Below are 144,179 nucleotides of genomic sequence, written 5' to 3' on the forward strand. Positions count from 1 at the left end.
CCCTATTTTTAAAAAATGTAAAAAAAATGTTTATTGAGCGGAACTCTTGTTATTAACTATAGGGAACTCTTGGTCTCGTCAAAAGGATGTGGGAACTCTTATCAGAACTCCTGAGTACTGTAGTTGGGGTGCTAACTTAACAATAAAATTTAAAATTCTGCACAGCCAATATATTCTTCGATCGATATTTCAAATAAAAGAAAATAGTAATAAACTCTTACATGATTACATTGTATTTAATTTGAAAGAGATTTGTTACTTATTTCTATTGACTTTATATTAAAAAAAAAATTAATCTTGGAAGTGTCTTAAATGAGGTCTTGTTATATCTTCTCATATAATATCTTCAAAACTGCAGTGATTTTTCTACGGTGATTTTCCCATGCAAGACTTTGATCAATTATTTGTCGATTATCGCGCCTTTCTCTTTCTTCCTGCTCGTGTGATTGCAGATCTCGTGATGGAAATTTCGCACGTAAAGTCGTAAAGCTGCTCTTTAGACGAGTGTTTATGTAGTTCTGTTCACGCAGGAAAGTCGTCCGCCAGAATCCTAAATAATCACGGAAAGCCGGTGGTTTTGGCGCGTTTACAAAAGCGTTTCGTCACTATCTGTGGCATCGTGAAGGGAATTGAGGTCGCATTTTATAACCTTCACAAGTTCAATCTGTGATTTGATATTTTATTTGTATTGATTCATTATTAATTTATATTAATATTTTTTGCTCTCAAACAAAATTAGTATATGATTTTTTCGATTTTTTCTTGAATACATATATGTGATATATGATATTATTTTAATATTTAACATATTTGTAATTATAATCTAATCATTTACTGTTTAATAAAAATATAATAGGAGTGTTTGATAATATTTACAAGATATAGTTGAATGACACATAAAGAAAGAGTAAATAAAAATAACAAAATGTCATTTAAGATCTTATCTTGATTAACTATTGAACGGATAAAAGATTTATAATTTATGTGCGTTAGACGCAAAAATCGAATCGATCAATCTGCAGTCACGATATATCTTGGATTCTCACAGCAGTTGTCTTGGATTGTTATAAGTCATTTCTGTGCTATCCAGGTCGCGCTGGACACTTCGTGAGTTATCAGACGTAATAATTGACATAAATAATGGGATAGCATAATGGGATACATATGGTAACACACTGCAACAGTAATTGTCAGATCTCGATAAACCCATCATAATGATTGCGCGTTGAAAATATGTGCGGGAAAATGCAATGACTGACATTTCACAGAGCGCAAACAAAACATGCGATCAGTATAAGAAATGCCTTGTTATTCCAATATTTATAGCGCGTTCTAATTGAAATTGTTAATTTTTGTAGGAATTATTTTATGTGAATTGAAAAATTGAAAACCCCCCTAAAAAAGAATTTTTAATATATTGTAAAATTTTATATAAAGTGTGTTGTAGAATTTTACAATTTCAAAATAAATTGTTTAGAATCATGAATGGAATGTTAAAATTTGTTGTCGCGCGTGGGATTGAACACAACTACAAGATCACAAGGTCAGCGATGAAACGCAGTATCGTGATGCAGGTATATGTATAAGCTCACAGTGATTATTTTCCTAATCGACACGATATCCGTTTATTTGTACGCCGCACTAAGGGTGCCGCCTTCTCGCAATTTTCTCTGACGCAAATTAGCATGTGTGACGACGATGTTATTTGAGATTATTTTTGCAAGTCCTGCGGTGTGCGTTTATATACGGGATGATTCATGTAGGTCATGTAGGACAAGCGACACACGCGCGTGGTGTTGCACTGCGATAAAGCACAGTATATGATAATATTTCGCCATTCGCTGTGCGATCTTGACCGTCCGAGGAATACAGACTTATTTTCTTGCAGAAAAACATGATTTCGCAGATTCCTTTGTTCAGTCCATTCACCTCGAGGATTTTCCAAAACTATGCCGGAATTCATTCCGCGAATCCATCCGTGAAAGGCGGCGGTGTAATTAATAACCGTGCGGGCAAAGCGCGAGTTGCCAGAATTAGACTTGCAAAGCACCGGCATGTCCGCGTGCGTACTAGTGCCGGTGTACCGACTAACCAACCAGCCGTCGTGTTATTAGCAAGTCAAATTTCGGAATAGAGCCTTAGGCTTGGCCTACGGAAAAGCGCATACGGTTTATTTGCGTCGTGACCAGCCTGTAAGATCGAGTTCAGAATTCATAATTCGCGTGATGCGCGACGGTGTCGTTTTAAAAGCACAGCGTAGGTACGCAGGTGTGACATCTTGCCAATGCTTTTATAACTGCCTTTTAAAAGAGATAAGCGAAAAATAAGGAATGATATAAAAACGAGGAAGTGTATACGTGACTCATTTACTTATTTATTTTAATAGAAATTCAAATTTATTATTATTACAAATGGCTTTTCTGTTAATTTATACCTTTTATTGGAAAGTTTTTTCAAAGTATGCTTTCCATTTAACGTGCATGTACCTCCATGTGTTTCATGAAAGTTTTACAAACAAAATCCCAGGATTAAAAAGTTGCTATCCATCAGTTGTTCAATTATCCGTGACTTCTAACGCGACTTACATCGGAATGTCGACGTGATTTATTTCGTCGTTACCGCGCATTCCATTTTCACTTTTTGCGTAACGCGTCGCATAAATCGCGCAAGGCTTTTCGAGTTCTCTCGGTGCCGCCATGGGAATTCACGCTTACGTAAATTCGATACACGGGAGATCGCCACTGTAATGGACCTGTTCGCTCTGATCTATCGGTATTTTCTTGTACGGCAATTATCTCGAAGGTAATTACCTCGTCACAGCAATTACATGCTCCCATCTCTAGAGAGGAGGAGCCACGCGCGCGGAATCGAACTGTGGACATCCGTTTCCATTACATGATAGACATGATTTCTCGACACTATCATTAAAACTCATTAGTTCGTTGATTCCTTGCCGTATATATAAATTCCAGTGCGATATAATTGCCGTTTGGCGGTTTTGTTACCGACTCGACTGAGAACGTCACGTGCTATATTATTAGTTTCTCCATTAATTTACATCAAAGTATCGTAGCGATACGGTATAGTAATTTAATGTAAGGGTTAGGTATACTATATGTAAAAAAAATGTAAACGCTGGTATTTGTCGCATCTTCAACATTACTTTGTAATATAATTGTTTTAAATATTGTCGATTATAATGTAGTCCTCAAATTTTACATCAAAACAGTAACACCGTGGACAATTTTAATTCAATCGATGAAGTTATCATGTTCGTTAGAATTAAACAATAGCATAGACTAGTTGCGCATTCTCTGCCCACATAGTCGAATTATGTGCTTAATAGATAGCGGTTAAAAGTGGCATACAAAGTGGATTGATACGAAGTATTATTTAGTCAATTAAAGATCCTTGAGGATCCCGCACGTGTCAGTAAGTACGATTATTACACGTGTCACTTATCATTAGTGACAATGGACTTATCTGTGATATAAGATCTCTTTTATTTATTGATATTTTAATTATAATGATATATTGATCTTTTTGAATTTTAGACGGTTTATCGTCTAAAAAATTATTTTGTACCACTTACGATAATTAACTTCTATAATTAGCGATCTATAATACAAAGTAACTTTGTGTCGCAAGGTACTAATTAGGAAAAATAAATGTTGAATGTGAATTATTAAGCCTTTCCGAAAGCATTACATAAATCGCATTTGAAATCGGGAAGTCCAAAATATTCTTTTCTTTTTAAATCTATATTCATATCTACCGTTTTTCTATTATTAATATTTCACACAAGAGATATCGTCTCTCTAAAAATTAGTCGATAAAAGATACAGACCGTACAATTATAAATCTGCGTTAACAAATTGGCATGTTTCCTGCTTGTTGTTTCACTTATTTTTGAAAACATTGTTTAAAATTAGCACGTGTCTCCTGAAAGAGGATAGAGGAGATTTTTAACGGCGAGACCGGAAACATTAATGTACCCATGGACATTGGCTTTGTTCTCGTACACTAATGAGTGCGGTAATTCCCAAAGCGTAACACACGGCCCCGGGAACTCTGGACTGTGTCTGCGGGACCAACCTTGAGGAGGAGAGGCATGTTATGCAACAATGAGGCGCATACACGAAACATGCGTGGCGATAGCGTCGCTGCATCCTGTCTAAATCAACCATTCCGCCGTTATTCCTAGAATATAATTAAAAAATCGTTTAAATACTAACAATAAAACTAGAGAAATTATCATTACATGAAAAAAATTTGCTTGTCCATATTTTACAATTTACACGGAAAGAACAATATTGCTGAAATAGCTACAGAAATTTTAATCGAGAATGTGTAACTAAATCTCCAATTTAATCTTTTCGAGAGATTTTATGAAAATTAAGTTTAATTCCACTATTTTATACATGTATACACATCAATCGCGACGTGTTAATTTATTATTTATCATTACTTTCACTCAGCTGTTATTGAATACGCTTGACTTTATCGTTTGCTCGTCGCTCGAGTTTATCTTTCATGCGAGAATGAGAGAGATATATTACTCCGTGAAATAATGCATTCATTGCACTGCTTTTGCTTGGCGACGTTTGGCTCGCTTGGCACTGGCTCGTACCCCGTTATGCAACGCGATTCGACGAAGAAAGCATGTTATTTTCGCGTAATCGGGCCGCCGCGCCGCGCCGTAGTGGGCGGCTGGAAAGCTTCTCATGATTAAGGTCAACGCACAGAGCGACGAGACCCGGTTTTCTTCTTCTCTCCTTCTTTTCCTCTGCTTTTTTCTTCTCTTTTTCCGTGGATCGTGCGCGGTGCAAGGACAGTGCGCCGTCGCGACATATGTCGGTGCATTGTTGCGGCAACAATGAACGATGGCCACTCCTCTCCACCGTGGTTGTACCGTTGCTGCCGCTTACCTACGTGTATTATACAAGCAACCACCTACAACAACGACTGCAGTATGCCGCGGCACGCTCATAAATTATACGTTTCGCAATTCTGTCGCGTCGAAGGCTTGAGAGAACCGCTGTCGTGTTTAAAGATGCAGTATTAAAGCGTCCGCACGTAAACGATTAGGCTGCCGAATGAAATATCTACTTGCTGGCGATGAAAGCACTTTGAACTCATTGTATCTAGAAGATGCAAAGTATACACGGGAAAAACAGCTATGGTTGCCACGATCAAAAGTCGCTTATCAATACATTTTTTGGTTACTATAATCTCGACAATTTTAGCAAAAATATTCTATATATACATATTTTAAATACAATTAAAAGATATCACAATTGTACTATAGTTCTTATACAAGAATGACAACATAATTCTAATTATTATAATATTATATAGAAGATACGTAAGAAATTATGTTAATGGCAACTTTATCTTAAAATATCTCAATAGATTAACGACACATCGTAATTTAAATAGGTATTAGTAGAATTACACGATAAACTAATTGTTTGGATATCATATCTAGAGCGAAGCACTTTTCTAATAATTGCAGATGGGCTCGAATAGTTTGTGTTTATGGCGTGAGAAAAAAAGCGTACGAGGATTAAAACCGTTGCATTCACGATGAGAGGTCCGCAATTGCGGGCGCAACATGTTTGCCTTGCAATTGGAACGCGTTCCGCGAAGGCGAAATTGACGTCTGCCCTCGATTTGGTCGCATATAAACTTGTTGAAATTGCTTGCAACGCTGTCATAATTCATAACCGCCCGCTACCACCGCGTTAACAATCATTCTGTTTTTACTGCATTATGCAATCAATCATCTAATGGAAAACTTTATTAACTTGCGAGTCACTGACAACGCCGGCAGCGATTCGCAACCTTACTCGACATATTTTCCATCGCGTCCTAGTCGTAAAAATTTATTTTATGACAAATTTATTGTTGCAAGCAGAATAAGTTAAGATAATCGAAATATATATATATTATTTATTAAATATTATTTAACTATATTTAAGAGTATGTGAGATATATATTTATTTTAATATATAAAAAGTATTATATTTATAAAATTGAAGAACTCTTAGTATCAAATGATAATACCAAAAAAGTAAAGGGCGTGTTTCAGATTTAAAAATCTGATTTTGAAACTTGTCTCTTATATGCCTTTTACTTTCTTCAACAAAATATTACCTTTTGCGATATCATTTACTTTTTTATAACATATTTGTCGTTATATTGGATAAAACGGTCATCAAATACATTTCGAAATTCTTGTAAAATTTGAGGAAAATACTTAATATTTTCCGGAATTTAGAAAACTTTTACGAGCTCTTCCAGATCATTCACTCGGTTCTATCTCAATATCTTGCTCTACTATTTTAAGAGAGATCATAAAAGCCTCAGCGCAACTTGTTCAAGATTAGCTAAGTACATTCTTTTTTATTAGCAAGGGACAAAGAGTGGTCATCTTTCCGCATCGCAACGGCCACTAAAAAGCTAATCAGTCAGCGGTGATTAACGATTCAAATAAATCAACATCACATAAAGTGAGTAAACGTTGCTGTGCGTCAAAAACATGATAGTTTAGAGATTCAAAATTTTCAAAACTCAACTTTTCAATCAAATCTGATCAAATATCAAACCTGTTCTTAGAAAATTACGTTGAATTTACAAATATCAGTCTGAAATAAAGTCGAACATTTTCTTTAAAACTTATATGAGTTGTTCTTTATTTTCGATTATCTAAAGACTAGCTATTGTTGTGATATGTTCATCGACAGAAATTTTGCTCTAAAAATCGGCAATAAATTTCTTATGACAATTTGTGGTAATCTGATTATTTTTGGGTACATAATATGAACATATTTTTCGTGAAACTTACTTTATCGGTTGTTTGCAACAATTAATGCATATACGCTTGTAAGTATCCAGCACTTCCAACGACGTTTATGGCGACAAATATTTACGCGAGATATAAAGTTTGTACCGTTACATCTATTCTCACGTATATCTACTTATACACGCGTGTGTTGCAACGATTGTTGCAACCCTCCACGAGGAAAATATTATTACGTTGCGCGGAGAAAAAACGCAAGAAACGCTACAAGGCGAACGACGCCATTCCTTCTTTCGCGAGGAGCGTTGAGTTACGATTTTCCGTAAAAGCAGATTTCCGCAACGCACCTCATTGGCATTCCACTTAGATCTACCGGGTGTGATAGGATATTCTCGTTGCAACGGCTGCAGGGTTTCAAGTGCATGTAAACAGTATACGATGCGCTGCAACGTTGCGTGTTGCACATGCATCAGTAGCTGCATGCCACGATCAGGTTGCACCGCAACGTTGCTGCAACGTGTAATCTTTTCGAACACACCGTCGCGATGTTGAAGATAACAGATTTTCGGTGTTCGATATCGAGATAGTAGCTACGAAGAATTTCGTTACTATCTCATTATTATCATATATAACGATAAAAAAATAATGATATGTAAAATAATTGCGATATGACTTGAGCAAGACATGTCTATTTTACACTCGTATTTTATTGCCATTTTATACAGAATAACAATCCATTTGCAAAAACAGCTGAATATCAATAAAAAGTCTTGCTTTTTGCTTTTGAATTTGTTTAACCTTTGCATTCGAATCTTAATTTATTCTTACAGTTATATTTATATGTATATTATTTATGCGTAGCCGCGTTTTATCCTAATCCTCGACATGCGACACCGTGTAGCATTATTTATCGCCACTGAGATCCTTGCGCACGGCTTAGCCGCGTTATGCGTGTCTAGCGTATTTTCCACTGAAATGCTAATAAATTTGTCTAACGCCACACCTCGGTATATCACTCCGCACGATTCCCATGGGAATCCTGCGAGTTTCTGCCACGCGACAAAAATTTCTTCCTTCCTTGAACGCCATAGACTCCCCTTTTTTCGCTACTTGAACTCGGGGAAGGGGAGAGGGAAAGGACACTTTCATTTATAATTCAAGTTTCTTGAAAGAAACCCTTTTACCTTAAATCAATTACGTCTAAATACAATGACAATTACATATTCTGCCGTATATTTCTAAATTAGACGTCGTGACATTTTTCTGAATATACGATATATTATCATGTAAATAAATTCCTGGATTTTGTGTGATGTTTTAATTTAATATTATAATATGAGCAAATATATGGAGTTTTGCTATGTCGATAATTGAGAAAAATCTCCAGATAAAATTCCTTTAATTATCGATTTCTATCTTACACGGCAACCGTTAATCACCGCCGCGCGTGTATTTCTACAGAATTAATCGTCAATTAATCAACCTTTACTCGTCGCATCGCATCGCATCGCATCGCGTTGCGTCGTGCGTGCGCTCATGCGAGGACACGCACGAAAAGATTCGTTAAACCGCGTATCCTGTCCGACGATAATGAACTATCTTTAGTCCGTTCGCGGCTGCGAAATCTCGACGATATTTTGCGCACATATCACATTATAAATGCTACATGTCACGACGTATGTAATTGCATACTATACGAAGTGGCGTATGTGCCAAGAACGTTCTAAGATATTTATTATTAGACGCTATCTAAAAGTAAAATGATATTGATGTATATGCTGATAAATGAACCGTTTTTACTTAAATATGTATAAAAACGAAAAAATATGTATATGTAATTAATGTGTAAATTGTTAGCTCCCGTGTATCTATAATAAATGATATGTTAGGATTAATCAAATGAAGATGTAATCTGAAAAATCAATAAATCAAATTGTAAAATTAATTCCTAGTTTAACCAAAAATATATGTATAAAAACGAATTACATAAAATTTAATTGGTATAATCCGGAAGATTATTATAGCTTTAACTTTGGTTATACTGAGAAAAATTTTTGATTGAAAATAGATGAATCAGGAAATTCTGGTTATCTCAAGAATTATGATGGATTCAACCAGAAAATTTTGATTTATGCATTTTCAATTATATTTCTAATTAATACAGACAGACTTTCTGTTATAGAGAATATTATAACTTATTATGCAAAATATACATTTATTGTATTAAAAAATATTAGAAATGATAAACGTTTATAGAAATTCTTATATAGTGTGTAGATAATATAAAAAATGAACAATTAAAATTGGTTGCATTTCGAATAATTTATCTTTCATTGGAATATTTCCAAGTATGGTTCAGAGATATTAGGAACATTGCAGTTTTGCAACTAAAACGAATATGTCAGGGGCGTGCGACGACATGTGCTGCACCCTTACCTTACGCACACAAATGTTTAATGAGCGTGCACGTGTTACATTGTATAACATTTTACAATGCGCCGCCATCTCAGTGGGTGTCGGCGACGATATGCGTCTCTTACACTTTAATGAGAATTGATGTTTCCGACGATTACATTTAATACGCCCCTCTTCCTCGCTGGAAGACGGAAATCGCCTTACATATCCTCACTTACATCCGTCTCGAGGTAGATTCAGAATTATCAGGCTCGCGATAATCGCGACATGTTATTTGCTCAAGGATTTAGAGCCGTCGAATACCGCATTCTTATCGATTTTAGTGATAATTACTAATCCATTCGCGGCTGTAGAAAAGTACCTATCTTATTCTGAAGAAATGGATTTCTTGGAAAATTTTTATAATTTTGTAATTATATAGCATACGTAAATTTATATACACATATGTGTTATTTTCTATATTTTATAATTTTTATATCATATTGTTGTCACTTCTAACATTTTTACTTTTAAAAAATTGTGATTTCTTTATTTAATAAATAAATATAATAGGTAGATAATAATTATATAAGACAAGAATCATATACACAAAATGTTATCTAAAAATCTTTATCTTTGAAACGTAGGCGTTTGAAATCGTATGCATTTTGCACTGATGTCAGTAATTTAATGGTTAAAGCTTGCATGCTTGACCTAAGATCAGTCACTTGATATAAATCGAATCTGCATTAATCTCTAATGACGTGGAGATGAGAAATGGCAAAACAATTTCATGACGCATATCGAATTCGTTCGAACGTATATCGCAGTTAATTAAAGTAGATAGAAAAAAAAGATTTCAATCCGGATGCACGTTTTGATGATTAAATATTACTATATAAATTAAGGAAGAACTGTTGCAGTTTATTGAAATTATATTTCTATCGAAATAGAAACTTTATTTTATCGAACACATTCTTATTGAGATTGGCAATACATTGTAATACTTTTTATTATTACACATTAAATTGTATATAAATATTATAATTACCTTCTAAAGTATATTACACGGTATTCTCGTTGAATTACAATAAAAATATTTTAATTTCAATTTTTGTAAGGTAAATTGATATGTTTTCTTGTATATAGACTTGGTAAATTCGTAGACCGCTTACGTCGCAATTGGCGATTGGACAAAATGACTCGACGAAGACGGAGAGTACGATTAATTTCAGTCGCCGTTGGCGATGTTCTCCCACGAGATTAATTATTTCCGGGATATATAAGTGTTGCGTACTTCATTGACAAAATAATAATGGTATCCGTGCAATCTTTGTATTGATAAAGTGCGATAATAGGATCTCGTGGATTAAATAATGGTCAACTATGTGACTAGGATTTACTTCACAAATTGTAACGTTGTGATAAAATATCGAATATGTGACTTTATTTTATTTCTCTTAAATACCAAAGCTTTTAGATGAACAATTAATTGTACAATAAATATAAATTTGTAATAAAAAGATAATTTGAGATAAAATAATCCGAAATTAATCATATTTAAAGAAGAAAGTAGAAGTAGAATGAAGCAAATACGAATATAAGCGCGATAGTTTTTTTGATATATTTATTTTATTTTACTAATATATAAAATGCTAAAGTATTTCCAGATATAAATCTTATACTTGATAAAATCATTGATAAATTCATTTAATACTTCATTTTTATCAAGTATTAAATGAAATATATGAATAATTAAAACCAATTATTAAATAAATAATTAATTAGAACGAATAAATGTTTTGTAATTGTTTTGATAAAAATTTTTTAATATTATATTTCGCGAAATTATTTTTTAATTCGTTATTAAGATCTGAAAAAGTTTATCTGTCTTCATTTACTTAATAGATGCCTACTGCCGCGCGTGCACGCGCGATCATTTTTATTTCTATATATCCATTATCCTTTACCTTTCGAGGCTTTGTCGAACCCCCACGATGATTTAACTTACAAATTAATCAGAAGCAGAAGCGTCATTTCGCTCTTCCTCGACACACGCTCATTATTCTTCCTCGTTTCTTCAGCTTAGATAAATGACGGCAGTTAATTAGCGAGTTACGGATCTTTGTCTCTCGCTCTCTCGCGACAAATAACGATTCGTATAACGAATCCCTCACAAATCTTATTATGTACACCGAATGCGCCTTTGTTTAATATCCGCAGCATTGTGTAACGTCGTCAAATATGTGTGTCCGGATGCATTAATTTAGCGCTGCAGATTTTTCAAACTGAAATGACGTTTCGCTCTCTTACATGGAAGTCTCATAAAAATCCACTGAGAAACGTTTTAAAGTTTTTGTGCAGAATTTCTCAATTTGAAGTTTGATTAATATAAATTTATACGTAAAATAATATTTAAAAAGGGTATTTCTCTTTAATTATATCTGATCGATTAAAATCATCATACTTGATTATATGATGAATAAAAAAATCATGAAAATTTAATTATTATTACTCTCATTTTATTTTTATTCTATAGAATGTGCTTCTTTATTTGTTTTAATTTAGTTTAATTTTTTTTGCGATTATCTTTCGATATTTCAAGAACAGATTTATTTAAGCACGACACTTGTGCTGCAATGGCGACGCCATAAGAAGCGTGAGTCACATCCGCGATTACCGTGCGATGCACGTTTGACACGATTTGTACTCGGTTGACGAAAGGAGGAAAGTCCCGCGGATCAGTACCGAGAATTCCCCCATGAAGTTGATCCGAGGTAAAGAAAGCAAGCCGGATGTACACATGAACCGGACACGTGTACAAACAAAAAGGCGTTGGCGAATGCATGCGTATAAGAGTGTCCTATTATGGAAACAAAAAAAAATTATAAAGATTAACGTTTTAAACATACGCACACACAAACATATAACGACTGAAAAAGTCTTCTTTAATAAAATATATATTTTAAGAACATATTGATGAAGCACGACAGATGCAAATTTCGATTTACCTCATAAAAGTTTAATAACGCGCAATATTTAAATGTTTTTCAATATTTTAAATCTAATTTTTCTCTTTTTTTTTTTTAAACTAAATTTTATTTAAATCTCTATCTGTGAAATTAAATGAAGGATAATACCTTGCTGTCGATATTTACACGTAGATAATTTATATTTATATCTTGAGGCCATCTGTAGATAATGGTGTTTATAGTTTAGACTATTATATATTTCAAATTTTTATTAAATAAAACTCTATTTTACAAATGATATTCGAAGAATCTGCAGAATGAAAGAAGCACGGACATTGTAATATTCTTTATTGATCTTGAGAACGCACTTTACTTGGCGCCAGTCATAACATCCAGACAATTATTCGTTACGTAAACGCAATAACTTAAGAACGCATTAACAGGTTAGCAGCATAGCCTCGATATGATAACAATCAATCATTTCGCGAAGTTTTTACGAGGATACGTAGGTGTTGTCTCTGAGTATCCGTCCCGATATCGTGGAATCGATTCAAGAGGGAGAACATGAGAGAAAGAGAACGAGATTGAGATTAATCATTCTATCGTTTCCATGAACTCGCCTTTGATTGAGAAGTGACATCCTGCAACACCAATGAAATTAGTACACGTGGGCGGAACGTGACAACATCGAGAAATATTTGCATCCCGCGAATGGTACTTAAAAAAAAAATGTCCACCGTGTGCTGTGAGAATTGAAGTCTTGAGATTTCATGTAAAAAATAGCGAAATAACGTCAAAGTTTGATAAAAAGTACAAGTAGCGCGGGAAGACGAGAAAACCGCGAGATATAAGCGTCACTTTCATCTAGGCTTATACGCATTAGTTCAGTTTGTCCGACAAAATCAGCCGACATCAGACTTTCCCGTCGGTCTTAATGACTGATGCAAATGTGCCGTCATTAGGCCTCGTTGGGCTCATTTTGCTACTATTTGTCTTTATAGCTCTTCACGGCATCGTCGTCGTTCCCTTTAATGAAGAAACGAGTTCTTTTCGCCACTGTCGGTCGATCGCAGTCGCGAAACAACGTGGCACTCAGTGCGATCGTAAACGTTCCTACAAGACACGACCGTTAGCTTGATGAACGCGTTTAGACCCCCTTATCCTATGCTCTCGTCTTGGTATTATTATGCTGAAATGGAATTGACGAATGAGTCGCCTGAGGACTCATACGCTCGTAAACTTCAAGCCTCGTTGTGAGTTTACGATGTACGCACATTTCATATTAATTTAAACGTTAACTCGCGTAATCTTACGTCGAGTATAAAATATTAGAAATTTAATTCAAACGTGGAATAAAAATGAAAATTGCACGAATAATTTCTTTTATTGAATTTTATTTAGATAAAATTGATTTAATACGTTTTTAAGAAACAATAAATTTTGTAAAACTATTATGTGTTAAGAAATTATCAAGCGACGCGGTAGCGTCACGACGCCAAGTGCATAAAATAAAAATATAACCGCGTTGACATGATCGCTTGACGTCCCGCCGAGGAGTAAAACCTAATACGCGCGGGGTATAATCTAGTAGAGCCTCTACTGTAGAGGTGTGAGTAAAAGGTGAAAGGGGATATTAAAAAATTATATTTCGGACGGACGGACGAACAGACATACATACAAACAGACAGATAGACAGAGAAGGAGGTGTTCTTAATTTTTCATTAAAATCATCACTCTTTGACCGCTTCTATCTCCAAAACGGCTTGACCGATTTAAAATTTTTTTGGCTCACATTACTCGTGGCGATGCCGCCTTTCAGGACATAATGTTCGATTCAAAATTTTTTATATTTTAGAAGTTATGCCCCCCCCTCCCCCTAAAAAAAATGGACTTTGGTGGATCGGGATAAGAGACTTGTAATGTTTATTATTATTAATCTTTCATATATTAACTAGTAGTTTTTGAACAAGGCCGGAGACACTATATCGCGTCTCCTGATATTTTTTAATATGTATAACTTGTAACTGAAGTTTAAAAAGTAAATTTATAAAAAGCAGTAAAATCCTTTAAAAAAAACTTTTAAAAATAAAAAAAATATGCGCCAAGTGCATAAAAAAGGTATTGAATTCTTCTTAATCAAGAACGGACATGAAATAAATGTATAATAATTATCCAAGTATTTTATTACGCAAGATACACAAGATGGACCGAAAGTGGCTAAAATTGGATTATAGTGAAGAAAAAAACGTGGCGAGCCCGGGTCGCATTAATTGTATTTTAGTGAAAACGTTATTCCAACATAGTATTTGCATTATAATTAAATTAAAATGTAAAATAATAGACTTAAAAATAACATACATATATGTATATAAGTATAATATACGTATGTATATGACGAATATAGCTTGTGGAACATGAAAAATACTAAAAAAATAATAGATGTGATGTGTTTATGTCCGTTTTTGATTAAAAAGAATTTAATGCCTTTTTTATGTACTTGGCGTATATTTTTTCTTTTTTTAAAAAGGTTTTTTTAAAGCTTCTTAATTAAAAGTTTTTATCTTTTACATTATAATTTGAATTTTGTGTTAAGATATTTTCGATTAAAAAATTCGATATTTCTAAACATAATTCTTTTTATAAACGTGATCTTTCAAATTTAATAGTATTCTGTAGTTCCAACGTATTGTGCGATTATTTATTTGCGTAATTTGTGCGAGAATGAACTCGATTGACCTGAGAATCGGCTTTTTACAGTACGACAAATTCCAATCGCCGTTTCAATTTGTCAGCAAATCTTTGTGTTAGGAATCGATAAACTCTTAAACGATTGAAATATGCTGTCCTGGAGTGAACCAGATTTTGTTATTAAACGTTGCAAAAAAAAAATACAAGGATCGACGATGGTGCAATACTTACTTGTCGACACGTGCGATTTTCTCATTCACGTTGCTTAATTTGCGAAACTTCCGTACTTTAACTTGATTTATATGAAATAGATTGAACTGTAAAAAAAACATGAAATAAAACACCAGTCTTATATGTTATAATGAATAGCTATAATAATAAACATAAAAATTCAGACTTGATTCAATAAAGATTTTATTAGATGTTATATTATTAATATATTATAATTATTATTATAAAAATATATGCATGTTTTCTCAAAACAAGATTCTTTTAACTTTTAATCCAAGGCGAACTTAATTTGAGGAAAAAAGAATATATTGAATCAAAAAATGAGATCTTAAATTAACTAACATATAGTACTCTTGAGAAAATCCTTGCAGCATTTTCTGCCTAAATTAAAAATTTGTTATAATTTGAAAAGTATTACTATATTTTGATTAAAACATACATTTTTAAATATAGTAATACTGGATATTGTATACAAAAATACAAATTGGATTGAGAATATTTAAAAAATTATATGCGATACGCAGATTTTATGTAGTTATTATTTGAAGCATTATATAAAAATCGCAAAAATATTTTTCTCGAAGAGACAAATAATTAGCAAATATTATATTCTCCCGGTAACATTCTTGCGGTTATTTTTACCGCGCTCATTATCCTCGCTACGAACGTTCGCAACTTGCGGTTGTAATTTTCATTTAGATCTCGCTATTCTTCCGGCCACAAGAAGGATGACGTCACAATGAATGGCGCCTGTTAGATCCCGCGAAATTGCGGGAACATTTCTGGAAACGGAATGATGAACAACGTCGTTGATCTGATCGTTCTCTTTGTGAATCATCGTCTTTCCGACAACGGAACCGATGAAATCATATTAAAAGCGCCATAGATCGTTCACAAAAAATGTACTTATGCTTACTATAATACATTCTAGCAAATGTTCATTTTTTTAATTGGAATAAATGTTGCTCAATTTATTGAAAACAGAGAGCTTTTTTATAAAACGCAACGGAATTTTTATCGGGTTCTCGATGTATCTTGCTCGTGAGTCACGTTGGAGATTCGCTGGAAAAGGACTGGACGTGTCAAGAGTCGTCTCGCGATCTCGTTCGAGACTAATTATCACGGCTGGACGTGAATTAGGGACGTAAACCTAAACGACGCTGCCGCCACCGCGGCCATAAGAGCGCGAAGTCGACGTTGACACTATCGGCGCTCCCAATCTTTCCTTCTTCTGTTCTCTCTTTACGCTCGCGCGAGAGACACATGTTGGCTTCTTCACGCTCGAACAAGCCAACGATGCTTGTTATCTCGCGCGTCGTTCGCGAGCGAGCATCGTTTTAACCAATTTGCATCCGTAACTGCGTCTCTGCGAGTGGAGCAGAGTGCATAAAGGAGCCGCAGTCATCATTTTGACATGTTATTTAATCAATAATCTCTTCTTATTAATTAAAAATGAAAAAGTTTTGTCGCGGACACGTCAGTTGATTGTAATTTTAAATGATTGGAGCATTAAACATAATTATTTTTAAAATATACAGAAAATTTTATAAGTATTATTTATAATTATTATATATATATATATACGTTAAAAAAATATTACGAATATTTTAGAAAAAGAGAAGTCTTGAAGAATTACAATTTAAATAAATACCAAAATTTACAAATTCCTCTGCAAAGACAGAGAGGACGAGGAGAGAGGGAGATGAATCATTTATAAAATTATAAATATAGCAAGAATCAAAAGCATTAAAAAAAATTATCTTATAAAAATCACTGGTGTGTAGCTGGCCCCCCAATATTAAAAAAATCGATTTTTTTCTTCATGCATTCGATTGCTCATCGTTTGTTCACGAATGCTCAATTGGAATTTTCGTTTGCTCACCTTTAATTCAAAAGATATACGATAATTATGTTTTGGGGGGTCAACTTCACACTAGCCCCCCAATATTAAAAAATCGATTTTTTTCTTGATGCATTCGTTTGCTCACCTTTAGTTCAAAAGATAAAAGAAAATTAAGTTTTGGAAAAAAAAATCATTTTTTTTGGCATTCGTTTGCTCACAAATCTTTTGAACTAAGGGTGAGCAAACGAATGCATGAAGGAAAAAGTCGATTTTTTAATATTGGGGAGCCAGCTTCACACGGGTATAAATATCGTTGTTACACTCTCACGTCATTTTTCATCCTGCATTTCTCTCGAGCGACACTTCACACGGTTAGCCAGAGCACTTGTCCTTTCGTGAGGTTAAAAGTTTTTTCAGTAATCGTGATCTGCGACAAAATATTATGAAGAAAACTGGACCCGTGGCTCTGCAAATCGAGGTGAACACTGAGGAGGAATGGCAACAGTTACTGAGTCGCTCGGGCCTCGTCGTTGTAGACGTGTACTCTGACTGGAGCGGACCTTGCACTGCCATGATAAGCACCCTGAAGAAGATCAAACTGGAGGTAGGCGTCGAAGTGGTGGACTACGTGATCGCGCGAAACGATGACATCGACGACTTAGCCAGATTCCGAGGTCGAAGTGAACCCGTCTGGATGTTTTTGCAAGACGGCAAGATGGTGAATCTAATGTTTGGTGCGCATTGTCCGCGCTTGCAAAAGCTAGTGATGAATGAGATAAAAAGAGTGCAGCAATTAGAAGCTCCGAAGTGGCGTTTGGATGTACATGAACGGGCGCCCGAAGAGGAGATCCGATGGCAGAAACAAGAAGCCATTAGGTGAAGAAAAATAAATTTTATAGAATTTAGCAGTAGGGATTGTTACGAGTAAAATCTCTAACAATATGTTCGGATAAAAATAAGGACAACTAAGAGGAAGATTTAAAATATGCGATAAAGTTATTTTATTAAATTATCAAATTATCGTTGTATCATAGTCGTTTTACGTTTTACTATAAAGTATTATTGTATCTGATCACGTAATTTTTTCAATTTGTAGTGTAATACATATTTTGATAATTGAAAAAATTGCGTGATCAGATACAGCAATATTTTATAGTAAACGTGAAACGATTATAGTACAATAATAATTTTATAATTTAATAAAATAACTTTATCGAATATATATTTTAAATCTTTTTTTAACTCTTCTTATTTTTATTCGGACATATTGTCGGACATTTTATTTGCAACAATTTTGCGTCGCAAAGCAAATAAAGCGCAATCTTGAAAAATGTCACATATATTTCACAAAAATCATCTCGATAAAAAGGCGAGCGCTGGAAGAAAAGAAACAAGCAAAGGAAGAAGCCGAGAGGTTGGAGAAATATGAGCGATTCATGGCGCAAATGGTGGTCGAGTTGTGCGAGCATACGGCGCTGGTGCTTTATCCGTGGGTTTTTAAGGACGAGCGTGGAAGACCTCGGGATAAGATGCAGAGTCCACCGTATATAGAACTCGTGAAGGATCTCTTCAAACAATGCTACGATGTACAGGAGGAAGCACGGATCCAACTGAATGAGGACATGATCGAGAAGATGTTCGTCGAGAGCGGCGTCGACATCACCGAGGAATTGATAAAAGGTGCGGTACTGGAAAGGCAAGTCCCAGGATCAGAAATAACCATGAGATCTGAGTGACGTAATAACTGACAGATTGTCGTACGTCGCATAATTCGTAATATTCACTCTCTATGTACAGAGAGAGAAAGAGAGAGAGTTAGTTGCATTTTCATATATATATCATAAGTTTTGAAAATAAAAGAAGGGTAAGAGAAAAACAGAAAAATTAATACAAACGAACTTCTTTAGGGCTAACCGACGGGAAATGTATGGCGATGAGATTGAAAGGCAAACCGCCCCATCCAGATTGGCCAGTCTATTATCCTTACGAGAGTCCGGAACGTGATTCGACGATGTATCCGACCCGAGCGATCAACGATGTCGAGAATTATCTTATTAGCATTATCACGAAAGAACCGCCGCCTCTTTTGCAAACTGACGTGCCTGCGATCAGACCGACTTATGATGCACCTTACATGCAGAGACATGTGCACGTGCACAAGCCGGATCCGGAAATTGAGGGTGACGTGCGCCGCGTGCATCCCGCGGCTTGGGTACCTCCTCAGGTATTTGGATGACGACGCTGTAGAATGATTGAAAATTAATTAAATTAATTGAGTGAAATTTCAAATTGAGCGGGAGATTAAATTAAATTAATTTAATAGAGAAAGATAAAGAAAATTCTACGACATAATAATTATCACGAATATTTTCTCTTATGTATAAATTGTAACTATTATAATAACAACATTTACAAGGAAGTACTATTTATTAAAAATTTATAAGAAGTGAGAGATCGTTACGAACACGATATACGGAATTTTTCTAGGCTAGAAGTAAAGTTCACGTCTTCAAGACTTTATTTCCGGCTTACATGGAGAAAGCTCATCCTTATGAAGAGCCGACAGTTCCTCCGCCGTTGTGTGCTTTCAAATTCGATGCGTCGAAATTCAGCATATTGCGGGACGCGTACGAATTGAATTATAATGCCATTGAACATTTTGGCGTCTTCGAGTTTGACCGGCCACCTTACGCGAGACGCCTCGCGTCTTCACCCGAGGATTTCGAAAAGGTGCATTATTTTTCTCTAATTATAATACAATTAATTCGATAAAATTTAATCCGATTAAATACAGAATTTCTCTCTTATAATAATCTTCGATAAACTTAACTGAAAAATTAAATAAATTATTTTTCTGTTATAATTTAACGATGCAATGGTATTTGTAACGAATAAAAGTTATTTGTGAAAGGTGAAGTACAAAACTGGCGTCGAGGTATTTGTAGTCATAATTCGAAGAATCAACGAAGAAGCCTTCCTGGCTTTTGCCGGCAACGAGCCGTTCTTCGTGACAGAAGTCGACGAGGAGGCTCAAGGACTGATAACGGAATATTTTCCCGAAGGACTAGAGGATGTGGTACCATTAGTACCGGAAGAGCAAGAAGCACTTTATGAAGACGAGGGTGAGGAAGAAGAGGAGGAGGAGGATTATGAAGAAAAAGAAGAAGAGAAAGAAGAGGAATTAGAAGAAAATATGGATTATCCTTTTTTTTAATATAAAAGTATATGTGTGTGTGTGTGTATATATATATATATACAATAATAATTTACTTTTATATCATTTTCATCTTTAAAGTAATATTTTTTAAATTTGATCATTTATTAAAAATAATCAAATCCTTTTTTAGAATTTGATCAATGTATAACAAGAAATATAAATACTTGTAAGTGAAAATTCTTTTTTTTATATAAGTATATAAAATTTGAGAATGGCAGGATTGCAGGAAATTATAAAAATTTTTGCCATAGAATAACTCACGTTTCGCAAGTTTACAATCTCTACGTGTTTTGGCAACGGTTACCCGATATTCGATTTACGCTTGGCACTACGTGTTTACATAAATTTGGCGAAATATCAAGCCAACTCGTGGAAGTTATAAATGCAGTTAATTTGTTTCCAATTTTAATACTAATAATCTGCGCCAAAATATTCACAAAAAATATACGCAAAAAAAACTCAATAATAATGCATTGGCTAAACTTTTATCTTAAAACAGAAATTTTAGCGTATTTTTTTTTACACTATAATTCAAGTTTTATGACAGTATTATGTTATCAACTTAAAATTTAACAAAGTATAATTTAATTTCTAATTTTCACTATTTTTCTGTTATTTAATTTAAATTTTAATATTTTTTAATATATCTCTAATTCGATTTAATATTATTTTAAATTATTGTAATTTTTAATTTTTATTCAATTCTTAAAAAGATTGTTATATATTATAATATGTGTTCTATTAAGTAAGAACGTATTTGTGAGAGAGAGTCATAATGTATTTTAAATATAAATAAAAAAAGTAACTCAAATGTAACTTAAAGTTACTTTACAGTTACTCTCTCAGTAACTGTAACTACAAAGAAGTAACGCAAAAGTAACTTAAAGTTACTTTTCCAGTAACGTTTTGCGTTACTTTGTTAATTACAGTTACTTGAAAAGTAATTGTATAGTTATTATGTTATACTCCAGATAGTTATTTATGTAGTTACTCAAATTCGCATAAAATCTCGTATTATTGTATAAATTATTATTCGTATTGTATTAATTCTTGATTGTAATGATTTCAAAAAATATTTCTTACAATTAGTAAAAAATAGAATGATTTTGATGATGAGGGAGATTCACAATTATTCGCTATTCTTTCGTTAACCTTGATCGAAAGAAAACACCATATAGCTGTAATTAATTACAATTACATATTCGTGAATATCGAGAAACATGTTTTTACAATGTTTGTGCATAGTCTATTTTTGTAAATTTAATTGCATTAATAATGAATAAATTCCACTCTCTTCTCGTAGCGAAATTATTGTCTTTGCAACTTACAGCACTGGGTCTTTGGAAATGCATACATCGCTTTAGGTTCTTTTCGTCAGTACCTAGTTGATGTATTTATCTAGTTAGAGGCGTGCAAAAAGAATAGTATTCATTAGATTGGAAACAGAGGAGGAGGGGTTATAGATTGTCTTGAAAATTACACGCCTCTAGGCGCAGATTTTATAAACGCGTCCCTGTTCCTCGTGATCTCGATTTCTGATTATTCCGGTCAATAAACATTATGAGTACATCTATTTTCTGCAGTAAACGTTGTTAGATTTTCCATTTTTGCTTTTACGACCTTCACCGCATGCTCTTACGCGCCTTCTTTCCGAGAATATACAGAACGATAAACTCCTGACCGGATTTCACTTGTAATAAAATCGCTATATAAAGTGATAGGGTACAGTTGCGTTTAGATTGCATGATTGATTTGCCTTGTATATTTTATATTGAATATACGATTAATATTCCATATGTCATTCTAAAATCTATATTTAGTATGATTATATCTACTCTATTATTTTATATTTGCTCCATCATTACATTTCAATGATGATTTTTTTATTGATAACGCTTATTAATTTAATGATATAGTTGACCACAATTAATACAAAAAATGTAATGATAATAAATGCAATGCTACTCATCTTTTTAAACGCTTGAATATTTTTGCGATTTTAACGCAAAGGAAGATATTTAAGAAATTAAAATTTTTTTAATTAGATCTATTTCTATTTAGAATAACTAATTAAACTAATTGATGAAATCATTAAATTTTTTTCTTAATCCTGATCGAAAATGATTTTATGGAATATTTATGATATTTTCTTTATTTTTTTTTAATTATCACGTATGTAATATGATTGCTACATATAAAATATCTCAAAAATTATGAGAAACATCAAGCGGAAATGTGGTAGATTAACGTGATGGAATAAATCTTGTCTCGGCAATGTCAAGCTCGACAAGTTGACCGAGAAAGGACAAAACAGTGGTTGGTGGTCTTTCTTTTTTTTTCTTTCCTTTAATTCATCATAATAGGACTGTCATGGTACTGCCGCAGGCAGTCAATTGCTTAAACGTCAGTGATTATTGCACAAGCATTACATAAGCAAACAGATGAATCGAGCAGGTGAGGGAGAGGAGCGATACTGAGAGGAAGCAGCAGAGAAGACAGGAAAAAGACGCAAATTACTGCCACTGGGAGTAGTTCACATCCATCACGCGTGTTATATGCGATTAACAATCCTCTTGTCTGCTTTTTTCTCTCTCTTTTCCCTTTTTCTCTTTTTTTCTTGCGCTTTTTCTCTGTCACATTGTTCTTTGGCTTCCGTTTGTATAACAAATTATTCCGTTTGCAATATTTAACATATTTTATTCTTGTTTGTAGTATATAAATTCACACACAATTATTTAGAAGCAACTATGATCTGCTTAGATCGCTGTGATATTGTCTAATTCAGTAAATATAATTTTAAGTTCACATATTTTATATAGTAAAATTATAGCTCAAGAGTAGAAAAAAGAAGATATAAAATTATGTTTTATACATGATATAAAAACTAAATAATTATTATTTTATTTGATACCGTAATGCTATATATCATAACAACTGCATTGTCATGATACTGTACGAAATGTCGAAACGTATTTAAATCGTATAGTTGGAAAGGGCGAAAAGAGTATCATGGTTACTCGAAAAGAACAGCCTTGACCCGCTTGAAAAGATTGCTCCCCCAATAGGATATATTTCTTTACTCCGTGACGAAATTATCGTCGCAATTGTTCACCCGTCATCAAGTAAATAATTTATAGGATAATCGTGATTGATTTGACGACTCCAACGACGCGTCGAGCTCGAAATTCGAACAATAATCTTCACGAGGTGAAAGTACGCGAATGACAAGGCGAATATTTTGTGCCAACAGGCGTAATTGTCATGAAAACAACTGCCGTAATCATCACGAGTGATTTAACATTCCGAACTTTGTTACAATATTTTTATGTAGCGAATATGCTGTCAAGATTCTAATTAAGAGGTCACGGTTTCTAAAATACGTAATTTGTGCATCGGAAACTACGCGTCGATAGCAATTGCAAAATTAAAAAAGAAATTGGATGCCTGTATTCTTCAATTTTTTAAAATTGTTGTAAAAAAAAAAATTGCATGAAAACTAGATATTTCTCGTTCATGCAGGAAAAACGTTTACTAACAGGACATTCTTCATTCTTGAAGGCACGTAGGAGCGAAAATGCACGCTCAACTCGCTGTCGTCGTACTTTTTTTTCGTCTTACTACTTACTTATCGTTTTCTTTCCGGAGTACTCGTCGCAAGTAGGAGCCGTCGTCGTTGCCGTCGTTCGGAATTAATGGCGTCGAGACGTTCGAACCTGATTCATCGACGCCTACTATAACCGTCTACACTGTCGATCTCTTCGATGACAGGATTCGTTGCGAGGATTTTTTGGTTTTTAACATTTTTATAAAATCTTTTTTGAACAAAAATTTAAATATATATTTTGCAATAGTTTTTTTGTTTATGTAATTTAAAAAGCTACAGTTAAGGTTATAAATAACAAATATAAATATTATTAAAATTAATTTACCTGAAGTAATAACGTACACATATTTTTTTCATTTGTCCATCGCGACGGAGAGAGATGCAACACATTTATACTTGTCATGTGTATTTATTGTCTGTCTGGATTTCGCCATCATTCACACCGTGTGTCGCTGACCACGGCGGAATTCGTTTCCGCTCCAATTTCGCGACGCTTCGTCGGAATTTTGTCTTAGCGAGGAAAAAACATCGATGGATACGCTATTTCTCGTACGCGTATATGTTATTTCTTCTTGACCTCCTTAATCGGATTCTCGTTGCTGTTTCTTGGCTATCAGCTGTTCCCTTCGGGATTTCTAAGAGACTTTTCTTTTGCGACATCCGCGAGGAAGAAGTTTCGGCGGGAAAAGCGATGAAAAATCGTTAACACTTGTTTCATTTTTACAGCATCGCAAAAAATTAAATGTTCACTCACGCGACGTTCTGGTACTTACATTTGCGGTTCGAGGAAAGTCTGACCAAAAGGAAATTTCGGACGAACTGTACGTTATTCTGAAGTAGAAAGTTAAGCGAATTAAAATTTAAATTAAGTACGGGGACAAAAAGATCAGCTTAATGTATGAAATTGACGTTATAAATAAAATCATATGACGAATAAGAAATGCAAGTAAAACTTTCAAATATAATAGAATCTAAGTGACGGAAGAGTGCGAATTTATGACCCTTTCAGAAGAAATTTCTGATAATGAAACAAAAAAAAATATTTTTTACCTATTTAATCTTATCACAATTTGATGTGCAATAGAAAAATACAATAACAAATCTCTAAATTAAACTCTCGAGAATGTCAAATAAATAAAATAGATTACGGGCTAGTGAGACCGTAAATCAACTTATATTCGTAATTGTTTTTTCTCCATTGCTGTGCCGGTAAGTTCTTTTTTCATCTTCTCATCTTTTTCCAACCTTTAAGTTAATTATACTAATATCAATGTATACATATAGATATTATTCCCATTATTTGCCGCAAGATTGATCAATTTTGGGACAAAATAATCTATAGGGGATATGAATTTGCCACTTCCTGCTCAGCCATCGACGAAAGTTTTTTATAATTTAGACTACTGAAGATGACTTGAATTGTAGCCGAAACGTCTATACAAGTATTCTTATTAAAATAAAAATTTTTAATTTGCACGAATTACCGTAAGTTTAACTCTCACTAGCCCGTAATCTATTTTATTTATGAAAAATACAATATTAGATTAGATCAATAATTCCAATTTTTTTCCTCAAATTAAATAGGAATAATAACACACAAGTTTCTTATATTTTTTCATTCAGAATTTAAGAAACCATTTTCTACTTTAAGACTAAAATATTCCTCTGTTAACTATAAACACAAAGTTGTTCTTGCAGCCTTGGCCAAAAATATTTGGTACCCGTATTTTTTTATTTATCTGGAATTCTTTTATTTGCATTGTTATTAGTTATCAGCGTTATACATAAGTCTAAAGGGTTTTTGAAATAAAAAAATAATTAACAGCAAATTCTATAAATTTATATTTTTGTGAGCTAAAAATCTAAATAACAATTAATAAAAGATATCATAATATTTTTAGCTAAGGTTGTACATCGATCTTACTGTATAATAAATCGCGATCATTGGATTTTAGAAATCTTCTCTATGGGTGTACAAATTGAAATTGTGTATCGCCAGAGGTATCCTGTTCCACAGAGAGTTAATTTTACAAATGTTACGACGGCGCCGATGATAATCGTCGTACAATAGTACCTGTCTACCGTCGCAAATTATTTCATCATGTTTAGCGTGTTCAACAACGATCATTATTCTACACATGCTTACAAAAGAACAGGCATTCGTCACCCATACCCGTAACATATCTCCCACCTTCTACTCCGCTGACATTGGTTGTTCTCGCGCAACATTATATCGACATACCGTATCATGCGAGTAGCAAATCGATCTCGTCATCGTTCGCGCTCTGCGACCGGCCTCTAGCCACCCTACCACAATCGTCTTCCTGTCTAGCCTCCAATGATCAGCGGTCTATCCCTTCTCGGGGTGTTCCTCGACACATCCCTCCGGGTTCGAAGGTCACGGTAATGCCACTGTCTGACGTCCGCGATGCAGCGCGAACCTGGTGAGGCCTCGTTCGATTTGAGTAAGGGGGTAGGGAGGCTATATATAGCACCGCCGAGGAGCGCTCCCTCAGTACTCTCGCGCGCGTCCGACTCCAAGGTATACGACGGTCTTCCACTACTGCACACTTCTCAAGAGAATTCCTTCCTCGTCGAGTATTTCTAGGAGATTCTGGAACTCAGAACAGCTGACTTTCACCGAGTCTTCGAACTACAGTCCTTGAAAAGACAGTTTAAAGATGTGTTCTATTCTATGTTGCGCTAGAAATGAAATCGACAGTTTGACAGCCGTTGCCTAAGTAAACTTTAAACGGGATTTTGCAAGCAGTGACGTTTCAAGAGGAGATCTATTTGGTTGAATCTGAAAGTAAATATTAATTTCCGAAACGAAGAAAGCAATTGACTTTTCAAAATATCTTCGGGTTTTGATGGGATCTATTCAATATTATTATATACAATGGATTTAAATACTTAAACGCTTCTGAAGAATCTTCACGTAAAAATCCTCGAGAGGAATGTTTTAGCGGCGATCCTGCACCATCACGGATCATTGCCTCTTCGTGCGAATTTCTGCCCTCGAGTGCTTGCTCTTTGGGCTTTTCTAGTACCGGTTGGCTGATGATTTCCTTAGTGGAACATAATTCTACGAAAAATCTGAGATGGTCACAGTACTTCGAAGTGAAGCGTGCGGATAAGTACATTTGATAGACACAAGCACGAACGTGTTATCCTCGACGCGAAGTGTCACGTCAATGCTGCACGAAGGAAGACGAACGACTAGATAAAAGAAGACCTCGAATTTCGAATCGACGTATCGCGAGAGGGAAATCCATCTGGCAGCTAGCATGACAATGGTTGTCAATAAAATCAACATGTCGTCGTATTCCATGCCACGACGTACCTTCTTCTCGGGTCTTCATACGAAGGTAAAAGCTTTGAACATCTAAAAGTCACATGAACATGTTAATCAATTGTGTGATTCTTTATCATCTAATTTAATCCCTGTAAAAATATTTACTTATTATAACAGACCTCAACTTCGCAAGTTTAAAAAATTACACGTGCTTCAAATTTTTACAGAATTTGCTGAAAGATCTAAAATTTTGCTGAATACAGATCTGAAAATAACTTTGTTGGACCATCAAAATTGCGTTGGAAAAAATGATAGCAATGTTGCAACAAAAAATTTGATATTCCAACAACTTTGAATGTCAAACAAAATTATTTTCAGATCTGTATAATCTAGAAAAATTTTAAATTTTTTTATCAAAATTGTTCTTTTCGTGTGATTTAAAAGAAATTGATTTAATTCTTGAGAACTATTTGCTTCAATTGTATTTATCTCTCAAAATACGCATATAAAATTTAATTTTTAGTTATTTATTGTATTTTTAATACATTCTTTCGTCATAGAAATCGTCGACATTTCGATGTTGTATCTTTGAAAAACTACGATTCGCCTCAATCGTAGAATTAAAAGTTTATCAAGCAAAATTAAATCGCGATTTGTGTTTAAGATTAAATCGAACATTTGGCTATGAACACGACTTTTTCGCACTTGTAGCGTGATGTCCGAAGCAAGGAGCGTTCTTTTTTCGGGGATTAAAATGAGAGAAATAACAAGTGTGTTGCCACTATATTTTTCATGACGACTTTCCTGGTTCGTTGCCATGTTTATGCTCGACTTTTCAGACAGGCTGTAATTTTTTTTGGTTAGTGGCGAATCCCGCGAACAGCTGGCGATAACTTATGTAATGACGACTACCTGAATTCCTCTGTTGGTTTATTAAATTCTCGTGAGAGCAGCTGCGAATTACTTTTTTCTTTCAACGTGAATGTCACTTGGAATTACACGCATGTCATTTTATTTATTGCAAAATAGAAACGTCAATTATTTCGTATCAATAGTATTGATACAAAACGACTATTTTTTCTTTGTATATAGATATAAAAATGATCGTCCACGAGTTGAACAAGTAAGGTAAATGTATTAGTTAGTGGACAGTTAGTAGATATAACCCAATTTGTTGGACAAAGTGGTACAAAATTGTAAATATTAAGCTTTTAATGATGTGTACAACTTTAAATAAATTTATTGTTTATAAAAATTTAATTATACAAAGTAATTAAAAATCGTAGATACTATAAAAAGCTTTATATTTGAAATGTTTTATCACTTTGTCCAACAATTGGTTCATGTCCGTTAACTAGTACATTTCCCTTATCTGTTTACCATTCTTTTAAAAATCGATAAAATTGAAGAGTAAATAATTTTTTTGAATGAATTTTTGGCAAAAAATTTTAAGGATTTTTAATAAAGTATAGTAAGTTGATGTTTTTACAAATTATAAATAAATTATGAATTATAAATTTGAATAAAAATGAATGTTTTGAAACATTTTAATATTTAGCTTCTTTCAGCATTCAATGTTTTTATGTTTCAGTATTTATTGAATATTTATTTGTATTTTAGTATTAATACCTTATATTATTTTAAGATTTATATGTGCAGTTTATTTATTTTATAAGATACATTAATTATTCAGTCTACAAATATTTTTTTATATTTACATTACGAAAGACTATCTTTGTATTATAATATTAACAGTTTAAAATCAGACACTAGAACATGTGATATCTAGATTTTATGGTATAAAATAATTATTTTAGATTCTTGTGTTCAATAATAGGAGATAAATTTGTAATGAGCGATCCATTGTTTTTAAAACATCTTTTTTGAATTTTATAAGAAGGGTCACTTTATATTCCTCAACGATCTAAAGGATATAAATTATTATTAATTTTTAAATTTAACAGATATCTCAATATTAAATCTATAAATTTGATGTGACTTATCACAAAAATTACAAAGGAGGCAAATTAAAAATTGTATTAGCTGAAGATGACTCCAAAGAGAGTCAAAACGTTCTGTATTTATGTAAAATAAAGGATTTGTATAAATTCACTTATTATTGATTGCGTACCAATAACAACGCTACACTCTCATTCGCCTCTTATCACAGGAATTCATGGTTTTTTTTTAGTCTACTTTTTTGTATTATTAAAATTGTCATTTTGCTGTTTGCCTTAACATAATTTATTATAAAAATGCATTATATTTCCAATTAAATCCGTATGAATATTACCAAATTAGTTATGTTATGAGGCTCGGAAATTTGTGTGAATACGAAAAGAATTATAGAATGTTACTCTCTCCAACTATGCAGTTTTTCAGTAAAACTTGCGACTGCACCGTCCTCTCTGCAACGTATTTAGGTCTTGTTTATATATTTAGAATAGTTTTCTCGTAATAGAAAAGCATTTGTCTCTGATTCGGCCTCGTTAATGCGTCTTTCATATGCTTCGTTATTTTTTATTTACCACACTAAGATTAACACATTATTAATAATTACTTCGTATACATTAATGGTTTTTATTAAAATGATAATGAGAGAAGAAGACGTTCATAAAAAATTTTTATATATATTTAAATATATTTCAATATGAAATAAAGTTTAATTTTTTTAGGTTTTTTTGGATGTAATTCTTGCAGTATTCTAAACAGTTTTTAGATACGTATAAAATCTTTTTTCTTAATATGCATAATATAAATTGTTTTTGTTAATTACTGAGAATTTAAAGAATTTTCGATTAGACACATCTAAGAATTTTTCCGATAGGCAATTAGAAGACACGTGGGGTCGTGTTGTTAAATTGAATAATGGGTAGCTCATGGCACGAGCGACGATCGTTCTTATTAAGCAGATGCCCCATAGCCACTGGAACGACATTAATATCAATATATCATACGAAAGAGAGGAAGAAAGAGAGGATGTTGACGCTGATACACGCGGCGGCGTTTCGCTCTTCCATGTGCGAGAAGCGGCCGAGATATCGGAAAGTTGCCGCAGCTCGTGTTTGAAATAGCCATGAAGGAAGAATCAGAAATTTTTGTAGGCCGCGATATGTATACCCTCTCATTTCCTACCGAGGTCTATATAAATCATCCTTTTTCAGCCTGTCATATTAAAAATACGTGACTATTCGTAAGATTTCGAGATTTGCACAGCGATGCATAGAAAAAACAATTTCGCTGAAATATTTAAAAATTTAGGTACACTCAGAAAAAATATCTTATTTTCAAAAAAATATTTTTTTGAATATAAGCAAAGAAATATTTTTTGAAATTAGGATATTTTTTCTCAGTAGTTTTACCAAAAAAAATGATTTTGTTATATCCCCAAAATAATTATGTAGAAAATTCAAGCATGATTTTCAATGCTGCAAAAAGTTTTGACATGCTAACAATCAACTTGAAAGTCTTACGTAATTATTTTTATGATACCATTTTTTTTCAAATCTGTATCTATAGTTAAATTTTTAGATATTTCAACAAAATTGTATACTTTGCTACATTTTTTCAGATAAATTTATTCCGTGTTTTTTATCGCCTTTGTTAAAAAACATTATTCAATATATTTATCCGTACCAAACATAAATAAAAATCTTGTGTGAAATTTAGAGAGAGATACTCTCTTACCTATAAAATTGTATCTTTTATTTAAAATTAAATGTTTTGTATACGTGCACATTTAAACGTTTTATTCGCGCAATTAAATACGTCTTTTTTGGGGGGAATTAATCCGATTCATGCTCTGATCCCATTCAGTCGCCTTAACGTGCGGTAAGACGACTGGAGCCGATTTTTTTCTCATTGAGTCTGGAGGAAGAACGTCCCGTTCTCGCGCGCGTGCACGCGAGGACGCGAAGAAGCGTCGTAAAAGCGACTCCGTCATAAGAGAGGCATAAAAGATTCATTTTGCTGGAGAGGTGACCCCGCCGACCCGGCATCCGCTCTCCGTGGGCGGCACTCTCGGATCTTTTCCCTCTGCACCTTCTCCCTTTCAGTCTCTGGTCCTCTCCGTTCCTTGTCTTCGTTCCAAAATATTAAGTATCGTCCGCGAGAATTTTAATATTAAGAATTTTTAATAATATTTATGAGATTCAGCATTTCATTAACATTAGCATTTCGTCCTTATTTGGAATATGGAATATCCTATATTTATAACTTTATTATGAAATTAAATTAATGAATTGACCTTTACTTTGTCTCCTAAAAAGTTATTTATGTATAAAAAAGATTGTATTATATACCCCAGAATATATCTGTTCCATAAATGCTTATTAAATTTATGTGTGAATTTTATATACTGCGTATGTAGTTCCCTAAATTGCGTGCCGAAATTTTTTTCAGACTTACAACGCAACACTAAACAACTACCGCAGTAATATCACTTTAGTTAAATTGACAAGCAATCTAACAATTTTTGATGCTTATAGCATCTTATTAATAAGTTGAAAGATATCTTTAAAATTTAACGATGTAATGTTAAAGTAATGATAAATCAAATCTATGAAAAATAAGATTGCGAAGAATATTGATATAGAGACATTAATATATGTGATTTTTTGTAGATATGTGATTTTATTCTCTTTTGAATATATCACGTATTTTTGGTGTTTCGTCCCGGCTTCCACTACTGGACTCATCAGTAAGATATTGTAGTGGAAGCCTACCTTAGACGCCTGGGAGTTATTCAATCGAGATTCTATATGAAGAGATATACGCGTGTAAGAGCACTTACGAGAATTTGCAAATATCAATAGATCTCTGATGGCGGGTCGACGTAAATATTCTTCGCAATATTTATATCGAAGTAAATATACGTAGTCCCCCCAAATTGCGCGCCGAACAATCGTCGGTCTTGAAATGTAACTCTAATAGTCTGAAAAGTTACCCTAAATATTTGATTAATTTTGTTAAAAAATGTAGTAATTTAATAGGGGGGGGGGGGGGAAGAGGAATTACATATATTACTTTAAAATAAATATTGCGAAGAATATTACTATGTCGACCCGCCATCAGAGGTCTATAGATATTCGCAAAAATTCTCGCAAATGCTTTGATACGCGTATATCTGTATATATAGAATCTCGATTTAATAACTTAAACAGGCGTCTAAGGTAGGCTTCCACTACAATGCCTTACTGATGAGTCCAGTAGTGGAAGCCGGGACGAAACGCCAACTTGTGATATTCTTCGCAATCTTATTTTTCATAGATTTGATTTATCATTACTTTAACATTACATCGTTAAATTTTAAAGATATCTTTCAACTTATTATTAAGATCCAATAAGATGCTATAAGCATCAAAAATTGTTAGATTGCTTGTCAATTTAACTAAAGTGATATTACTGCGGTAGTTGTTTAGTGTTGCGTTGTAAGTCTGAAAAAAATTTCGGCACGCGATTTAGAGAACTACATACGCAGTATATAAAATTCACACATAAATTTAATAAGCATTTGTGATCTAGCTTTGACCGTTATTGGCTTCTTTTCCTTGTTTGTTTATTGTTTATCAATTGTACGGTCTTAAAAAGATTTTAGTATTTGTTATATCTATTCCATTTTTGTACAAAATTTGTTCCATATTAAAATTAATTTTTTATTATTTTTTGGAAAAGATAATATTAAAAAATGACTAAAAAATTATAATATTATTTTAAGGTTAGCGTCTGAATTTTATTTCTACTTACGGCCCAGTCTTGGAGGTTTCTTTCCTTTATTCTTTATCCTCGCGGTGAGTAGTTGTAAAAAAACAGGTTGAGGGAAGGAGTGGATCTTGTTAAGACAATCAAGCAGTTGGTCATTAAGTGTAACTTGCATTAAATTGCCGAGAGTTAGGAGATAGAATGCTGTTTTCATACGACGCCTTCGGAGAAATTTACATTTGTTTGTTACTTGGTCTCGGTCCGATTTTTGTCTTAATGATAATTTAAGAGTGCTCGTTTAGCTTGTAGTTTTCTCTTCACTTGCTCTTGTTTTTATATAATGTAATTAATGATGAGGTACCTATTAGTGAAGATTTGTATAAAAAGAGAATTAGTGTCGATATATAACTATGGAAGCTCTCGTAATTTCTAGACTTTATTAAAGACGCGGAGATCTCTTTACAGACATGGTTACTTTTTACTTTATTTATCGTTTAAAGGGATGTATCACTAATTCGTTTTTGAAAATCTAACGGATCGCTTTTTACGACTTAGCACTTTCTTCACAAAAGCTACCGTTCTTTGTCGGACCGGATGCATTTAATCTGCGGCTATAATACGATGAAACGAAGTTAGGGACCAGCTAGCCTAACAATACGTATCATTCACATTTGAGGATTAGTCAGACTGCAGTTGCAGTCGTGGTGAATTCCGGAGTCGCTGAAGTATTCCGGAAATGAATAAGAGATGCAGTAATCGTAGCATGATTTAATGCTGCAATTATTACCGATAAAGACCATTTACGTGAGACATGTAAGAACGTTTAAAGATTTTCATATCCAATTATTTTGATCCTTATTAAATATATTTACATAAATACTGTATTTGAGCGTTATCCAATCGTTGGCACTTGATTTAATCTTCGTGAGCATGATGAAGAGAGCTATTTCGAGCAATAGTTCTATTTATAAGGTAATTAGTATCCATGTTATATAGACAAGCGGAACAACATAATAACTCTTTACAGCGATAAAATCTAAAATTATCATGACGGAATGATATTAATGGCTATATTGCAAAAAGTTGAAATGTCACTTTTTTTAAAGGTCACTTAGATCTTATTTTAAAACCGCCATAAAAAAAAGATTGCGTCTCCTGAAATTGGCACGTGTTCTTTTTTTTTTTACCAATTATTAATTTCGATTTTGAAAAGCGAGTTTGTCTTGTAAGTTTGCATAGTTACATGACCACTCACGTATGTACATCGGATACAGGTATAGTCTTGTTGGGATGTAAACCTGACTGGCCGGTCACCACGGCGTCGAATATCGCCTTCACGATGTAGTCTAGCCATCGAATCGTATTTCTGTTGTCGTAGAAATGTCACGCAAATCGTATGTAACGCGACACGCGCGCGTCTCTCTGGCTCCGAAGAGAAAATGTCATATTTCTGAGTCATCGGTTTTAAAAAAAGAAAAAAGATGCTACCGGTAATAATATCCAGGTTTTGTGGCGCGCTGTATTGCTTATTTAAGCTATTCCGTAAATATTACGTACACAGGTATACTTGTATACGATAATTAGAAAGCAGAATTTTATTATTCCATAATTTACCAAGACCGTTTTCACAATCTTTAATGTCGATTATCAACATAATTTAATATCATAAACACGACGTTTTTATACAGAAAACTTTACTCGTAACTTTTTATTTTATATGACTAATATTCTTTTCGAATAAACGACTTAAACTTTTGTTTGTATCGATTTTTTTTAAGTGATATTGCAAACGTTTTGCGTAAATTCATGGTTAGTATTATGTGAGAATATTTTAATTAATTTCGTTCTAAGTATATGTATGTTTGCATGGCATCTTTTTTACTAGCACGATTACAAAATCCTTTTTGTAAGATTGAGAAGTCCGTGTTAAAACATCCCGTTAAATAGTTTGCGGTTGCAGCTGCAATGATATTTGGATCATTTAACTTTACGAGAATAGCACATGCAATAACGGAAAACGGTTGACTTGTCAGCGTTTCAAAGTAGAATTGCTGAAGAAAATCAGATATCGCCTTCACCGTCGTCGTCTTTGTTTCTGAATACATAATATTAACGCTTTCAAAAATCTCTATATGATTTTAGAACACAACAATTCAAGGACACTTTGTCACACACACATTTCATATTTTTTCTATAATTAAAACACTCGCAGGATTTTTTGAAAGATTTATTTTTAACAATATGTGACGGAACAATTCATAATAATGCATTTAAAGTTTATAGAAAAACTTGAGGATAATTACATTTAATGATAATGTTACGTTGTAATCTAGAAACTAATATCACTATCACTAGTAAAAGTGAAGAAATATAATTTGCACTATCAGTGAAATATAATATTTTTATTTTAATATTTCATTTTCTTTTCTAAATTTAGATTTTAATGCATCTACACACCTATTTTATTATGTCTTTAATTATTTTAATTGTATAGTTGGCAGGTGCAAAAAAATCATGGATGCTATTTCGAGGGAATTTTTTGCATCATTTATTATATCTGCAACGATCACTGGTGTTATAAACGTAAAACGACAGTAAAAGATGTAAATTAATAAAAAAAGATAATTGACTTGTGTCCTTGCGGATGGAAGAATCATTTAGCGGTGTGCTATCTCGCACTTTGTAAGGACTAACGATCTTACAGGTACTCTTTACAAGGATTAGCATTCTAATATACTCACATGACCTGTTTCGTAGCACTTTTTTATAATATTTATCGGCCTTCCAGAAGCAATGGATTCTTACGTGCTGACATTTAGATAAAAATAGAAAAACAAGATTCATTGCTAGGTATAAGAAATCAAATTGAATTTTACGATCGTCATTACAAAAGCAGTAATTTACAATTTTTATTTGCGTATGTCCTTCTTTAATATATTATATAAGTATTCGACAACAAAAATTGTAGAAAATCCGCGCTATGAGAATAATGATGCTTATTTGTAATATATTATCGGAAAATTAAACATTTTTTATCTTCCAGCCTATTAAATTTCTTTTTTTCATTCCGAGAAATAAAAATTGTAATTTCTCTTTTAGGAATGAAAATTATCTTTTTTTTTTAATTTAGAGATATGATAATTTTCTTACTTTGAAGATGGTAGTCTTAGTTTTATTATTTCCGTGAACTCTCGAATTATCTTATCTTTCTCTGTAAACAGAAATTAGGCACACTCTGCAAATGCTGCGAATCACGTTTCTTCCAAGTGTTTCGTTACATGTGCGCCGCAAATACGGCAGCGAATCTCTAATGTAAGCGGGCGCGATCGCGATCGCGCGGTCATTTGCATTGAGTCGAGTTTACAGGATCTCATTTCTTGTGCTTGTTTTTCCTTGCTTGCTTTCCTCTTCCTGCGTCCCTCGTGCACATTTTTATTGACGCACCTCGCAGACTCGCAGGTTGATAATCCACCTCGAGTGGCGCCATTCCTGATTAGCGATGCCCACGCATTTTCCTCATCTTCGTCTTTCTTTCCTGGCGCCCTGCTTTTTCTCCCTTCTGTTCCTTTTTCCAATAAATATACGAGGCATTTAGTAAATAATGATACAACCTTTATTCCGTCGCGTTAGTTATTCGCAATTAAAGAAACAAACCTAATAATGAGCTTCGAAATGTAATCATAATTATCTTTTAAGTATAATGAGTATGTACTTCTCTTTTCCTTTTTCTTGTTATGCCTTATATTGAATTCAAACAGAATACTGTAAAAGCTTAAATATAAAATTTTCAATTTCATTAAACAGATTTATTATTTTAAAAATCAGATAAAATTAGTACGAAAATTCATAATTATGATAAAAAATTTCAAGGCTTGTATTACTATAAAATATAATTTTTTTCTCGTTACAATTAATAAAAATTATAGCATTAATATAATATAGTAGCATTATAACACACATTTTATTAATATATTTCTTATTCAGACATGTATGTTTTATGCGCCAGTTTCACAAACAAATGATAAAGTCGTTCGATGATTATCGATTGCGATAATAAGTCACGAAGAAAGACGGAAAAAAGTGCTTTGTGTCGCCGATATAATCCATTTAATTTCTAGCCATCGCGTGATAATCGGTAGAGGGGACACATGGCGGGTGTAAGTCGGTGCTCGTGATTAAAAGGGGCTCAATGCATCTCGTCTCGTCTCGCCTATTCATATTATAATCCGTTGCACGGCGATCGTATGACTAAAGGAACACCGTTTTTTTCTCTGTTTCAGGTGAGTGCTCCGTTTAATTTTTATGTAAATCGCCGGCAGACTGAATCTCCGCCACTTTTTTTTCTCCGGAGATCCTTTGTCCTGCGAATATTGCCGTCTGGGTTTGTATAAACTCGTATCTTTTAGCGAGCATCGACCCGATCTATTATATATTGTATGCATTGTGGGTCGGCTCTTATCGACTTGAATAAATTTCTAAAACGACTCTTCACGAGTATATAAACAAAAAAAATACGCAAGTAACACATACTTTATCTCAAAAGTTATAGATATACTATAAGTATACATCAATCTTTTTGTTGCGGAACCTGAAATTTTATATTTCATATAATTATTATATAATATAATATAAAATATATTACAGTTGATATTTGGTATCAGTTTTACTGATTATGTGCGTATATAAATGCAGTTTTCAGTATTTTAGATTTGCTTGTGTAATTTAGTAAGAACTGTGTTGTATTTATATGTGCGAGCCACTGGGCTACCGCTAAGACAACTATGTTGTCTGGTCGTTATAACGGTGCAGTAATAGTGCAAAGTATCCCTAGTATTGTCATGTACGCTCAATATAACGACACGCAAGACGAGATGGGCATTCGACTTTCGCATTCGACGCATTCATTGCTCGTGAAGCCGTGAACGATGAGTCACAGTGATGCGTTTCGCATGCATCCGCGCCCCTTCGAGAGGAGTGCATCATGAATTTCTCGAGCATTTTTCCTGTATCTCATCTTCTCGATCGATTGCTATTCGATATCTCTCGTAATGCGTATAACTTCGAACCTGGGTTCATATATGTACACTGAAAAAAAAAATTTTTTTTATTTACTTATTTCAAGGATTAGGAATCAAAACAATCTCTTAAAATTAACAGGGCAAAAAATATGGAATATTACGAAAGAGACTAAAGTAAGATGCATCACACGATTGTAAATATTCTCAAACCAAACAGTAAGTCATGTCTCGCAGAATCAATCAGTCATACGAGCGTGTATGCTTGCACGCACGCACGTACGCACGCATCGTCGCCAAAACACGCGAGTAGATACGTAACAGCCAGAGTCTACTGACCTATAGGCGTGAGGGGGAGTCCGGGGACTCTTTTTTTCTCTTTCTTTCTCTTTCTTTCTCTTTCTTTCTCTCATTTGCGGGGCCCAGCCGTGCTCGCACGGTTGGAATTCCTTCGTGACTCACTGGCATTCGTCGCCGAGGTTGCCTTGGCCCCCGGCTATGGGAACCCGTGGTGCCCCGTGTAGTCTCGTTCGCGTTTTCATGCGCGATATCACGCACGAGCGGGATATGAGTCATCGCGACCGAATTTCTGCTCCTTTGATATCATCGTCCTCTTCCCGACGCCTCTTTTGGAAACCGATCATCATCGAAGCGATCCTCTTCTTGCACACGATATAAAAAACGGGCCTCTTTATTTTCAATTGTACCTACTTTCATATTTGATTTTCAACTTTACATGAGTATGTATAACATCATCGAGATCTGTTTTTTATTTAATTTAAATTCTTTGCAGAATTTATATTATACATATAAAAGAGTCGCAAATAAATTTATTATTATTATTTGATATTAAAAATGAAAAGATAATCACTATAGATTTTTTTTTATGAAGAATATTTTTCGGTGTAAAATAGTTTCATATTTTTAAACTAACACAGTTATAAAAAATATAAAAATAATTGTAGGTTTTTATTTTCCAACAATATTTCTGTAATAGGAAACTTTCTCGGAATATATATTTTTTTTGGAGTATATTTTTAAAACATGTTTTAAAAATATTTCCATTGAAATTATATCAGCAGGATGTGGCTACATTTTTTTTGTTAATTCCTCTTTTCTTCAAAAGCTGGTGACGAGGTGATCGACCTTTTTCTAAAGTTTGTAACAGAAGGATGTTGAATGACCGCACGCATCGCGTGCTCTTGATAACGCACAATACGATATAAACGTATGTCTCTTTCAGTATCGTAAACGAGCGACCTTGAACTTCCTGCTCGAATGATTCACGTCTTTCATTCATCCACTCGTTCATTCAAGCTCGCTCCAATCGCTTCGAACGATTTGATGTAGATACATGATATGCTACAAAATAATTTTTATTTTAGCTTCGGAGATCTCTATCTTTGAAAAATATTCTGTATAAAGATCCTGTAACATTCTTTATTAAAATTCATTTTTTCAATCAAAGAACATTTAAAGAAGTAATTTGTTGTAATATTTTCAATAATTTTTACAAAAATTTTAGGAAAAAATTTTGAATCTTTATAAATGCTATTTGAGGATTAATTATTCAGCATATTTTGATTTCTAAATAATAATACATTTATTTGTGATTTCTGCTATCAATGAATAAATCTTATGTACATATAAGTAAGTATACATATAATAATATAAGTTTCTCAGATTTAATCAGCAAGATATTAAGAAATTATGTAAATCACACGAGAGCGTAGTTAAAACGGGTGTTCTTAACGCCTCAATTAATTTGAAATTAGCTCATTATTTTAGCATACGTATTACTTTGCTGTAATGATTCACGCTATACATTTGCATATTTAGAAAATTACTATAAATTTCCATAATATTTATATAACCGATCGCGTTATTATTACGATTTAACACAACATAATTTTTACGATTGACTCGTCAGTGAATAATTAGCGGATGATTTTGCCGCGTTCATATGACATAATGCTTATTTTCAGTGTATTTGCATAACTGCGATTGCAATGAATTTTTCGCATGATAGCTAGATAACAGAAGGAGAGAGAGATAAAGAGAGGGAGGTTACGGAGATGAATCATTCATCTCCCGTTCTGCAACTGCCTTCTTAAGTATGTGATGGTATTCCGGAGGTGCGCGCGTTGTGACTCATCGATCTGACAACTCGTATAGATCACCTGCGCGCAGGTTGAAATTCTCATAGTTGACCTACGTTCGAAAAAACTCTTGAGAAACGCGAGATGGAGAGAGAGAGAGAGAGAGAGAGAACTTTACGAAGTCGTGATGATTAATAGATTTAAAAATATTTTGACATTTAATATAAATAAATTCGATTTTTTATAGCTATTTATGATTTTACTTTATAAAAATCATAATAATATTAACGATATCAGTTAAAAAACATTTTGAAATATGATATTTAATATTTAATTCAGATATCTATTTAGGTACAAATGATTCTTTCCAAAATACTCGAGATTAATGCGCGATGCGTTATATCGTCAAGAACGGCAATTAAGGTAATTAGGTCGCTCGAAGTGGCGAAGTGATTAACGAAAAATGTCTAATGACTCACTCGATCTTTCTCGCCCGCGTCTCGCATACGCTCGCAATTCCTGCGCTAACGAGCGCGCTTCGCGCGAAGATGGATCATCTTTTTCCACGGAAAAGCCGCCGCCTTCGCCGTAAATAGCGACACGAATGAAAATATTATTCGCTTTCTCATGCTTGCGCGTCTGCCTTATCGCCGCGAAGAAAACCACGTGTATAAGTACCCTCCGATAAGAAGTCGTGAATCATCGCGATGAGATAGAGTTACGCGTGCGACCGGTTGAGACTCGTTTTGTATCATTATGTCGTTGCTCAATTGTACGCGACTCGATTAGGAAATAATACCAGTAATCTGCAGTATATTACTTAGGAAATTGTACTTAAAAATATACGAACTTATTATATTTGAAAAGGAACGTATATATAAAACATGAAATATATTATAAAATAAAATATAGATAGAAACATCAAATATAAAATAATTTATTTATATTGTACATGTATATAATTGTGTACATATATAAATCGCAATGAAAGTTTCGTTCAAAAATTTTGATTACATATATATTGCTAGAATGATTCATTATTTTCGCAAAGCGATGTTCGCCGAGCATTTGAGTTCAGTTGCAAGACCGCGTTGCACTGGTCAATTGAAGTGTATCTCGATTTAGACTTTAGACGCAACGCATCTAGAGGAGCAATGTGCACTGGCTAGAAAGTTGATGTGGTTTTAAGTCTGCACAGACGCGTGCATTGGTTAAATTAGGCTTTTGTGAGAGGCCCTGCCGAGCACGTCCGAAGCTAATTTATCGCTGCCATTTTGCGCGGTGTTACTTTTCAAATCCATCGTTTTTATTCATATTAATTTCCTCTACTCATTTACGTGTTTATTAATATCTATATAGATTATTTATATTCTTCGTTAATCACCTATTGCACATACCATTTATTTCTGTGTTATGTATAATATATTATTAGCGGGACGCGGAGAACAGAAACAGCGTGTGGTTTTCATTTGCGAAAGGGGGAAAGCATATACTTTTACGACCGTGAGGGCATTCATACTGACCGACCGGTGCGGTACATCGGAGATAATTATCCGGCCGAGAATGAAAATTCTCGGGGCAGTAAACGCCTCTTGCGCGGCAGTGGTAAAAGGAAAACCAGGCACATCCTTGAGTCTCTACAGCTATGTCCGGCATCCTAATAGAACAGGCCTGCTTGCCTGCCTGTAAGAACTTTAGATCGGTGAGAGAGAGGTTCGATGCACCGAACGCTATGCGAAACATTTGAACTAATCGAAGCTAAGAAGCTGTACTCCCTGATTATTATTTTTCTCCTTCTCTTAAATTCTTTAATCTACCACTCGTTCGTCTCACGTGGATATTTAAGTCGCTATATAAGTAGATATAGATCGTTAAATCAATTCAGACAGTCGGGATATACGAGATATTTTGTCTGCAGTCGCGCTAATTAAAAAAATGAATTTAATTTCTTTTGTTACAAGAGTCCCTTTTCTTTTTAATTTTATTCTTTTATTACATTAGTATTTAACGTAAAGCAGAAAATAAGTCTTGTCGAATAATTGGCTTATTTTTTAAATGTTTACAATTAATCTAATAATTTAATATCTCATTTATAATTAATTAGTAAATTATTAAAGAATTATTTAAATTATTTAAAAAACTTTTAAATGAATTATTCCTTTTATTTATTCAGTAATGAAAACGATTAATTTATTTATGTATAAAACAAATTTATAAATTGGTGTAAAATAATTTGTAATTTATACGTATATATGATACAGTTAGTCAGTTCTTCAATTTTTAAGTTTCACAGAGATGTTGGCCGCATGTACACAGATATTTATTGATCGATGATATAAATACGAGAGATCAAAAACGGAGTACTCAATATTTCCGGAAGTGACGAATGTCCGAATTCCATTTCATAGATGAGTCGATTCTATTTCTGAGAGACCTAATTTTGTTTTCGTTCGCTTGCGCTAAGTTATATCTTCGTTACGATTTTGTCAGTATTGGAAGTTGCTTCTTAGTACGCCAACATCGTTGGGTAACCAGCAATTTACGACTTCCCAGAGATCATACTTTGACAAGAATCGTCACATCCTTGACTCGCAAAAGTGACTCACTAGACCGAGTCGTGGTGATCGTATCACATTTGTGTTATTCCGTCCTCCTCCAAGTTCAAGGCTCCAACTTGTCTGAATTGCCACTTGTTATCGCGAACAGCTTAGAATTCACAATATAAGTTTCCATGAATATTTATACGAATGGTAAAAAATAACATATTTTAAAAAGATAATTTTTTTTTACTGTTATTTATTATAAAATGTAAAATATATCACTATTACAGTTTTTACAAAAAAACCTGGTATGTTATTTTTTTTTAATTAATTATCAACGTTAATATAATGTTAATTAATATCGCGAAGTTAAAGTGAATATTAAAGAGACAATTGAATATTCTCTTTACGGTAAATTTGACATACCTACCTACGTAAATTAATCATATATTTTAAATGCTAATTCTTTATGTCGAATTTAAAAATTATGAGCAAAAAGAAGTACATAATTCTCTCGAATTCCGTGCAAAATATTTTAGACAAGCAAAAAATATTATTCAAAAAAATTCCCAAAAGTTGCGAGAGATTTTCGAATTGACAACAAAATGTAAAATTAACATTATACAGCAGTAGTTGCATCATCGATGATGCATCTTTCACTGACGACTTTATTTTGATCCGTCAATTCTGCGACATGTAGTAGTACGATTGCAATTACATCATCAGTCGAATGAATGGACCCGTGGCAACTCGTAATTCCGGCTAAGAGGAAACAGTGGCGCGGGTCGTGCGCCGGGAATGATTTACATGGCTTTATATGGCGTGAGATTACGTGCCGCTGTCGACTCAAGACGGACAATATCGATTACGTAGACGACGACATAAACATGTGCAAGAATAACCGAATGATAATTAGTCCGCGCAATTCCAGGTATCCGACAATAACGAAGGCATGATGATTAATGAAGCGCCGTGTGACGATGCCATATCAGGAATCATACACGAGAATCGCATTTGAAGTTTTAATATAAATTATAATATTACTAAAAATTTATATAAGGAAGAGATACATGTGAAAAAGAATTAATAAAAATATATATATCAGATTTATAAAACAGCTAAAAATGAAAAGTTAAAATCACTGAAACTGTGTTTGCATTTTTAATATTTTTAAGACAGATTGTAAGAAAATTGTATAAAAACATGAATCGTTAGAAAAAATGGCATTAAAAAATTGACACAGTGAGTAAAAAACGTTATTTTATTAATTAGAAAATTTTTTAAAAAGCTTTCCTTCCTTGGAAAATAAATATTATAAGTTCTTATTTCTGGACTCTATCGAGTTTGAGAAACGTTTGGAAGACTTCAGCGAAATCGCTGTACATTTGCCCGTATTTACACACCGAATACCTATCTCGAGAACGTCGTCATTCTATTCTCCTCCTCAGTCACTAGCATGGTGAATCATTGTACACGTATGATTCTCGGAAGACAGTGCTTATTACGTGCACCGCTATTGCGAGGATCCCCTCCATTAAACAACGTGTTCAGACAAATTCACGGTCTATCTAAAATGCAAATCTTACAATTGACAAATTGATTGCAACAGTGACCCAAGAGCAATAGTTACGTCATCGACTAACAAAAGAAAGAAGTTACTCATCCAAATAGTTTGGAATAACTAAAAAAAGTTTATTGTTAACTTTATATTCTGTATCTCTCTTTTTCTATCTGAATATGTGCATAAGTATATTAATGCTAATATTAAATTAAGAGAGGAGAAAATTACTAAAAAATTATATATTGTATCATTACATAACATAAATATCATTTTCTCAAACTGTTAAAATAATGAGCTTTGCAAGCAATTCATAGCTTTGTTCTTATCAATTTTTTCTATAATTCTCTCTGTAAGCAATTGAAGATGTAAAAGGTGTCTCTTGTTCGAATTTACGACCGTTGTGACCCTTACTTCGAGTGACACCTTGCCTTTCCTTCGCGATTACTTCAATCCCTACTCTTCTTCTTCTCCTCCTTCTTATGCAACCAGCTGATTCCTTACCATTGCAACGATACGGCGGCGGCAATGTCTTCCTCCTCATACGTAAGGTCGTCAGTAGACGCGCCGACTCCGTTGACAGTAAATGCGTGAATCATCGGTTCGAGTCGATGATATGATATCAAGAGATTGCGGCGGCAAATCGACAGTACATCCGTGAGTTTCGCGCAGTGAACAACGTTACTTTCAGGAGACCTCTCTCGTGATTTGATCCGAGGTGCTCGCGTCCGCAAATGATAAAACTTTATCTTCTAATGTTTTGACTTATTTTTAATAAAGTAATTAAATACTTAGAAAATAATATAAATAATGAGAATTATAGACGTGATATAAAATAATAACAATTGATTAATGTATAAATGAATAATGTTTAAATATTATACGCATTTGTTTGTAAGGAAATACATTAAGGAAAGTAACAGTTACACAGTGTGATTTATCAAGATTGACTCGGCAATTAGTTTTAATGTCAATAGTATGTGTAGTCATTGTAGAATTAAAAAGTGACAGAGTTACTTCGATAGACTTTACAAACGTGACCTCGCGTGACGCGATAATCGCATGAAAATGTGCATCTCATCGTTGTCGATCTAAAAGAAGAAAAAAAACAGACAGAAATTCGCGAGACAGAGAGGAAAATGCATTTTCGATGCGTTTACAAGTATCCTCATGCACGCGAGTCGTCGTTTATGGCACCGGCTGCTATACGTGACTTCCTCACGGAAATAAAACGAACATTTTGATTTCCTTCGATTGGATTATGCTCGACAAATGTACTAACAAGTCTTTCAAAAATTACGTGTGGCCGATATTTATTACATCGATATTTATTATATCGTACTACAGAAAATACATATATATTTGTTGATAAAATCATAGAATTGCGAAATAAGGCGAACTGTTGTTTTGCCAACAAAGAATAAAAATAATATAATTAATGGAAAATAATTTGTAGAAAATATTATTTATAATTTTAATTTGTGTTCTATAAAATCACACACAAGGATATTATTTTTTTGCAATGGTCATATATTTTTATTGCATTCGTGTTCTAAAGACTTAAATAATTGCTCTTATCTATTAATATACTTTGTAACATCATTTTCTTCTAGGCAGAAAGAATTTATAAATATCTATAAATTTAGAATAACATATTTTTTCGTTTAGTATAATTTGATAAATTATGTCTTGAGGTTTGTCGGCACTGTATGCTATCACACGGGAATTTGCTCGCGGCAATTATAGATTAGTTTCTTCGAAGCACTTGAGAAAACGTCTGATGCACGTGTTTGCTCGCATTGCGGGAATTCTTTATTCGCATGAATAAGCCGGTGTATTTAAACAGCTGTCGCAGCGAATTATTGTTGCGCTAAAACCTAAATATCGAATAAATATCGAATCTATAATGATTCAGAAAAAAGCGACGGCAATTATAATAGTGACAGCTATAAAGTTTGTACATAGAATTAATGCACGTACTTGAATAATCTATTTCATAGTTGTCATAACTCTAAAATATGTAGTTTATTTAATTATATACATTAATTATACATATGAAATGACACTTGCATAGTCGTCACCTATAGTTTACTACCACTATGTTTTTTCTCTGAGTATAGTATGGAGTTATACTTAAGTAAAAAATTTTCAATTCTGAGAAAATATTTCTAATATGAATTATTAATTTCTGATCAAACTATTTTGTTTCTTTTTGCATCGTGTTTTTAATAGTTTACAGAAATATTTTTCTTTTAATTTCTGGAATGTTGTTCTTCAAAGATTAGTCATTTATTATAAATTTAACTGAAACACAGAATTAGCTCGCAATAACATTCTTATCAACGATCTTTTTTAGCGCTTCGATAAAGTCATATCTCTTCAAAAGTTCAATCGAGTAGATTTCCGTGATTTTGGCTCTTGTCCAACAAAGATTCCAAGAAATTACAGATATTCGAATTGAGCTAAATCGATAACGCAGTCTATAGGATATTTTATCGTCGCTCGTCACAAATTGTAGTGCAAAGGTCATTCTGTATGTTGATCTTGTGCCGTGGGAAACTTGCCTGATATCGTTTCTTTGCGTCAATGCCGTCAGATATTTATAAAGCGACAAGATAAAGTGTCGATTAATTATACATTCCATTCACTCAAAATTAAGATAGAATGCAGACACACATACACATTTGATATCAATTTTATACTATATTTGAGAAAAATTTATGTAACATATATATATATATATATATTTTAATTTCTTTTCCTAATTTCTCTTATTTTACTTTATTTCTCATCTAATTTATTATTGCATAGTCATTCAAATTATTTTATTTTACTTTACTCTATATACTTCCTTTATTTTCTTCCATTATCATTTTTAATATAATAATATTAAAAAGGAGAGATTCAAGTGCGATTAAATAATAAAGTCTGAATGTGGATTAGGTACTTAATTATGATAAGAGACATCTAAATATAAATTCATTTAGGTTCGACACGATTCGACACGACAGTAAACGTCAACAATCGTGAGCATCTGCGCGAGGACATTGGAGAGTGTGATGTGAACTTTTTCGGGTGTTTAAATTCCGTACAGCAAGAACCGAGAGTGTTCGTTGTGTATGTTTCATGAATGAGCGTTGATAGAGGATTAAACATGCTACACAAGCATGGAAGCAGGTCACACGGTGTCGTGTATAAGGGCAGAGGCGCTTTTCTAAAATCCGTAAGTTGTCAAAAATGCACGCAAGCTTACTTATACCTCGCATTTTTATTATTCCACGTATTTATCCGCTCAGATTTTCTCAAGTGAAAGTTCTAAAACATACGTAGAATGAATTAAGCATCGCAGTAGCCAAATGCGTATCTGCTGTAAAATGATATCTACCATGATGGTAAGAATACCAGGTGATAACCAACCAATCAGAAATTAACCCTAAATTATGTTCAGTCACTATGATGCTTAAAATGGCACACCTTGTATGCCTACACATCATGGATGTCTACGATGTGTAGATTCCCTATTTTTCTCCAATTCTTCAATTTTTATCGATCAAGCGCTACTGCATTTTATAATCTGACAGTAACGTCACATTTGTGACATATTATCACATTAACGTCATATACATCATATAATCGAGTGTGCGTCACCACGAGAGTTACAAACGAGATTCGCGCGCCTCGTAATACATATCTGCCGGGTGATCGGCGCCACGTCATGATCCGTTATGAGTGCGGAAGAGACGTGTGACGATGTGACATCATCGTGCTAAAACGACGGACGATGTCACACGCCCGGCGATATATCGACCTCTCCACGAGTTCGATCCCCCGGTAGTTACTGCCGCAACACGTGCGCGCGTACACGTGGAACTCGCGCGCGAGCCACGCGAGACCAGGTCAGGTCCTTTCCGCGCGCGCCACGATGACTAATCGTTGTTGATTGTTGTGATGACTGCTGGCTTCTCGCGTTCGGAATCACGGATCGAGTCCAGGATGTTGGCGATACCGCGTCGTTGCATTTTTTTTACATCTCAAACGCGTATCTTGAGAAATTGAGATGAGTCGGAGCAATTGCAGTCGAAACAAACAAACGTTCACGAATAATTTTGCGTTTATGAATTCCGAGTGGAAACAAAAATATCGTTTTACATACGAATTCTATAGGTGATTAACAGTATTATAGTGCTGCTATTTTTTTTTTTTTTTTACCAAGAAATCGTATTAATCATTAAGAGTTTTTCGATAAATAAATTGAGAGAAAAGAAATGATTTAACGCAGACATATTCGTATAGTCATTTGATTAATGTAAAGTGTCCTTTTGTTATGATAAACGTGTGTAACGAAAATATAAGATATTTATTCATTATTTTTGTAAAGAATTCCACATTCTCTAAAGAATCGAAAAAAACCATTCGTTTCAAGCTACGAGTATATTCAACAGCTGATGTCGACGAGTCTTATTGTTTATTTTATTTTTCTTCTTATTCATACTTGGTTAAATAGATACAAAGAAATTTATTGCTTCTTTTATCATTAATGTCTATAAAAGATATATCACTCTTTAAACACTTATTACTATAATATATATACATATATATATTAAAAAATTATATTATTTTATATATTATTAAATATTACATTTTTTTATTTTTAATGCGCGATGATATGTTAAATATAATATTAAACGGACTGACGTTTTCCTCTCAAAAAATATTCTTCAGAATCTTTGCTAGAACATGTTCAACGCAGTTCCTTACATTTTTTCAAAGATGCTATTATGTTTCTTTTCAGGAAAGACAAAAATGCTGAAGGAAAGAAAAATGTTAAATGTAATATGAATTAATGACAGTCGAGACTCAAGAAACATTTTCGTACATTTCGTAACGTGTGTTTTACAACGTACTTAACACGCATTTTTGTGTATTCCTCGAAGCGTCGTTTGGACGCCGCGGCGTCGCGACATATAAACGTCTCACGAAGAGCCTCAAACGTGTTAACATGCACACCTCTCGGTAGCGAATCGTCTCAGCTTCCATTTCTGTTCTTCTCGGAACAGAATCTGCCGGCTCTTCACGGGCTTCCACCTTTGCAAATCGCTTCCTCGGATTCGCGATAAGCCGAGTCTTTAGATCGCTTTCCTTATGTAATAGAAAAAAAAACATCGCTTATGAATTACACGCTGGAAACAAAAAGTCACATTGTTTTATAGAATCAATTCTTTTAAAACGTCTTTAATATAATTCTTTATTATATCTTTAATATCTTTTTTTTTGTAATTTCACAATACATTTCTTGATATTTATTTAATATTTAATTATATATATTTCTAACTGCTGATTTATTTAAAAACCGATTTATTTGTTTACAATGAATATATTTTATTTATATTATACAAACATACACCGCTATATATTTTTAATCGCCTAACTGTGTTGCACGAGTCTTAACAATACGTTGATAATACTTATCGCATGACGTGATATTAAAATATGATTAAATCGCACGTATAAATACACGTTTCAGGACGGAAATGCCAAGAATTTTAGTAAGTGTATAATAAATATATTGACTGGTTATTTTTAGCCACGCGCGACGCATTCGGATCCCTATTCGTTAAAATTATTGATAACGATGAATTTAATCAAGGCAGATATGTATACTTTATTGTTCGCAAACATTATATCACCGATATTTCAGCAGAAATTTAGGTAATTAATCATGCTCTCGCTTGACTCATCGGATTATTTCTGAAAGGATTTTATTTATTTGCATTGGTATTCAAATATATCTACCAATTGCATATAACTCTTTTACATCTGAGTACATCTTCAAATGTTTGTTAAAAGAAAGGCGTTTATTTGCGTTTAAGTTATGTATTTTTGTAATAAAATAAAACTATTTATGAAAATAATTATATAAATTTTTCAACATTCTTCATTTGAAAGTAATAAACAGTTTAACGCGATTATTTACAACTTTGGACTAAAAATTATTTTAATAAAAAAAAGAAATAGATATATTTTTAAAAATTAATTAAGTTACAATGACAAAATTTTTATTTCAACTTTAAAATTGTACTAAATATAAATATTGTCCGTATTAAATTATGTTTCATATGTATAACATTTATTTTTATACAGAAAGAATAAATTTCTAATTTTATATTTACTTTTACTTAATACATCCTTTAGATATGAAGGAATAATATTTTGAATTATTTTTGAAAATTATATTTACAATTCTTTTTTATATAAAAAGAACTCATGGAGATAAGAGATAATTACAAAGAGATTTACATTTTAGAATTAAATAAAAAATTTTAGAGATATTCTTTTATTTCATGCTTCTTATCTTGATTTATTCTCAATCGAATCTTTATACTTTCTTATTTTTAGACATAGATAAGAAAACAATTGAATTTTATCTTTGACTTTTGGAAAAAGAGTGACATAAAATAATTAATAATAAATGAAAGATTTTTTTATCAATATAAATCTACAAGAATAGAAATTTTGTACAAAATTATAAGTTAATAGAGAATAAGACATTATAATAATATGTGTAACGTGATTGTAATTTGAATATTCGTACATTTATAATGTATCTATAACATATTATTTGTATATATTAAATTGTAATTGTATTATTACGATGATACGTAAATCGTGCATTTTACGCGTAGCAAATAAGTTTTGAATAAAAAGAGAAAAAAATGGCAACGAAATAAATCAACCTCAAAGAAACGGACTCTTTAATTTGCTCCAGTATCGAAAACCCGAAACTCTCGTTTTCAAGGCGACGCGACATCATGAAATACATCCAGAAATCGTCACTGTTGTATAGTTATACCAGCTGGCCTCCTTTATGCCTCGCGTAACTGACGGACGGAACGTGTGCATGAAAACGCGTTCCTGACCGCACAAGGCGCCTTTGTTTAAAACGAAAACGCTGCGAATATAATATATCAGGATGAATTCGTTTTATTAATATAACGTCAAATAAGAATAATACTACCAAAAATTAAGAATGATTAAGAAAAATTAAAGAAGCTCGAAATACAAACAATTTTCTAGTAATATCTAGTTTTATAGATTGCGATTTTTTTGGAATTGATATCGAAAAATCTAATATGGCAACTTTACATACAAAAATGAAAAGTAATTGTCTCTTTTTCAGAGTTTTCAGAAAATTTCCAGATAACCTCGCATTCTCACACGGTGTATAACATTATAAAGTAAAATTTACGAAATGTCCACTGCCGCGAAAGGTTAATCCGATATACGAACAGTAACAAATCTTACTGGTCTTAAGGCCCATCTCACACTTGAGTGCTGCTGCAAAATGCAAATTGATAAAATAATCAATCCGCCGATGAAATAATCTTATATGAATTTATTTCATATAGAATTGCAAAAAGTCGATTCTCTTTCACTTTAAATTTTTTATTAATAAACCAAACATACTTTTACACTTTATCTTTCTGTATATTTACATTTCTAAACGATTGTCATTTCTACTATTTTTGCACACACTGTAAAAATTAAGCCGATTTTTTAAAATAAGGTATGACTGTTCGGATTTGTCTGATCAGATTTATCAGTTGTGAACGCGACTTCATATAATACCGACGATGTCGTCTTCGAATCGGTTCTTTGTGTCTGGCAAGAATCAAGACGCCTACAGCTGTCTGCCAATGCTTTTTCAACGATAGCGACTGTCGATCGCTTCGAAGTATATACGTAAAATGTATACGAAGAAATCGATTCTCGTGATATTCCACGTTGCACTGTCATGTGATTCTTTTATTGTTGAAAATTTATTCTGTCGTTAAAATCTCGCTACTCGGAAGAATCAGGTTCTGGTTAAGAACTTTTCAATGCTTTTCATATATTAAAACGAAACTAAAAATGTCAAAAAGTTTAATTATAAATCAGCGATATTAATTTAAATTAAAATTAATGTTGGATAATTTCATATATATAACGTGTATAATTAATTTAATATAATTTTTATTTTAAAATACAGAAATAAAAGAAAAACTTTTTAAGAAATTTTATTTTTCAAACAAATAGGTTATATCAAATTAATTAATCAAAATAATAATTATTTCGTTAATACTTTTAACTAATATAATTTTTCATAAATATTTAAGAGAGTTTGTAATAGTAAACTTCAACTCTTTTTCTTTCACTTTAAACTCCGCTGTATCCTTTCGGAATTCCTCGTATACTGCAGTCACTCTTCGAGTACTGACGATCGCTCGATAGTTTTCGGCTAATGAGACGACTGATATCTAGCAGGAGTGCGAGTAATATCACAGCAAAGCGGTCTGTTCTAAATTGTTATTGCTGCCGGGCACAGGAAAAAGCCACTCGCGAATGCTATTTATGGCCGTCGTAAATCAAACGGCGCCGAAGCGGCCGAAGTGCGCGTGGCTGCCGCCGCCGCCGCAACGCGACGCGACGCGACGTGACGAGAGGCGCGAATATATGTATGGTATATCCACATACGTTCGCTAACTCATCGAGAACCTCTCTCACACCCACATATTTATTCAATCAACCCGGTAACGTCAAAGCTGTCGCGTCCTGGAACTTCAAGAAGAGGTCCTTGACATTCCGAAATCAAAATCGAAATTCCTGACTAATCTTCACCATAATCTCCTCGATTGGAATTGGAAATGAAATTCCGAGATCTATTATATGACATATTTTTTTTATAATACATGGTCTGACAATAAAGACCCCGGATTGTAGCAATAAAAGAAATATATGTACAAACATCTCAGATAACACTACTACTTTCAAAGTAGTTCCCCATGACATTAATACACTTGACACATTTTTTTTATATAAAACATTTTTTAAAGCTGTAGTTGGAATGCTCAAAATACTCACATTCCTTGAATGTTTGAATTCTCGATATCTTGAAAATGTTTATCTTTTATGTTTTTGAACTCCAGAAATACAGCATGAAAAAATCACATAAGGAGGGTGGTTAATTTCAGCCAATAACAACCCCTTTCTTGGCAAAAACAACTTCACAAGATTCCTTTGTGTGTATATATATAAGGACGTTGTCGCTTGACCAAAAAAGGGGTTGTTGAGATTAGCCACTTTCTTTATCTGACTTACTCGTGCTGTGTTTTTATGTTTTTGAAGTTCAAAAATATAAAAAGTAAATATTTTTAAGACGTCGAAGAATTCAAACATTCAAAGGAATGTTAGTGTTTTGAGTAGCATTCCAACTACGAACTTCAAAAAATGTTTTGTATAAAAATATATATTAAGTGTTAAATGTGTATTGATGTTATGGGAGACCTACTTTGGATGATAAGTATAATTTTTGTAGCCTGAGATGTCTTTTTTTATTGTTACAGTTTGAGAATTTTATTGTCAGATCGTGTATGTTTAAAATTGTATTAATCAAAAATATTATGTCTTCAAAAATTATATTACTATAAGTATTGATAAGAAATCGTTGAAATTATTCAAATGCAAATATCCGCGGAAAAATATTGAAAAAAATTATTTTAATTAAATTTGAATGAAACAATGTTGAACTTAAAGTTGAACTGAGTGAATATCAATTTTGTAAGACTACGCAAACGCCGGGACAGGTTAGTGTTTTCAATGCCTACCGAGGACACCCGGTATACTTTCGCCGAAATTCCGCGACTGCGAGTTTCCTCACGCACCTCACCGGACTGCATTCCGCTCTTTGTGTCCCTCTTTTCTCGCAGACAGTGCTAAGCTTCTTCGTGGTCGACGCTTCATGGTCGATACTGATTTACAATGGTTAAACTAAGCAGTTTCCGCAAAAGTATCTTGACAAAGAAGCTTCGGATTATTATTCGTGTTCGGAAGAGATAGAGATAAGGATAATTCTTTTCTGCGTTTTTGAGTTCTGCGAAATTCTAAAATTTTGATCAAATTTACTAAAGTTTAGATTCAAAATTTAGAAAATTTGAAAATAAGAATACGAAAATGTTGAATATACCACATAGCATAAAAGTCTCAAGAAGAACTGTTTGTATTCGATATCTTGAAGAACCTGACCTAAATTCTTCGAGTAGTGCTTTATGCCCTGTCCCGAATTGGAGAGATAAGGTAGACTCGACATTCCTTTGATTATAAATCATTCAAGGGCTGTCACGTGTGTCACGTACAATCTTGTTAAAAAATTTCTAAGCTGAAAAAAGAGGTTTGGTAATAGCTAATGTTTAGTGAAATAATGCCAAATAAATATTTGGTTAATATATTATAACTAAACATAATTTTACGTTTACAAATATTTGGTAGCTTTCTACAAGTTCTTTTTCAGTATAAGCAATTGACTTTTACCTGCTTTTTATTAGAGAAATACGTTAAAATGCGAAAAATACTCGATAATCTTAATTAACTCACGATTTGCATTTCTGATCAATGAAAGGCGGCGTAGAAAAATGAATGAAGTGACAGGTTTCCTTGACGATTCGCCCAGATTGCGCTCTCGTAAACTTTCTATCACAAAAGTGATTTACTGCAAAGCACTTCTACAGATACACTTTCGACCGGATAAGACGGAGAGAAAAGAGAGAGAGAGAGAGAGAGAGAGAGAGAGAGAGAGAGAGAGAGAGAGACTTCTTATATAACATTGAACGATGCCGCTGACAAAAAACGTCGTCTCTTTACTGTCATCGTTCTAGGAATCGTTCATTATCGTCGTCCCACTTGCTGCACTGGGGTTATGCTCTTAATCGAGATTGAAAAATCTATTATTTTTATGGAGACAAGCTTCCCAGAATTGCAGCGTTAATTAGAATGTTTTCTTAATCCCCTTGATGTCATCAATTTTTGTTTTAATATCTTTGAACGCACGCATAGCCGTATCACACTAAAAGCTATTAATTTCACTCATTTTTCTTCTGTCAATTTCTAATCCTTATGTTTAATGAAAAAAATCTAATTTATCTTTTATAATTTCTATTTTCCTTATTTATACTTATATATATTATGTATTCTTTTCATTAATTTATCCCTGAATTAATATTTACTTGCAGCGTGATTTTACTACAGTTTATACATCTGTGTTCAAGGAATGGAAGAGTTACTTTCACAGTTACTTTTTATTAAATTATTATATAAAATAATTTTAGCCTCTTAAGTGTTTAGTTAGTTATCATTACAGTCATAAAAAATTGCAACATTGTTACCACATTGTTACAAAAAGTAACTGTAAAAGTAACTCTTCCATTTCCTGTCTGTGTATTATCACTTCAATTTAATCATTTTCGTCACTGCTATCTAATCAAGTTCTATTAAATTTCATCTCTCTATCTAATCGTGGTCTTAAATTCCTTTTCGATCTAATTAATTATTTTCGGGCGTTTCGATGCAAGCGACAGGCAAAGGTAGACTTCAGGAATAACATCACGGTAGAGCCATACTTCCATTTAAATCTCCGTCCCTTTAACTCGCCGGCGATCACGTGCGCGTGCGGTTCGTAAGTTCGCGGCGGTAGCGTCATGCGTGTCACGTGATCAGCACTGCCATGTGACCAGCGTGTCGCTATCGTACGCGCGGTGCCGTCACTCCACTCCTAGAATCCTCAGTACGAGCGCGACCGGCGTGCGCGATGCTTGTCGTTTGTAAGGTTTGTGGCGTCGCTCTTTGTGCCAATCGCCGTCACCGGCACGCCAAAACGCGACGTACTATCCGTCCGCGCGACCTCGGTTCTTCTGTGATTTACTCGACGCGCAGTCCGCTCGTCCTCGGGACCGCCTCCCCTCGATCCTCGTCGTCGAGCTTCCGCCAGGAAGACGCGTGAGCTACGTGGCGATCGGACGCCAGCCAGGTGTCTGTTGGGTGCGCACTCCGCTTTCTCTTATCTCTCTTTCCTTGTCTCTTTCCGAGTGTCGTGTTTGTAGAATGATCAGAGAAGAGGAGGAAAAACGTGGTTCCACGATGTTTCAGAGTTCGAATTGCGGCACGAATGTTTCGGAGAAGTCCCTATCGATCCCCAGATAGGAGTCCTTTTTCCACATTTCTAACGCTATAGATTCTGAAATGGCCAGTCCGCATGTTTCATTATCAGAGACAGCAGAAGCGATAACAGCAGATGCCATCCTCGCTTCCTCTTCTTTCGACAGTATATACCGCACCGGCTGTCTTTGTCTAGGAACAGCACGTCAATCAGCTACTCCCGCGAAAGATACGCGACTGATAGATACACTTCCTAGAGCAAATGCTTAGTTTTAGGTTTCAATCACGTTCAGAAAAAATAATCTGATCTAAATGTTTGTTAAATTTGACGATGTATTTTTTGAATTGTTTCTTATTTTTAAAATATTTTTATCAATTTGAAATTTTTTTGCCTTAATCTTAACTTGTTAAATACTCCAAAATCGAAATAACAGATTTCCTTTGAGATTCGATCCTCGCGCTTGTGGACAATATTTAAGAGTCTCTAGATAGGACCGGTTTTTACCTGTTTGATTGAAAAGAATTATGGTCCTTGACTTAAAGATATGCCTGCTTTTGGAGCATCCTGGTTTTCTGAGCATGCGTGCTTAATTGTAGATCTTCTATATGTATTCCGTAAATATTGCTAGTTTAATAATTTGTTTATTATTCATAATTATAAAATATATATGACAAGTTAAATTACTTATCGTAATATCATGGAATGCATATAAATATTATATTCCTATATTTTTCCCAAATTCTTGTTTTAAGAGAAAACTAAAATATTATTGTGCAAAGGAGAATATTTGATTAAAATTATTTTATTGAAATATATTATTATTGTGCAGAAAGGTGCGTTAAACCGGCTCTGCGTCGGTCACTTTTCTGAAAGATGCCGGATATTGCATCTTGTGTATTACACGCGTATTGCACGCGCCCGAGTTTTAAGTGCCCACGCCTATGCAAATCCCGCGGAATTATCGAAAGAATTCAACGTATCGCCCATCCACGCACGTCTCGCGATAGTTACACTTGTGCCGATTGTATAGTTGCATTCATGCCGCGAAACAAGCTCCTGGAGTGCAACAACTGGTGCACATTATGCCGATGTATTTTGGCACACATCTCACATGTGCGTTCGCAATTGTGCGATACATTAAATGTATATTTAATACAATACGAAGAAACGTGGAACTAATGAGCCAGAAATAATTAAAACAGCCCAGTCGCTGGTAATGATTAAAATAAATAAAATTTATATGCTGTGAGAACTATGTAACATTTAGAGGTTCATTTCCTTCGAATTATATGTATATATATCGCTCTTTCCTAGAAATATGAAAGTTATACGCGACTGCGATCTTGCTAATTACATTGTCGTAAAATTATCTGTGCATTGTGTAACACCATATAAACGGTGTAATAAACAGCGTGTAACTCTTTCGTAGAAATTATTAAATTTAAGTGTACTTAATTTTGAAGTTAAAACGTTAACTTCTATACGGCGTTATCTTGCTCTATCATTGATAGTCTTCAATTACACGACATACGAAAGTTGTGCAAAAGTATAGTCACTCAATCTGACCACAAAAAAAAAGAGACAAAAAGTGACATTTATTTATTTAGGATTAAGAGCCACCTTTACATTGATATTTGTATACTTTCACGTATCAGTTACTTTCTATTAAATCCTCTTGCTAGCTTTTTCAGAATTCGTTCCGTTATGTAATCACATGCAGGCTGAACAATGGCGAAGTGCAACTGTCGAGTTTTATCGAACGTTTATATCGACCTCGAGCGGCCTCGAGCATTCCCGATGGTATTTCCGTCAGCGAGCTTACAATTAGTATTCTATCGTACGTAGACGGCGAATCAGTGCTCTACGCGAGACTGGAAAGCTTGATCACCTTTAGGAATCGGAGCGTTTTATCGAGAGATCCGGGTTCGATCGTGCATTTCTTGATCGAGCTTTTTTATTGACGAACGTACGCGTGGGCTTCGCATATATCACTCATTTGCGCACTCAGTGCGTACTTTCGTGCATACTTTTGTACGGTCCGATCGCAACGCAAGAACCCACTGCGAGAACCCACTAGTCTTTCTAGTCTCGCCAAGCTCGCGCTGCCAATTATTTCCCAGAGCCTATTATTAGGCCCTTGCAGTCGGCGAATTCCTGCGCCGACTTGATTAACGCGCAATTAAAACATCCGTACGCGCGATCGTTGACACGTCTCTGTTACAAGCAAAATAAGTGTTTTATAGATATCATTTTATTATAACAGATATTTAAGTATCTTGATTGCTATTTATTTTGACGATAATACTGTCTGTTGCAGATGTCGGAATTCCCGGTGGAGGGAGGCGAGAACATGCATACTGCCATGGAGAATTTCCAGAAGAAGAACCTGGTGACTGGCAGGACGCATCACGTCAGTCATCATCCGCAGGTCACCACCACGTCGTCGCAGGTTATTATCTCCGACATGGACTTTCGTTGTCATTTTTTTCTTTGATTATCAAATATTTGCGCGTGCTCCTCGAATGCTGTAAGACGTTGTCGCGATTCTTTGAAAAATAGAAAAGATGCGTCACTTGTATTTCCGTCACTAAATACTATGTTCACAGGAGTCAATACACGTCTTCTCGTAGTATGTTCCGAGTATTTATTGTTTAATTGACATGAGACAGATACGGTTCTTTGTTCTGAATGAATTTGAAAATCTATTTGTGCAAACCTCAAGTTTCCGGAGGACGGATTTTCTTATTAATGAGAAAAATATTAGTGCATTCTAAAAAATATTGGTTATGATATTTATGATAATGATAATAATGCACATAATATATCATATTATATAATATATATATCATCATACGTTTAAATTATTAATGCATTAATAATTTAACATACATAATTAACACCATACAGTGTCTACATAATTTTCACTGTATTGATATTAATATGAGTTTTAAATACACACCATGATGTTAATACAAAAATTAAGAATTTTAAATTCACGTCGAGATTTTTTAGAGTGCGAGAGAAGAGGAGTTATATCGAAGCTGTCGTAAATTTCGAATCAAATCTAAATCGATTCTGCATCTTTTCACCTTTTATATTATTGAATTTAATATTAATTGCATTAAATTCAAATTAATCTGTTCGCAATGAATAATTGCGTTAACTTTGTATAGATCAAGTGTTTTACGCACGATTGTGATTTTCGAACAAAATTGAAATTCGAAGACCTGTACTTCACGCATCTTTGCATCTTTGTGAACATTTAGTAGAAGCGAGTCGCGATGTGCTGCAATATTTATTTGGCCTTGCTGCTTCGGGGAAAACCATAGACGTAATAGGTATAGACGCGTATTCTCTGATCTCCGCATCTGTGCTCCATTAGAAAGAATCATATCAGGCTTCATCTTCTTTCAGTTCTATATACGTATCAGCCTCTCTTTTCGACTCGATACTTTAGAAGTTTAGAAAAAGAAACTGAGAAAGAGAGCGCTATATGATTAAACTATCTCACTTTTTCCAATAATGACAACTTCGTAGAAATACGAGATCTATTCTTATTACGGGGGAAACACAATCGTCATCTTCTTCGCAGACTGTTTCTTCTAATTCGAGAAGTACCTGCTGAAGAATACGCGGCCTATCTATCGTCCTATTCCATCTTCTCTGCGTCAGCTAGATGAAGTGTCCGGCGCCTCCGACGCCCACATCTGAGACGAATTTCCTGAAAGTAATCACGAAAATTAGAAATTATTCATCCGTTACGCTTTTATCATTGACGCGATTTGCTAAAAGCGCCTAAAATAATAATCACCGTCACTACTCGCGCAAGTCAATCGATTCGCCTGACTGACGACGCTTTCCATTCACATTCTTGTCTAATTTATTTCTCTATATTACTAAATAAATGTATAGTTAGAGCAATATCTCGGACAGACTTTTATGCGTTGTTCAATCACATTTTTTTTCCACTTCTTCTTCCATTATTAATATTTGCACATAAAATGGTCTATTTTTAATAAAGATATATAAGCAGTCTCTCTACTTGATTGTTCCAACGTGTCTCTGAAGTTTTGTTGATCTCGCTTGTATTGATGGGCAGAGCTGTGGAGATTGGCTGTATACAACATACATCGTGAGAATACTACTACATCAGAATTAGTGCTTTTTATAGCGGAGTGGAAGGAAAGGAAAAAATTAAAGCTGAAAATAGTGAAAATTATTGAGTGTATTAGGCAACATCTGATGAGCTTGCAACAATAAAAAGTCGTTAAAAATTCTTAAAAAGCAAAAATACAATTTGCCTAGTGATTTTGAAATCGGTTAAAATCAATTTTGGCCAGTTAAAACCACTAGCTAGATAAAAAAAAAAAATCTTTTACCAATCCTGGCTTGTGTGCACATGAATTTTTATACCAATGATGTGTGACGATGTATGTCGCGATTAAAGTGGCTACGCGTCTCGCCAGCAAAACCACTTGTCAGACCATCTCCGATCATCGAGCAATCAGAAGCGATAGCTCGAGAACGACTATAGGCGTTTACTACGCAATGTGGCCGCCCACGTGCATATTTTTCCATTGAAGATTAATCCGGCAAAATCTTAGTGAACCTTGGTACCGTGCTTCAAGGTCCCTTCTCTCGTCATTTCAAGAGAACGTTGCCTCCTTCTAAATATACCGAGCCCTTTTCGTCTTTAGGTTTGGCCGAGTCTCGTACATCGTAATGACTTCTGGCCTATCGCCAACAGTCATTACAGTGGTTGCTACAGCAGATGCTGTTTACATTTTTCCCTTTAAACCTTTCTGGTTTGCTCTTTTATTTCAAACTGTACTTTCCATTTGTATCTATAAGGTGAAATATCTGACTTTAGTTCATAAAAAGGTTGTTTAGAAAATGTTGTCGCGTTTGTCGAATAGAGTTGATCGACAAAAATATTATTAATAACAATTAGTTTAGGTGAAAAAGAAATAGCTATCTAGGATAAAATAAATACAAATATGATACAGATATAATACACAAAAATGTCGAGAGAAGGAGAGAGGAGAGAGAGAGAGAGAGAGAGAAATTAATTTGAATAAGACTATCTCTCGAAAAATTAAAGAATAAAATTAAGAAGTTTTTTAAATAAAAAAAAACTGATTACAAACTCGGTATATTTAATAGAAAGACGGAAAAGAGAAACAGAGATAGAGAAGTAGAATATTGGAGCGGGAGATTTTGAAGCGAATGAGTCATCTTATACGTATCTTAAATAGAACGAAAACGGCTTTTGACTCGGCAGATGCTGACGACAAATCAGAGCCAACATCAGAGTAGTAGCAGCACCAGTACCAGTACTAGCAGTAGCAGCAGCAGCAGCAGCAGAGTGGCTAAATCCTCGCAGAGGATTCTCACCTCGTCTTCATCGAGTGAGATGAAGGCGAGCTCCATGAAGAGCGATCTGACAGAGCTCAAGCGCGGCATCTCGGAGATGAAGAACATCTCAACCAACTTTTCACAACGGCTGCGCAGCAGCATGGAGAATCTCGTAGACAGGTTGGTTCATTCTCAAGTAAATTGACTATCTCTGAGAATCAATTCAATTCTTAAAAGATATACTTAATTTTTCAACTGTAAATATGACTTTTTGTATGAGTTTATAGTTTATATCTGTTTATACATGAAACAGTGTTCATTGTGAAAAAATCTGTCGTTTTCATAGAAGTTTTAACAAGCAATATGAGTGTTTAGTGAAAACAACGCGTTATTTTGTGTGATTTTTATAGAAGTAGTATTTATATTAGTATTTTTAGAGTATCTACAAGAGTTTGCCAGCGTGACGAATCTAATGAATCACGTTGCAATCTGTCCCTTGTTTTGGTCGACTTACATTTAAAAATTCTCTTCTATCTATGATAAATTATAAAAACATATTTACTTTTGGATTGTGTCAAATATAATAACAGATTATTTTGTATTTTTTTGTGATATTTTGTTAAAATGTAAAGTATTAAATTGATACTTTATTTTTAATATAAAAGTGAATATTTTTATTATGAAAGTGAAGCACATAAGAGAGTTAATTGGTGACTAAAAATTCGTCTCTCAATCTAAATAATTCTCAATTAATTAAAAGTCAAAAGATTAACGATTTTAATTGTTAATAACATTTGAAAAAAATTATTAATTTCATCTTTTCATGAAAATTTGAAGATTTCTCGGAAGTTACTTCTTCAATTTCTAGTTACTAAAAGCTTAGTAATTTATTTCGTTTAGTTTCTAAAAATTCACATATTTAAGAGCTTTGCAACTAAAGCTTTCACAACTGAAAGCTCTGAAGCACGTCAACGGCGAATATTTGTGTATGCATAATTTCGATTCGTATGTGCTATTTTCGTAGTAGTCAGATTATTTTTAACATATTGCTCACGTGTCGTTTTACGTACTTCGAAATACAAGATAAATATTCCATTGCTATGTTATATCACAGTAGAAAGATATATAAAGAACAATGTAAACTTATTAATATTAAAATGTTTTGAACTCATTCATTCACGTTTTATTCTAATTGAATTCTTTAGAAAAAGAATATATCGATATAAGAACATAAGAAAATATTCGTAATTAAAAGCGTTACTTATAGCTCAAAAATTCTTTTTGTGGAATTCTTCAGAGATGGCAGTGGATCGGAAGAAACCGATCTCACAGAGCCGCTGGTGACTTTTCCGGATACGGATACACCGCCACCTGTCAACGATGCTGTCACGTTGGCAGGCGGTTCTCCGTCTCAATTGAGTTCCCTAAACTCGCTGAACAATCTCCATCATAGCATGAGCCCACCGATAAATATGCCAAGCATGCCAAACCTACCTGCTGGTCAAGAAACTATGAAGTTTGAACAGAAAAAAATGACTAGCGCTTCAAAAACGAAGGTGGGTTTTTTTTGCTTGCCTATATATTTCTGACATCTTCCGATTATTACTTTCATATTAATAATTGTAAAAATTTTACACACACACATTTAATCTTAAAAAAATAATTAATATAAAATGGGATAACTTTGGCTCAAATTTTGACAATGTCTAGACAGTATGTCAAAATTTGTGAACACAAGACATGTTAAGAACATCTTACAAACGTTTTTATCGTTTGTAGTTGTGTTAAGATATTGAGCATGCGCGCTATCTAGACATTTTTTTAAGTTCGGGCCAAAATTATTTTATTTTACAGTAGTAAATAATAATTAACTATAACAGTAATCGATGTATATAAAATTGAGAATACTATTTTATTTCTACTATAAATGGAAACTGATAATTACGATATCCATTCAATGATGAACAATTCTCAAATAGTTTGTGAAAGATTTTTTTGATTAAAAAATGATATCAAGAATCGTATAGAAAAATATAGTGATAAAATAAAGAGAAAATACAATTAATACATGAACTTACAGCAAAATGAAGAATGTTTGTTGGGTTACTGTGATATTGAATTTCATAATGTTGAAAACGGAATTGATCTCGCGCACGCTATCAGCACGTGGTCTCGTCGAGCCATTCAGTAAAACTATCCGCAAAATAAGGAGTACCTAAAAATACGTATTTGATAAGAATTGCGCGATTAATTTAGCTGGGATATTCGCCGAACGAATGGTGGCGTTTGATAGACGTTACACATTGCGAACATCGGAGATGTTAGACGTATAGCGAATGGCGGCCGAGGTGCGGCTTCCTCTAGGTAGTCTAGGTCAAGGACTGCGAGTCCTATCCTTATGTATTATGCGTGAGAAAGCATCGAGACTCAGCGTCACGTATCACGATACGCCTCAGATCAATTTACCGGTTTTTATTCAGTATCTCGCATCTAATAGTCAACTGATTTTTATTAGGTCGTCACGGATGGATTTAGCGCTGAAAAGGCGACGGCAAATAGTGCGGAAATGAGGGCTCTGCAAGCCGGTGATGTCTCGTATAAGGAGCAGAGCGCAGCAACGGCGGCGAGGGCGCGCGTCGAGCTTGACGGTGTCTCGGCGGAGAAGAGCGTCGCCGCTGCGAGGGTAAGTAATATTATACTTAAATAAATAGAAATATGCTCCTGGATGAATCACATTGGAATAATTGTTGCTGCATAATATGCTTAATAAAAGAAATGTAACGTTTGTATGAAAAGCATTTGAAATTAATGCGGAGAGGTAGAAACGAACACAAAAACATAGACATGCAATAAAATAAAATGTAAAAAATAATAGAAAGTAATAGATAATAATGGAAAATATAAAAAGACATATAAAAAGATAAATTTTATCCCGTTGTAAATAATTATAAAAAAAGTTCGCCGCTGAATGAGTCGCAATTGTGTAAAATTATATGACTATTCGTGCTTATTACTTCCTGTGAGTACGGATACAATCAGTGTCACACAGTTCAGCTGTGCATTCTTCAATTTCTGTGATTAAACATGCGTTCTTAAACAATGCGTTCCGAATTAAAAATCAGAACGTAGATGGACGGAAACTCTCCCCGTCTGGTTGTCAAAGCGTTCTAGCTCTCCAAAAGCCTGATCTTTCTTGTTGGGATAACAAAAGGAACGAGAGAAAGACTGTGGGTGCGGTCGAATAATTTGGCACGAAGTTACCGGTAACATGCGGAAACTCGCGCGGGTATAAAAGGCACGTTTGCGGTCGTTGACACACGCGTACATTGCATTTTCCACAATAGTATTGGAGGCTTTGTTGCGTCGTTAAAATGAAAACTGCGCGTGCATGGCGAATACAATCCCTTGATTTTCCTCGTGATTTCTAAAAAAATGGATACGGATCTTTGACGAATTAAGGCAAAACTTAAAATGCATATTTATCTGAAATCTGTCGGGAATTCGAGGCACTGGACATTTTTCTCACATAATAAAATTAAAGTCAACAAAATTAATTGCTTGCGACTCAGACCTGATTGTTGCACATTGTCGAAATAATTCTTGAGTACACCTTTAAGCTTAATTTACAATGTGCTTTTATCTTATTTCTTCGTTTTCTGTCACCTGAAATAAAAATAAATTTCAGAAAAGATATATAAACACGTAACAAGAAACATGATTATCGATAAAACAGTCGCAAAAAAGAGGAAAAGAGCAAGAGATAAAAAGCAAGGAAAAAAAGCAAAGAACACATCGTAGATTATGCCTTAGTTTTAATTCAAATAAAATATTGAATTCGGTGTTTCTATATTAATAGAATGTTTAATTAATACAACAATATTTTTGTTGCGCTTAGTATTTGGGATTTAAGTAGATTATGTAATTTTATGAAAAAAATAAGGAGAGAAAAAACACACATGTATTTTTTACGAATGAAAAGAATGCTGTATCATCCAGCAAGCAATTTTATTTGAGTTGGATTTAAATGCAATGACAAACATCAATGAAATTAGAAATCAAATAAAATCAGTTGTACTCGAATGCAACTCGAAGCGCATCTTCATCTTACAAATCGTACATTTTCTTTGAGTAACGCGTATTGAAGTTGCGATTTCTTCAATAACAACTGCAATCGCGACCTTGACTATCGGCCAAGGCGATGATTTCGTAAAAGAAACGCACGCTATCGCGAGGTACGAACATATCGCGACAGGCGGATAGTCCGCGAACGGTCTCGTGTAATCATAAGACGACGTGTCGTTCGACACGAGAAGTCGGTTTGGCTTGCGTTCAGAAATTCGTATGTTGCTGACTCAAGAGTCACGTAGTAACCGACCTAGCTGAATTCGTCTAAATTTAGATGACATGCTGCCAAGCGTAAATAATCGCGAAACGAAAGCTTCTTCCATGGGCGATACGAGTCACCCGGTAGAATCGAGTTTCTACGATTGAGGCAATTCATCCTGCAGATCTATTACCTGATTTTTCTCGAAAAGAAACATTAGAATCGAAAGAATGTGATAGAAAAGAATCGTATTTAAGAATTACAACTCAAAATTAAATTTCTTAGAAAAAGTAAAAAACTAGTTTTTTAACCATATACGAGTATATATAAAAATGTTCCATCACGCATAACATTAATTTTCATTTTACAGATGTAGTCGCAAAAGAATATTTAATCCTTCAAATATGACGTTTTGCATTATTTTGAGTACAAGGAAAAAAAAAATTAATTTTCTTAACAGACGGTTCTTCGTTGATGGCATCTTTGCGTGAATCACGTAGGTAGATTCAACCGGCAACAAAAAAGGTCGGCTCGGAAGGGAAGATGAATAGTCGTCTTTCCTGAGACAAAAAGAAGATCTATGCTTGACTTGAAAAACGTGGCTGCGTGCTACTTCGTTTGTGGGTGTGTTCGGCTATTATTTCTTTTTCTCTTTACGCGCCGCACTGTCCTTGACCCCACGTGTCGGCCTTACGACGCCTGTGCCAGTAATCGCGAATTAGCTTTCGGTACTTTGCAATTTCATCGCGAATCATTTTCTCGTCTAATTTACAAAATTACACGAAATAATTTGGTATGTATCTCGTGAAAGCCATTTATGTTTCGGAGATGATTATCACAAGTTCGATCATGTACGCGTAAATTAAAATGAGTAACACGTACCATGTATGTACATCTCTGATAAAATACACAATACATCTCGTTACACTTATCTCTGTACGATTCACGGCTTGAAAACTTCTCCGACAGATGCCGCCAGACTTAGGTAAAGAACGATGTCTTCGATGTCACACTACTGGAGTAAACATCTGTAGGCACGTGAAAGTCTATAAAGAAGAGTTCGACTAAATTCCGATTACCTTAATCATTAAGTAAATAAGAAATTATACCAATAAAATTAAATTGATGAATAAATGACGTTTAATATATTAAAAAGGAATTAAAAATAATTCATTGTACATTGGAAATTTTGTCTTAAGTGATTCTGCGATTGAATTAATCGCTGATTGTGAATTGGAGTTTAGTTAAAGTCGCCTTAAATCTGCTTGTTGATAAAAAAAATTTAACAAAATTAATAATTATAATTTTTTAAAGTTATTTACATTTTCCTAAATATATTTACGTCTGGCAGCTTGCTAGGTAATATATATATTTTATTTACTATCGAAAATATCTCGAAAGATAGGAAGAAGTCTAAATTTTCATAAATTACATACTTATATCTTTACATTTGTACGTATATCTATATATTTTCATACTATGTTAGTTTATCTTCTTATATAAGATGTTATTGGAGATTATGCGTCAACATGCGGTCTTAAGAGAACGACAACTAAGAAAGATTTCCCACTTAAAGCAACGTGAGTAATTCATGGAACTACAATGTATATAACGTTCGTAAAATTTAGTTTCGTAAAATAATCAGAATAAAAGTAGATCGTTTAATATGATCTATTTACAATTTGAGAGATGAGATTAGTTTAAATATATTTTAATATCACAATATCAGTTATTAGAAGAAACTTCACATTACTTTGTAAAGTGAACATACATTTTGCAACTCTGTCACCAGTTACATGTTGATGTTATTCTGATTAAAAGAAAATAACATCGAAAAATAAAAGAAAAAATATTCTTCAAAATAATGAAATTTGGAAAATCCTTTTTCCAAAAGCGCAAAGAATTTGAAATATTCTTGCAAAGTTTGTAGTTATTAGTCTACTTTTTCCTACTTCTAAAGATTTAAATAAAAAGACGTCGCTCCCGTTTCTATGGCAAAACATTGAAGAAGGGGAAGACGGTAGTCACGGGGATGACCGAGTGCTCTTCGTCGCAACCCTCGGGTCGATAATCCACCACCCCTTCAAAGGAACAGTTTGTTCGCGACATTGCTCGTTGTCAGTCGGTTGGTAGGTCGATTGGTTAGTTAGTTGCATGCTGCATGGGACAGCAATTAGCGAGGCTGATGGGGCGAGGTTGTTTTCCAAATCTGAGACCCAATGCGATGCAACGTGATTATCCTCATCCTCGGATCTTGGGCAATCAAGTCACTTCACAAATGGTACGACAATCTTGAGCCTTAAAATCAAATCCAGCCTAGCTTTAAGTGAAACCTCGAGCAAAACAGACAGTCTCGTATTGAGATGCCTTTTCATGATGCCGCTCGACGTTTATATTTTTAGTGTCAAAATTGTTACATATGTATATACGACTAAAATTTACGCTAGATAGCGAAAATGTATGAAAACGATAGTGTTATATATGTAGAGTCCAATTTTGTACCGAGTGATCTGACGCTGGAAATTGGATTTAGCATCAAACACTAGCGTCAAAATTGAAACCACATGATCGCTGACGTTGTTTTTCAAAGTTTCATGAAGCGTCACCTTTTAAGGTATCTTTAAAAACCCTTGATATATATATTTGTCAATTTTAATTACATGGTCTATTTTGACGCTAAAAATGAAATGTCGAACGTCAGCACGAAACTTCGATTTTTTGTTAATCGCGCGAAAAAATTTATTTTCCTTTGTTTCATAATTAAGTAATACGGGAAGAAAGTAAGAGATTCGTTGTCGCTCTCGCATCAGATTAGCTTCAGTTCATGAAACACATTGCTACTAGTAAAACATTCATCGGGCTTCCGAGACGCGCGGTGTTGCACATCAGAACAGCAGAATGTTAAAATAGAACCGTGCATTTTGCTGACGATGACAGAGTTGTCTGTTGTTGGTTTGCCGTTCATTCACGATGCGACATGACGCGACGTGAGATCATCGTTGAGATTTCGGTGAGAAATCTCGAAAGACATGCCAAGAAGCGACGATTACAAGTGCTAAGTTGAACAACTGCTAAGTGTCACCGATACGTTGATAGGCCGCAACCGAAATAGAGCGAGCGTTCGTGTAGTTAAATAACCAGTCGACAGCAACATTTTCAAGGACATTGCCAGAGACACGCGAGGGTTTGTCCGCAGGTTTTTCTGAAAAAATAGAGGCTATCAGTGTCGTCGAGTGGAGTAATAAGAGTCGCGATGATAAAGAAAACTAGATAAGAAACTGATAAACGTCTTGTGCAATCTCGGCAAAACAGCTGTAGAATTATGAATCGCGGCAATTTGGATTGCTATCGAGAATTTGCAAAGATAATTGATGAAATAACAGAATAGTATATATACTCGTACATTCATTGTATAGTCGCGGAAGCCTCGACTTTGACCTCAATACTGTTGCTCAAAGTGGAATGGATCATCGAACTTTGATACATCAATACGATATTAAAATAGCTATTTAATAATCACTTAGCATAAAGACAAAAAAACAAATGTTGCATTTTTAACACGAACGTCAAATGTTACGCAAAGAGAAGAATTGCACTTATCGCTGTACTTGCAAATAAAATAAGCACAATTATAGAGAATTATTTAAAAATACTTTAATTGATGACTGTCGCAAAACTATTACAGGCTCATAATTACATTAATTAATTATCGATTTTATTATGGAAACGTAATATTTGTTTCACACAATGAAATAAATATTACGATTTTTATTTTTGAGAATTTAAATATATAATATCTTCTATTTAATTAAATTTTGCTGTTTAAGATGATTTTTTGCTAAGAATGCAGACGTGAGCGTTAAAATCACGAATGGGCTATTAAAATTCTTGTTTATGTACCGTCCGCGAATTCAACAGCGAGCGAGTCATTCGCTCGTAAACTATTTCTAGGCTAGTCGAAAAATAGCAGCAACGGTGGGATCACTGTTAAAAAGCTGCTGCACCGATTACGCGATTGACGTGCGGAAACGCATTTCTCTCTCCTTCTCTTTTTCTTACCCTCTCTTCTGCTTTATGCGTAACGAAATTAAACTCTCTCGCCGGGTAGTGAATCATACTTAAGCACAGTCTAGATTAGTTTGCGTCGCGCTGCCATCACTCTTGGTGATTCAAAGCTGTCGTGTTTCTTACGACTCGATCGAGGAAACGGTTTATATATTTATAATTTTACAATTTTATTATAATTTTTATTTAATAGCTATCAGGCGAATTTTGAATTTTAGTAACAGTTTAATTATTGAATGCATGTGATAAATGTAAAATGTGAGATTAGCTACAAATAAAGTCACATGTTAAGAATATGTGAAAGTAATTTAGTTCAAGATAATTCAATTATTGAAGTAATTTTATCAAGATAAATTAACAAGAATTTGAAATAATTTTATAAAGATTATAATAAAAGAGATAATTTTTTATAAAAATTAATTATTATAAGTGTTAGAGAATTGATAATTTGGTTAATAATATTAATAAAAAAGAATCATTGAGAGTAATTTTGTTGAAATTATTAACAAATATGTTCTAATTTTTTCCAGAAATTTTTTCGATAAATAATAAATTATACTTCGCGAGGATATTTATTTCGAGCGTCGCAACATGTTTACAATTGTTTAAAAAAATAATCATCCTCATCAATTTGATTTTCATATTAAAGAGTGATGTAAATTTCATTTAAAATATGAGCGCACCGTGGCCGATACATCGTGGAGTATTGCATCGAAAACAGTTCGAAAAATCGCGAGTGGTAAGTCTTGAGAAGGTTTCGATTCGCATCTCTTTTCTTCGCCTTCGATAATATATTTTATATTTTCGATAAATTACTGAATCTATAGTATTAAGCCAGTAGTTTCGATAAACAATTCCGTAAATCGAACTGGATATTTTAAGGAGAATCTTCTTATGGAATTATGCTCGTCGTTGACGTGAATATCTTCAAAAACATCCGCCGGCTGGTTGGAATGCAATGTATTTAAAATTGAGAGTTTGTTCACGTCACTCACGATTTTTTTAAAATGCCGCGATTGAGCTAAGAATAAAGCAAAGCTGACCTTGCGCGATTGAGTGTTCATCACTCGTAAGCGGGAAGTTAATTGAAAATTTGAATATTCATGCGAATTTGCTATAAAAAAGAAAATGAATGACATAGGATTAAGAATTATTAAAATGGAAAATAGCAGCATTAACGAAAACAAAATTATAAATTTTGCTATTCGAATAAATATGCTCAGAATAAATATTATGCTTGTAGAAGCTATAATGAGAAGCTAACTCATGAACAATTTAAATATCAAATATATTCAAATATAACGTAACATAAGAACTCCAACTGTAATTAATTATTATTCTGTTAGTTTTACATTACTCAGTTTTAAATTCCACGGAGCGATTTCTGCGACGAGATAACGTTCTTTTTCATACGTTAATATATATATCCATTCACGACATTACCATTGACGTCATTAATTATAAAGCAAGGTGGTAGAAAGATCAGTGTAGGTAACAACAGAATCGAGCTTAATACGTCGCGTAATACAAGCGGTTGTGACGACATGCTCGAATTATATTTAGAGAAATACGTCGGGAGAATCTCGGGTGGCAGAAAGGAAAGAAAAGGTCGATGACGAAGAGACAAAACGAACGAGACTGATGAGCCTTCCACAATGCCGATCATTGTATCGCGAAGTCTCGAGAGGGAAAGTACCGTTGTATTTTCCGATACTTGGAGAAGAACGGTGATAGTGATAAGAATGAGACATTGGTGTTATATCGGGTATTCAGTATTTATATAAATATTATTTAGTATAATTGGATGCTTGATATTTATCTGTGTCAGATATCGATTTGACAGCAATTAGGAATTAAAATTAATCAGGCAAAGTACTTCCCCTTCCTATTCTCTCTGCAACAATAAGGTATTCTTTTTTAAGTATAGCAGATTGAAAAATAAATGTAATAACGATAATTTTATAAATGATCAATATTTTAGTATATTATCGGTCATTTAAAATATATTTTGGATGATCATCTTATATATATATATATTATAATCATTTTTCTGTGATACTAATTTCATTTTTAAGAAATTTATTGCTTCAATTAAATAGCAAAATACTTTAAAGTGTGAAATATTTATTTGCAATAAGATTATAAAATTGTGTTACGCTCTTTTTCACGATATATTTATACATATGTTATACATATGTTATATAAATTTTTGCGCAATATTCTTGTAATTTCTCGATTCTTTGCACTATTCGAGCGGGATGAATAACTGTTGGATGAAAGATTAGAATGACAGAAACGTGTATGTCATTATGCATTACTGTTCGTGAAGTGCGTGTTGTGGCTACATGTCGGAACGCCAAAAAAATGGTATCATCCCGAGTACAGTGCAACAGTTGTACTCTCTTGGTATGAGATGCTATCGTTTATCTGCTACTGCAAATTAGCGCCATAAGTGGACCTTCGATAATGCACGCTAATTTTCTGCAACGCGCGGAACTTTACAACAGAGTGTCATAGAGCTAATAAATATATAAATATTTATTATAGCTTACATCACCGAACTTGAAAATATTTTCTCAGAGAAATAAAATAAAATTTAATTAAAACAATAAAATGATAATGAAAATTATAATTAAATTTTCATGAATCTTTATTGTAAAGCGATATCTTTTCTGATTGGTTAACAATAAATGATAATTATTCCGTAACAAACATTAATTTTTTAATGTAATAATGTAATAAAGTGATGTAAATGTGTGCGATAAAAATAATTATATAACTAATAAGATATATAATGATTTTTTGTATAAAAACAAAGAATTGAGTATATACAAAATATAAGAAATCCTTTTTTACTAGTCGCGTGGTTTTCTAGAAGAGCGATTATATTATAGATATAGATATTGAATCTTGAGAGAGATTAAAAAATAACAATTAAATTTAAATCACTGTATTGTAAGACTGATGAATATAAATTTAAATAATAAACATTTATTACGTTTTATTCTGGGTTCTTTATTGCAAGATCTCTCGATTGCTAGTGATATTGGCATAAAAAATTGGAGAATTTTTTGTATTAATATTTCAACGTAATTAATAGAAGATGAATTGTTAATTGTTAAGTCTAACATGTTATTTGTCATTATCATGTTTGAGCGGTTTTTTAACTTCCACAAATTTTTTAGATTTTGACATAATTAACTGAATTTTTAATGGATACCGCCTCTACTATTTACGAAGAACGACAACTATGAATTTATTAGGATAATGCTTCCACTAATTACAGGGAATGATATTTGGATTAATTTTGGACATTAGAGAAAGCGAGTATTGCACTGAGATTTTGTAATAATTAGTATTGTCAAACTTTTAAATCTCTGTTTAACATTAAGAATGACTTGATTGAGATTGAAACATCTGATTTAAATTATTTATAAATTATATTATATATAAAAATTTTAACATTTAACATCTAGCTTGGTTCGTAGCCTATGCTTTGATTTTTAATTTCAAATAATAAATAAACAAAGTTATTTGAAATATTAAATTAAATTAAATTAAATTTTTTTAAATTAGAGATTAATAAGAGAAATATTGAATATATGTTTTTCTCCTTCAGGAGCAGAGAAGCTTGAAGGCTGGCGATCTCTCGCATCAGGAGAGTAACAACATAGCAGCATCTACTATGAAGCTTCAGAGCGATTCTTTTACGTCCGAAAAGGTAAGTAAATAGAATTAATTTTTTTATGAAAACTTTGTGTTAGAGGAAGAATACGGAAAACTACAAAACTCTCCTCGGATAATCGAGTATCTTGATGGAATAGTCGTGGTGCGTCGCTTTGTGAAAAAGCGCGAGGCGTATAATTTTCCCGACTTATACATTTGTCGCTTCTGGCGGTTCACCAAGGAACGCGCATTAAAACGTCCACGTACCGATAGTCTAAATTGTAAATCGCCATTCTTAACGTTGGAAAACTGCGGCCGGCGGTTGCGCCGCTTTTTGGCACTTGAGGTTGTATCGCTGTTTAACGCAGAAGTGATGCGAAGAGCGATGATTTAAACGCCGACGAGCTCACAGTCGAACCCCAGTCGAAAAGTGGACTCGCATGATTCGAGAAGCTCGTGAGAAGTGTAAAACGCCGAAATCATACTCACCACTTGTTCGGGATGATGCTAAGGAAGTGCAGCCTTGACTCGCGAATGGTAAACAAAGTGTAAAATTGATAGAATTAAAGAAGACAGTAACATAATTTTATTCAGTAAAAATTATTTTGAAATAAAAAAAGAACATCGTTATAAATAAAACTTAATTTAAATAAAAAAATATAAAAATTCTTAGTCTTGCTGAGTAAAACTTATGCAAATAGCTTTCTGTATTTTTAAGAATGAACGTGTACTTATGAATCTAATTTTTGATGTTTTTTTTTAAATTTAACGATGAATGAGAAATGTTTCCAATGATATTCTCCATTTTTCATCATTATTTTACACTATAAATATCTAACGATCATAAAGACAATTCAGACAAACATTTTTTGAAGCATTTGAAGTTTACCTCCATTCATTGACAGTCCGAGTTCCTAATATTTGTCAAACTTGACAGTATCCTCAATTCTTCCTTAAGACTTCTTCAACGATATCCTTGATGATTCTTTTCAAGATTTTAAAACTGATCAACGAACAATGTTTTTATATTGTGCAGAAAGCGATGGCGGCGCAACAGCAGCGGCAGACAGTTACCTCGACCGGCATTTTCAATCACGAAAAGCACATGGCCTCGAGCTCACAATCGAGCATTACGATCGCGTCCAAGTCGGGCGTGAGTTCATCCAAATCGATGATCAATGCTACCAACGCGGTTAATCAAATGATGAACGGCGATTATACAATACAATCACCGACCGCTGAGGATCAGCTTTTATCCTTACCGTTGGATGATTTGGATCTGCTTTGCTCCAAATCGAATCCGCAGGATGTGGACTGTGCTATCGCCAAGTATTGCAGCTTACTCGACGGCTTCGTGGAGCGATTGAAGGCGAGCGTCGACGGTGGCAAGAGTAGCAGCAACGGCAGCAAAGCGCCACAACTGTTGAACAGGGTGAATGAGATCATCCGAAAGGCTTGGGCAGTGCCTACACATGGCCATGAGCTGGGTTATACCCTGTGCAACACCCTGAGGACGCGCGGCGGTCTCGATCTACTCATGTCAAATTGCGTGGCGAATGATCACGAGTTGCAGTTCTCGTCGGCTCGATTACTGGAGCAATGCTTGACTACGGAGAACCGCGCTCACGTGGTGGAGAACGGCCTGGAGAAAGTGGTGAACGTGGCATGTGTATGCACGAAGAACGCCAATTCGGTAGATCACGCGCGCGTCGGCACAGGGATACTCGAGCATTTGTTCAAGCATAGCGAAGGCACCTGTAGCGATGTTATCAGACTAGGTGGTTTGGACGCAGTGCTATTTGAGTGTCGAAAAAATGACGTGGAGACTCTGCGCCATTGTGCAGGCGCGCTAGCGAACCTCTCGCTTTATGGGGGTGCCGAAAACCAAGAAGCGATGATCAAGCGGAAAGTACCAATGTGGTTGTTCCCGCTTGCTTTTCACAACGACGATAACATCAAGTATTACGCCTGCCTGGCGATCGCCGTGTTGGTCGCCAACAAGGAAATCGAGGCGGCTGTCCTCAAGTCCGGCACCCTTGACCTTGTTGAACCTTTCGTCACGTCACACAATCCCTACGAATTCGCTAAATCGAATTTAGCGCATGCACATGGTCAGAGTAAGAACTGGCTGGAGAGACTTGTGCCGGTCCTGAGCTCAAAGCGGGAGGAGGCTCGCAATCTAGCGGCCTTCCACTTCTGCATGGAGGCAGGCATCAAGAAGCAACAGGGCAATACTGATATCTTCCGAACGATTGGCGCGATCGAGCCGTTGAAGAAAGTAGCTAGTTGTCCGAACGCGATTGCGTCCAAGTACGCAGCACAAGCTTTAAGATTAATCGGTGAAGAAATTCCACATAAACTCAGCCAGCAAGTGCCTTTATGGTCTACTGAGGACGTTCGAGAATGGGTAAAGCAGATCGGTTTCGCCGAAGTAGCTCTGAACTTCGTGGAAAGCCGAGTGGATGGCGACTTGTTGTTACAATTGACGGAGGAAAATCTGCGCGAGGATATCGGCCTGACCAATGGTATCATGCGTCGCAGATTCGCCCGTGAGCTGCAAAACCTGAAGAAAATGGCTGACTACAGCAGTCGCGACACCGGTAACCTGAATAGCTTCCTTCAGTCGATTGGCCAGGAGTTCTCCATTTACACGTATAGCATGCTAAACGCCGGGGTAGACAAGGATTCGATACGAAATCTCTCGGAGGATCAATTACTGGCGGAGTGCGGCATCACTAACAGTATCCATCGGCTCAGGATACTCGACTCCATCAAGAATATGCAGCACAATCAGTTCAGCTCGTGCGAGTACGAATCGCCTGACAAGTGCCTTGATGTCTTTGTTAGTTATCGCAGATCGAATGGCTCACAATTGGCGAGTTTGTTGAAGGTACATCTACAGTTGCGGGGCTTTACGGTGTTTATCGACGTTGAGAGACTTGAGGCCGGCAAGTTTGATAATAACTTGCTACAGAGTATCAGACAGGCCAAACATTTCCTTCTCGTACTTACACCCCAGGCTTTGGAGAGGTGTATACAAGACAGCGAGTGCAAGGATTGGGTACACAGGGTGAGTCTGAATACGTTTCATCGTATTTTTCTTATTGCTAGAAAAATATTAAAACTTTTACAATCTTTTAAATTATACACTGTTAAATTATTTAAAAAATGTATGCTTGCTGTTTTTTGTTTTATCAGTTTCTAAGCCGTAAAAAGAGAAACGAATAAAATTTTCGATTAATTTAATTCATTTTTGAGAGAATTTGAAATTAAAGAAGAAATAACTTCAAAAAATAACTTTCCCTAATTATTTTTTTCTCCGCAAATAAAAATATTCTAAAATTGAGATTTAATTTATTTTGCAAAGCTGGACTTTTGCGAAATACAATGTCAATTCACGATTTTCGATTATCTTATAGGAAATTGTTGCCGCGCTACAATCACAATGCAACATAATCCCGATCATTGACAATTTTCTATGGCCGGAACCTGAAGAACTTCCTGAAGATATGCGCGCGGTTTGCCATTTTAACGGTGTTCGTTGGATTCATGACTATCAAGACGCCTGCGTAGACAAATTAGAAAGGTAAAGTAATTAGTTTCTTTTTTACATTTCTATATTTTTTATGAAAAGAAAATAACTTTGATCAAAATGGAGAAGACAATTCTATTTTCTAGTACAAATTATAGTCGAAATATTTACCAGTCGTTTTCTGAAATAATTTTATTTTTAATGAGAGATATTATAGAGACAGTTATATCACAAAATGATTGTTATAATAATTTCATCAATTATTTAATTATTTTAATTCAATAATGACATAGTACGAAGATACATATATAGGGATGTATGTACGATAAGTGTTATGATAATTTTTTGATGTTTGCTTCTCATTATTGTGTAGGTTTATGCGAGGTGAGATACCTATGAGATCTGATCTGTCCGGCGGAATTCCACGCAGCATGGCTCCCAAAGACGTGACCCAACCAAGCACACCGGGTAACACAAATATACGACAGCCGCCGAATTATCAGCGAATGCACAGCAACGAAAGCAGGGGCAGCGACAAGGATTCCACAGGCGGGCGAGACTGACTAGACGGCCCGCCCACAGCCATATCGAGCAGGTACTTATCCCTATAATAATGCAGCATATATAACTCTAATGTTAAGTTGAGTAAATCGATTCGTCAATATCCAGAAAAAAATCTAAAATTTTTAGAATCCATTGACACCTTAGTACCAAGAACTCAGTCTCGACTTAGATATTGATAATCTGATGTTAAATCAATTATAATATTATGAATAAAAAGTTCATCAACATGATTTGGAATAATTTCATTAAAAATAATTGAATAAGGAAAATTTATAATAATAAATAACAAACTAGATTTATTGTTATAGACCGATCTTTTAATAATTCAGATTTCTTAAAAATATCCAAAAAAGAATTAAGCGATGATTTTAGGTATATTAATAGTAATAAATATCTTTAATGATCTGAATTAGTAAATTCTTCACACTGGCCGCTAACGAATCGATTTATGATGCGATTAAGAAGCGAGCTGTACTAACGCAATGCTAATTTTTGTTTTCACGCAGCCAAGATTGCGAATCGCTCTATGACAATCAAGACTAGGTCAGTCAGCGATACAAATTTTTTATTGATGTTTAAACGATGTCAAAATATATCACTATCCTATCGCTTTTGCTAAACCTTGTGCTAAATCAGTCCTTTGATATTATTGCATTTTTCAGTTCCATGTTACACGTAGATAGATATTTGTGTTTGTTATGTAGACGTATAATGGTGAAAGTTTAAATAAATTTTTGTCTACTTTTGAATCTCAGATGTTTATTATATAGTTATGTGTAAAATAAAAAAATTATTCTTTGATTAATATATAATACATTGCTAAAAATTAATCAAAATAATTAGATTTTATGAGTAAGATTTTTAATTTTAATAACAAATTTTTTTGGTGATTCTAAAATTGATTTTTCGCAAAAGTTTTGTAAAAATATATACCGACTCACACACACATACAGCGATTTTAATTTTCTACACGCATAGACAGCAATATTTACACACACATATATATATATATATATATATATATATTATATATAATAGTATTTATTTTCATTATTTATTTCATATTTATTAATTTAAATGGTAATGCATGATATAATTTTGCATGATATAATCCAATAATTCTTCGATGTTCGATAAAAGAAAATTTGAGACAAATTCACAATATTAGAATTATAGGAATATAATAAAATAAAAATATTAATTTCTCGAATGCTAATATATACAATATAATAGATTCTATGAGTCAATAAAAATTTAAAATTAATATTTGTTTCTAAAATTTCTAAACTTCCTAAAAATTAGTTTTAACAATATGTGCAACAGATTTTATTTTGATTAAAGATATGTTAAAGCTATCTAAAAGAAACGAAAATATGAATATCCTTGTTTTATCTAACATCGAAGAAAGCGAACAAGAAGCGCATCCCTCGGTGAGTCATGATTTTGCAATAAGTTCTATTTTTGTGTTGTAGACTTAGAAAGTCGTCGAGTCCATCCCGTTGGTTGATGGGCCTGCCACCCACGTCGCCGCGCTTCAAGTTCATGTACACGCATCCGATGGGTGCCAACAACCAGGCAGTACCTCGTAGGCCACCGCGGCAGCTACCTTTACCATCGACGCGATCTCGCTCACTGGAATTGCTGGATCAACAGGACCAGGAGCAGAAGTCAATCTCTTCCGCAATCATTCAACGACCACCACTTCCTAGACCAAGGTCACGCAGTCTGGACGGTTTGCTGGATGAAGATGTGAAGAACGGTGAAGAGCAGAGCAAAGAGCAATGCCAGAAAAATCGAGAATGCCTTTCGATGAGTTTGGAAGAAAGTAAAATTGTACCTGCTTCAGAAGAGAGCCAGAAAAAACCTAATACCGAGGCTGTCGAATCCAAGAGTGAACTCAGATTGATTTGCAAGATAAAGCCGCAAGTGCCCAACGAATTCAAATCTGAGACGGAAGACAAGCGAACGTTTTTGAACAAGAACGAAATTGACAAGGAAGCTTTGCCAATACGTCCTCCGAAACCGAGCCGACGTTCTAACTCAGAAGGACAGTCTTCAACATGTTCCAACAAACAATGCGCGGAACATCCAATGGAAGAACAGAGGATCAAGAGGATAGCGCAGGAGAGATTGAAGATACAGAGCGACAACGAAAATGATTATAACAACGACGAGAAATCGACGATGTTGCTTAAGGCATCAAGAAGCTGTGGTGCGGGATTAGATTCCGACGGGAGTGTCTCATCAAGCGAATATGGGGGGCACAGAGCTCACCGTGCAAAGGGACCGGGTTCATTGTTATCACTACCGACGGGCGCGGAACCTAAGCGCAAACGGAACTTTATGGATAAGTGTGTGAATAAGGTGCGGTCGTTCATGAAAAAGTGAAGCAATGAACTTCTTGTTATTTAATTCCACAAATTAGTCGAAGTAAGGCGCGCTTGCGCAAACCCTAATAAGTCCAAATCAAAAAGATGCTGTGACAAATAACTGAATAATTACGAAATATTCTATGATCACTTGAAAAATTTTATATCTTACAAGTATTTGAAAGTTTTCAAAAGGATCAGGAAAAAATAATAAACGTCCCAATATTAAGATTAAGAAACATTTATAAAAAGTTTTAGTAATCAAGATGTATTAAATGTTTTTATGAGTATTGAGTAATCATAGTCTTAAAGACCAAAAGGACGCATTTAAAAAATATTTAGAAAAAATTTGGTTGAGCAAATTATTTAAACATTTCTTTTATACGTTGTTTGAAAAAGTCTTTTAAACTGTTGCATATGAAAATATTCAGCAGTCGGCGATTCCTGTATTTAATTTTGCGATATGAAAACGTAATTCGAACTTTGTGATCCGCTTTCTCTACAATAACAGACACCATGAAAGTATATAGCGAAATGTTGTGCCTAAAGATGAAACAAGTGTCTTCGTAGAAGCCCTGAAACCTTGACTTGGCATTACGTGTGTACGCGAATTAGCCTGCTTTTCCAGGTGCCTTTTTGTATTGTATTTTCTCGTTGTATTGTATGAATTATATAATATGTATATTATATATGTAGAAACGAACAGGAAGTTAAGGCGGCTAAATCGATATTTGTAACACTATTTTTCTAGGCAGTTCTTTTCTCTTAGACCGCGTTTTAAGAGATGCATGTGACTTGCGTGGTCACGAATTATGGTTGTTCTTATTGCAGCTAACCGAAAACACATTATATACAGTTATACACAATTGTATGGAGTGCTCGGATATGCGCAGTTCGGCGATATCCTTGTTTGAATGTCAAGATTGCATATTAAAGAAAAAAGTTAGAAAGAAAAACTAACTTTCTCTTTACTATTCAAACACAACGTATTTTTTTGTATGTAGCGTGAATCTCAGAGTTAAATATCTTGATAACTATATTTCAAGTCAAGTTTCCATTTAGGTAAAATTTTTCTAAAATTAATCAGAATATTTTACATGATTCTCCATTTTTTTACTTTAAAATCCTAAACTATTCGTCTTTTTAACAAAAAGAAAAAATAACTGTATCAACTTTCAACAAGGAATATCGTCTTTTGTGTGTGTGTGTATGTATGTGTGTGCGTAGCGTGGAACATAAAAACTGAACACTCGATACATTACGTGACTGTTTCCCAGATCGCACAATATTTTACTATTTAACACTGTTTTTATCATATCAATTGCCTATACACTCATCGAAAGTCGAAATGGTAACGCTTCGATATATAGTTTAAGAGATTCGTCTGATTATTGCAAAACTGTATATTTTACCAAAGTTTCATAAAGTTACGGATTTTATCGAAATGTTTGAATGTTTCTTAGAAATAAATTTTATTTAGCGAGACAGTCATTTATCTCTCTTCAACCCTATTTCAATGCAAAGAAAAAAATGATAAAGAATAGGCTTATTTTATTTATCCGTTTTTCTTTTATTAAACATCAAACATTTTATTTATAAAATTTTTAATTTAGTTACTTTGTAATTTTTATCATATCAACACAGAACAAAATTTACTAAGTAATATAAATATTCATCTAATAATTAACAATAATTTACAAATTCTACAATCTATTTTAATATCGTTTAATATCTTTTGAATGTCTAAAAAAATGCGATAAACATCATGTTACGTGTCTTTGAGTCAAGTTAAAAGTGATTTTTTGGATATTTTATATTAAGAGGTAAAGCCACTCTAGAATTTTCAAAAAATCGTTTTTTTTTTTTTTGCTTAAATGATGCTTTACGATTTTAGAAATAAGGTACAAAAGGTCTTATAGCGGAGAAAAATTTTTAAGTGTTATATTTAGAAGTTTAAAGCGTTGTACTTTTCGGCAAGATTTGTAGTTTTTGCGAAGAGGTGTCCTTCTGAAAATAATAAAGGATAACAGTTACGTGCGACTCGATCATCTCTAAAATCGGTTAAGGATCAGGAAGAAAAGAACATCAACGAGGAAGGCTTATTGTATGATGCAGGAATCGCAGATTAAAGGTAAACATTTCTATCGCTGATTGTTACATAAAACTTTAAATGCATTTTTCTCGAAATCACTTTTCAAGCTGGCTGGAAACATAACTCCCATAAATCTTGACCGATTTACTTGAAATTTTAACTGTAGCTTCAAAATTGCATTCTCTAGAGAAAGACGTACGGATTTTTTTTTATATAAACAATTTTTCAGCTATTTTTTATCATTTAAATTTACTTCAAATTCGTACCATTTTTTCAAAAAAATAGAATATTATAATTTCCGTACGTCTTTCTTTAGCTTTTGGAATATAGTTTAAAAAATTTTTGGTTTTTTGTTCTAGGTTCTAAGTTAAAAATTGCCAAAGTTATTGTTCCGGCCGTGCATTGTCCATGAGAAGACGTTACCATTGCAGAGCTGTAGCGCCGCCATTTTGTAACAAAATCACTATAAAAAATATTTTTTTTACACTTCAATGTATATACAACAAAGATCTAAAATACATTTTTTTATTTTTTTCATTTCTCGAAAAAAATTTATAAAGTTTATTTTTCGTGCTCTAGAGTGGTTTTTACCCATTAAAAATATCCATTTTTAATTAAGCATAATTATACATACTTAAATTAAGCATACCTAAATCGAGATTTTGAACCGTAAATACATCGTCACAATTTTATACAATTCTATACGATACGAGCAAGGCTCTCTATTTTTTGTGATGTTTGTTTCTGAACAATACTCACACTTCTCTTCTTCTTTATTTAATGGCTCTCGTCTGCCAAAATAGTAATATAGGAGGCCGATACGGTCAGATCACGTCTTTAGAAAGTGTACTAGTAAGTTCAGTCAAAGTCGGCAACACTTTCCAAAAATATGATGCAACCGTGAAAATAGCATAGCCCGAACGGGCACCCTACGTCTACGACGTCGTTATGCTGCAATAACGCACATCAGGATGAACGAGTTGAGCCAGACACGCATCAGAAAGATATGCACAGTCAAAATCGGCAACACTTTCAAAAATATACAATTAAAATCCAATCCGAAACGCATCTGTCAAGTGGTTCTTCAGAACTAACAGTACTCATACTAAATAGTTAAAGGTTGTACTGTCAATCAGGATTGTGCAATATAATTATAAGTATGTCATTGTAAAAGAGATATTTGCCGCTGTATCTTCGTATTACTTGAATATAATAGGTTCCATTTTATCCTATTTCTTTTTGTTATTACAAATCTATAATAATACAAAAAAGCAAGATATCTCTTATTGTCACTTAGTCAAACAAAACTTCAAAAGAAAAGAATTAATTTTATCTTAATGCCTCTTAAGGTAAAAATATGATTGAAACATTGATTGAAACTTATATGAAATCAAATTCTTATCTATTAATGATATCGTTGCGGCCTCTCAGTCTACGCATTAAAATTAGATCGTTCTTCATAAGAGTGACCCGTTTAGCATGAAATGTCAGCAATACTGCATCTTCGAAGAATTGTACGATATACATCTCTGCTGCTTCTTGCAAGGCTTCAAGAGCAATGGATTGTAACCTACAAATTAATTCTATTTATATAATTTTATTGAATATTATAAGAATCTCCTATCGAGTCATATTTGCTTCTATAAATTTTTTTGTTATATATATATATATATATATATATATATATATATAAATGTGTGTTATATTAAAATAATAAAAAAGCAAGAGATCAATATATTTCAAGAAAATTTTACTGTATACAATAAAACACTGATATTTATTTTTTATAATTTTGTTATATATAAAAAATTTTTTTTACAAAGTATGTAAAATAAAACTGTTCTCTTCTTAATTAATTAAACCATACAACCTTAAAAATGGATATATAAAGAATAGTATCAAATAATTGATGGAAAATTTGTGGTTCGTAAAATATATTGGTGTTATATTTACCTGTAAACTTCTGTTCTAGGAAATATTTCAATGATAATTTGTCTGACTACATGTGCAAAACTTAATTTAGGTATAAGAAAGTGTGTGGTTCTTCTTAGCTTTTTAATTTCCTGCAGTACATGGCTTTTTCGGTTATGTTTATTCACTATTACAGTTGTCTAAAAATAATTATTCAAAGTCAACAATATAGAACAACAGTTTAATATATTTATGATAGTATGTGTATATATATATAAATATATCATAATTTATTTAATATACAAATAATATCAAACAATACAAATAATAATTTTAATCTAATAGATAATTTGTCCAGCTTGTCATGTGGTCTTATTTTGAATAATTTCTTATTTTCTTTTCAATTTAACTTTTTTTTGTGACTCACTTACTTTGTCTTTTTGTGTTGCTTTGTTTGAAGATTTATGTAACGAACTGAAATATAATACATTATTTATAAGCTATATAAATATATATAAATATTAGAAAAATATGATGTTAAACATAAAAAATAATACAATAAAAATATTATTTTATAAATAATTATGATATATATTAATAAATAATAAGAGATTAGTAGATAATGCATAAATACATACAAAAATATGATGTATATAATTAAATGACAGCACTAGTGGGACACACAAGATCTGTTCTTTATTCCTATACCTTCTTCATGTATTTGGCCAGGCAGCCCATAGGTTGAATACTAGGCCATTTATTCCTACACCATTTGAACTATATAATAAATTGGAGAGAGAACATATATTTGTTTCACTTTAACTTATTACATCATGTGCACCAGTTAGGTAATGCAGGAATAAAGGACAGACTTATAATCTATTACACGACTAATTACTGTATCAATTATTATTATTGTATCAATATATAAAATAATTGTGATAAATGTGAAAACTGGAGGTCTATTCTTGAAAAGAACCGTATACGAAAAACTAGGAAAATATTATAGTATACATAACGTATATATTGTAGTATGTCCCTAAACTTTCGTATAAGTTTCTTTTCAAAAATAGACCCCCAGAATTCACGCAGAAATAATAACCTTGGAGTAGGTTTTCGTCTAACCATCGTCGTTTTATGAATTGCAGGCACTTCCTGATTTTTAATATTATGAATAACATAAACAATCCACAACTAATTTAGATTCGGATTCAGTCAAAACATGAAGAACTTTGGGACGAAATAATATCTGACATTAACAGTCAATCCGATCCAATGGGATGTAACGTACGTTGTAAACACGAATTCCCGCCAATTCTGCGCGAAGAGCATAACTAATCTGCAAATAAATTGACATAAAATTCAATTGAACGACGAAGCAGTGATGTGCTGTCGATTAAGGTAAGTTAACTTACCTGCCTACCTCTCGCAAAAAATACACGAAAATTATTTAGGACCCCTTACAAACATCAAAAGTTGCACTGGATCGACTGTAGGCCTACTCTGTAACTTTTAACGACAGTTCGTTATACTGTCATTGCGCAGCTTTTTCACCATATAAAATACCTGCGCAACGATATCCCTATCTAGTGAAATTGTCGTTAAAAAGTTACAGAATTCAACTTACGCATGCGCACAAACGCTCTCGTCGGGAAAAATCCCACGGACAGCGTATCACTTGTTGGATGTTGGATTCACACTGCATCCGATTTTCGTCGTACGACGACTCTGCAACCTATCAGAGAAATCGTATCATCGATGCGAAGCAAAATTTTATTTCCTGATTGGTTGCAGAGTCGTCGTACGACGAAAATCGGATGCAGTGTGAATCCAGCAACTGCGACGATTGGCTAAACGGTTGAAGGCGAATTGGACGGATGGGAGATGAAAATTCGTTCGAAATGATATTATTCAGATATTAAGTTATTACTTAGAACGTGAAATGCTGGCGCCAAAAGGGGATAAGGACGTCGCAATTTAAATAATAAAATTTAACAATATGATAAATTAACAATATAATAATAATAATAATAAATAATATATATAATATAATAATACACGTTACTATATTATAATATATTTATTATATACGATATAGTACAATAATGTTGTATAATAATAATATTATGATAAATATCTGAGAATGGATTGAAATGGATTAAAATGGATTAAAATGGATTCAAATTTTCAGAAATACGGATTTATGAATGTTAAAATGAATCCTTTTCAATTCGAATACGTTTTTATTCATTTTTAGGAATTGCATGGAGCATATCTGTATACTTTTCAATCCGAATACGTTTTTATTCATTTATAGGAATTGCTTGGAGAGCATCTGTATACTTTTCTATCATAAAATAATATTAGCTTTTTCAGTGCGTTTGTGAACATAGTGAATACTGTTCAATTCATAATTTTGAATAGGAAACGCAGTTTTTCAGTCCAGTTGTATCCAATTGAATCTAATTGAATCCAATTGAATTCAATTGAATAAAAAAAAAAGTTTTCCTTGTTTAAAATACGAATTCGAATAGACAAAATCCAATCCATTTTAATCCATTCTCGGATGCTGGATATGATGACGAATAACGATATGGCAGAAACTTTTGATGGAATTAAATTTTATTTCGAAACATAATTACATAAATTTCGCACTAACAAGTTGGCAAGTCTGACTGCGACTGCGGAATGCGAGGTAGTTGTGTAGTTGTCATTCATTTCCGTAAGTGTGGTAGGGTGATTTTCACGTTGCGCTCGTATATTGCAGTTCTTGCGATTGTCGTGTGTAAAATGCGTTAGCTGTCGACCTCAAGGATCATCCCGAACAGCATTTCGCTCAGGTGAGACCGCGATTTTCCTATTTTGTGTTTTGTACACGGATAAAAACTTGTCGTGCACTTTTGAGGTTAACTCTCACACTCGTCAAACTCGAGTCTCGAGTTCCTCTCACTTCTGAAGAAGATACGTGTTGTTGTCACTCGTTGATCTGACAGTATTAGTACTCGCGTATATTCGTGAATACTGGCATGTATTGGTGAATATTCGCGATCGGTCACGCAACTTTTGCAATCTTACTCATAGGAACTTAAGAAATTGACGATGACACGGTCTCAGTTTGAGAAATCATAATTTTTCAGATCGTTGGTTAACTTCACAAAACTCAGACATTTAATTTAGACTATTTTTCTTTTCGAAGATACAGTCGATATAAATGTTATTCTGTCCTTCTTGGCATTTAGTGAATAAAAAGAATAGAACATTTTGTTTTTCTTAAAAGGAAAGCAGCCACAATCAATGCTTCCAATTATTCTTATCAAAGTTTATCCAAGTTTGACTTTACTTTAACTTAAAGATTACTGTATCAGCATTTTTATCTATCTAGTTCAAAGTGCAAATTGAATGTAAAAAATACTAATAAAGTATCTACTAATAAAAGAAATTTAATTTAGTTACATCTATATATTCCAGATGTCATTTCCTTTTTTGTTAATACCTCTATTTTTATCAAATGAATTTCTTATTTGATATTTTTCATGATTTTTATAAATGTATCATTTTTTTTTACTAACAATGCATAATTTTTTGTTGTAGTGCAGTGTAATATAGTGAATATATAGAGCATGACAGAGCCAAAACCATCAGGATTAAGACCGCCGTCAAAAATAGGCCGGCCTTGCTCCACCATGCCTCCTAGACCAGCGATCCCACCTTCTCCAATGAGACCAACGACCAGTGAGTCTTTAATAAAACTGTGTGCAGTTCTTTTTTATTGCATGCATAATGTATTTTCTATTGTTTGATCATATGTTGTATCTGTTACCCATTTTTATACTAAATGGATATATAAATATATATATGTATATATATCTGACATTGATAGTGATATGTAAAAAGATGTATCTAACAATATCTCATGTTAAGTAGAAAAATAGATTATATATTAATAAATGTATATACCCGTTTTTTTATAACACTATTTCTTACCTATATAAGATAATAACAGAGTATCTCAAAAAGGAGAATGTTAAGTTTGCTATTCTTTGACCAAAATGAATAAGTTCTGAGATACAGATTATGTATCATATTAAAGAGTTACTTAAATAGAGTAGCCCTTTACTATAGTATGTAGTTTGTTGTGTATGTAGTTTATATCTCAGAATTTTTTATTTTGGCCGAAAGCAGCTTCATCTTAACAACCTCCTTTTTCAGTCTTCTTTAATTATGATTTTAATTCAGAGAACACCAACAGATAGGAAAAATTTTTACAAAAATATCTTTTCTCTTCGTGATTATTTTATTATACATAGGTACTCGAAGGAAAGAGAGATTCATTATCGTTTGTCTCATATATATACACACAATTATGCATTTGTTGCACTAATAGGAATTATCGTAGATTTAACGAAAAAGATATAGTAATCAGATATAATTAAATGTATCAAACATTCTAGAAATCGAGATATAACCAGAAATTCAATTATGATAATTAGAATTCATATGATCAGCATTTGTCTATCTTGTTTGTATTTCTTGTTAGTACAACCAGAACATTTTTTTCAGTATAATAGAAATTAATAGACATACACACACACACACACACACACACACACACACACAATTTAAATGATATATGAAACTATAAATAAACCTTTATTTACATTGTCAATGTTTTCGTAATGCTAATTACTCATGCTATAAAAGTGTTTATATGGAGTATGTTTTGACGAGAGTACTACATTATTACGAACGTTGTTACGACTCGAACATATACCGATATACCGCGAGTGTCTCGTTAATTCGTCCCGGCACACTGGAAACACCGTGCACGCCCACAAGTCGGTCGTGAACGAGCGTGAACGCGAGTCCGCAAGTTGCTCGCACGAGTCGTTCTTCGGCCGTTCGCGACGACGCATCCTTTGTGAAAGAGAGAGAGAGAGAGAGAGAGAGAAAGAGAGAGAGAAAAATTGGTAAATATTTTTCACAAGAAATTCTTGAGAATTAATGGTGAGTCGCACGAGTAGTGTGTACTTTTTCTGTCTCCTTAAAAGAAGAACAGAGACAAACATTTTTCTTTGCTTTGTGCCGAAATTGCGGTGAGTCTGATTGTCGAGTTGAAGACACTATGAAGCTAACTGCTTAGTGATCAGTCACTTGATTTGATATGATAATAATTATTTTTTTTACTTTTACATTTTGTAACATTTTACATTTTTTTAATTACATTTTATTTAATCTTACACATTAATTATTACTCAGTTTATTGTGATTTATAAATGTCGCTGTTCTACATTCGTGAAAGCTGATCAACTTGACTTATCGCGATTAATCGAAAGTGGTTCATATTTTTTATTCGTTTTTGAAGGACATATTTTTAAACGATAAGTTACTCTTTAAAAAAATGAAAGTAAATGAACCGAGTAAGAACATTGTTCGCCGCAGAGAATAATTGACAGATAACTCGGAAATTAAAGCAAATAGAAATAATATTTTAACGTTATAAGTATTTAATGTTTTTAAATATTTTAATTAATTAATTGTAAATCTTTAAATTTTGGTTGGTCTATTAATCTATTTCATCCAAAATGTGTGTATAATTTATTTTCTCTTACTGATATTTTACTTCAAAACTTTTTCTCGAGTATTTAATAACTTCGTTTGATAATTTAAGATCTTTTTTTCTAAGATTTTTTTTATTTGTTATTTTTTAGAACTTTTTAGTTATATTAACACAATAAATGATGTAATAGTAAATTTAAACAGATAGCAGGGTTATATCGCTGCCAGATGTCAAATGGAATTAAATATTTTTCATACATGACAATAAACGCTTGATAGTAATTATAATAAAACAAATTTATCGTCGCTATATATCATTGCTTTTTCATCTGTATACTAACTTTTACGTAATAATTTTTTCTTCAATCACACGATCGATCGATTTTTCCACGCATCATAAGTAAGTCTGTATACGTATAATTACATTTTGACATCAGTTTACAATTTTTCCTTGTTTTTTCAATCTAAAACCTGAATTCTCATTTTCTTCTTTATTTCTCAAGTTCGAGAATTTGTTTTTTTGGTATTAATTTTTTTATTCTTTTTCTCTATCCTTTTTTTCTCAAATATTTTTCATTTTTATTTTATATAATAACTTTATTCTCTTAAATACGCAGAGTGCAAGCGAATATAAGACTGTGGAAAACAGATGTGTCGCTTTATTATTTTTCTACCGCGCAGATCTCGGCGCGCCTCTTGACGATGCATAACGGGCGAGGTGCGTTTTCGCGATCGCCTCTGGTCGCATCCAGGGCACGTATCTTGCCTTATTGGTGCAATGCTATTGAATTGCCTTCGCTGCACAATCGCACGTCGTCGGCTGACGCATTGCGATTATGCAAGTCGGTGTTGATCTCGCGCCCGCGATTTCATCCCGGACGTTTCGTCTTTTCTCCCCGCGAGAATCCTTCTCTTTTCTCCGATTTTTTAATCTGTTTTCTTTTCCTTCTCATTTTAATTCTCGGGATCGATCAATTGTTTCCAGTTTCGCAATTCGATCAGAAGATTCAAGACTTTTACTTTTCGTTTCACGTTATCGCAAGATCTCGTGAAAAGAATATGCAGCCGAATTGTCAGTAATTACTAAAATTTTAAATGAAAAAAGAACGCTTTGAATGTTAAACAGTTAAAATTACGTGTAGTTTTGTAAAATTAACAAATTAATGAGGAATATAATTTAACTTTTATAAACTGGTTCCTCAGAATCAGTTCTTATCTCAAAACCAACGTAAGCAATATTTTAGAAAATCAATTTGATTCTGTGATCGGTGTTACAATATTTTAAAACTGTACTTAAAATAATCTTAAATATAAATATAATTGACTGTGAATATCGATTTTAGTAATAATATATGATGAAAATACAATTTTCGGTCCTTTACGTATACTGCACATAATGAGTTGTTCATATTTCGAATTAATTTTCATCACTTACAAAATTATAAAAATATTAGTATGACTCTTACATGTGCTTCAACATTTTTAGAAAGTATTCGTAAAATAACGTATTAAAAAAAAAAGGAAAGAATAAAGACCATTATTTGGTCAGGTGTTCCCAGTATTTCAAAGAAAAGAAATGCGTATAGGACATGAATGACCTAATCGAGTGTATAAGAAAAAACTTATTTAAATAATTCAAATGGATTGTCAGCTGTAAATATATTTTTAGAATAATTTGTAAAAATAATATAAATTTTAGAAAAAAGACTCAATCATAGATTCTTCTATGAAATATTATTATAACAAAACGCAACATCGAAACAAAAGGATGACTCTTTTATTATAATCGATTACAGTTCGAAGTACTTTAAAGCATTATTAAGCTTTATAATTACTGGATATTTTATCAATTATGCGATTTGTGTGACAGCGGCGTTACCGATTTTCCAATCGCTCGCGTTTGATTAGCTAATGATTTTTTTTTCGACAAGGATTCAATTATAATCGCGAAGGCAACGGAAAAGTAAAGGATTTCTGTGGTAGCGGCGGCGCCTCGCACTGACGCAATCATCGTCGGTATGGTGTTCTGAAGTAACTGTGACACCATCGGCTAAATATGGAGAGATAAACGGTTTATGAGCACGAATACGGGGATACGTTCGTTTCGGGCTGCTTTTATACTGTTTGCCTGTTTGTACGTTATTGAAGCCGGTTTTAAGGCCATCCATTCGAATTCCGCGGTCTGACGAAAGTCCTATTAGTCTTCGGTAAATATGAAAAACGTGGGCACGTGTACGGTATCTATGAGAATGGTAGTACGTACTGTATATAACGCGTTATACATTACACGCTCGTTTCACCTGTTCTATCCGTGAATGTATATAATATGGAATTATATTTTTTTTCCAATTAGATTATGTTTATTTGCACAATGTTTTGCAGTTGGACAGATAAAAATATCACTGAATGTTGTCATCGGGATAACGTTTACTGCTTAATCACGTTCGCCACGTCATAATCTTATTATAATGCGAGACGAATTATATGTAACAGATATAAAGATACCTCTCTCTACTAGCTATTAACCTTGTTTACGTGTTGTTACGCATGAGAGATCAAAGTGCCCGTATATCCAATAGCAGCCTCTATATAGCCATTCTTGTAGCCGTGTCGTATTGAGTGATCGGGGTACTTGACACCCTATTAACCCTGCAAAACGTAAACGTGGGATAATCGATGGGTTACGGTAATTCGGTAATATACCCGGCTGGTTCGTTAGAAGTTCAACTAGAAGTTCAAACACATTTGATTTTTATACTTTCCGAAAAATTAAATTAGGAATACGATAAAATATGTGACATCAAGACATTTAGGAATCCAAGAATACTAATTTAAAACAAAAGTTGTGAAAAAAAAATTAAATTAGAAATTTTGAAAGATAATTTTTTGGGGATAATTTTGTAAAATTAAAAGATTTTTATATATATAATACAACTATACGTTCATGCTTTCTTTTAATGTTATAAAAGAATATAGCAAGATTTTTTACGGAATTTCAAACTAATAATAAGAAAAACGATATCAACAGTTTAATGTAGAAATATATTTGCGAATAAATAATTTTGCGGGAGATTTTTATTTTTAATAATCTATGAGATAATTCGATTAGTAATATTTTTTTGAAGTCTATTATTTTTTTAACAATTGTATTTATTAAATAGAATTTACATAATTAATTAGTAATGTTTTATGATATTAAAAAAAGGATAATGCAAGATATGTGTCAGAATTGATGTAAAAGTAATTAATCATGTGAGATGCATAATTCGCCGACACTCGCGAACGAATCATGGCGCCACGATTACGCGTCAGATCACGTCGGTGTATTAATTATGATCAACACGCTTGAATCAAAAAGTACAGTGTATTCTGTCATCAGACATCGTGTGATCGCGCATGTCGCGTATGGCTCTAATAATCGTATACCACAAGGTTTCGCATATATTATTATACGCATACTGAGAAAAATTTCTGCAGGTTGAAAATGGATAAATCAGAAGATGCTGATCGTATCAATTAGAATCCATCTAGAATTATGATAGATTCAATTCCAGAAAATTCTAATTTGTCCACTTTTAATTAGAACTTCAATTAATGCCAATTTCCAGTGCAACGTATCTAAATATTTTGGATCGAACTTTAATAATAGAAATACTTTTTTCGAAATTTTTAAATTAAAGTTCACACACAAAGTTTAAGTATATTCTTTCGTTTTTATTAGCTTTTGTCTTTTAACATTGTATTCATACAAACACCTACCTACACTAAACACTGTGTTTATATAGTTTTATTAAATGTGCATTAAAAGGCAGTAAACATTTTAACTTACAATTTTGGGTCATCTTTAGTAAGTTGGTAGGCTCTTATAAGCATTTACATTGCTGCTATTTATATTCTTTGGAGCCAAATTTTTATATTCACATTATTTTTTAATTATTTTAATGTCAATTTTATTAAAAAATTTTAATAAATTAATTTTAATGAGATTGAGAGATAAAAATGAAGATCGAAACGTTCCCGTTTGGCTGTATCTTTTTTAATTCTGACATTTCGAGATCAGGGCACCGTCGATCAGCCGATCGCGGACAGTCATTCGCGCGTCATTGAGAGCGACGCAATGTGCGCGTAAAAAGGCGCATTAAATGCAGATTGTATGGCGATAAAATCGTCGGGATACCATAATGCTTCTCTCGGCCACAGTGGCGGTGGTTGCGACCGCGTAATCGCGATTTCATCTCGTCGAACAGAGGCTCCGACCCACGCGACCGACCTACTACGACAAGGCACGCGCCCACGCGCTTTTCCATAAGTAATTAATTAAATCGCGAATCGCCACGATACCCGGACATACCAGTGACTCCTTTTGCGGAGTTTTTTTCACGCCGCAGGGACATCGGCGAGGTGAATGATGAGCTTTGTGATGCTGTTGCAAGGTTCTTATATACATGGAATCCGTGAAATCAGAAACTAACACCGCGGAAGTTAGAGGAACTTCATGAATTTATCGAAATAATAATAATTTGAAATACAAGTTTATGAAAATGATAAATATTCGAAATACAAATTATTCGTAAATAAAAAATATAGGAATAGCTGAAACATAGAAGCGACGTAATTTATTATGATTATTGAGAGATAAGTAGGCGTTCCTTTTCTTTCTAATTTATTAAAATAACATGATACGATTAAACGATCGTTCCATTAAAAAATATCTCGCATGACTGCATATATTGCACTAGAAATTGCCAGATCTTATCGGCGTCATTTGGACACTCCCTGACTCGCCATTAATGATTCGTTTACATAAGTCTCTGTCTTGACTCAATTGTGATCAACTTCCGATGCCGATTATTACAACGATAATTGTAGGACCAAGCCCTGATCTGATTCGCGCCGAATCACCTCTCGTTGTTCCTCTTTAACGTCGCTTCATAATAATTAGTAATTAACTTAGCACATTTTTAATTAACTTTGCAACTTCGCGCCAACGTCATTATGTGTTCCCAGATTTATTAACGGCTCACACACAACGCACACACAAATTGGCCTTGAAAAAACAAATACAAATTACGTAAAGTAAAACATATTAAAACATATTAAATGATAAGGAATTATTAGATTGAAATGATCAGAGATATTAATTGTATTTATATTAAAATTAATTATACATATGTATTGTATTCATATTAATTTTTAATTAGTTAGTATATAAATTTATAATATTCCGTTATCGTTGAAATGTATTAGCTTGCACGTAAAACACAAATCATCATTAACATGATAATTGCCAATTAAACTGATTGGAAAAAATTTAAATGATGCAATCTCGACTACGGCAAAGTGAAATGTTTTCTGTACCGAGGTATGCTCCATTTTTCCCTTTTTGTTTTTCGTTTTTGCTATGATTTGCATTATTTTGCATGACAATGGCAGATCAGATGGAGCCTCTCTGGGAATCGCACGGCCGTCAAATAAACGAGGCTAGCTTGCGAAGAGGGTCAGGTAAGCCGTATTTAATGATGCTTTTCTTGAAATCCACTCGAAGATCGTAAATTGTTCGAAAGAAACAGCGAATGATCTTTCATGATTAATGAAAATTTATTTTTGCAGAACTAATAAAACTTGATATTTATACCATTTGTTAGTTGATATTCGTATTAGTTTGAGATTTAGGATGTTTTAGATTTTTTAAAATAAACCGTATATGTTTTAATGTATTTGTGTCTTCTAAATTTGACTTTAGTGAAATACAAAATTGGATAGTTTTCACAATAAGGGATATGTGTAAATTTTCGTGAGCATATCTGTGTAAGTTTGTAAATATTATTGGTCTGTAATAATGTGTATTATATCCGTATATTTTTATATTAATAGTGCTTTTGCTTTGTGTTATATCATATTTATATTATTATTATTGTGGAATAGTTATATGTATGTAGTACGTTATATTTTATATGTGCATACTTAATATAATTTATATGTGCATATTTAATATAATTTGCAATAATATGAATTATAGTTAATGCGTTACATATCTTGATGTAATGTTAAAGATATTCCAAAATTAATTGAATATTTTTTCTTATTGAATATCTAAAATCAAGTTAGAGTAAACTTTTTGTAACTTAGCAAATAATTTAAATATTTTAAAGGAAGCTATTTACAGCAATTATTTATGAAATTTTTTTAACATTGTTAAAATATTGACTTTTAATTAATTGGTAATAATCAAAGCTAAAATTCTTTTAAAATTGAATCTTATCTTTAATCGCTAATTATTCGATGATTATAGATGGTTGAATAAATTCGGTTAAGTGGAAGATCCATTTCAGAAACATTTTAGAGTCTATTAAAAATTCAGATTGCAAGTTGTTGAACATTTTATATTTATAGCCCAATATCGAATCGTTAATTTTATTAGATTAGTGATTTGCAATTTGTTTATCTTGAATTTTTTTTTGGACATTTAAAATCGTAATTTAGTGTTGTCAATAGTCGATATTTCAAAGAGAATTCTCTTTGATCCCGCGTAGATACCAGTGTTGTCCTAACCGAAGACACAGACAGCTTTAAAATTGGTGACCGAGTATGGGTTGGCGGCACGAAGCCAGGCACAATCGCTTATATCGGCGAGACAAAATTTGCCCCCGGAGACTGGGCAGGAGTCGTCCTGGACGATCCCATTGGTGAGGAGCATCGTATATAACGATCTTAGCCAATCATATGACTTATAAAAATTCAAAAATCAATTTTGAAGAAACGTAAACCAATTCTCAAATTCAAAACATCATATTTGTAAATTGTTTTCTTAATCAATCAAAATTGTACAAATACTATACTTAACTGAAATTTTATTATATATAAAGTTCTATTATATTATAATCGCAAATGAAAGAAAGTTTTTGATCAACAATGATAAGAGTGATAAATCGGTGGAATTCAGAGACAGAATGAGAATAGATGAACTTAAAGTTCCCGAACCTTGAACTTCAGGAAAGAACGACGGTTCAGTGGCGGGTAGCCGGTACTTTCAGTGCGAGCCGAAGAGAGGAATCTTTTCGAGACTCACCAGACTCACCAGGTTGCCATTGAGCGATCATCAGACGAGTATGATCACAACGCCAACGACACCGCCCGACAGTACCAGGGGCTTTGTCAGCAAATCCATGTCGTCGTCATTGAGTAAGGATCGCTACAAGAGATACTCGCCACGCCCATAGACTTCTAATTAGCGCTGCACACTTGAACGCACGCCAAACGCCGGCTACAGATTTTAGTTTTTTAGTCCTTTAACCCTTTCGCCTCCCTCGCTGTGAGAAAAAGTATTTAACGTTTCAATATATCGAATGAAATAATTTTATTCTATAGTATTGAATCTTTTTTAAAACTGGATATTTATTCCTTTTTAAGCAGATTATGTGTCATTGGATTTACATAATTCAGTAATATCTTATAATATTTAAATACTTTTGTTGAGAATTCCTGTTTGGATGATAACTACGATAGGAAATATTTTGTCTAAAAAAATAGGTATGATGATTATATCTATTGCATAGAATTATATAACATACTATTTAATGAAATTTATAGAAATTAAGTAATAGAAAAAGTGAAGCGAAAGAGTTAATCGTAGTTGATGCTATGTCGTACCTAGAGGCTTAAAAAGCACAAATTATTATTTTAAATTTGCATTATTTTAATTACAACAATACAATAGTGCTTAAATGCTTTGTATTGTGGAAAGTAAGCACGATTTGATGTAATTTAATTTTTCAGTCAGCATGTAGCACGGAAATAATTTAGTCGCGTTAGCATGCAGTGACATGTTACGTAATTTAAGATTTTTTAATTTAATTTTTGTAATAATAATTTAATTTCGTAAATAATGTGCGCTTATCGGTAGAAAATACATCGAACAAACGTTATCTGCAAATGTTCGCATTTATAAAAGTCACGGAGCAATTTAATATTTTTAGAGATAGTAAAAAAGTTATATACCTAATCTCAAGAGTAATAAGTCTAGTATAGTTGAAAATACATTGAATAAACAAAATGACATACTCGCGCGTAGGAAATTATTTATTCTCGTCATCTCTTATAAAATAGACAGTAATAGTAAGTAACCGATTTTCCTTAATGTGTGTACAATAAAAGGGAATATTTTATCTTGTAGAAAGTCATAGAAGTCATTTAACTGAAAAAAATATAATAGATTTATAAAAAAAAGAGAAAAAAGGAAAATATAATAAAAAATATGAATATAGGGAGGAATATATGTATTTATAAAAATATAAATGTAGATTTAGCTCTAATAGAACTTAACAAAGGAGAAAGAAAGGTAATTTGACTCTCATATAGATAAGAATTTAGCAACAATCTAACTTCGTCATCGAGTAGAAAAACATATAGTGTAATTTTAATAGAATAGACCCAACTCCACTCATGGTTTCTTAACCGGTGTAAATGATGTATAATAATGATCGCGCATCGCTGAAAATGTGAATGCAGATACATCGACGACAAGTTTGTCGTCTACGACGCATAAGGGCGAGCTGAGGATAGGTGACAGGGTGATAGTGTCGTCAAGCCAAGGCAGCAAAACCGGCGTTCTCAGATATCATGGCTCTACGGAATTCGCTGCGGGTGAATGGTGCGGCGTGGAACTGGACGAGCCAATCGGCAAGAATGACGGCTCCGTCAATGATAAAAGGTGTGCATTCTTTCCATTGAACTTCGGTAGCACCTTGATGCAAAAAAAAAAAAGAAAAAAAAGAGTATCAACCTTGTCTCATATTTTCAATTATTTAAAGCAATCCTGAAGCTCTCAACCACTCCCAGAAAATCATTACGCTTTTTACATTAAGAGCGTATCACTCCATTTAAGTATGACTTGTTAAAAAGTCCTTTTCTCATTTTTCAGTTTATACTGCATTTTAAAACATTATTAATGAATTTAATCTTTCTCTGTCGAAATGGTGTAAAATTCAGGTCCTTAAAATATACGATGAAGGTCTGTTTTTATAATGTATGGTTACTTAAGGATTTTAAGATTACTAAGAAATTCATGAATGAATTTCATTGATGACTTTCTATTTAACCTATAAATGATCATACATTATAAAAACGAGCCTAAATACCAGTCATTAATTTACAATATTTGACATTAGGTTCTCAAAATACTGTTAAAGATTTTCATTTTTAATTTTTCGATAAGAAAGAAGGGAATTTTTATTTCTGATGATGTTCAATGATATCGGAAACTTCAAAGTTTTCTCCTTTGATTAATAATTCTCACGATTAATGTTTGATGAATGACATCATAACATTCTTAAAAATTTGCGGGGCATATTTCGCATGAAAACCCTTTACACTTAGACTCACGTTTCTAAGAGATCCCGAGGAACTAACCCACCCGTTGATCCAGATACTTCGAGTGCTCGCCCAAGTACGGCCTGTTTGCGCCCGTGCACAAGGTCAGCAGGTCGCCGTACAACAAGAGGCCTTCCTTATGCGTGGTACACAAACCGAGCGGTGCCGCCCTCAATGCCAGCCTCCAGAAGAAGAGCGGTTCCCGCGAATCGCTCGCTTCCAGCCTCGCCTCGAGCGTTGCCAGCACGAGAATGAGCACCGCGAGCGGATCCACAGCGAGGGTAAGGTTCACCATGCCGGAATGATGGGATGACAGGATGTGCAGCTATATCTCGCAGCTCGCCGCTAATATTGCTGGCTCCCTATTTATTAGTTTAGCCGTAGAACGTATTATTGTAATTCTTGTTGATGCTGGGCAATTGACCCTTAAGTCTTCTTCTTTAAGATACGAGCGAAAAGCTCGACTATGACTGTGATTCTTTACGGGAAGTTGATGGTAAATGATGTTATTTTCAAATGAAGGATTCGGAGCGATGACATTTTTTTATTACACTAAAGAAACTACAAATGATTACGTTTGCGAAAAAATACAATGTGCGCGAAAATTATAAACGTTATTATTTTATTTTATTTTAATTGTGAGAAACACTTAATGCAAAAGTGATTTTATTTATCATGATTATAGGAAGTTATAGTTATATATATGTATATATATATATATATATATATATATATATATATATATATATATATATATATAAAGTGAATCTTATATAGAATCCTGTCTTCCAATTTTTAATCTCATTTTTGCATGAAAAAACTCTTTAAACTCTTAATCCTTGAATTTTAAATTTCTGTTTGATTTTTAAAAACTGAAGATTTAATTCTCATTCCTTTAATTCAACATATCTAAACATTTACCTTACGAATTATGAATTTAGTCTCTTCTCGCAACGAATCCTTCTGGAGTTACTTAAGAGTTAATCCTGCCCTAAATTGTAGTGATTGCCTGTCGCTTTTTAGGCAACCTATTTTTTTTCTATTTAACACTGACTCTTTAATCGAAACTTTGTAATTTATTGTTAGCCCGTGATTTTGTGATTGGTGCATTGATTGTTAATTTAAAGTTGCAAGATTGCACGATTTATCTTTATTTTTTGTTTTCTTTTGTGTTTCCGTTACATCCCGATATTCCAGAGGCCTGGCATGCGCACGTCGACACCTGCACGAAGTTCATTGCAGGTGAGACCGTAACACTGATTACTCCTCATTAATTAATTGTTCTCGTCAATTAGAAGCGATCGTCGATAAATCATCTCGCGATTCTTCCATCGACTGTTTCCAATAGTCTGTACACCTTGTAGAAAATGAATGTGTAGACATAGATTAACAAGCGCGTTACGTTGTGAATGTATATTAATTAAGATAATTAGCGAGACGTTTAGTTGATTAGCGAAATTCGATTATTAATGATTATCGACTGCAACTTTATTTATTTATTATTTGCCGTTAATTTATTGTTATCGCTCGTCGCCTCGTTGATACTTATAATATATAGCGATCTCTGTATATAATGTTAATAAAATCCCACGTATTCCCTTCCTCGTAATATCCTGTGGCTTTTAGGTGAGTATCTCTCCTACGTCTTTATCTATATACATACACAATAATTAACAAATGCGTTTGGATTCTTTTTCACATGAGATTATCTCATTGTCAGTTGCTCGATTAATTCAACTTTAAGGATTTCCCGCGGTATAATTGAACACAGATCGATATCTACGTTGGCAAAGAAACAACGATCAGCATCATCGAGCCAAATTCTGTTGCTCGGATAATGCGATCTAAAGTACCGATCGTCGATTTATATTGCTAATTACATTTGATTCAGAACGTTATATATCTGTAGCTGTCTCGCGTTGAATTATAAATTCAATGATTGCGTGATCTTGGCAAAGCTGTTGTATAATACGGAATGCAATGCGAATAACGATCGATTGGAGAATTTTCAATCAGCGACATTCATCTCGTTTTTATTGGAACTTTATATTCAACTCGAGTAGAGAGCCAGTCAGTGCGTACTGTTGCTTATTTTGCTCGTTTTAAACTTATACAAAATAACAAGGAAATTACTTTAATTATTTATCTCCATTCTATTCCATCCCATTTCTATAAATTTTTACAAAGATATATCGATATGTAGATTAATTGCTTGATATCGTTGGCTTTCCTAGTTTGTAATAATTTGTATGACGCAGACGAAAAAGCATCTCGCTTTGTAACATCCTGCTCGACAACTTTTACAAAAATGTAAGAAATAGAAAAATAAATTATTTTAGTTGTACGTTTTTTTCTGCGATAACTCTCTACCGTGGATAATATCTATATTTTACTGCAATCACAATAATATCATTAAAAATGAACTTGATTGCTATTTTACTTTATTGCGTGCTAATATTGCCGTATTCTTCTTTCTTGATTCTTCTTTCCTGAAATCCTTCCTTCTAAAATTTCCTGCGTTATCGTGATGTTGAATTAGAATTCGGATCGTACTTTTAGGAGGTTTTGAAAGAGAAGCAGCAAGAGATCGAATTCCTGCGAAAAGAACGGGACCTAGAACGCGAAAGAGTCACCAAGGCGGCGAATCAAGCTGACCAAGCGGAACAATCGGTGCTTTCGATCAAACAAGAATATGAAAAGGTAAATATTTATCAAAACCAAATCATGGCAATGGATAAATTTTCAAACAGGGACAAATGTCTAAACATGAGAGTTATGATGCTTCCACTTTTGTGCTTTTATCCCTGTTTGCAGGGATTATGTAATGTCAATGGAAACACCTTATTAATATTATAAATTGAACTCAATGTTGAATCTTTACATTCTAAAGTTTTTGTCTCAGTTTTAAAATATCTCTGCCCCATCTACTATTTTTTTTTCCTCGACATTTTTATTATTAACAATATTTAGTGTCGCGAGCAGATGCTGCAGACGGTCAGCGAAACGGAGCTCACTGTCGCCAAGCTTCTCAGCGAAAAGAGTGCGTTGGCGATGCAACTGGAAGATGAGAAACGAAAGTGCGAGGATCTTTTGTTTCGTTTCGAAGAGGAATCCGTGAATAAAGACGACATACAAGTACGTACACTTACATTAGTGTAATTTTTATACAGTTTAAGCACATAATAACAACTTATCTCAGACATAATAAATGCTAAGTACTTCATTAAAAGAAAAAGAAAATGTATATATTCGTAATCCCGAGTAAGTATATTCATTCATGCTACTATTTTGTTCATGTTTTATACATTTTAATATTAATAGTATTTGCCCCTTTTTTACTTAATTTCATTTGATTAATAATATTATATAAGATATATACAATATATTATATTTCAGAAAATGTCTGATATTGCAATGATATATTTTTTCACGAATATATAGATTCAAGATGTGAAAAAAAATTTCGTGCGATATTTTAGACGAATAATATTTCAATTTTTGTTATATTATCCTGATTTGTTCAAATATGCTTCCGTTCTATATAATAATAATTATCATAAATATCTCATTTGTAATACTTGGAAACTTTAGGTGGTATCTTCTATATCTACTCGAAATATTGTACACACGCTTTAATGCGTAAATGCGCGATTCGGTACGCACGCGGGATAATGGTGGCGGGAAACGTACGTTAAAACACGTGCTTAGCTACATCAACTTTCCGAAAAGCTCGAGAATTAATCTAACAACTTTAGCATCAAAATATTCTATGCAAAAAAAAATATCCCGTTCCAAATTTTATTTCAAAATTAATAACATAAATTAATTACGGTTTATCGACGCCAATATCAAAATTATATTCAGCGAAAATAAAAATTTTAACTAGAAAAAATTAATCTGATTACAAATTCTGTCGATTTTTACTTAAATAATTTCGAAAGAAAGAAAAGAAAGAAAGATCTGGTATTTTTTTTATAAAAAGAGAAGAGAACACATTCAGTTTTTCTGTTAATCCGGCAAACTTATCATTTATTTTCAGAAAGAGAGATCTGAGCAAAGAGTGAGTATCCAATGTTTTGGACCGGTGGAAGGATTGACGCAGTATTTGGGCACCGCTTGCCTAATCATCACTCTAGCCATGTCATTTTACATTTCGTCGCAATTCTATCAGAGATTCAACTGACGTGGAACGCGCAATAAAAAAAAAACGCTAAGAAACGCTATCGCTGACTAATTTTGCGCCGGTCATACTAACAAAATTAAATTATACACTGTAACGACGTCCTAGACATCGTTAATCATCCTTTATTAATTGCGCGTTAACTTGAAAGATAAAATCGCTCGTGATAATTCCGCGTTGAGCACTTTTGAATTTGAAATTGTACAAATTATTATTAAATAGTTTCGTTTTTTGCGATTTAATTGTATATAGAAATATAGATTAACGATGATTAACTTTGGTCACGCTTTGCTTTGTTGTGTAATGTGAGCTTCACAAATTATACACGCTTTATATGCACAAAGATACAAAATATGTAGGCGTGATGTATTTGTTATTTGTTATTACGTTTAATTATTTATTTATTTATTTATTTGTGTAATCATTCTATGCTCTGTATTAATTTAATTTGTTTTTTTTTTAAGTTATTTATATTATTTAAATATTTCTTTGATTGTGATATAAGTTTGTATGCACGAATGTCAAAATTGAATAATATGTTTTCTTATGAATTGAGTACACATACGCGTAAAGTTGTTGATTTATTTCTTTCTTCTTTTTCTCCACGCGATAAAGTATTTATTTCATTCTCATTTCGACAGACTGCTTTGCATATGAAATGCTTTTTACTTTTGGACATGTACGCTTTCGGGTATTAATAGGCTTTATTATTTCTATGATTACTAGGGAAGATCAGTGTCTCTTTTTCTTCTTATTAAAAGTCATTTTATTTATACAAACTTACATAATACATTGAAATGCAAAAATAGTTAAATCAAATCCGTTTTTATTTTACACGTGTTTGTGTTTTTTTAATTTTAATTTTGTACAAAATTATACAACGAATTTAATTTTTCCAAAATAAACAAGATAATTTTGATTAATTTATTACGAATTTTTTAAGTATAAAAAAAATGCGATTCTTTCCAAAAATTTAAAAAACACTTTTTTAAAACGGAAGATATAAACTACTTTATATTTTTTGTAATTAAGGAAATTATCATTGCTTTATAATTTTCGTAATTGAGGAAATAATAAATGTATGTTAATATCCGAAACAGATTCATTGTATGATCTCGTATTTCTTTAGAGACTAAACAGTTACCCTTGTTATACTAGGTCATAAATACTGTAAATGAAAGCAGGATCAAAGAACTCGAGGATGAACTTGCGGCGGAGCGGCGAGAACGCATCGTTCAGACGGAACGTGATAGTACAAAACTTTTCGAGACTGAAGAGGAATTGGCGCGACTACGTAATGAGATCGGTTCCACAACAAACACTCAAAATTCTCAGTTTCAAGGTATTCGTGATAGGGTTATATACAAATCGATATAAAGATGTATGTTTGATAAAAATATAGAAACGAGTTAAACTGAAATTTTTAATATATTTTATTTTTTGTACTATTTGATGAAATATACATTGAGCATTTTTTCGATTGAGATATCTAACTTTTACATTCAGATTAGATTAGTGTATAACAGTTTTAACGTGTGTGTATCAATTCTGCTAATAAAAAATGCTCTAATGAAAAATAAAATAAAATTTTTTTAAATTGAAATCTTACGTGGTTTTTTCCCTCCTTTATCTTGATGGGCTTTATGGGCTTTCAGATCTGGAAAGTCGTAATCAGAGCTTGGAGGAGATCAAAAGCAGTCTGGAGAAGGAAGTACAAGAAAAGTCGGGTCTGGTGAGCGAATGTGTGGAACGCATTAGGGAACTAGAGCTCGTAGTGAGTAAAACGCAACAAGACAGCATAATCCACAGAGAGTCCGAGAATCGTCTAGAAAAGGAATTGGGAGCTGTCAAACAAAACTTGCAAGACAAAGATACAATGATGGAAAGTCTGAAGCAAGAATTTGAGAGGAATACGAATGCATTGAACGAAGAGTTGCGGAAATCAAAAGAGATAATCGAAATGATGAAGAAAGAGAGTGAAAGTGAAAAGGACTCACTGCTGTCGGAATATCGACAGACTATCGAAGAGAAAGATCGGTTGATCAAAATAAAAACTGAGGAGCTGGAAAACAAATCCAAAAAGTTGTTAGAGCAACAGAATGCAGCTCTGGAGGGCTTGAAGGCTGAGAATGTTAATCGTATCCGTGAACTTTCGGAATCTTTTGAGCAACAATTGCAAGCGAAGGACACAAAAATCGAGGAGGTTTCGCAGCAACTCGGTCAAAAAGTATCTGAGACCGATAGATTATTGGCAGAATTGGCCGCTGAGCGAGAGCTCTGCAGAAAAAAGGATGAAGAATTGATTAGTGTTCTACAAAAATTAGAAGGTTCGTGCCATAAATATGAAAATAAAAAAAATTAAATTTTACATATATTTGAATAATTAAAAAATTTAATCTTTTGGTTGTTTTGCTTGTTTACGAGTATCGATCGGTATTCAATAAAAATAACTTTAGATGAAATATTTTTTATATAAGAATCTAGTATATAATTTATTATGTACATTATTTTATGTTTTCATAAAAATATGTTATAATAAAGTATGTAACATTGGAAAATAAATTACGATTTAAGGTTTCATTGATTTTATTGCATATATTTTGCAGAGTTAAATACAAGACTTAAATTGGCTGAAGACAACAATAGCGTGTTGTCAAAACAAATTCAGGACTATAGGTCTAAAAGTGACGACAATGTCAGGATTATTCATGAAAAGCAAAAACTGGTAAGAGTATTCTTTTTTCTATTTCGCACGAATATTTCGCAATGTTATTTTCACACTACGTGATCAATCCAGGAGCAAGATTTAGCTAGTTTAATCGCTTCGGAGGAGGAATCTACTGTACGATTAAACAAATTGAACGAGGTATTGAAAGTAAAGGACAAAGAACTTGCGGAATTGCGAAATGCTACTGTGGCTCAAATAGAAGAAATAACTAAACGGTTCGAGGCCCAAATTAATGACCAAGTCAAATACATTGACGAGATAAATGCAGATGTTACGCAAAAAGCCTTGATGCTCGTTAAACTGGAGAAAGATATCGCCGATTTAAAAGCAATTATAGCAAGTAAAGATGAGGAGATTAAAAATCTTCTCGAGAAGACTTCAGGTAAGATAAAATGTGAAAGGTAGATTTGAAATTTGCTTAGTTCTCGATTTAAGTTTGAAAAATTAATTACATATGTGTTAACATAAACATAACATGGCTTGTTTTAATTTTTTAGAATTGCAAGACGCTCTCATATTATCTGAGCAAACAAAAACGAATTTGGAAAGCGAACTTCGCGTATTTGAATCAAATGTGCAGAAATTAAATGGACAAGTTGCGAGGGCAGAAGAAAAAATATCGCAACTCTCGTTACAGAAGGAAAAACTGGTTAGTATAGAATAAATAGTTAATAATCCATTGGATTATAATGATTTTAATGATATGGATGATTATAATGATTGGATTATAATGATTTAAACTTAATTATAGGAATCCGATATAGCGAACGCGATTAGTACTTCTGCCGATTCATCAGAACAACTGTCGAGATACAACGATGACTTACGAAAGAAAGAAAAGGAATTGGATGAAGCTCGCGAGAAAATATTTCAAACGGAAATTGCATTGAAACAAACAGAGGGAAAACTCTCTAATACTGAGACGGAATTAAACAAGAATACAACGTTAGTCGAGCAACTACGTTTAGAGAAATCAAACTTGGAATCACAGATAGACAAGACTGAAAAATCAAATGCAGATTATGTCGGAAAGATACGCGGATATGAACAAGAAAAGAGTGAATTATCGTTAAAGATAGAAGAAGGTGAATGCGCAAAGAAAAATTTGAAGGAAAAGTCTGACCAAGTCACCAACCTTACGGAGCAATTGACAAAGAAGGATGAAGAAATCGTTAATCTTCGTGAAGAATGCGAAACCCAGCGAAATTTTTGCCAAGAAGAAACATCCTTGTTGCAGAAAAAAATTACGGATTTGTCGTCCGAATTGTCGATTTCGCGTGATGAAATTAAAGATTTACAAAAATGTAAGAGCAAACTAGAAGCCGATCAAAGTGCGAATCGTTGGTCAATCGAAGAATTGACAGAGAAATTGAAATCCGAATCGGACGGAACCTCAAAATTAGAGAATTTACTTCAGGAGAAAGATTTGAAGCTTCAAGAAACGGAAAATAAATTGTCGGAATTACGGAAAATGTATGATACCTTAGTTAATGATAAAGCAACTACCGATAAAAATTTAACAACGTCTTTAAGTACAATGACAAGTACGATAGAAGAGTTTAAAAACAAATTGAAGGACGCCGAAGGAACGATTAAGAACAAAATGGATGAAATATCAAAAACGAGAGCGGAAGCGGAAAAATCGCAAGTTCAAATAGCCGAATTGAATACTACAATCTCTTCCATGAAAGAAGAAAATATTCGTAATAGCAATGAACTGAAGAACGCACAAGAGGTGATCACACAGAACCAAAGTAAAATAAATGATTTATCCGAGATCAAGACTGTTTTGGAGAACTCAACGAAGTCACTGGAGACTCAGTTATCGAATTTGCACGAAGAGTTAGATAAAAAAGAGAAACTGCGAATAGAAGCAGAAGTTAAGATAAAGAAATCAGAATCTTCCAAGGAGGAAGAAATGTTGAAACTGCGGAATTTGTTAGAGTCCGAAATTGTAGCTGAGCAGAAGAAGATTGAAGACATAAATAAACAAAGTAAAGAGTTAGAGGACAAGTTGCGATTAATGCAAGATGTTGTCGATAAGCACAAAACCAATTTAGATGATAAAGAAACTATTATATATAAATTGAAAGCGCAGGTGAAGGTTCTAGAAGATGCTCAAGTGGAAAGAGTCAAGGCGGAACAACAATCACGAAACGAGGAGATCAAGTTGAAGCAGAATGAGTTAAGCGGCGCGAATAAGCGAATCTATGAGCTACAGCACACAGTGAACACACTTGAGAAACAGTTAAGAGAACAGGAAACGAAGTCAGCAGATCTGGCGAAAATTATGGAGAACAAAGAAAAAGAGGTGAACAAGAACGTGCAAAACTTACAAGAGAAGCTGAATGTTGCCAAAGTGGAAGAGAAGCGACTTCTGGATGAGCTGAATCGGTTAGAGAAAGAGAATAAGCAAGTCAGTGCGAAATGGATGGAGGCGACGAATCAGTTGAAGTTGTCGCATGAAAACCTAAAGAACACGTATGATGGGACAGGCGACACGAAACAGCACATTGTCGCAAGGGATATCGATGTTGCGAAACTGCAAGAAGAGAACGACACCGCAAAGAGTCAAATAGACTTTTTAAATTCCATAATAGTCGACATGCAACGTAAGAACGACAATTTGCTGTGTAAGATCGAGGTTCTCGAGATGGGCGTCCCCGCGAACGAGGCCGAGGACTACACACGAAGCACGCTGGACAAACGAACGGCGGCGCCCCGTATGTTCTGTGATATTTGCGATCAGTTCGATCTGCACGAGACGGAAGACTGTCCTCGACAAGCCCAGGATTTCACGGAGACCGCCGAAAAAACGGTAAAAACTTCGAAAAAGCAATCCGTGGAAAGGCCATACTGTGAAAACTGCGAGATGTTCGGACACGACACGCGCGACTGTGACGACGCCGAAACATTTTAATGTTACGTCCATAGCCTTGTTTCATTTGCTTGCCAAGTGTCCCGTAGCTGTAAAAAGATCTGTTAGATTTTACAGAGTATATTTTTGTATGCCAGAGATTTTTTAATTGGATTTTAAATCCGAGCATAAGTCTTCCCGCGTAAAACGGGCATATCCAAAAAACATAAAGATTTATGTTCCCTCCAAATTGCGGTTTAATCAGACCTTCCACTGTAAAAGTTTTGCCAATGTATAATTATTCTTAGATAATTTTCTTCTAGTTAACTACAGTAGATTTATTAACTTATCTTTAGCATAATTTATCGCCACAAAATATTAATATTAACACAAATTTAATTTATAATCAATTTTTAAATTAAGTCAATCAATTTTAAAATTATAATAAATTTTTTAATTAATTGAATTACATGAGATATTATTTTTTACTCAAGTTGAAATTTGAAAAATGAAATAATATATCGACTTTGAAATAAAGATAATTTATTGTTACTTTTGTCTATATACATATTTGAAGGGAACATACATTCGTTTTCCAGCTTTAATATCTAATTTTATAATATTTGTGGCAAATATGTAATTTTGTATATAATAGATACTCAAATTAAATAATTATTTTTATTTAATATTTATTTTACACGTTTATGCGCTTTAAAAAACAGTTCCTGTAGTGCACGCCAGTAAAAAGCGGAATATTGGACGTGAAGTTCTTCGGTAATCAATTGACGCACATCTCTCTTCGAACATGATATTATCATAATACTCTCCAGTCAGAGAGTTTTTATTATAGTCTTCGTCAAATAGCTAAAGAAAGAAGAAAAAGATTGAAATACTTATATAATATATCTTGAACACATTTGAAGCTAATTTACGAAAATATCGTGGCCTGCAGTTATCTTGCCTTCCGTTATCTTAGGGTTGAAATATATTTTCTAAGTCGATTATATTGTTATAACATGTGATGCATTCGAGATAATGCTTTGTAGATAAGAATAAACAAAATTTACGCGATATGACTACAAATCTATAAATTCTTTATCTCGTCGAATAAATCCTTTTGTCATTATTAATATAAGTATAAATCTTAAGGTACAATATATTTTAACAGAAACGTGTGTGTGCGTGCGTGCGTGTATGTGTGAGACTTAAATTTTACTTTCATTAAATTTTTGTTATGTTAAATATTTTATGTAGATATATAATTAATATATCTTTGTATTGATTATATATCTATAGATTTGTTTATTTTGTAACACAAAATTCACAGATACACATATTTAAAAAAAATTAATTTTTTATAATTAAATAATATAATTACTTCTTTAAATTTAGTTTGGAAATATTAGATCAGTATCTTTTAAATTATCAGCGATCCACTTATTAAATTTTTCCTCTATTTCTGGCGTGAATAGTTCTTTCCAATTATTTACTTTTCCTTTTCGAATAAATTCTTTGGGTTCCATCGTCGATCTAGGACTCGGCTGATTTACCATGGAATTTTTCCGGAAGTTCTCTATCTTCAAATGCTCTACTAACTTAGCGATTTGCTCATCGCTATAAGACTTATTGAAAAATACGGTGACCCTCTTGATGGTTCCAGGTAAATCCTACGAAACATAAATGGAAATGTTATCTGTAGAAATTATATATCTTGAAATTTGATATTTTTTAATATATAGTTTAAATCTTTTACGATCCTTATGTGAAAAATAGTGGAAATGTTTTAGAATGTTATACAATACTAGAATTTTTCTCGATTTACTTTTATCAAATCTTCATAGAAGAGGAACAATAAGTTTGCTTTGTGCCTCATTGCCCAAGCTTCCTTTACATGTTCCCAATATGGACTATAATTCACTGAAATAATGAGAAATAATAAGCAAAAATTGAAATTATTATGAACATACGATCGAGACCTTGCACAACTTACCGTGATCGTTTATGAAATTATTACAGAATTGTTCGAAAGTTCCTTGGTACTGGAAAATTTTGCAATCTTTTTGAAAATTATACCATGAGATTACTACATCTTTTGGATTTCGAGCGACATAGATGATCTATAAATAAATAATATTTTTAAAAAATGTATAGATCTTTCGTTATTTATATATATCTATACATATATATATATGTACATATAAAAAAGTTTTATTGTCAAATATACCATTTCAAATATAATAGATTGAATATAGCAACATACACAGTGAATGTTCGATGTTGTAAAAATGTAAACGCATTATATATAGTTTTTCTTTAATGAATTTTAGTAAAAATTTTGAACGAAATATTTATTTTGATTTGATATATCTTTTCCATTTTTATACATGCAATTTTAAAAATAATTATAAATACCTTGCAATCGCTGTTTATGACTGTCGGCAATAGATCGAGAGGCATGTGACTTTTAATAAAACGCGGCGATAATTGATTTTGCACAAATTCGACAGTATATTTATATAAATTTTTTTTTTCATTATTAGAAATGATGGTCGAAATTGTATGACTATCCATCATTGTTTCTATGCTAAAACAAAACAAAATATGTTTATATAGTAGAGTGAATCTGAAATAGAAAATAACAATATACGTATTTCGTGATTTTTTAATTTTATGTAAAAATAGTATAAAATAAACATTCAACTTTTTTATACATTTTTTTTATATTTTTCAAATCTGATGAGTATGTATTTACAATCAAAATTGTATTCCAGATTTGCATGGCAAATTGAAAGTTTTAAACGTAAATATTGCGTTTTTACGCAAAAATTTTATTGACAATGAGTCAAGCGAAATTTTTTTGCTTAATTTATGAATCTAGACAATGCAAGTTTTCTTTCTATATATACATATATATATATAATCTTATATAAAATTATTCCTTTCTATAATCTTTATATAAAATATACTCTATATAGGGAAATCTGTCTATTAAAGTCCTTCGTTGCGCTTCGTCAAAATTCATGTCGTTCGCCACCAACCATACGAGTTCCTGCGTCAAAGTTGTACCTAATCAATACAATATATAAATTTTATTAATATAATATTTTGTTTTTACTTGGTGATATGAATATTTTAACTGTATGAATTCCGAAATTATAATGTTTTCCATAATTTCTATATATAGTTTAAGGTCCATATTTGAGGCCATGTTTAACGGTTTTTTTTTAGTTTTACAATTTTATGAGATTTGTTTTTTATTAGTGCACTAAAATTGTTCTCTCTTTTGCGAAATATCAAACTTATACTTAATTCGTTTTCAGTGCAAAGAGTGCAGACAGAAAAAAATATATGATATATCACTTTATTATCCATATTATAAGTGAATGTTTTTTTTATCATATTGATTGCATATCATCTACATGTTCATATCATATGTAAACACGAACTTTTCGCCCACGTATACTGAAAGGATGCAGCGAAATCTTTTTTCATAACTTTCCATCCAGCTATGATAATACATATCATAGTGCGCGGAGAACGTCATACGTGCATCGAGACGGCAGACGTCCAGTGTTTGAGGAGCGCATCATATTCGCTTTTATTATATCATTTACTTTACCTGCCTGAGGTGGTCAGTGCATTGCACTTACATTTCATTACCCTAAATTTATGCAGACCTCAGTGACCAAATTTTCAGCCTGTCGGCTGCATGGCCAATTAAAGAAGAAGAAGAAAAAGACTTTTAATATTTCGAGAAATATTTGGCTTTAAGTATATATATATTCTTAAAATGTACGTATTTTTATTATTTTGAAAGTAATACTTATAGAGACTTTCATGGATATTTTCTTCAAAGTCAAAGAATTTACGGTTATCATGTTGTGTTCAATCCTTAAAAAAAATTGTTATTAAATTACAATAAATTAATTAATCAATATAACTCATGAACGGCAAGATTCATGAAATACTGGCATTAGTAAAGTGGATAAAAACACAACGATAACCCACAAAACTTTTGATATCTTTGAAGATAATGTCCGTGAAAGTCTTAAAAGCAAATATTTTATACGTATTTTATATAAAATTTTATTCGGAATATCATTAAAATATAGACCACATATTTCTTTATGTAATATTTATTATATAAGATAAAATTGAATAAATATTTCTAATAAGTATATTTTACTTAGATTATTATGGCTTATTAAGTATTTTCATAGCATTTACTGTAACATTTATAATAAATATTTCATATAATATTTATAATACATTTTATAAATAATAATATTAAATATAAATCTCATAGGACCGTACATGTCAGAACACAACTAATAAGACATAGAAGTTAAAATTAAAAAAAGAGACTAAAATTAATATTGCAAAAAATGAAACTTTTTTTTAAATAAATAAAATTTAATAATATATTATCAAAAATGACATGATGTTTTTGTATTTTGTTAATGCGAAGATAATTTACCTGATCGAGGATAAGTAATGATCCATGTATCATCTGGACGAATTTCGAAACTATAAATTTTGTCACCGTTCTCAACGTATTTATCAGACAAAAACCACTTCTTCTCACCGATCTTTACTAAATCGAATTTGTCAGTTGGATACAATTTCGATAAAGTAATTGCCAATTGATCTTCTATACGCTCCACTTTCAAATTTTTAAAAGACATATTATATATTTATAAAGTAATATATGATTTTCTGAATACTGTGTGCTGAAATGTTTATACACCCTATTGCAGTTCTTGATTAATGAAAGTGAAGCGCTTTCCACAGTAAATATATAGTATATACCCGTTTATCATATTTATACGTTCTATCTATGACATGCACAATCACATAATTCATAATTATGAAACAGCAGATAAGAGAGGAATAAAAATGGACGAGATTAAAGAAACAAAAATCAATATCTAATAAATTCTAAGTAATCGACTACAAAGATAATTTTTTCAATTAATTAATTGAATCTAGCTCGAAACCACAAATAATAATGTATTTATTTATAATATATTTAAAATATATTTTTATTAGGTTAAAGAACAAATAAAGTCTTTAGTAGAAACTTTGTTTATTTATAACGTAAATAAAAATAAAATTTATAAATTATAAATATATCTGCTTATATCGTGGAACAAATCTAACTTGGAAAAGCTAAATCCGTATCCCTTAAATTGTCAGTGATCCATTTATTAAATTTCTCTTCAATCTCTGGCGTAAACATTTGTTTCCAACCACCCGTTGTTCCTTGGCGTATAAACGCATTCGATTTTATTACAATGTCGGAAATCGGTTGATTTACCATAGGATTTTTGCGGAAATTCTCTATGTTTAAGTGTTCCACTAACTTGGTGATCTGTTCGTTGCTGTAAGTCTTATCGAAGAACGTAATGACTTTCTTAATATTGCTAGGTAAGTCCTGTACAAAATAGGTAAAATTAATTATAGAATCATAATATCTTCAATATCAACATGTTACATTTTCATTACTGAATATATGATAAAAATGATTAATTTTTATATAAAAAAATTTATATTATGTTAGAATCTCTATATTATTAATTATTTAAAATAATTTAAATTAAATGAGTGAATTGTACTTTTATGGATAAGTAAATCTTGATGTGGACAATAGTAAGAATAAACATTTTACACGTTACAATATTATTGTACAAAAATTAGCTAATTTATGTTATTACTCATATTTAGATTATATTGTTTCAAAATATCTTCATGAATGAGATAATAATTAATTACATTTGTTTAAAAAGTAAAAAACAAACTGTAATCATATTATTATTAATAACTCAAAATCTTAAAAACAACAAAAGATGAAAGTACTTACTTCCTTTTCGGAAACCATATTGACATATTTTATTTTTAAAAAAACTTTTTATTTTTTATGCCAAACTGTACGAAAAAGAAAAAATATTTCTATCTCACCTTTATCAAATCTTCGTAAAAAAAAAACATCATATTCTCTCTGTGTCTCATCATCCAAGCTTCTTTTACATGTTCCCAATATGGACTCCATATTGCTAAAATTGCAAAAAAAATGGATTCACGAAATATTCTAACTAAAAACAAGTGAATTAGATTGTAAAAGTTAATATTTTTTTAGCTTACTATGATTATTCATGAAATTATCACAGAATTGTTCGAATGTTCCCGGATAGCTATAACGAGGCATCTCTTTATGGAAATGATACCACGAGACTACTACGTCTCTCGGATTTCTTGCGACATATATAATCTGAGAACAAGAATAACATTTCTTAAAAGTGTTAAGTAAGTTTTGTCTTGTATCCTTTTGATATTTTGTAAATTAAAATAAAGAGTTTCCAAATATCATTTTTAATCGTAAGAATTCTAGTATAAGTAAGTGACAAATTTCTCGACGACTTTGCGAAATAAAAATCTGAGAAATGTACACTGCCGGAAATTGAAATCCCAACACCATGAAGGTGTTGTGCTAGACATGAAAATTATACAGAATGTTTGTTTACATGAGTTATTATATTGATATCTATTATACACACACACGCACGCACGCACAATTCGCAGGATACGAGTTTATAGCATTACGACGAATGCGAGATAAAATTTTCCATTAGACACGTGTGGAGCTATTCATAAGCGTTAGTATTATATCACTGTGAAATTGTGTGATAACGTGTGACAAAATTATACAGAATGCCTCGAAGGCGACAATGAACTGTATATCGATAATTAACCCATTTTGAACGAGGCCATTTTTTGAATAAGCCTTCTGGAGGATGGATTATCATTTCGTGATATTGCGGCAAGAATGGATCGAGATGTCTTTACAGTTGTTGGCAATAATGGTTTCGAGAAGGCACTGCTACCAGGAGACCGGAATCCGGAGCCTTCGATTCATCTAGATAACTTCTTCTTGGTGTTGGGATTTTAATTTCCGGCAGTGTATTTTCTTTATAATTTTGTCTTTATAACTTTCTTTCTCAGTGTCATATTTTTTATTTTTATAAATATAACATCTATATAAATATGTATTTAACTTAAGATATTTGATTGCAAACATACTTTACAAGTGCTGTTTACGACTGTTGGCAACAGATTAAACGGCAAGTGGCTTGTAATGAAACGCGGTGAAGGCTGATTTTGCACAAAATCGAGGCTATTTTTGTCCGTGTTTATCCTACCAGGAACATCTTTCGTTACCAAATGATCGTCATAAATTGCTCCTGATCTAAAATAAATGTTTCCTTGTATAGTAAAATGTCTTTTAATTCAAAAGATAACAATTTCATTCTAATTATTACTTTATATAGAAAATAAAAAGATAATTTTCTATGATTTCAATTCAAAATGAAATATGATTCAATACAATTTTTTTATGCATTTTAGATAGTAGTATACACGACAAAAATCGAAATTAAAATTTAATTAATTTTATTAACATTTGCACCAAAAATTCATTCCCCAAAAAGGGAAATGTGTTGTTGCACAGAGATAGAAAATGTGAATTTATTTTTATTTTTGTATAAATACACACACGCGCGCGCGCGCGCGCGTGGCTACATGTGTATAATTTAAAAATAATACTGTACTCTATAAACGGAACTCTTTCTAGTAAATATTTTCGACGTGCTTCGTCAAAATTCATGTTGTTCGCCACAAGCCATACGAGTTCCCGAGTTATCGTTGTACCTATTCGATACAATACGTCTTAATTAATACTTCTAATAACCACACGAAATTATAAAATTTTTTATTCACGCTTAACTGGCTCATTTTTAACAACTTTATTGTTTATACATATTTCTTTTAATTTTTATATTTTGTTAACATATATATGCTGTGTATTTCTACATTTAACTTTCAGCTGCATAACGCTTTTTCATACATTAAAATGTTTTTTAGTTTACTCAATTTTTAAAATTATGCTCTATCATTAAAACAATTTTATTTTTTAACAATATAGGATAAAAATTATCAAAGCACTCGTAATTATTTGAAATAAAAACACTGAATTTATTGTTAAATAAAGTATCAATTTTATTATCATAGTTTTATTTTAATATTTTCTTTTGAAAATAAAAACAATTCCAACTATGTTTCAGAATTAATTATAATATTTTTGATATCGTATTATGTGGAAGATGTAGTTTCACACGTGTTTCGATCAAAAGATAAAATTTAATTTTGCGCACGATTTCTTACACCATTAAGCAATTATTATAATAAATATTACAATTTTCAAAACTATATATATATATATATATATATAATATTCTAATTTTAGATAATATAAAAAAGATTAATTATTTTGATTCTTATTTGTTTTTTTATTTTTAGCTTTATGATTTTTACGTTTTGTTTGTTGTGACGTACATATCTATATTGTTGCACATTTTCATAAAGTTGTACATATGTTGTTTTTAATAAAAAAAAACAATTTTTGACTTGTATTTCAACTTCGATAATGGAATATATTATTTACAATATTTTTATTATGTAATCTATAAAATTGTTCTTTTAAATCCTTAAAAAATTTGTTCTATTGAACTCATTATCTCATCAGTAATTCATATGGTATTTCATCAGTTACCTACTGATTAGTTAATCGGTTCATTGGAATACTTTTTAACCATATTTACTTCCGAATGTATATAGAAATTAAAAAATTTTATTTGTATTTGAGAAATATGTCATACTTTTTAATCCATTTTCGAAAATTAGGGAAGTAAAAAGAGTAATAATAAAACATATAGTTGAATCTGAACAGTGAAAATAATTTACCTGATCTAGGGTGGGTAATGATCCATGTATCATCCGGACGAATTTTAAAATTATATAAACTGTCGCTGTTTTCGATATATTTGTACGGCAGGAGACATTTCTTTTCACCGATTTTAATGAAATTGCGTTTGTGAAATGGATACCATTTTGATAATGCGACCGCCAGCTCACCCTCAATGTGTTCTACTTTCAGATCCTTAAAAGACATTTTGTTAACAGCTTCTTGCCCACAATGTCAACTATAACGATTGATATCTTACTCGGCCGAATTTGATCGATAATACTGCAGTTTTGGTGATCCTACTGAAAAATTAAAACTTTCACGAATAGAAGTATATAAGGAGTTCCAGGATTTGCGGGAGCATATTCTACACGTGAAAATAGGAGAAAAATATTATATGTGTGTGAAGTTTGGCTAGAAATACCTACTGAATATAATCTTATTCATGCGCAGGTTGAAATGATACTAAATCATTTAAAAATATTAAATATGATTTGAATAAATAATACGGAATAAACATGTTCGACCTTTCATTTTTTGCACAAAAAATCCGTTGCTTCTTAGTTCATGTTTTCAATATTTGTTCATAAATTTGCAAGAAAGCACTTCTAGCCAACATTATTTATAATAATATTTATACATTTACAACATATTTATAACATATTTATTATAAACATTATTTATTATAACATTTTTATCTTATTTCCATTTGTAAAATATGCTGCTGCAGTTTATTTGTTAAATCCTATATAGATTAAAGAAATATTGCTTATAAATGTATCAATATATATAAAAGTAGCATTAGTATATATCTAATATTATCATATGCATATATATTTATTAAGTTTTAATTCTTATTACAAAAAATATTATTGCGTAATATATTATTAATATTATTATAAAAGATTGCTTCTCTAAAATTCTTTGCATCATTGCACGATAATGGAGCAAGGATACTGACTGTATATCTTCTAAATAAAAATAACAATGTTATAGTCACTAACAGAGTTGGCAACGTAAATTTATAAAAATAACACGCTATCGTTACTATTACTTTTCGTAAAAGGTAAATCATGTTGCTACAGAAATATATATTAAATGCAGATTCAAAGTTAGCGCAAATCCCACATTGTCACGTGGGTCGCGTTTAGTTTGCTATCTTAAGAGCCAGAGATAGGCGGCGCTGAAATCCTCTTGTTCTCCAGGGGTCCGAGGGGCGGGCAAGGGCTGCGCCGCTGCGTTCGATGAATTTGGTTAGGAGGGAGGATGACGGAGAAGTGTAGATCGATGTTGGATCACGGCCAGCCAAGATGGCGAACTGCCGTGGAGGCTGAAGAGACCTTGCTCGTTCTAAGTGTTTCATCGTACGAGGTGTTCGCGCATTCTCGTATGATTTCAGCGCGTTCGTGAAGTGGCGTAGTATGTCCTCGTACACGTTCTCGCAGAGGCTGTTCACGCCAACGCCGCCGGAACGCGGCAGCTTCCCGCTGGACCATGAAGGCCGTTGCAAGAGCACCATGATCAGGTACATGCGCTGCCTAAACGAAAACCGCAGTCAGAACACGATGTGTCGCGACATCGCCAAGGAGTATCTCGGCTGCCGCATGGACCACGACCTGATGGCGCGCGAGGATTGGTCCAAGCTCGGCTTCACTGATGAGATCAAGGGTGCCAAGGAGACGTAACGTCGATATCGTCTACGAGTTAGTCGATACCCCCTGTCTCTCCCAGATAAGAGGGATCGTATCCTTGTCGTCGTCGTTATCATTGTCGTCTTGAGTCTCTTCGAGAGTGCCTGGTATACTTTGTCTAATCGGTGCTCTTGAAACTGTCGATGTAAATAAGATGCCGTAACTATGATTCGGTGATTCAGTGTGTTCAAGCGATTATACGCACTGCCAGCCAAGTGTAACAAGGACTTCCTCTCAGTGTTGAGAAAAAATAACAATAAGAACAATAGGTTATATAAAAAAAGACCAAGAGAGAAGGAGAGAGAGAGACAGAGAAATTAAATAATATTAAAATCTCGCGTATCTATCTTTTATTTTCATAAGAAAGAAAATTGTAAATTCCGTTACATCATCCGATACTCATTGGATCGGGTTTCTTGAGCTTTAATGTAGAGGCATTCTTGTAGCTTGTTATGCGGCTGGATTGTGTTACAACTCAAGTGGCCTAAGAGAATAAATATCCCTTAAATAGAGAGTTCTGAGATATTTATTACGTTGAAAACTGAATCTATCAGGCTTCGAATAGACTTACATAGAACAGAAGGTAACTCAAAGGTAAAGAAAATGGCAAGTTCCTCCAGGAAAAGAGTATTGATAGGTTGCACTGGTAGTGTAGCCACGATCAAGCTGCCCCAACTAGTGGAAATGCTGCGACAGAATAATCTGGAGGTAAGGGTGGTTGTGACGGAGAGAGCCAAACACTTCCTGAAGGATGCTCAGCTGCCATCCGACATCCAAATCTTATCTGACACAGTGGAGTGGGCTGCCTGGCAGGATCGTGGTGATCCAGTGCTGCACATAGACCTGGTGAAATGGGCGGATATATTCGTGATAGCACCGTTGGATGCTAACACCCTGGGCAAGATTGCAAGTGGCATATGCGATAACATTGTTACGTGTGTGGCACGTGCATGGGATCCTTCAAAGCCACTTCTTTTCTGCCCAGCTATGAACACCAGAATGTGGGAGCATCCAATTACAATGCCTCAAGTAAGATGGAATAGTATTTAAAATTAAGTTAAGAGAAAGCAGTGTCAAAAATATTCTTTAAAACAGCTAACTAGATAAAATACACGATTCTTTCTATATTAATTTTTAATATAAATGGGACAGTAATCGCATATGTATATTACATAAGTAATATAAATTTAATTAAAGTATATTACATAAATAATTTAAATTTAATTAAGTTTAATTTTTACAGATTATATAAAATTTATTGAAAATCAACAATTTTATACGAATGAAAGTATTAAAAAGAGAGTGATCTTAGTAAAAAGATGTAAAGAACAAGGGCTAAACTATGTAATTAAACTACATAATTTTAACCAAATGACAATTTTTATTTACAAACAATTGTATATTTTAACGAATTTTTTGGCTCGTAGCCCTTTTTCTTTTTCATTAGTTTTAAATTTATTGAGCCTTATTACAAATAAATTATAATTAAATTTATTTTTTCTTCTATGTAGGTTTTTTTAAAATGAAAACAGCAATATATATAGATTTTTATGTTTTTTTAGGTATCACTGCTTAAGTCCTGGGGCTATAAAGAAGTGCACTGCGTATCCAAGACATTGATGTGTGGTGATGTGGGCATGGGTGCTATGGCCGAGGTAGACTCAATCGTACGGTCCACTCTGCGAGCCTTGAATCCCTGGATAGATCAGTCAGATTTGTGTCCCTAGCAGCGGCTGAGATCGGCCTCCTCGTGCGAACCTCGTCGACGACCTCGCGAGTATCGATGAAGTTCTGTCACGTCGAGAGCGCGATTTCTAAAGGATCTCCAAAGATGCACTATGGTGCGATTCGAACATACGCTTAATAAGATATATGCTAATGTCGCTTATCTCTAACAAAAAATTGGGACGAGCCTAAGGCCTCAATCTGTTAGGCCGTATATGGATTATATAGTCAAAAGTTTACGTTTATTAGTGAAAATATCTATAATTTTTTTGTTGAGTTATGTTGTTCATCGAGAAGTTTATTCTTTTGCTCTTGTAGAATGAATCATGTCATCGTGAAATCATTGTTAGTTAGGACCTAAGCTACACGAATAACGAAATTTAAACTTGAACGCATCATGGTCGTCATATCCTTTGCTGAACTTGGAATAAATCAACCATGAGGAACAAACGAAATAACAATATTTTGTCTGTCCAGTTGGCGTAATGCGATGTATAAAAATGCTGTAAAGAGAAGGAAAAAATTCTGTTGACATATCCTAAAGTTGATCCGCTGAAATGTACAATGCTTTTGTTAAATATATGAACAATATATATGTATATATAAATGATAAATGTACAAGATGTTCTTGCTTTCTTCATTTTGGTATTTTTCAGTGATGCGTATACAAAGCTACATTGGAAATTTTCTGCAGCATGTCAAGTTGAACGTGTTCGGTAAAATCACTTTATTTTCGTATATACACAAATAAAGCACGAACTGACAATATATAAAATATGTATAGAGCATATAATCGCCACATTACATTAATTTTCTCTTAAGTTTGGAATAAACAAAAGATTGGGAGTTTTCGCCTCGTAGTAAAGCTTGCGAGACGCATCACTTCGATGCGTTTGCTTCTCCGTAACAAACATATACTCAACTAGAAGACAAAGTCATCTAGTTAATCGAAAAAACAAATACAATATACATTTATACTATTTGTTTTCGTTTCGATGCTGCGCGCTTCACGGACATATAGTACACTCTGCAATACGCGCGACTTATACACTATTATATAATTATACAAAACATGTTCATTATATATATGTATGTATATACAGAGGTGTATGTTGGGAATACAAATACTATAAATTTCGCAGAGAAAACTCGCGATACGCGATATTAAAGTTGCAGTCAATTTTTTTGCAAAAATTTAATTAGCAACCACTTACACCTTTTACTTACAATTTTTTATTATTTCAATTCCCTTAGTTACTGAAGCTTTAGCATTTATAAAATTCTATTGAACTGAGATCCACTCAGGATTAAATGTGGAGTAAGATTTCGTTATTTATTTCCACACACTTGAGACCTCTATTCACTTAAAAATCATTAGTATATCGTGCTAGGAAGAAATTAGCTTAAAATAAATCACGAAGTACGCTCGTAAAATTTATGTAAATATCTCAGATACACCGGCGCTCTGTATATAAATTTGCGAAATTAATTCTGTTCTACTTCTTTGATATTACACTAACTACTTGATCGCGCGCGGTATATAAATATCACAGTTTACAAAACTGGTGACACTGCGTTTTGCTCGTGTCCTCTTTTGCTAAATTATACGGTATTAATAATAATTAATACAATATTTATATAAAATATGCTTTGTCGGAATCGACTAATTTTATCGTTTTGAGATTGTTGATTCGACAATCCACTAATAAGCGCGTCACGATTTATGGAAGGACGTTCACGGAATTTCTTGGTCCTTGGGAGGGATATATATGACTGAGGATCCCTATCTCAATTTATAAATCTGCAAAAAGAGCATCGAAAAATTGGATGGATTTTCGGCAGTGATAAAGTTCATAAATTATCGCAAAATTATCTGTGAAATACTCTCAAAGAAATCTTGGTTTCTTTCGCATTTTCGAGGACCCGTCGCTCATCCGTTATATGATATAAAAAAGTTACGTCTTAAGTTAATTACTTTGTATGTAAATGCGGTCATGTAAAATGCAGTATACAAAAATATGCTCCTGCGCAACATGATGGCGGAATCTATTCCAGGATTGATGATATGGACTTAAGTCACACATTCTTTGTAAGAGAAAATTAAATGTCAATACAATTTTATCATCGATATAAAAAAATAAGTAAAAGATATACAGAAAAAATGTTTCCTCGTAATATCGTATATTTTAAAATGTTATAATTCATCGTCTCTCTCAGTCATTTCATATATCTTCGAAAACGTAGTTTCGTGACTTAGTTCGATATCATTCTTGGAGCTTCGTTTGTACTGCTATCGCGATCTCTCCATCGGAAGGCTCAACGACGAAATCGATTCCGTTAGCTATGATCCATCCGTGCCGCAGGCATTTCTTTGAAATTCCAACCGATGTATACGAACAGTTGGTTGGTCTTCCATCTCCTGTGTTTGCCGATCTGTCGACGTCCGCGCTTTAAGAATCCGGTTGACTTTCTGGTATTCGTATTTCGCACGAGAAATTCTCATATGAGGTACAAAATGCTCCCCGTCGTACATTATCAGCTGGAAGGGACATGTAATGTTATATAATCTGAAAGCACAAGACAAAAAAACATGAGAGCGATTGTTCTCTGACTTTTAAATGCTTGATTTAAACGCATTAAAAATTTAACTAATGTTTATTCGGACCATGTAAAATTTTGTAAAATTTTATAAATGTAATAATATATATAATTCTATTTATATATAATTATATATATAAACAAAGTTACACAAATGATACTCAGGGCTCGGTTTTAAATAATTAAAAAAATGTATTAAATTCTACATCTCATTAAATTATTTGTACTAATTGCGTATAGGTATAATTTTCATTTTATAATGATTACATATTTTATGATATCTTCTTAAATTATGAATTAATATCTATTTAATAGATACCTATCTAATAGATAGAATTAATGTCATCTATGTTAGAAATATCATAAAGTTTCTTTTTTAATTATATCACTTTTTAAAAATTAATAAATATATATGTACATGTAATAGTAATAAATAATTACCTCCATTTTTACACGTATATTATCCTCATCACTAAACTCGCTGCAATCATGGCAAATATCAACGTAATTTTTCCTATGGCGACAGTGGCGGAAGCCGAGACGATGCTCGACTTCCTGGGTAGGTTAGTCTCTATGTCGTTGGTCTCCACTTCCGGAGAACAACCCATCCAGACCGGGGCCGACAATTTTTGTTTCTCATGCGCAACCCTCATTCTGAGATCGTCAAACTCCCAAAAACCCTTGCCTTTGAAGAAGTATGTCTTGCCTGTAGAAAAGAAGAAAACATTACGATAGAGAATCGATAAATAATGTTACACGTAGAAAATTATTTAAAAAACATTAGAAAAATCAGGAATTTAAATAAAAATTGTGTAAAATATTAAGAAACTATACATAGTTGCTTATTATCTCTTTCTTGTAGAAATATATATTATTTCTGTTAAAAAGGACTAATAAGAGTCTGATAAATTTAACAAGTTGAAACATGTAATGTTAATTAAAGTAAAGTTTATTCTTTGTTTGTAGCATCTTTTTTTTTTTTGAGAAAGTGTTTCTACTTATCAAACTCTTATTAGTCCTTTTGTATTACATAATTGTTATTTTTAAATTGAGAGTATTGTACTTAACTATTATTTCAAAAATGTATTATATTTGGCGTTACAAGTAATTTAAATTTATTTATACATATATAAATATATATAATAAATTGTTTGAATAAAGTAAATATTTAAGTAACTGTATTTATAATAAAGTAATTTTTTTCGAGAATGTCAGTTTTTAAAATTTATATACCATTTTTCCATTGGAAAACGGCATCGATGTCATTGCCAACGCCGGCGAACATGCTCATATCTCTGGGATAATCAAGTTCCACATAATTAACAGATTCGTCGAACCTACGGGGCAGAAGATTAAATCGGAGAATTAAATTTTATTTATGTATGAAAAAGAGTATAGAAGTCCAACGTGAATCGGATTACAAGTGTACAAATTTCATTATATGTCCGAAGAGATATGAAACGCATTTCAATTCAGATTATTTTTCATTTAATATCAAACAAAAATTGTTCAATAATTGAGAGTCTCGAATTATAACAAACTCTAATCTGTAATAAGTGAGGGAGTACAAATTCGACTTGAAAAATTACGATTCAATCACCTCCAATACATGGAGCCACTGAAGAAGTAGGTCCTGCCGTTGTGACCCCACACCATGGCGCCGTCAATCTTCTTCAAGGAAGCTGGCAAGCCCAGATATGTAAGTGGTTTTGGATAACCCGGTTCCAGATTGTTGGCATTGAAGACATAGTACTCGCGACCAATGAAGAAAACTATTTTCTTATCCGGTCGCTCATACACGGCGTCCACATGATCGATGCCCGATGGCAGATTGAATAACCTCGTGATCTCCGCCGGATATCCTTCATAGATCCCGTGATCGCCTATTCGCCATAAATACTGCAATGCGAATTCAAGCAGAGAATTCTTTAGTATACAGATTCTAACACTATTAGTTAGGTATTATGTTCCTCACAAATTATAAAAAAATATGTCGCACACATAATTTAAAATATTTTAACTGTCAAATATATAAACATACATGTATCTAATAATTAGTTATTTTAAACGTAATATCTTGATTTTAAATATTGACAATATAAATATGCAAATTATTCTATTTTATACCTAGAAATAAAAAAAAGATAAAATGCTAGGCGCTCATTCTTTTGCTCTTAGAAAGTAGATATCGAGATACTTTTCCTTGCAATAAAGAGAAATAATGTAGCTTCTAAAGGGCTCATTATTATATCGTTCCGAGATACAACAAGAAGTTTCTCATAATTTTTTATTATCCTCTTTTTTTTAAATTTGGTTGCTTACTCGTCCTTTGAAGATGAAAACCTCTCTGCGGATGATACTGATAGCGTCGTAGCTCGTGTCGCATTTGTCGGGCACGTCGTCCCGCTGTGGTGGAGTCCATCGATGTCTAAACCTCGGTGTGGGCCTCATCGTTGTCGTTGTCGTCGTCGTCGTCGTCGTTGACCATGTCGTGTGATGTCGATGGGGTTTGTGCGGCCAATAGTCGGGTTTCTGTGGATAACGACCTGGTTGTCGAGGTCTGCCGTCATCCGGATAGTGATTGGGTCTGGTGGGCCTCGTCCTCCAAGGCCTATATGTCGTCGTCGACGTCGTCGTCGTAGTCGTTGGTGGGGTTGGTTGCTCTGGTGGTAGTGGACCACCTGGTATATTGCCCCACAGTTTGCCTTCAGGAGCACCTAAAAAATAATTATTGTTCGTTTATTTCGTCTCTCCTCTCTTTCGTTCATTAAATTTATAAGTCTGTCAAAATTAAAATTCGTAAGTGTGCGAGATTAATCTATTTGAAATAACTGATAATTAAAAACATAATTATAATTTAGTCTGCAGAATTTATTGAAATATTTTTTTTGTCAACGATAGCTCATCGGGACACGTAGAACAAAAATTGAAGAAGATTGTAAATTAGTAATTAATTTATTAAAAATTTTAAGTGTAGTACATTATTGTACTATATGGTATAAAAATACATATATTTAAAAATTGTGAAATATAAATGACGTTAAAATTTCGTTATTTATCATAACTTTACGTTCATATTTTATAATAAATAATAAAAATATTCTCAAGTATACATTCACTTATAAATATAATAGTATCGTGATATTTGATTGCAAAATCATAACGCAACATACCTACCTATATCTATAAGAATTAATATAACGCAATACAAAGCAAAAATTTGTTGCAAGCACAAAATTGATGCGAAGGAGGAATCTCCGTTTTTCCAAGAGAATTTTCCGAGTTGGTACGGTCTGTAAATGTGATACAATCGGCATTGCTTATCAACACGAATACATCTCTACGTATTCGAGCCCGATTCATTTGGAAAAGATGAGCACGCGCTAATGCAAAGGCATGCAAAAAGAGCTGATTCCGTTCTTTACATCCGCGCGCGATGAATTCATCCCGTCGTCTTTCAGGTCGGTCGATCTTTCTCTCATGAAAAGAAATTCCAGGTTGGTTGATATCAGATAATTGTAAAATGAAACATGTCTGCAAAAAGTGCAGTCGCTATAAAAACAGAAACTAAATTCATCGTCGAACATTGTACTAGCATAATTGCAGCAATATTATACGGGGAAATATTTTAATCAGCAGATCCATCGTCTTTTTCCGTTCATTACTCATACTATTGAAAAGAATATAAAAGTTTATCTAATAGTACACATAAAATCTTGAAATATAAAAAATGCTTCTCGCAAATTTTATTTTTTACAACGCACATATCTGGCAATTGTTGAAAGAAAGAAGCAGTACAAGATATCGTATATATGTATATGTTAAAACAATTGAGACAGAACAATTTACTTTAAGCATCAATTTCTCCTATTATGATTGTCCTAAAGTATCATTACTGCGATTTTAATTTAATTTGTTTATTTGCAATCGAAACTATTTGTCAACTTCAGGCGGGCGCATTTTTCCTTTGCCAATAAATGCCTACATGCTTTCGATGAGAATCGCGAGTCGATTAAATAAAATACATTTGCAATTCGTCGAAACGCTATTGACTCTCACTGATATATACAAGCATTATTTTATTTTGTACGATTGACAATAGAGAGGAAGAACGGAGCGGAGATGGCTATTAAAATGTCTCTTCGCGCACAGAGGTTGATTTAGTACCACAGAATTTTCGATTTACTCCAAGGAAAGTGAATTTCCCGATATCACGTACGAACGTATTATACTATATTGATATGGCAATCGTATCAATATTTGTATTATTTTTATAATTTTCTTTTCCGTTTTTTGTTAACAAAAAAGATAACTACATAAATTCCTTTAACTGTGATGAGCTTAAACGGAGATTCGGTATGTCATAATAAGTCACTGCATTCCAATCGATGTTTGATCTCACGATTGACATGTATTCGATTTAACGACAGGCAAACGCGATGAGAAAGCATATAATGTAATTAATTAGTATTTGAAGTCTGCATATTCAATCGTTAGATAAAAGTTATGCATTAATACAATGCACTTTAATTTCATTAATCAGAAATAGTTTTAAAAAAACGAAGAAAAAGAGTCGATTAATCTCCTATGGATAAGCTCAATGCCCTATATTCAAGGCTGAGCATGTATTCAAAATACTTCTATAATAAAAAACAGTATTTATAAATTGTATTTTATATTATGTATTTCAACAATGCAAATATTTTGTATTTTGAACATTATGGGAATATGTAAAAATATTTTATATTATATATATATTTCAGTATTATTAAACGAAAGATCGAAAGTATTTTATATTTTATATTTCAAATATTATTAAGATTGACAGTCAGTGTTATTATTTGAATTACAAAGTACAATTTTTCGATTTTAAATATGTAATACTTTCAGGTGCTATGCGAAATACAAAACACAAAATGTATTTTTATTGCAAAATCTATGTTTTACTATAAATAAAAATATTTCAAATACATGCCCAGCCCATGCATATATCTATATATTTGTGTCAAGTACATATATTTATAAAAGAAAATGAAAGAAACGAGACATTTATATGTAGATATGTAAATCATGTTCGCGTTGCATTCGAGGAAAAAACATTTTGCCAAAGGTAATACTTCGTAATACCAAATTGCCATCGTAGAGCAATAAACTTCTTGATGACAAATGCGTACAGTTAAAATTCGGTTTTATCGTGATCACGTAACGCGTTTTATATTTCTACGTCCTTTCCTTTCTCGATATGTTGTATCAACGCGCTCGTTAATTCCGCTCGGCCATGACCACACAGCCAACACCAGATTGACAGAATTGGCGAAATTACGAGTGGGTTCACGAGCCAGATCTTCCATGTAACGTAGATGCAAGCGCACAGCAACGGTTTCACTCGATTTTCCCTCGTGTACAGCATTACATACGTACAACACCAACGCGTACAAAATTTACGTTATCGATCGTTCATGTGAATTGGCATTAAATGTAACTCGTATCGGAGGACGCTGATCGAATAGATGAAGCAATAAACGCGGTTTACGCCATAAATACGCGAGTTAAATATAAGTGAGATAAGTGAAACGGCAAATGACAAAAAAATTAAAAATCACTTTGGGCGATCTACAATTTGCGCGACAAAATTGAATTTTAAATGCGAGTTTATAAAGATGTAATTTTAAATACACAAAAAAAGTTTATATATGTAAAAAGAATGTGTTAAGAGAAAATAATGTAGGTATGTAAAATTACAAAATTCTATCTCATGTAAGTCGTTCTTAAGTAGTTCTTTTACATATTGATAAAGATTTAATATTTTTTATGTATCCTGCAGTGTAAAATAGTAATTTATATTAAAGACGAACTATATCTATATGAAATATTATTATATATCTAAAAGTATCATCGTATAAAGAGACTTTATCGGGCAATCTTTATACCACATTTATCATTTATTAAAGAATTTAATAAAATCATAATACATGCAACGAAATCAGTAATAACAAAATAATAAAAAGACATATAATAATTTTGAAGCGTTTCTCAAATATTCAAGAATATAAAAAAAAAATTTTTTTTAATACAAAAATATAGGAGACATTTTCAAATTCTTACACGTTTTTTATGTAAATTTTTTAAAAATATATTTGTTGGGAAAAATGTGCACGTGTATTTAAAAAAAAAATGCAGAGTTTGAAAGGATCAAATTTCAACCCTTTTTGTGAGCAACTATGTACTATTAGCATAGAAATTTATGCGGTAAATCGGCCGGAGCTTATCGAACAGTATGACAATGCGATAGCTCGCACGATGTAGGTGCACGATTCTGCAGTCAAATGATAATTAATATTCGCCAGTGACCTACCAATTAGCGTAATCTAGACTGCGGAAGAGAGACGAGAGAGATAAAGAGAGACATATAGAATGAGGAAACCACCAGTTCCTGAACACCGAATCTAATCTTGACTCCCGGCCGTCGATGCAATTACAATGACGCGCTCGATAATTGCCGCTACCTTCGTACTTTCCAATATTCTAACTCTCTCTCTCTCTCTCTATCGAGTTCTCCTTTATCAGCCGCAAGCAATCTTTTCGTCACGCCGAGTAATTTCCGATTATAATAAAGAAGTTAGCCACCTTCCTCTCTCTCTCCGTCGTCGCCGTTTACCTTCAACTTTATTACGTTAATTTGAGTAAAGATAAAGTTATTTTCGCGAAACTGGGAAAACGATCTTCGACCCGTAGATATTAAGTTTTTAAATTTTTAAGCATTTTCGGATATGACTTGATATATTCACAATTTTAAATTCAATTTTACGCAAAACGAAATTCTTGTTTAATAATTTAATTTAAGCAAAGATATGGAGATGACGTACGTGTTACTTGCAATTTTTAATTTAGTTTTCATTTCATGAACACGGCACCTGATATTTATAATTTTATTCTCGCAAGGGAAGGAAGAGAGAGAGAATCGCAGATTTTATTTTCATAGTACGAAGCACCTTATTCTCTAAAAGCCGCATTCAAGCGAATCTGAACGATCGTGTGTTAATGCAGCAAGTGAGAAGTTATGATTCTTCGAAATCAAACATGACCTAAATGCGTCGACGAATCTAACTTGGTGCCAGTTAGAAAATAAACGCGAATGGGAAATACAATAACGATAATGATTATGTTGCGAACGTACAATATAAACGAATATGATACAGCTATGTGTCGTTTAAAAATGTATCTTTATCAAATCTTGTGACTTTTCTTTCAGGTTTATACTTGGAAGGAATGTTTTCGACCGACTTGAAAGTGTAACGCTGAAATTTATTATCACGAGTGCGCACGGAGTATATTGCGCGTGTAATAAAAATAAAGGGAAACAACATCTTTCTTTATGGCATCATAAGCTCGCTACGAGCTAGCTAATGTAAAAAAACTCCGACGGAACAAGAAGTACTTCTATTTAATGCGGCTCAAAACGCTTTCGGACAAATGTTTTCCGTTTTTTTTTTCTCGGGCTGAATGAATTATTACTGAACTTATAATTACTATTGTCAATATTGCGCATTCATTATTCTAAATTACAGTTGAACTTGTATACTGCATCATCCGCAATTTTTAAGTATTTTAATGATATCTGGGAGAGACAGAGAGACGGAGGGAGGGGGATAAATTTGAGATTAGAGCTGATATTTATATAGTCGGTTTTTACATTTGAGACCGTCTTAAGTACAGTCTTAAGATTATAAATCAATCAGATCCGTATTAGTATCTTAAGATAAGAACCTCTTAAAATAAGAACCAACTATGTTGGCCTTACATAGGAATGTAATGGATAAAATCGAAAATAATTGGTACCAATAAAAACGAAAATATTTTAAACATAGAATGCACGAACGTTAGATGTATCAGTTTCCAATGCTACAAACATTCCAGGAGCTTTTCCAAGAAAAATATAACAAATTAATTAAAACACGATTAAATAATCCAATAAACTCGTTGAAAATTAATGAAAAATAGTTAAACAAAGCGGGAGAACACAAGAGAAATAAAACGGATTTTATTAAATTGAACGATTTGATATGTTAATACAGCAATACGGAACGAAGCCATTTCATACGTACGTCACGTAATTTAATATTGACGGTAGGTCGAAAGATTGAAAAGAATTCGCCGAAGAAAGCGAATCTCTTTTTCTCACAGTCGTGGATTGAAAAGTTAGAGAGAGCTTTGCGGGTAACGTGCTTCGGCGAAACGCGCGAGCTTATACGCGAACGTAAAGGAGAAAAATGTATTTTGGTCCGTCCTTCATTATCCCTGACAAAGGCATTTTCGTACGTTCCACAGAAAGTGGTTTTACAGCATTGATTCACTGGGCCCCTCGTTAACTTCCTGGAATTTCTCACGGGAAATACAGACTGAAAAAAATCTGCGGATTCCGCAGCTCGATGGTTTAAAGACTTACGAGATTAAATTTTGAAACGCCGCTGGTCAAAACGATTATATCGCAATACAGTCCGATCCGATTTCTTCCAACCTTGATGTATTTATGAGAGCAAAACAAGAAAAATGCGATTACAATTGGAAAAACTAATAAAAGAAGAAACTTTTCGGAAATATGTAGAAATGTTAGAATCAGTTAATGAATTATTAATAATAGTAATTTTATTATATTAAAAAAAATAGTTTTTAATTATATGTATATATAATAATTATAATTTCATAATTATGACTTTTTAGAATTTTTATAGTTTATTAAATAGATGGTTATTTTAGATTTTTATAGATTTTTATAATTATTCTTAAATAATTTCAACTGTAATTATCTTAATTTTACATCTCATTACGCTTCGCTTTAAAATATAATTTTTCAAATTTCTATCTATTAATATATTATATAAATTTACGTATAATTTACTTCATTAATTTTTGTTCGTTACACAAATTTTCATTTAAATTTATAAAGATGGTATGACTTCCCGATAATCCAACGGATGCGCAATCAACGGAATCGTTGTTGAGCACCGTTTGCTTCAAACGAGAAGCAGAGAAATATCTCAAAGAGTGAAAAGAAAACGGAGATGGAGGCTTCAGGCCATTCAGATTGATAGATCATCAAGCCCTTTCGTCAAATAGAGCAATCGAGAAGAAAAGGGAAGAAAAGAAAGGGAGCGAGGATGAGATATATATATATATATATACATATGTATTACGGTTTGTTTGCCGCAAGAAAACTGTTGTAGCTCGGGCCTCATTTATAGCGCTTTGATGAAGTGGTGAAAATATCTATTCTCACGATTTCGTCTCGATATTCCATTCGTAAATCGATTTCGCGAAATCGTGGTTCAATTCTTCGGGGACACACGGTTGCAAATAGGATGCGAATTTTTCGTAAAAATATTCTCAGAGAAGTTTTTCCTCAAAAATATCTACCGTTTCGACTACACCAGACTACCATTGAGTTCCTATCGAACGTATCGTATATTACTACGTGATAATTCATTTATCGTCCAACTTTGCTTTTGTAACATAGTATTTGTTCGACATTCGAGCGCTCTTTTATTTATTTTTGTTAGCGATGAGAGTTTGTTAATAATTCTCCTTGTAGCAATGTTATTCTATATTGGTATTTTGCATTTTCCATCACGTTTTCAATTTAATTTTAAAAAATCTTTTATAATATTTTTATATAACGTGTTCTCTAATCGCAGGAGCGTGGCAAATAAATACTTTTATATTTACTACTAAGATTTAACGATTATTGTCTAAATCAAATTAATAAAAAATATGATTTGAATGTATTGACAATTTTTATGAATAAAATTCTTTTTCTGTGTATGTCGGATCTGTTCTGAACAACTCGACAATACGAAATTACCTCCGGTAACCAAAGTTTGATTTAAGACCAAAGTACCCAAAATTACTTGACATCAAAACAACCCCATAATAGGCTTAACAACCAGATCCAATTTATGGCGGGCAAAGGAGATATATTGCATCGAGAAAACAGCTGCGAGGAGCATACCAACTAGCAGGAAAGAGACGTTAATTCTCGCGCGCGAGCGTCTAAAGGCAGCCGAGAGTTAAACACCTAAGGGAGCTTGTGAACTTAACTCTCTCTTATATAAACAGGCCAGACCTTGCTAACACGGTTATGCAAGTATGTATTTTTATTTACATATTTAATTTTTATGCTTTTATACATCGTTTTAATCCTCGATTACAGTAACAAGTTATTTAAATCCGAAAGAAAAATTTTGAATGAATGATACAATCTATAGAATTGGTATAATGAGATTTTAAATTGTAAAAGAAATCTTCCTCAATTAATAGCCGTAAGGTGAAAGTTCAGTTATATTTTCTACTTCAAGCACTTTAGAACTTAAGTGTAGTTTTCATAGCGGTAATTAAAAATTAATATACTTTAAACTTATACTTATATAATATCTTTACTTCAAACACAGGACGCTGTAGAACTTAGGTGTAGTTTTTATAGCTAAAGTTAAGAGTTAATATACAATACCTCAAACTTTAACTCAATATCATAAATAATAAAACAGATACGTATAACAATTTACATGATTGAAAAGTATCTCGCAATTTAATTTTCGCTGCTTCGTAGAAGTACATCATTGAAATTTATTCGCTTCCGTTTTATACTTATTTTTGAATGTAATTGAAATACGAAAAAAAAAACATTCAATTTTCTTGCCAGTTTAAAAAAAAATGTTAATAAAGTAAAGAAAAAGGAACAATCGAAAGTATAGACGTGGGAAATCAGCTAGCAATAATTGTAAATCAGAACGTAATTACAATTTGTGGCAGGGTAACGAGATAAAAAGTTAAACACGGACCCTCAGTAAAACGAGACACACGACCTCGCACTTTCCCTTAGTCTATCGACGTGATGTATACCGTCGACACGCACACTCCCACATAAACCACCGACCGGACCGGGAACTATCGCAATTCCGTCCGTAAAACCCCCGTACCAATAACCTTTGCCCTCGTGCCTGGAATAAAATAAACCATGCCACACTATGGTTGGAAACCATTTTTCGATTTTGACCTCCACACTGCGAGCTTCGGCCGTATTTCGCATCCAGATCGAATGTTTTCTTCGACTTTGTAGACTATAAAATACGGCAACACATCCTTTCATCCCTTTCATCCTTTTTCCCCCGATTCAAACGCGCGGTTCAATCTCGCTTCAAAATTCAAGTTAACTTTATTCCAATTCGTTTTTGCAAATAAAGTCCGTTTTTTTCATTCTAATGTCAAATATTTGGAGTAAAAAGTTGGAGATATAAACATTTTATATTTAAATTTTAATTACAATTTTACAAAATCAAGAATTCTTAAATAAATTTATATAAATCATCTTTAATATATTTAAAAAATATATATAAATAGATTGCAAGGAATGCCATATAAATTAAATTTGAATAATTTCAGAAGGAAAGGAAAACCTACATGAATTTTTATAAAAATACTGAGTAAATAAAATTTAAATAATTTTTAAAGGAAAAAATATATTTTCCCTTAAAAAAAAAACCAAGGGTTCAATAATTTCTCTTGTTTGTTCATATACAGCGCAATAAACTTCTGGTTGAATTGTTGTTGTTGTTGCTGTAACAGCTGGGAAGTAGGAAAAATTATCTCGTGTTCAACAATCGTTTGAGTTTTTCGCTTTTGGGCGTCTACCGTGCAGCCGGTGCGGCACCGGCCTGTACGTGGATATCGTAAAAGTTTGTAGCTTTCCGACTAACTTCTTTCCGTCTACGTTGCAACTCGTTTTCCGTCCTCTTTTTTATCCCTTGGGATTCGAGAGGGCGAGATTAAGAAGTCCATCGGGGAAACTCGCGAGAGTTCGCAACGAACATAGATTACCGCTCGGCCGTATCGAGATAAAGAAACACTATGAGTGAAATACAAAGAGAGGTGTTTGGAGCTAGTCACAAGATATGTCGATAAGTATAATTGGCCGATCGAAAAGAAATACCTCACGTTTGTCGAATGTTACGTTATTTATCAACGCGAACTTTTATTACCGTTTGCACTTACGAAATTAAACTGCATGCAATGTCTCAACAGAAATCTGTTTCTCTTCTCACTCTTTCTCTCTCTTCTTATATTTATATTTTTTTCTCTATCTTTTTCCTCTCTAGTAACAAAAAGAAATGGCGTATTAATGTAATTAAGTCGTGATCGTTTATCGTTTATTGTTTTCGAATTGTTTATCATTTTCAAACAAAATTACGAAAATACCATCGTATTAATTAAATCCAATAATTCCTATCTCGTACAAAACAAATAACACGTACCTTTTGTGTTGACTTTTAATTTTTTATGGAACGTTAAACTCTTTCATAAATTAAATTAATTTGAATTTTAAATTCCTTATTCCCGCCTCGTCATAAATCCAAATTATATTTTTGATTTTAGAAGCATTTTATTGAAAAAGCAAGCGTACTCCTATTATTGCCGCATAATTAAAATGCCTTTTTTAAAGAAGTTAAAATTACAGTATATCTTATGTTTTCACGTTGCTGAGAATAAAAATCCATGAACGAGTGTAACGAAAACGCGAAGCAAAAAATTTCACAGAAAAGCCAAATCATCAAATGGGTTAACGAGGAGTTTTCGTCGGAACAGACGTAGGGAGAGGTACAATAATTGAAGGATCCAAATGATACTTTGATGATCGCATTCTTCTCACGGGTTTTTTTCATTGGAAATGTTTTTTCATTGGAAGTGTGCTTCTTCAACACGCACCCCCGCGGAAGCGTATTTGTCTTCCCTCCCTCTGCAGACAGTGGAGTGCTATAACGATGATAATAAAACGCGCGCGCACATATGTGTGAGAGAGAGAGAGAGAGAGAGAGAGAGAGGGGGGGGAGAAGTGAAATAGAATAGGGTTTATTGCGTGTTCTGGAAATAGTTCTTTTCCGTGAAATATAAAAATAGGAATATAGAAAATAATAATGAGAGGAAAATAGATGAAAGTACACGAAGTTGATGAAAGTACATGAATGTTGCTCGATGTCCAGTTGTTATTAAAAAATAAGATATTGATTTGATTTAATTTGATTTTTTAAAAATAATATAGTTGTAAAAATATACATATATACTCGATGAAAATAAGTTGAATCGTGAACTAAAAGTCATTTAGGAGCTCTAAACTGTACTTTTAGATGCTGTAAACTGTATTTAAAAGCAAGTTTTCTTTCATTTTACCATAAAAAAAAAGCTATTAAAAATAACCAGAAATGTTATTTTTGGTCCATTTTACTTCAATTTTTACTTAAAATCCTGACGCTACGCAAATTGTACCAATAACATCGTGTCCAGTGCAAAAAACATTTCTAGAATATTTATGACATGACACTTTAGAGAAAATTGGTTGCTGAACAGTGTCATTTACAGAAGCATGTTTTATTAATTTACAATAATATAATATTATGTATAATTGAGTGCAAATAAATCCAGTGAAATCACAGTTCTAAAAAGAAAAAAATTGATTAAACAATTTTCTCTCGAAACAACTTTTTTTTCTCTTTTGCACGATTTAATTATCATAAAAGCATGATCGATGATGCGAATGTTGTGACTGATATAAGAATAAAATTACAATCTATTTGCTCAGATTCAGGTTGTACACGCATTTTTCTTTCTCCATGCTCGAGAAAAGGAGAGCAGATGAAAAGAAAAGCGGATGTGCTTTTCGGGGAAACAAGCGGATCGCGTTTTCGCGTAATCCGACGGAAAAGAATGAAGCTCGGAGGTAATGGGGAGAGACTACTCGCCTTCATCCCTTGAAGGCGCGGCGCGGCGGGACGAAACGGCCGACGTGTCGGAAACATCCGCTCGCTGGTTCAGAGGAAGAAAAACGAAAAACGGAGCAAAACCGACGATGCCGCAATGAAAAGCGAAGGGAAGAATTCGGGCGCGAATCTCATTGCGCAATGGGAATGCAAGCAGAAAGTGTAGACTGAAGAAATAGATTCCGTGGAAATGCAACTATCCGCGAGATTTTACTCGAGGAAGAAATCGAAAATTCCATAGACAAATGTTACAACTAACAAATGCGTAGATAAATTTGTACAATTAAATTCTGTAGATATATAATTATTAAATTTTGAAAAATAGACAAAAATTCTTGTATATATAATTCTATAAATAATTCTTCTAGAACAGAAGTAGCCAATTTTTCGTGTAAAATATAATTATGGAAGTTTTAAATCATTGATGTGTCATTGTACTATACAGAACGCCTTCACGTGTTGTTAGTGACATGCATGTCGCGAATTGGCCACTCCTGATTCTGGATCTTTTCGATCATTTATATAAAATATTTTCCATATTCTTTCTATATCATTGTAAAAATATAATTGTGATAATATAAATAATACTTTTATTTTCTTTTGCCTCTCAATATTAGTTTCACAAAAAAATTGATACAGATAATTATTTTGATTATATTTATATATACAATATATATGTATAATAAAGCAAAATTCTTTTATTTTTATAATATTTAAACAAATCTCGTTTTAAACTATCTTGATATTCTTCGTTGCCGAATATCTTTTACACGCCGAAAAAGCACTTTAGCTTATCGCTGATCGTGTAAACACGGCGAGACGGAGCTTTATTTACTATCGCCGCGGCGCCGGCCAAGGCGGCTCCAGATCATAAAATATAAAGAGCAGAGTAACATCAGTATCACCACAGAAAACATTAGGATTTTAATAACACAGTATTTTGATTTCTCTCTATTTCAGTGCAAAAAGCAGTCCATATTCGCTACAATTCAACTACGTCGAGCTGTCTGCCAAAGATCCACGATTCCAAGTTTATTGAATGCGTTTAAATGTCAGCTTTTTATACGCTGTCTATACCACCCGCTTGTATTATTCAATATAGAAAAATATATGCTACAAGATATGCAAAAGATATCGCAATTTCTATCATGTCATTTATCATTATAAGAATTTCTTTGCGACTATCCTATTTCCTCTCGAGATGTAATGGAGCTTTCAAAATAAATCAACTGTATCTCGCGAAGGAAGTCGATTCCAGATCTGTAGAATGCGTTAAACTTTCGGAATTTAAATGCAAGTCGCCGCAATTCGTTGTGATTTCATCTGATCGGAGATATTAGCGAGTTGACGGAGACGCTGTCGCCATAGTAAAGTACTACCGTCGCACGAAGCGACAGCAAGAATTCGTTCAGGCAAGCGAGTCAGCTGTGCATACGCGCTACTACGTGCGTAGTATGCGTGACCTATCTCACTCTCCTCTCCCACTCTTGCCCGCAAAGCCTCATTCATAAATCGAACGCGCGCGCATAATTCTGCAAATGTAAAAGCCGCAGATTTTTTTTCAAAGACACAAAAAATGGACTGCGCGATTCGTGTGCCAAAATAGTCGATAAAAGTAAGAGAGAGGGACCGTGGAAGATGACCAATCTCTATCCATTCAACGGTGTAATGGAAGAGAAAATGAGAGGAAGATTGGCAGTCTTCCACGATCCCTTTCTCTTATTTATTGTCAACCACGTTTGAATGAAACTTAGATAGGGATCGCGCAGTTCATTTTCTATGTCTTTGAATTTTACATAACGTTGCCCAACGCGTAAAGCATGAAGCATAAAAAAATCAACAGTCCATCAGCGTTAAGATGGCTTCCAGCTTTCGAAAGAATTAACTCTCACATGGGTTCAGAGTCCTTCGTTTCATATTCCAATTTATAGATTCTCTGATCTTATAATATTTCTACGCGATAAGTCAACTACTTTTTACTTGAGCTTCAAATCTTAAGAAATTGACCAACCATTAGGTTTGTTTTTTATTCTTGCATTAAAGCTAGAAATTTCTTTCTCGCTTTCGCTAAATATCAAACATACATCTATCTTATTTTAAGAGTTTCAAGAGTGTATACTAATCCTAATTCAGACATAGACCTATAATTAAATGTGAGAAGAATAATCAATTAATCAATAATTAGTCAATTTCTTTATAGAAAGACCATTATGCCTTATGCAAAAATTTGTGCTGCAGCTATAATTTTGAGAAAAATTAACATAGTGACATGCATGTGCGAGGATGGAGGGTAAATCGGAATTGTATAGTTATGCCTCTACTCGCGTCCTTTACGGATGCAATTATCAAATTTTCAGTTGCAGTGTATTACACAAAAATTGAGAAATTTTCGATCGGCGGTTTTTCTAATTGATTAACGCGATCATTCTCAAACAAAGCAAATTTATTCAATAAGAGAAACGTGTAGACATGCAAAATATATTTTTATTATACATTTAACGATTGACATGTATACGAAAAAAACGTGCAATAAAAATTGTTAAATTTCCTGAGAATTTTGTACGCAAAGGCAAGTAATTTATTTTTCTTGTATTATTTTTTAACAGTTATTACTTTATTATTATTAATAATACATTTTTGAAATACCGATTTCGCCACAAAAAATACTTATGTATATATAAATTGAAAAAACTTTGTAAACAAGCAATTTTAGTGTGATAACTGGAGCATGGAGCAAAACTGGGCATATCGGATTAGAAGTTACTGGAGTGTACAAGGTAGAATCTTTCTTCTCACCTCGTGGAAATTCTCTCAAGTTGCGGAGTCCATCTGTAATTTACGCTTTGCTATTGTTCACCAAGAGTAGAAAACACTTTCTATTTATAATTTAAGAAGATGGGTGACTCTTTCGCTGTAACGCAAAATGTTGTTGCTCTTGTCAGTTCCACAATAATATTTCTTTTTTTTTTCCCCACGTTTATTTGTCCTTGCATATAACACCATGTAATTTTTACTGCGTTGCACGTAGTTAAAATATTGATGCCGTAAACAATTGAAACGGAAATACAAGACGCGAACGAGTTCCGGCCAAAAATAAAACTCGAAGACGCAGGATCGTCATGAACGTGATCGACGATGCGTTCTATTTTAGGATTCCTTTCGCACAGTTCGCAGTTTCCATGTCCTGAGAATATCTTTTTAGATTCGCGTATGCAAGTACAACCAATCGTAAATATTTTATGTAACGCACGTACCACATATTTTATTGCTCTTTTACAAAAGATACACCAATCAATTTTTATTTCCATGTAGAACTATCGTGCGTTTTATGATTACAAAAATGAACGATTCTCTGAAAAGCCAATCAGCTTTTCCTATTTCACAAGAAATTAAGCATGCAATCTACTTTCAAATAATTATATGAATAAGACCTGTCTTTCTTTTATTCATATACAAAGGTTAAAGCAAAGTTTTTTGTGATATATTATAATAATATTATTATTTTCTTAATATTATTGCATATTTAATGTAATTTGTGTTAAAAATTCAATTAAAATTAAACAGTTAAGTTTAATTAAATTAAATTAGTTAAATTAAATTTATATCTCTAATATTTTATAATTGCTTATATATTTGAAACTAACAATCTTCCTTCTTTTCTTCTTGCTTTCGTTTCTCAATCTTGTTCGAGAACGGTATTTCGTAATATCGCGCCAATTTCCACTACCACGATGCTCCGACATGCTGCTGGTTGCAGCAGCGGCGTTACGACCGCGGACTACAACCAATGGCGTCAGTGAGACAAAAATGAACAAAAACGATGTGCGAGAGCTTCTCGCTTTAGGTTGATCGTCAGTCTGTCCAAACTAAAATCTACGTTTATGATTCAAACTGCACACCAGTCATAAAAATGACATTGCGCGTTATACGAGTCTCAAAATGGCGACGAGTAGCTTTCTCTACGAGCAACACTCCGAAGATGCACAGGAGATATCTGATGTGTAAAATTTAAATCGCATGTGTGTGGATATCCTACTCGATGTGTGTAAATCTGTATGTACGTGTGCGCGCGTGCGCAATATCTCGATAGATATAATCTGGGAACGATATACTTGATGGATCAATAACGATATATTCGTATAACGATATTCAATACGATTTTATCAGTTATGATTCTACGATTCAATAGGAATTTAAAAAAACTAAATAATAGGGGAACAAACAGAAATAGAAGAAAGCAAAAATAAAAGAAGAAACATTGATAATGGTCGTAAATGGAATGATCAGAGATTGCGCAACAGTAGATTCTTCAATATAACGTTTATAAAAGCTGTAGCACAGACTTTTGCATAATGTATAACGCATAAGGCATAAGAGAATCCAAAGATCAGGGTCTTTTATTTTCATCTCCAGGATTGGATAATTTTGTTATAAATTACATGTTATTTATGCGATTTATGCGTTATGCAAAATTCCGTGCTGAAGTTTATAGAAATCGTAAATTATTTGTTGGCTTTTTTAAATGATTTCGACTAAACTTCGATCAATTAAATCGATGATCAACTTATTAAAAATAATATTTATATTATTTTATTATAACATGGTTAAAGTTAAAATTCTTTTTTGCATTTGATATATGAAAAGAAAGATGTAATTAAAAATAAATTGTATAAAAATTTGGCAGTAAACAATTCCGATAGATAACTTAATTATTGATTAAATTAATCGCAACTTAGTCGAAATCATTCTTAAATATCAAATTTGCTCAATCAAGGATATTGTTAACTGTCTACAAAATCAATTTCTTTTGTAAACGAAAATATACATCAATTTAATTATTTTATTATTATGAATTTTCAAATCATTATGTGTTTTAGTTCTCGTACTTCATAATTTCTATTCTCTAACATTAAATGCGTTCAAATCTAATCCACATAATTATTGGTGTTCTTTGTTTATAAATTTACTATTTAATTGCAGAATCGCAAACGATGTCACATAGATAAATGTAAAGATATTAAAAAAATTTTTTAAAAGATTAAAACACGAAATAACTTCTGTATCATCTCACACTCATCAATCCAAGTTTTCTGGAGATTGTTGGAAGAACACAGGCTTTATTCGGATAGACAAAGCTACTAGTTCGAACTGACGTCAACTAGCTCTTTCTTCAAATCGATCGCATAAGCCACAGAGGCCGGATCGATCGTTACCGCAGAGCGAATCGGAAACCAAACGATCACCCACGTTATTATTACATTCATTACCACCGATCAGAAAACCGACCATTTACGAAGTGAGAAGATAATTAATTGAAACGATATTTGTCAAAAATAAATCGATTGACAATACATATAATTTATACAAAGTTTATAGTTTTCATACAATTTTCTTATATTAATTCGCATTTCTTGAGTCTGTCTCTCAATTACATCTTAAGGTTTATTAATTTATCATATATGCCATATTTCTCAAATATGGCGCATAAAAGGGAAATAAAATTACTATTCACAAATTACTGTAAATCACAATTTTTGTAATTTTTTTTCTCCACTGATCGGCGCCCCCATGTCCTGGCGCTTCGGGCGATTACCTGGGTCGACCATTTACAGGCCATCTCTGTGCGATAACGTACAACTACCTTAAATGGAAAAACACGCAAAAGAATCTACGAAATTATTAAGCGCCCTGACACAATGGAGGAAATATTAACAATACGAATAAGATTTCAATCTATTAGAAACCGTATATTCCGGTATAATCGATTTCTAATTCTGATAGATTGAAACTTTAGGTTGTATTATTCATAGTTAATTCTTATATTTAAAATTGTCTCTATTGTTAAATATATCAGTCTTAAGATGTCATGAACCAATCAGAGAGCCGTATTAGCATCTTAAGACATTACTTAAGACATCTTAAAATGAGAACCTTGAATATCAGTCTTAATATTAATTTTTATTCCTAATATTTTCTCCATTGTGTGCAGAACACTTTATTTCGTTTCTCCTGAAATTGAATAAGCTATCTGATGACTGATCTCTACATCAATCATTAACTTCGAGATTTTCTGACATCATACGAGCACGGTGCTCCCTTTTTCAAGGGGTCGACGCATTCACATGTTATCGAAGGAGATAAAGGATCAACTGATCAAGTACGTGCGCTACCTTAACGTCAGCTGGGACGAGGTCTCGAAAATGTCAGAGAAGGCCAAGATTGTCTGGGAGGCAGCGATGGAGGAGCTGAAGGAAGACAATGTTAAGATAAAATATCTACAGATATACGTTCATCATCTTAATGTTACCATTCAAAAACTCAAGAAAATACTGAAAAACGATATAAATGAAAAAGAACTTTCTATTTCCCCATCAATGTTTTCCATTAAATTTGTATGTTTGTATTTAATAATAAAATGTTTTTAAAATCTGTAATCCTTGTAACTTTTTTGAATAATTATTACGACAAATTAATAAAAATATAAATTATGATCTTATAAATAATAAAATATCTCGTAATTTTTTTAATATATGATTTTAATTGTTTACTAACACGAAATTCCTTCTTCTGACATTAAATAATTTAAAACTAACTGATAATACATTTTTTTAATTTATACAGGCACATTTATAAGCCATTTTAGTGTTTATTAAATGTTGAATAATAATTTATTAAATATTAAATTATATAACGGTTTTTTTATTTCGCATCTAAGTTTATTATCGTTTTATAGTCGCGAAGAGATAGCAAGATGGGACATCCAAACGGTAGCGGAAGTACCACAATTACGTCGCAAATAAGATCCGTTCTCTATTTCTCTATTATGGCGAACGAGACTGAGCTGATTTCCGCTGTCGCGTTGTTTGCATTTGACAATGCGACTATACGAACAGAGAAACGCGCGGTGCAGCGAAAGCAAATGCGTTCATCGATGTCGGATCCTTTCAGGGAAGACAAATGCGAGTCCTCGTTCGCATTCGCGCTTTCTCCTCCCCGTGACAGAGGCACGCAGTGCGCGTAATACGTTTACCACCGACAGCAATCGGGGAAATGTACGGGACGAAACTGGGTA

The 144,179-nt window shown here is 33.1% G+C and overlaps 9 protein-coding genes across 19 annotated transcripts in view; 5 read left to right on the forward strand and 4 right to left on the reverse strand.

Annotated features, from left to right (window-relative positions):
* The first annotated feature begins 17,372 nt into the window (after positions 1-17,372).
* On the forward strand, positions 17,373-20,144 carry LOC108775943 (uncharacterized). Its single transcript, XM_018542421.1, has 5 exons — positions 17,373-17,806; positions 18,300-18,610; positions 18,838-19,154; positions 19,418-19,660; positions 19,842-20,144. Exons 1-5 carry the CDS (start codon positions 17,373-17,375, stop codon positions 20,142-20,144), a joined length of 1,608 nt encoding a protein of 535 aa, XP_018397923.1.
* A 6,938-nt stretch (positions 20,145-27,082) lies between these two features.
* Sarm (sterile alpha and armadillo motif) lies at positions 27,083-79,926 on the forward strand. Of its 6 annotated transcripts, XM_018542542.1 has the most exons (11): positions 55,766-55,805; positions 58,241-58,372; positions 61,205-61,458; positions 62,576-62,834; positions 63,794-63,961; positions 73,287-73,388; positions 74,370-76,403; positions 76,753-76,919; positions 77,239-77,414; positions 77,936-77,972; positions 78,902-79,926. In XM_018542542.1, exons 2-11 carry the CDS (start codon positions 58,241-58,243, stop codon positions 79,815-79,817), a joined length of 4,245 nt encoding a protein of 1,414 aa, XP_018398044.1. In that variant the 5' UTR covers positions 55,766-55,805; the 3' UTR covers positions 79,818-79,926. The 6 variants fall into 6 exon arrangements, with proteins under 6 accessions (XP_018398013.1, XP_018398020.1, XP_018398029.1 ...); XM_018542511.1 differs by lacking the exons at positions 55,766-55,805; positions 77,936-77,972 and adding an exon at positions 27,083-27,119 and having other exon boundaries at positions 77,239-77,460; positions 78,902-78,978; XM_018542518.1 differs by lacking the exons at positions 55,766-55,805; positions 77,936-77,972 and adding an exon at positions 37,087-37,127 and having other exon boundaries at positions 77,239-77,460; positions 78,902-78,978.
* Positions 79,927-83,288: 3,362 nt separating this feature from the next.
* On the reverse strand, positions 83,289-85,122 carry LOC108775928 (histone H3.3). Its single transcript, XM_018542397.1, has 4 exons — positions 84,904-85,122; positions 84,233-84,275; positions 83,844-84,001; positions 83,289-83,460 (listed from the first exon to the last, which is right to left on the reverse strand). The coding sequence occupies exons 1-4, from the start codon at positions 84,927-84,929 to the stop codon at positions 83,289-83,291; spliced, it is 399 nt and encodes a 132-aa protein (XP_018397899.1). The 5' UTR covers positions 84,930-85,122.
* Positions 85,123-86,526: 1,404 nt separating this feature from the next.
* CLIP-190 (Cytoplasmic linker protein 190) lies at positions 86,527-108,876 on the forward strand. 6 transcript variants are annotated; one of them, XM_018542432.1, is made up of 16 exons: positions 86,527-86,641; positions 87,393-87,533; positions 94,791-94,859; positions 95,891-96,043; positions 96,351-96,539; positions 97,866-98,067; positions 98,782-99,007; positions 99,924-99,968; positions 101,286-101,426; positions 101,697-101,861; positions 104,065-104,248; positions 104,562-105,233; positions 105,513-105,631; positions 105,704-106,016; positions 106,132-106,283; positions 106,386-108,876. In XM_018542432.1, exons 2-16 carry the CDS (start codon positions 87,422-87,424, stop codon positions 108,552-108,554), a joined length of 4,911 nt encoding a protein of 1,636 aa, XP_018397934.1. In that variant the 5' UTR covers positions 86,527-86,641; positions 87,393-87,421; the 3' UTR covers positions 108,555-108,876. The 6 variants fall into 6 exon arrangements, with proteins under 6 accessions (XP_018397934.1, XP_018397949.1, XP_018397942.1 ...); XM_018542447.1 differs by having other exon boundaries at positions 101,709-101,861; XM_018542440.1 differs by having other exon boundaries at positions 87,398-87,533.
* A 1,003-nt stretch (positions 108,877-109,879) lies between these two features.
* Positions 109,880-113,176, reverse strand: LOC108775910 (sulfotransferase 4A1). Its single transcript, XM_018542376.1, has 6 exons — positions 112,969-113,176; positions 111,458-111,557; positions 110,904-111,075; positions 110,482-110,608; positions 110,314-110,408; positions 109,880-110,158 (listed from the first exon to the last, which is right to left on the reverse strand). Exons 1-6 carry the CDS (start codon positions 113,174-113,176, stop codon positions 109,880-109,882), a joined length of 981 nt encoding a protein of 326 aa, XP_018397878.1.
* A 470-nt stretch (positions 113,177-113,646) lies between these two features.
* LOC108775936 (sulfotransferase 1 family member D1) lies at positions 113,647-117,495 on the reverse strand. Its single transcript, XM_018542410.1, has 6 exons — positions 117,288-117,495; positions 116,096-116,195; positions 115,569-115,734; positions 114,633-114,759; positions 114,450-114,544; positions 113,647-113,925 (listed from the first exon to the last, which is right to left on the reverse strand). The coding sequence occupies exons 1-6, from the start codon at positions 117,493-117,495 to the stop codon at positions 113,647-113,649; spliced, it is 975 nt and encodes a 324-aa protein (XP_018397912.1).
* Positions 117,496-118,554: 1,059 nt separating this feature from the next.
* On the forward strand, positions 118,555-119,282 carry LOC108775919 (cytochrome c oxidase assembly protein COX19). Its single transcript, XM_018542385.1, has one exon. The coding sequence runs from the start codon at positions 118,710-118,712 to the stop codon at positions 118,971-118,973; it is 264 nt and encodes an 87-aa protein (XP_018397887.1). The 5' UTR covers positions 118,555-118,709; the 3' UTR covers positions 118,974-119,282.
* A 300-nt stretch (positions 119,283-119,582) lies between these two features.
* Ppcdc (phosphopantothenoylcysteine decarboxylase) lies at positions 119,583-121,285 on the forward strand. Its single transcript, XM_018542367.1, has 2 exons — positions 119,583-120,008; positions 120,542-121,285. Exons 1-2 carry the CDS (start codon positions 119,583-119,585, stop codon positions 120,704-120,706), a joined length of 591 nt encoding a protein of 196 aa, XP_018397869.1. The 3' UTR covers positions 120,707-121,285.
* Positions 121,286-122,868: 1,583 nt separating this feature from the next.
* Mmp2 (Matrix metalloproteinase 2) overlaps positions 122,869-144,179 on the reverse strand; it is an 88,848-nt gene continuing 67,537 nt past the window's right edge. The window contains exons 5-9 of the mRNA XM_018542481.1: positions 125,625-126,019; positions 124,903-125,201; positions 124,536-124,639; positions 123,744-124,008; positions 122,869-123,271 (exon numbers count right to left, since the gene is read on the reverse strand). Coding sequence (XP_018397983.1) covers positions 123,752-124,008; positions 124,536-124,639; positions 124,903-125,201; positions 125,625-126,019 — 1,055 coding nt within the window. The 3' untranslated portion in view covers positions 122,869-123,271; positions 123,744-123,751. The remainder of the gene's footprint in view (positions 123,272-123,743; positions 124,009-124,535; positions 124,640-124,902; positions 125,202-125,624; positions 126,020-144,179) is intronic.

The sequence above is a fragment of the Cyphomyrmex costatus genome, unplaced genomic scaffold (genome assembly GCF_001594065.2).
Source record: "Cyphomyrmex costatus isolate MS0001 unplaced genomic scaffold, Ccosl1.0 scaffold11, whole genome shotgun sequence".
In the NCBI taxonomy this organism is placed as follows: Eukaryota; Metazoa; Arthropoda; class Insecta; order Hymenoptera; family Formicidae; genus Cyphomyrmex; species Cyphomyrmex costatus.

What these genes read in the sequence shown, in the direction of transcription:
- LOC108775943 (XM_018542421.1), top strand. Translation starts at nt 17,373, where the DNA reads ATGAAGAAAACTGGACCCGTGGCTCTGCAAATCGAGGTGAACACTGAG. An exon ending in CGGCTTGGGTACCTCCTCAG is followed by an intron (nt 19,155 to 19,417) that starts GTATTTGGATGA and finishes GAATTTTTCTAG; the next exon opens with GCTAGAAGTAAAGTTCACGT. An exon ending in CACCCGAGGATTTCGAAAAG is followed by an intron (nt 19,661 to 19,841) that starts GTGCATTATTTT and finishes TATTTGTGAAAG; the next exon opens with GTGAAGTACAAAACTGGCGT.
- Sarm (XM_018542542.1), top strand. Translation starts at nt 58,241, where the DNA reads ATGTCGGAATTCCCGGTGGAGGGAGGCGAGAACATGCATACTGCCATG. An exon ending in TCACCACCACGTCGTCGCAG is followed by an intron (nt 58,373 to 61,204) that starts GTTATTATCTCC and finishes TTGACTCGGCAG; the next exon opens with ATGCTGACGACAAATCAGAG. An exon ending in TGCGTAGACAAATTAGAAAG is followed by an intron (nt 76,920 to 77,238) that starts GTAAAGTAATTA and finishes ATTATTGTGTAG; the next exon opens with GTTTATGCGAGGTGAGATAC.
- LOC108775928 (XM_018542397.1), bottom strand. Translation starts at nt 84,929, where the DNA reads ATGGTTAGACGAAAACCTACTCCAAG. An exon ending in AGACGAAAACCTACTCCAAG is followed by an intron (nt 84,276 to 84,903) that starts GTTATTATTTCT and finishes ATTATATTTCAG; the next exon opens with TTCGTTACATAAATCTTCAA. An exon ending in AAGCAACACAAAAAGACAAA is followed by an intron (nt 84,002 to 84,232) that starts GTAAGTGAGTCA and finishes AATTATTTTTAG; the next exon opens with ACAACTGTAATAGTGAATAA.
- LOC108775910 (XM_018542376.1), bottom strand. Translation starts at nt 113,176, where the DNA reads ATGTCTTTTAAAAATTTGAAAGTGGAGCGTATAGAAGATCAATTGGCA. An exon ending in CATTACTTATCCTCGATCAG is followed by an intron (nt 111,558 to 112,968) that starts GTAAATTATCTT and finishes TGTATTGATTAG; the next exon opens with GTACAACTTTGACGCAGGAA. An exon ending in TCTATGAAGATTTGATAAAA is followed by an intron (nt 110,159 to 110,313) that starts GTAAATCGAGAA and finishes TATGTTTCGTAG; the next exon opens with GATTTACCTGGAACCATCAA.
- LOC108775936 (XM_018542410.1), bottom strand. Translation starts at nt 117,495, where the DNA reads ATGTCTTTTAAGGATCTGAAAGTAGAACACATTGAGGGTGAGCTGGCG. An exon ending in TCGTAAACAGCACTTGTAAA is followed by an intron (nt 114,760 to 115,568) that starts GTATGTTTGCAA and finishes TCTTGTTCTCAG; the next exon opens with ATTATATATGTCGCAAGAAA. An exon ending in TAATTTCATGAATAATCATA is followed by an intron (nt 114,545 to 114,632) that starts GTAAGCTAAAAA and finishes TTGCAATTTTAG; the next exon opens with CAATATGGAGTCCATATTGG.
- CLIP-190 (XM_018542432.1), top strand. Translation starts at nt 87,422, where the DNA reads ATGACAGAGCCAAAACCATCAGGATTAAGACCGCCGTCAAAAATAGGC. An exon ending in CGTCCTGGACGATCCCATTG is followed by an intron (nt 96,044 to 96,350) that starts GTGAGGAGCATC and finishes CTTGAACTTCAG; the next exon opens with GAAAGAACGACGGTTCAGTG. An exon ending in TCTTCTCGAGAAGACTTCAG is followed by an intron (nt 106,017 to 106,131) that starts GTAAGATAAAAT and finishes TTAATTTTTTAG; the next exon opens with AATTGCAAGACGCTCTCATA.
- Ppcdc (XM_018542367.1), top strand. Translation starts at nt 119,583, where the DNA reads ATGGCAAGTTCCTCCAGGAAAAGAGTATTGATAGGTTGCACTGGTAGT. An exon ending in ATCCAATTACAATGCCTCAA is followed by an intron (nt 120,009 to 120,541) that starts GTAAGATGGAAT and finishes ATGTTTTTTTAG; the next exon opens with GTATCACTGCTTAAGTCCTG.
- LOC108775919 (XM_018542385.1), top strand. Translation starts at nt 118,710, where the DNA reads ATGTCCTCGTACACGTTCTCGCAGAGGCTGTTCACGCCAACGCCGCCG.